The sequence below is a fragment of the Cryptomeria japonica genome, chromosome 2 (assembly GCF_030272615.1).
Source record: "Cryptomeria japonica chromosome 2, Sugi_1.0, whole genome shotgun sequence".
Lineage (NCBI taxonomy): Eukaryota > Viridiplantae > Streptophyta > Pinopsida > Cupressales > Cupressaceae > Cryptomeria > Cryptomeria japonica.
The window spans coordinates 669,651,442-669,795,620 of NC_081406.1; the positions used below are offsets into that span (position 1 = coordinate 669,651,442).

The 144,179-nt window shown below is 37.5% G+C and overlaps 1 protein-coding gene across 2 annotated transcripts; it reads right to left on the bottom strand.

Moving 5' to 3' along the window:
* Window positions 1–11,628: 11,628 nt before the first annotated feature.
* LOC131034008 (uncharacterized) lies at window positions 11,629–107,689 on the bottom strand. Of its 2 annotated transcripts, none has more exons than XM_057965336.2 (6): window positions 107,283–107,689; window positions 71,326–71,909; window positions 67,147–67,218; window positions 42,434–42,568; window positions 12,121–12,235; window positions 11,629–12,030 (listed from the first exon to the last, which is right to left on the bottom strand). In XM_057965336.2, the coding sequence occupies exons 2-6, from the start codon at window positions 71,881–71,883 to the stop codon at window positions 11,885–11,887; spliced, it is 1,026 nt and encodes a 341-aa protein (XP_057821319.2). In that variant the 5' UTR covers window positions 71,884–71,909; window positions 107,283–107,689; the 3' UTR covers window positions 11,629–11,884. The 2 variants fall into 2 exon arrangements, with proteins under 2 accessions (XP_057821319.2, XP_057821320.2); XM_057965337.2 differs by lacking the exon at window positions 107,283–107,689 and adding an exon at window positions 106,940–107,239.
* Window positions 107,690–144,179: the final 36,490 nt, after the last annotated feature.

Genomic DNA, 144,179 nt, shown 5'->3' on the forward strand with positions numbered 1-144,179 from the left:
GAAACCTCAAAATAGTCACAATATGCCTTTCAATAGTTGGAGGAGTATTAAAAAAGAAAATAGAAGACTTTTGCTCATTGACTTTCTGATTCAAAGCAACAAGGTAAGTATCCAAAGCTTGCCTAAATGATTCATCTTCTCGAATACGAGCCATCCCCATAATTTAATATCATATTAATTTAATAAATACTTTCCCTTAATTGTGATCATCAAATAATTAATTTTTGTAACTTAATGAATACAATTTAATTTTGTCAAAGAGAGGGTCGTGACAATCACTTACAAGATGTTCAATCTCCTCAAGTGATATGGACCCAATGAGGCAAAGATTGTGTTGCAGGAGGAGGTGGATGGAGACCATCATCTAAATCACCCTCAAGAAGAATAACATCCTTAAATGATGAAGAAAGTGGATTTGATAGTGACAAAGAGACACATGATGGAATATCCATGTATGTGAAGAATTCATCAAGTGAGACAATTTTCTAGGTGAAAGATCCTACAAAATGTAGTTGAATAAATTATTTTCAGACACAAGACATTTTTATTGATCATTTGTAGACTTACAAGTTTACTTAGAGAAATCTATCGACTAACTAAAATAAAACATCACATCAAAATGACATTTCCTTCTTGGCTATAGAAGAACCAATTTATTGAATAAACACTTCGGTCTTGTAAAGTACAAAAGATTCTTGTTTATAAATGAGAACTCAATATCATGCTTAAATACCTACTTCAATTTTGCAATAGTCAAGAGTATCTAAGCTATTGATGAACCCAATTTCATTCTTGAATCCATTTGAACCTTTTGGTGGCAAGAATTTATCACTTATAGATGAACACTATTTTTTTCTTGATAGAGTCTTACTAACTAATTAAAAATATTATGATGGAACTCTTGATGCTGGTTTCTTGGATTATAATAAATCCTTATCTTTGGCCATATTTAGATAATGGTTTATGTGTTGTATAATTTTAAAATGTTATGATAATATACATTCTATTATATCTGTAACATTTGGTCATATGTGTTGTATAATTTAAAATGTTATCATGATATACATGCTATTATATCAGTAACATTTGGCCTCTTACTATTGTTGTGGCCTTCGTTGCCCCCTTGGATCCTATTGGTGTGGCCTCCTTAGGCCTTGAGGTTTTTACTCTCGTTTCTCTTGTTCTGCAACAACAATTTGCTCTTGGCGAGTTTTCTCTAGGTGCTATTATGCAACAATAGTTTGCTCCAGGTGCTGACAGACACTCTTAGGGGATCTTTTGTGTCAAGTTGTTGGTGATTCTCCCCACTCTTGAAGTGGATTCATATCTTTCTTCTATTATGTTGTTAGTTTGGTAGGCTTTTTAACAGTGGTCTTCTAACCTACTGTTAATGGCCTGTTTGTGTATGCTCGAAAATATGGTGATCAAAACGAATAAATCAAGATCAAATGACCTACATACCAATGAGACTCTTGGTGCAAGTATATAAACTAATTGAACTAGTTTAACTTCCCAAGGGGTGTCCCATTGTTTTCTATCTCACAGGATCCCTAAAGCCAATGTTTTTGCCCTTAGATCATTGAGCAAATGACTTAAGAATGACAACTCCAAGAACGAGTGATATTGTGATCTATATGCATAAATGCACTCTAAGATCTATATGATGTGTTACAACTATTAGGATTAAGTTAAGATGCAGATAGTGATATGATAAAAGATTAACAAATTATCCTAACATGATATACTATTAACAAATTATCCTAACATGATATACTATCCTAGCATGAATATTCGATGATATGAAAAATGCTTCTAAATGCTATGATGATGTTTTAACAAAGAGAGGCTAAAATGCTTAGTAAATTAGGCTATAATGTAGATGCATGAAACTTGGATCCCTCAAAAATGAAGAATGAGAGCTCTATTTATAGGGAAAATAGGGCAATGGATGGTTAAGATTGAATAATTTTAATAAGGGCTAGTATTGAAAGTTAATTTCCATGTTTACAATTTTCACCAATGAAATGGTAACAATTGTCAACAAGAGGTTGCTTGAGAGGAGATGTAAGAGTTATTAAATGCCTGAGAATACATGAAGGTTACCTTAGGAGGTAAGGGTTAAGGTTAGGTTAGGGTTATCCATTGGATAAAGCTTTTACCCAAGGGGTAAAGTCTTGTTCAAGGGTTAATAGGATAACTAGGGTCAAAACCATGAGTACTTGATGAGACTCTTGAGTTAGATGAAGGTTAAGTTACAGAGAAAGTCTCTAACCATGTGGGAAGGTTGAGTTAACTATTAATGGTTAGGAAGACATTGGAGAGAAATTTGTAAGAGTCCTTCCAAATTTGGGGGAACTCAACAAGTTAGCTTTATTGCTTTTAGAAGACTTTCCTCCAATTTTGAGAAGTGACCTCCTCAAACTTAGGGAAATGATATGATTAAGGTTAATTAAGGCTAATTAAGATGGTTTAGAAGAATCTAGAAGGCTCTAGAAGAGGTTAAGAAGGCAAGTGGGAGATGTAGGAAAATGCAAGTGGGTGAGGGAAAAGTATTTTAATTAAAATAAAATTACTTTATTTCATGCAAAATAGATGCAACTTGTATAAATACAAGTGGGAGGATTTTATAAATAAATTAGATTTATTTATTTGCAAGGATCAATTTAATTAAATGTAAATTTAATTAAAAAGGGAGAATGAGGATTTAATTAAATAAAGTGATTTATTTAATTAAAGGCTAGAAAAGGTTTATGTGAATTTAATTAAATAAATTGAGTAATTTATTTAATCAAACAGATGAATGCAAATAAATTCATTAAATAAAATTTAATTAATAAGGGGATATGGTTTAAATAAATATTAAATATTTATTTAGGAAGGTGGTCAGATTTATACGTCTACATTTTGCCCCTCTTTGAAGTGACGTGTGCGCACATGCTGATTCAAAGAAAATCGCTGGATATGCTACCAAAATTTTTCAATATGTTGTTGCCAAAGTTGTCGATATGATGCCTCAGATGTAGAATTGATTTGATATTTAAAGTCGATATGAAGCTGGTGTCGATATGAAACTGATATGAAATTGATATGGAGATTCAATATGATGGCCCATAAATGAAGAATTGATTTGATATGAAATTGGTGTCGATATGAAACTGATATGAAATTGATGTCAAGATTTGATATGATAATGCCTCCTCGAGAGATCGTGTGTGCACTAAAGGCATGAATGATCTCTCGAAAGAAGAAGAAAGCTATTTGAAAGATAGAAGAGTGGATAGTTGATGACATGCATGGGTTTGATAAGATTGATTAGATTGATTTTATTGATAAGATTGATTGGATTGAGATTAAGTCTAGTTTCAAGAATGACACTTGTATAAGATGAAGATGATCAAAACATCTATTTTCAGGAATGATATATCCTATATAAGACTTGATCAAAACGTCTAGTTTCAGGAAAGATACATCCTGTATAAGACATTATTGAATGGATCAAATGAAATGGATTGATAGAATTGATAAGATTGGGATCCAGTCTGGTTTCAGGAATGACACCTCCTGTATAAGACGAAGATGATCAAAATGTCTGGTTTTAGGAACGATATATCCTGTATAAGACCTGATCAAAACGTCTGGTTTCAAGAACGATATATCCTGTATAAGACAATATAGATGAGATAACGTCTAGTTTTAGGAAATATACATCCTGTATAAGACTTGATAGATGAGAGTTGGATGAATGATGAAGATATGAAAGTGAAGAAAGAGTCCATGATGATGCGATAGATATGCATGCGAGGGACACAATGATGAATGTGACTAGATGATGATGATGAGATATATTTTGAAAATGAGATGTATCTTGAAAATGAGATGTATGATATGAGATGTAAGAATGGCATGATGATGATAATGATAATGAAATGATACTAATGCAAGATTAAAATGATATGCAACCTAATGCAAGATTAAGATGATATGCAACCTACTGCAATTGTATGCAACTAATTTGATATAAATGCAATAAAATGATCATTTTAATTCTGTCATTGTCATTCCTGTTAGTCACTTGTTTGTGCTCCTTTAGTCACCATTGAGCTTTTGATATGTTGAAAGTTAATACAAGCATCAGGGTATAATTAAACCATGATGACTTGAGTATAACTTACATGATTTTTGATATTGCAAGATGACACAAGCGTCGAGGCATAATTGAACCAAGACGGCCTGAGTGCGTAAAACAGACAAGAGTTAACCATTTGTATGTGCAAAATGGAAAATGTCTTCAATCATATGTTTGCAATCATGTCTCGAGACAAATTTGCACCATATGAATGATTGCCTCACAGAGAAAAAACCAAAGAAAAAAATTAGATTCCTTCGTTGCTTCTCTAACTCAGTGCATCCTTGAGTAGCTCGAGAGATCTAATGATTTAGAAATCAAGGTACAAATAGTCAAAAACTCATGCCAATTGTAAATAAATCATAATTCAGAATATATCATCCATCGTGTGTGTGTTGAAGTTGTAGTTGGATAATGATCTTGTTTTCTAGTCTGATAAGCAACTTTGACAATGGTTTCCCTAGTATGTTGCGATCCTTGTTTGTTGTCTAAATGTTGCAAGCTTTGGATACTTACCTTGTTGCTTTGAATCAGAAAGTCAATGAGCAAAAGTCTTCTATTTTCTTTTTTAATACTCCTCCAACTATTGAAAGGCATATTGTGACTATTTTGAGGTTTCGGATTGGGTCTCTTCCCTCTGTCTACCTGGGTATTCCTCTTGTTGTTGATAGACAACCTAGGTCTTCCTAGAAGATTTTACTTGATAAGTTGCGTAAGAAGGCCACTCATTGGACTCATCATTGGTTATCTACTGGTGCTAGAGTGACTCTTCTTAAGTCTATTATCCAAGCTCTTCCTACTTACAGATGTTTTGTTCAAGTAGCCCCTATGTATTTCCTTAAGGAATTTGATGCTCTCTCACGACAATTTTTTTGGAGTGGTAACTTGTCGTCTGCTAAGTGGAGCCTTGTTAAGTGGGAAACAATGTGCAAACCAAAGAGAGAGGGCGATCTTGGATTACGTTTTGCTATTTTTAATGGGCAAGTTCTTGCAGCTAATCTATAATGGTGTTGGTGTACCAGTCAATGTCAACTTTGGGCCCGTAGTCTCACCCATAAGTAACTTCCAAGTGTTATTTCTTTTGATGTTCCTCGCTTTCCTTTGGAGGGGAGGGGTTCTATTATCTGGCATACTCTGAAAGTGGGGGCTTGGTTGGTTAAGAGTAGACAATTGGCAATAAAAATGAAGGAAGACCATAATAAGATGATACTTTGCAGTTGTATGTGAAAATATTACAATGGGAAATGCACATGCATTCAGGCACACTGCCTAGAGCTCACTACTCAAATACAATGACCCGGAAGGCTACAACCCTCAGGGAAGTCTCACTGACTAACAACAAGAGTCGGACTACAATTTGGAAGGAATGAATTGAAAGAATAGCATCTCCAAATGCCAGATTACAGTTCTGGTTAAGCACATATGTTTGCTCTGCCACACCAATCTCTGCTCAATCATAATACCAAAGGATGAATCATTGATTGCACATACACCGCTCTCTTTGATAATGCAGACACAACCTCTATCACTAAATTACATGAATATATCACCTATATATACAATTCATCAACCTTCATGAAAACCACCAATAACTCGCACAACGATCAATGCGGATCATCAAAAAAAATAGGACATGATTAGGAAACACCAGTTAGCATGCTAGAACATTAGAAACAGGTGCACCAACATCACTTATCAAATCTTTATCGATCAACATTTGAAACTCAAGAACACAACCAATCAGCAACTGTCACAAAGAAAGATAACTTGCGGAGCACCAAAACACGATCCATCTGAAATGAAGATACACAAGACCATCCCAAGCAATATCTCAAAATCTCAGCTCATTATCAGATCACACTGGAATATACTGAAGGAAATATTGAACTCTTCAAAGCACTGATTAGCAATACAAAACTGCAAAACCGGATCATAAGATCTTCTCAATCTGCAAACATCGGAGCAAATCACAAGAATATGTTGACATCAATGACAACAACATATCCTAGCAGCAACAATGTCCAACAAACTCCAACATGGACTTTTTTGGATATGTCATTCCAGGTCACTAGCTCTTTTTTGGTTTGATTCTTGGGACGGACACCCTTTTATTCTTTCTTCATATCCTCACCTCTAGTCCCTTTGTGATATTTTTATTGTTGTAGGTTGGGATACAGATGAGCATTATGAGGTTGCTCAGAATTGTGGGCCGATTGTTAGTTTTAGATGGAAGCACTCTTCTGAATAGCCACCAGGAGGGTCAAAGGTGGATAGGTGTGAGCTGGCTCGGATTCTTGCTTCTTCTAATTGCAATGCCTTGGTGGGACATGATGTTTTGACTTGGGCTGATAGTGATTTGTTTAGAAAGTACTATGTTTCTCCAAGATATGGGCAACTTGGTAGGCAAATATTTGGCGACACCGAGGTCTCTTGGTGGAAACATATTTGGCACAATTTTTCGTGGCCCAAGTGCAATTTCTTCATGTGGTTGGTGGTTCAAAATTGGTGTCTTACTTAGGACAATTTGTGCAAGCGTGGGTTTCAGGGCCCCTCGATGTCTATTTTGTGTCGTAATAGTGAGGTGAATGTTTCTCATCTCTTTTTCCAATGTTCTTTCTCTAGGGATATTTGGCACTTTTGGTGGGGTGTGTGGAACAAGGCCTGTTGCCATATCTCTTCTTTGGCTAAGTTTTTTTATTGTTGGGGCAAGGCCCTTGTTACGACTTCATTTCTTCAAGTTGCTTGGGCTCTTGACCCCTCCTTTATTATTTGAAATATATGGGTTGGAGAGGAATCGTAGGATTTTTCAAGATGTGATGTTGGTGGCTCCTCACTTGTAACAGAAAATTCTTCATTCTTTGGGTGAAACTATTCCAACAAAATGTGATTCGATGGAAACTGTGAACCCTCGTGATGTTGGTTGTTGCAATCGTCTTCATCTTCCTCCTCAGTGAGGATGGATCATGAGAAATAGTTATCGACATCCTCTTCAAAAGATAAATAGGGAGGGGCATTGGTCTCCTCCCCAGAGAATTTTGAAACTCAACACGAATGGTTCTTCTCGAGGAAATCTTGGTCATGCTGGTATTGGTGGAGTTGGTTGGGATAGTTCTGGGACTGTTCAGTTTATCTTTTTTGTTTATAAGGGTCTTCATACTAACAATTTGGTGGAAGCTCTTGCCATTTTATATGTTATGAAAAGCGACTGTCAGCTTAGGTGGAGAAGGATCATTTGTGACTCTGACTCCCAAGTGGTGGTGAATTTGCTAAATAGGCGGACTTTAGAAGATGTTAGTTGGCATTTAGCTTTGGTTGTTAAACAGATTCTTAATTTGTGTGCTTCTTTGGATTCTACTACTTTTAATCATATTCCTAGAGAATGAAACGTAGTAGCAGATTGTTTCGCCAAATGGGCCTCTAATCATATGCAAAATTGGAACATTGTGGATAGGGGTCAATTACCTCTGAATTTGTCTCAAAAGTTGGACCACTTAGTGGAGCTTAACAGGGTTTTGTAAAGCCCTTGCTTTGTAATTCTTCTAGTTTGAATAAAAAATTTACCCCCCTTTTAGTAGTAAAATTTATTGTTAAATTATAATAGTAGTGGTCGATATATACAGTGTGATAGTTAAATTGTGGTGTTTAATATTATATTTTGATGAGATGTCTAATTTGATGGATTCTTTACATAGATGGGCATTCCACCCTGTGTCTTCATCACTATCAAATCTACTTTCTTTGTCAATTAGGATGTTTTGCTTCTTGAGGATGATTTAGATTATGCCACATCCTCTTACTACACAATCTTCAATTATATAAAATATAATTAAAATATTCCTATATTTTAATAGTTAAATGATAGTTAAACTAAGATCATTCTTAAGTTCAGATGGAAATTTAGCATAAAAATAATACTTAAAATTAGTTATTCTTTTTCATTTACTTATTAATTGAAATCAATGCAGGTGATTTCATGTGAAAATAATTCCTTTTATTTAAATGTATTTATTTTCAATAAGTTAGTGAGTCACATGAAGAAGATGACAAATGAGGGACCTCATCCCCAATACAAACATTCAACAACAACACCCTAGTGGGGTTTGAACTTGATAGCAAGAACAACACCACAAACTTAACCATCACACTATGTCAATATGGACTATTACTATTACTCTTTAACGATTAAATTGATATCATATTAATTTAATAAATACTTCTCTTAGTTAATTATTAGTATTATCAAATAATCATTTTTTCTAGCTTACTAAGCAAGGTTTCATTTTGTCAAGAGGGTCATGACTACCACTAACAAGAGGTCTAACCTCCTCTAGAGTGGTGTGGGCCCAATGAGGTAAAGATTGTGTAGTAAGAGGAGGTCAATGGAGAGCATCATCTAAATCACCCTCGAGAAGAAAAACGTCCTTAAGTGATGAAAAAAATGGATTTAATAGTGATGAAGTCACAGAGGGTGGAATATCCATCTATGTAAAGAATTCATCAAGTTAGACATCTCATCAAAATATCATATTAACCATCACACTACTCCAGTACCAGCTATTACTATTACTATTTAACAATTAAATTAATATCATACAATTTAATACATTTTCCTTTAGTTAACTATTATCACCAAATTACTAATTTTCCTAGCTTAATGAGTAAGGTTTAATTTTGTCAGGGAGTCTTGATAATCACTAACAAGAGGTCCAACCTCTGTTCAATTATGATAAAATCAATTTTAACTTTGCAAGAAAATATTGAATGGTAGGAAGATCATCTAAAGAGACTGATGTCAGATCTACTTCAAGTTACAAAATTCAAAAATTCATTAATTGCGCCATACGATTCATCAAGTTTGTCCCAAACTTGCTTAGGTGGTATGCAATCCAAAATATGAAACAACAAAACATTAGACAAAAAGTTATGCCCTGTAAAAAAAAACTCCTTAGGCATCATAAATGGACATTGTCATTATTAAGGTAGCACAATGATGGTGTCAACTGTTATGCTAGGTGGTTGTTTGCACCAATCGACAAAGCAATTATAAAAGAAGGTGGGTGGTTCTATGGAGGAGCCCACAAGTGGAGGTGGCCTAAGTGGGTAGCACAACCCCTGAAATTGGTTGAGAGCATTGTCTTAAGCATCTAGGCATAAGTGATGTGTGAAAAAATCCACACACTGACTAATAGTCATACTCTGCATATATTTATCGCAATGAGAGTTTGTAAACCTCATTGGACATACAAAATGGAATTTCATTGAAAAACAAACTTTAATAATATTTAAATAAATTTACCAACACTAATCAAAGGGAGAAATGTAGTATATTTTGATGGTGTGAATAGTATGGACCCTTGGACAAATTGTATAGAAGTCGAACAATCGAGTAGGGGACAAATGAGACTAGATTTGACTGCAAACTAAGTATATAATGTTTATAGTCAATCCTAATAAATGTGTTCCTTCTAAACTCAAAAATGAGGTTAGGTTTGGACTAAGATGCACTTGAAAAATTGATGGTAAAAATTCTCTAAAATCAAAAAAGGTCTTGCAAGAATCAAAAGTCTAATACCATGTTAAAATCAACACAAAGACTTGTAGGAGTATCAATATTTTGCAACAAATAACCTTCCGCACACAAGAGAGAAGCAGTAAAGAATTCTATGTACCAATAATGATACAAGATGTACAAAAAAGGCCCTATTTATAAAGGCACGATGAGAGCTAAGACAATGTAAGATTATGACAAGTGTCATAATTATATGGCATGAGACACAAAGAGATAAGTATCCTAAGTGTACTCTAAAAGTATCCTAAGTAAACTTAACAAGCTACGTGTGAATAAGTCCTCCACACCAATCAGTTGAGCTACAATATTTTTTCATTTACATTTTATTTTCACTCCTAAATATTTGTTTTGCTCATGGTCGTGTGTAGAATTCAATCGGCTAACATAGTTTTATATTTTTCATCTAAGTTGCTTTGTCCACATGATTGCGTTGATTTATCTTGTGAATCATAGTCCACATTGATATTTGGGCACACATACTAACACCCCATTTATCACCCCATTTATCATTTGCTCGCCATTTTGTTTCATCCATGTGCTCTTCATTCTTTTTTTTTGTCTCCTACTATTATGCTCCAATAGTGCAACTCCATGTTATTTATTCTCTTTCAATAACTTAACATCTAGATCAAAGTTGACACCTCCAATGGAAAAGTACCAACCTTAGCTAAACAACCTCGTATGGAATTGAAGTTTTCATTTTGAAATTGATTGTGATTAAATATTTTGTACCATTTCTATTTGTCTTCATTTCAATATTGATGTGGTGCTACCCCGAACTTCACACCCATATAACACCAGAATAACAACCAACTCAAATAGAGTCTTCTTAGCTTTCCAATCCCATAATTCAACCTTTTTCATATGTTTTGCAATAGGTATAAAAAATCCATTCCCCTTTATCATTTTTGTCTTGCGAGTCTCTTAACAATGTTTGATGTGAAAATCAAGGTTACGATATCTCATTTAGTACTGGCATAGAATTCCTCCAAATACAAAGTTTATATGTTTTTTTTCATTGACCTTGGTTAAGATATTCACTTGTCAATGAAAAGGGAGGGTTAAATTATGTTTGCTTAATTATCTGGAGAAACAAATGGTCTTTTGAAAAAAATAATGCACAATGTATGATTTATGAATAGCAACACTTCAAGAATTAAGATAATATTGTGGAGGAAAAGAGACTAAAAATTCGTCACATGACTACATTTTTCTTTCCCTCATTTTTCAACATATTTCCTTCCAAATTTCACCTCTGAAATGTCACATATATGAGAACAAAAATATTCACCATGTCTTCATTTTAAAAAAATTATAACTACGCAAAAAATATAAAAATATGAGGCCCCTAAACCCAGATAAAACTATTAAAAAATCGGGGAAAAAAAAATTTAGCTGAGCAGTGGCAGGGGAGCCTGCTGTAAAATGCATTGGCATTTACAGAAGTAAACAGATAATTGAAAGCGGGACGTCTTATACGTATTCCCTCATTTACACTAAAATTGTTTTTGTTTTGTTATTAAGTTGTGTTCTGCTTGTCGCCATTGGCCGCTTGTGATCATAGTAATATTTTCACTATAATTTATCTTCGATGAAAATGATAATGGGTGAAGTTCATTTTCACTTCTTCTAATATAGGGTACAATATCTTGTCATTGAAATCCTGCAGCCCATGGTGCTCAAATGAATCTTTCAGCCTGTCAGTGAAAGAACCGGCCAGTAACAAATGTAACTTTCCAGTCCTGGCTAAGAAAATAATTATTTGGAATTCTGAATGTTTATAAATTTTGATGACATGATATAAGTCATCAAAAATAACCTCTTGCTAACAAACTCAGTAATGATCTCATAGGGTGAAAAGTAAATCGATTGATTCTGGTGGACAAACCCATAGGGTGAAAAGTAAATCGATTGATTCTGGTGGACAAACCCCTTGTGGCAGTGAATTGCATTCATTATTTACATTTTTGAAAAAGAAAAAAATTTGATTCATTAACTTTTACAGTACGGAAAGCCCATTGGATATCAAATGTACAAGGGGCATTCAAATATAGATTTGTAATTATTAAAAGAATGCGATATAAAACTATTTACAAGACATCATCATATAATACAGTTTTGGCGTTGAAACCAGCTTAAGAATATTTCCATAGGATTTACCAGCTTTCTGGAAGAATTAGGATTAAAAATTATTCTGATTTATCCTCAATCTCCTTAGGAGCATCAGCTTCTCCCGTCACGACTTTCGCATAAGCTAGTTGTGTAAAAAGGAGAGACATGATGACCCCATATGAAATGAGTTTTGGAGCACGCACGTATGATCCTGACAAAAGAGCTACAGGGGAAAAATGACAATTAGAAAAATCCGTAATCAGATTCCCAAAGAATTTAACAGATTCTCAAAAAGTTTATTTTGGATTTTTACCTGAACCTGAACTCCAACAAAACGAAAGAAACACCAAGGAAATTCCCCCGTACAGTATCTGCTTGTAACTTCTAGTAAAGTCGTCTGAGGTGATTGAGGATGACAATGATGCACCCTGCATACATTCAAATTAATTTAGAACGCTCGATATAGTTTCCAGTCAAAATCAGTATAGACGACTAATAGCATTACCAAAAAGTATCTTAAATATCAAATTCCACGTCGGACATAATCCACATCTTTCCCAAATACTGCATAATGTGTACCAATGTCTATGTACCGTACCAAAAATCGATTGATACTTTTTTTAGCATACAATAATAAACTACCGTGTCTTTAGGAAAATATTAAAGATACAATAATAAACTACCGTGTCTTTAGAAAAATATTTTTAAGCACTTTTGAGATATGTACCACTGTTGATAAAAGATAAGACCTAGAATTTGATTTGCTGCCCAAATACAAACCCAGAAGCAACACTTATTGTTGAAACAATGTAGCTTTGGTAAGATAAATGATTGAATGAGAGATAAATGAAATCTCTCATTCAATCATCTATCCTATCGATAAATCTACATGCTAATGGTAGACATCATAATCATCTTTATAAGCATTTCTATCATCGATCGAGATATGATCGTATTTGCTATGCTGTGATTGTAATCGGTTCTGCATATCTATTCTAGTTGTCATATCATAACTACAATAGTTACCGTATTAACATATTTTTGCTCTTATACCGATCCATAATCGAGTTGCATTTACCATCGATTACCATGAAATAGCATTACGAATAAACCGATTAGTGATTGGTTAATGATAACTAAAATTGCATTAGAAACTAACCGATTCATTATCGGTTACAATGATAATCAAACCGCATTAAATCACAAACCGATTGGCATCGATTATAATTTGTTATGTATCGGCATTTATATTAACCGATAGTTATCGGTTTGCATTATGAAGAGGCACCACCCTTGATCAAGACATGTCTTGATCGGACATGTCATGAGACATGTCCGGTCAAGGCATGCCTTGGTCTTACAAGGCAATGCCTATATATATGTGCCGTGAAGAATGCTGGAGAAATATAGAAATCAATAAATATTATCTACAGCCACCTGCAAACAAAGAAGATTCAGTTCATAATCAGAGATAACTAGAGAGCATACATTAATAGCATTGAATATTGTCTAAGGAATTAAAAGAGAGACAAAATCCTTAATATTCCACTTTTGAACATAAATTTGAATACTTTCACATGGTATCAGAGCAAGGTTGATCGAACCTAAGGCATTCAAATTTGAGAAGTTCAGATCGAGGATATAGACATCACATTTCCATGGCTAATGCTATCAGATTTGAGGATAGATTTGAAGGAGGCAACAATTTCTCAACATGGAAATTCAGAATTAAGATGATTCTAAAAGAGAATAAAGTTGAATCATTTGTAAGAGTTGAATCTAAAGAACCTAAGAATGAACCTGACAAATCGGCATGGATCAAGGGAAATCAAAAAGCCATGAAAATCATGGTCGATGGAGTGAGAAATCACATTATGCCAATAATAGCAAAGCCTGAGATTGCCTACCATATGTTCAGAGCACTCGAAAGTGCATTCGAGATAAACAACGCAAGTAGAACCCTAGCTCTAAAAAGGGAAATAAATCATATAAGTATGAACAAAGGAGAGTCAATCAATGCATACTTTATGCGGATATCAGCCCTAAGGGATGAACTGGCAACGCTTGGATATGAGATCCAGAGCAAAGAGCTAACGCTCATTGCTCTAGATGGGTTGCCTAGTACATGGGAAACATGCGTCCGAGGCATTAGTGCAAGGGCTAAATATCCGAAATTTGATAGGCTAAGAGCAGATTGTCTTCAAGAGGAGTCAAAGTTAAATAAAAAGGGGATCAAGCAAAAGAACATAGATGAAGATCTCCATGTTCTAAATACCAACTCCAACAAGAAAAGCAAGAAGAAACATTTCAAGAAGAGAAAGAACCGACATGAGAAAAGGTCATCTAAGAAAAGACTACTCTCACATTCAGTGCTTTAGGTGTGATCAATATGGACACTATGCAGCAAGATGTCCGGATAGAATCAAACAAGAAGCTACATTTGCAAAAGTGAAAAGGGAAGAATATGACTCCGAGAAGCATGTATTCTACTCTGCCCTCTCTAGCCAAGTATCCAATAAATCTAACACCTGGATTATTGACAGTGGGTCTTCAAGACACATCACTGGGTATAGAGAATTATTGGATTCCATGTTAGAAGAAACTGATGAAGAAGTAACCATTGGTGATGACTCTGTACATCCAGTGAAAGGTGTCGGTACCTACACCATTAAGCTAAAGACAGGCATGTCTCTCCAACTCACTGGAGTCCTATTCATTCCTGGCATCAAGAGGAACTTAATCTCCATATCTGCACTTGAAGATGACGGGTACAGAATAACCTTCATGAATGGTAAAGTTCTAGTATGGCCACAAAACTCTTCCATCAAGAAGGCTATAACCCTAGGACATAGAAAAGGCTATTTGTACGAGGTATGTACTGAATCTAACATAGCCCTACTTCATGAGATTGCAGATTCTAATGAAATTTGGCATAGAAGATTAGGTCATTTAAACTTTCGTGCTTTATGTTCAATGGAAAAAATAGTAATTGGTTTGCCTAAGTGAAAACAATACCATTCTAGTACATGTAAGGGGTGTGCACTAGACAAAAATACTAAGAGTTCCTTTCAGAATAGTTCTAGGAAAACGAGCAATGTTTTGGAACTAGTTCATTCTGACATATGTGGGCCAATGTCTATACCATCATTAGGAGGGTTCCTTTATTATGTAATATTCATTGATGACTTCTCCAGGAAGACCTGGATCTACTTCCTTAAACGTAAAGAATCTGAAGAGATTCTCAAGAGATTTAAGGAATTCAAATCCCTCTCTGAAAACTCTTCCGGAAAGAAAATAAGTCCTAAAAACTGATAATGGGAGGGAATATACCTCAGACATCTTTAGGGAATTTTGTAAAGAAGTTGGGATTAAGAGGGAGTTCATTGTTCCTTACAACCCCCAACAAAATGGGGTTGCTGAAAGGAAAATTAGAACCATTGTAGAAGCAGCCAAAGCCATGCTCCTTGACCAGAACTTAGAAATTCACCTTTGGGCACAAGCCTCCAACACTGATATTTACATACAAAATAGACGTCCTCATTCCCACATTGAAGACAAGACCCCTGAAGAAGTCTTCACCAGGATAAACCCAGATATCACCCACTTTAAAATATTTGGCTGCCTTGTTTACTTTCACATACCTAAAGAGAAAAGGACAAAACTAGAACCCTCTAGAAGAAAAGGAATCTTTGTTGGATATAGTGAAACCTCTAAAGCTTACAGAATTTTTGTACCTAGACATAGCAATATTGAACTTAGTAGAGATGTTATATTTGAAGAAGACATAGCCTTCAAAAGGGCTAAAAACTTTATTGAGTCTAAAATCTATGCTCCATCTTCAGACCAAGAAGAGGATCCCACTCCTGAGATTCAGAGGGAGTGTTTAGAAGAAAATGAAGTACAGATTCCTCCCCAAGAAATCCCTAAGAAAAAACCTCTATGGGTTCACAAAACAATGGAGGATGCAAGGGACTTTGCAGCTCCTTCAGGGACTTTTAGAGAAAGTAAGAGGCCCCGAAGATTTTCTCGCTATGTAGCCCTTATGAATAGTCTCTCCAAATCAGAACCCTCTAGTGTACCAGAAGCTCTTAAACATCAAGTTTGGAAAGATGCAATGTCTGAAGAATATACATCCATACTTAAAAATGACGTGTGCGAAATTGTTCCTAGGCCAAAAAGGAAATCCATTGTTTCATCAAAGTGGCTGTTCAAAATCAAACATGCCACGATGGTTGCATAGACAAACACGAAGCCAGATTTGTTGCCCGAAGATTCTCACAGAAAGAAGGGACAGACTATGATGAGACATTTGCTCCAGTTGCTAGGTACACCTCAGTCAAAGCAGCATTGGCCATTGCAGCAGCCAAAGGTTGGAAAGTCCATCAGATGGATGTGAAAACTGCTTTCTTGAATGGTAAAATTGAAGAGGAAGTCTACTTAGAACAGCCAGAAGGGTTTGAGATCCATAATGCAGAGACACGTGTGCAGATTAAAGAAAGCCCTTATATGGTTTAAAACAGGCTCCCAGGGCTTGTTATGAAAGAATTGACAACTATCTTATGGGATTGGGATTCTCAAAGAATGATGCAGATCCGAATCTATACTTCAAGAAAGTCAAAGGTGATATGCTGATATTGATCTTATATGTTGATGATCTTCTAATTACAGGAGAAGATCACCTTATTGGACAATGTAAGAAAGACCTTGAAAAGGAGTTTGATATGAAGGATTTAGGCCTTCTACATTACTTTCTTGGATTGGAAGTTTGGCAAAACTCTGATAGGATTGTACTTAATCAAGGAAAATACACCTTAGACATATTGAAGAGATTTGGTATGATGAACTGCAGACCCATGTCTTCTCCTATGGAAACTAATCTTCACAAACTGAAGAAAGAAGCAGTAGATTCCCCATTGGTAGATCCCACTCTCTATAGACAAATGATTGGATCGTTAATGTACTTGGTCAATTGTAATGTCCCCATTTTGCGAGCATCAAAGTTTGTAAGAATTAGCCTATCATTTGACCCTCGTAGGCTAACAATTATTGATAGAGGGCCTCGTGTGGCAGTTACTTGGTGATTAGAGACATTACTCTTCAGCTGGATTCAGGTTTTGGCCTTTGCGCAGGTTTTTTGACTCAGATTGGCACACTTACTATTTATAGTAAGTTACTATTTTGGGAGAGTCAGGGTTCCTATTAATAGAAAGACACTTGAGCAGAGCTTATTGGCAGTATCGACCTTGATTGGGCCTTTGCAGCTATTTCTAGACTCAGTTCCACATACTTACTATTTATAGTAAGTCACTATTCAAGGTTTCTATTTTTAGACAGGCATCCAATCACATGGAGAACAGGGAGAGTCGACTCCTGGCTCAGACGGTTTAGCAATCAGACAAGTACATCAAGAGATATTAAAGTTTAAGTGACTTAAGTGATTTATTTAATATTTTAATATTATTATAAAGTTCTAAAGTAACTTTATAATAATAAAGTCACTTTAATATAATAAAGTGCGTTAAGTGAATAATTTAATGTGGGAATAAATCTTTTATCCCACATTGGCCAGGAAGGTGTTTGAGCTCTCTTAAGGAAAGAATAAAAGGAAAGGCAGGAGTTCATTCTCAGCATCCAGTTGATGAATAGTATTTTGATTGATTTTTATTGTGGAGCCTAGGGCTTTCGCAATTTTCTTCTTTGATCATAGGAAACGGAAACTTCCTATTGATAGCAATTTTGAAGGTGTGAAATAACATCTGAATTATTGCAGTTGTGGGAAAGAATACTTCAGTTCTTTCATTTGTGTAAATTGGTGAAGTTTTCTACAAGGGTTTGAAGTTTATTGTTGAAGAACATTTATAATTGGTTGTGAATCATCCTTCTTTGGCACATGGAGTTATATCATTCTTGTTGGGAGAGATTATCAACAAATTATTCAAGGTTTTAAGAGCAGATTGCAAGTTTGTTCTTGCTGCTACAGTGCACATGGTTCTTCAACAATCTCTCCCAGAACAAACTTGCAATCTGCTCTTAAAACCTTGAATAATTTGTTGATAATCTCTCCCAACAAGAATGATATAACTCCATGTGCCAAAGAAGGATGATTCACAACCAATTATAAATGTTCTTCAACAATAAACTTCAAACCCTTGTAGAAAACTTCACCAATTTACACAAATGAAAGAACTGAAGTATTCTTTCCCACAACTGCAATAATTCAGATGTTATTTCACACCTTCAAAATTGCTATCAATAGGAAGTTTCCGTTTCCTATGATCAAAGAAGAAAATTGCGAAAGCCCTAGGCTCCACAATAAAAATCAATCAAAATACTATTCATCAACTGGATGCTGAGAATGAACTCCTGCCTTTCCTTTTATTCTTTCCTTAAGAGAGCTCAAACACCTTCCTGGCCAATGTGGGATAAAAGATTTATTCCCACATTAAATTATTCACTTAACGCACTTTATTATATTAAAGTGACTTTATTATTATAAAGTTACTTTAGAACTTTATAATAATATTAAAATATTAAATAAATCACTTAAGTCACTTAAACTTTAATATCTCTTGATGTACTTGTCTGATTGCTAAACCGTCTGAGCCAAAAGTCGACTCTCCCTGTTCTCCATGTGATTGGATGCCTGTCTAAAAATAGAAACCTTGAATAGTGACTTACTATAAATAGTAAGTATGTGGAACTGAGTCTAGAAATAGCTGCAAAGGCCCAATCAAGGTCGATACTGCCAATAAGCTCTGCTCAAGTGTCTTTCTATTAATAGGAACCCTGACTCTCCCAAAATAGTAACTTACTATAAATAGTAAGTGTGCCAATCTGAGTCAAAAAACCTGCGCAAAGGCCAAAACCTGAATCCAGCTGAAGAGTAATGTCTCTAATCACCAAGTAACTGCCACACGAGGCCCTCTATCAATAATTGTTAGCCTACGAGGGTCAAATGATAGGCTAATTCTTACAAACTTTGATGCTCGCAAAATGGGGACATTACATCAATACTAGACCTAATATTTGTTATCCAATAAATGTCTTGAGCCAGATCATGTGTGAACCTAAGGAGATACATCTTATGGTTGTGAAACATATTATGAGATACCTTCAAAGTACTCTTAACTATGGATTCAAGTATGAGAAAAGTGATTTGGATCTTCATGGGTTCACTGATTCAAATTGCGTTGGAAGTGTGACTGACAGAAAAAGCACCTCAGGATGCTGCTTCAGTTTGGGTTCAGCCATGATATCTTGGATTAGCAGGAAACAGTTTTCCATAGCTCAAAGTTCTACAGAGGCTGAATATATCGCAGCTTCCATGGCTGCACGAGAAGCTGGATGGCTTAGAAAACTACTTGTGAGATTATTTGGTGAGCCACTGAAGCCTTCTATAATTCATTGTGATAGCCAGAGTTGTATAAAACTCTCTGTGAACCCTGTATTTCATGATAAATCCAAACACATAGAGATTCCTTACCACTATGTGAGAGATATGGTGGATAGGAATGTGATTCAGTTGCAGTATATCAGTACAGGAGACCAAACAACAGACATACTGACCAAGCCTCTATCCAAAGTAAAAGTTGAACATTTCAAGAAAGGACTTGGTATGATTTAATTGTAATTTGCTTTATAATTTGTACTAATATATAAGATGTTTTATGTGTAAACTTCTTTTGTCGTGTTATGACTTTATGGGCTCCTCCCCCTGTGTCCATTTCTAAGAGGTGACGATTTTTTAGATAATGAACGCTTGTACCGAACATTACAAGGTGACGATCTTGTAATGTTGATATCATGTTGACTTGATATCACCTTGACTCATGGATGTGCCATGATATGTTATGGTAGACATTATGTGACATAATGTCAGTGCACATACCATAACTTGGATATAAGAGAATTCAATATTCTCAAATTATTTTATATCCAAGGTATCGCATGTTATGCGATACTGATATCACATGCTATGTGATATCTCTATATCACGAGATGATGTGATATATTTTTGTATCACGTGTTATGTGGTACATCATGTCACGAGCATATGTGACCTGATCTTTTGTATTACGAGGTCATGTAATACACTCTATTATGAGAAATGTGATGCTATATAATTAGATGATTATTTCAATGTTTACATAGATCTCCACTTATCTTCCCTACCTAAGAGGGAGTTGAAACAATGTAGCTTTGGTAAGATAAATGATTGAATGAGAGATAAATGAAGTCTCTCATTCAATCATCTATCCTATCGATAAATCTACATGCTAATGGTAGACATCATAATCATCTTTATAAGCATTTCTATCATCGATCGAGATATGATCGTATTTGCTATGCAATGATTTCATTTATATGTTGTGATTGTAATCGGTTCTGCATATCTATTCTAGTTGTCATATGACAACACTAATTAGTGTTGTCATATGATAACTACAATAGTTATCGTATTAACATATTTTTGCTCTTATATCGATCCATGATCGAGTTGCATTTACCATCGATTACCATGAAATAGCATTAAGAATAAATCGATTAGTGATCAGTTAATGATAACTAAAATAGCATTAGAAACTAACCGATTCATTATCGGTTACAATGATAATCAAACCGCATTAAATCACAAACCGATTGGCATCGATTATCATTTGTTATGTATCGGCATTTATATTAACCAATAGTTATCGGTTTGCATTATGAAGAGGCACCACCCTTGATCAAGACATGTCTTGATCGAACATGTCACGAGACATGTCTGGTCAAGCCATGCCTTAATCTTACAAGGCAATGCCTATATATATGTGCCGTGAAGAATGCTGGAGAAATATAGAAATCAATAAATATTATCTACAGTCACCTGCAAACAAAGAAGTTTCAGTTCATAATCAGAGATAACTAGAGAGCATACATTAATAGCATTGAATATTGTCTAAGGAATTAAAAGAAAGACAAAATCCTTAATATTCCACTTTTGAACATAAATTTGAATACTTTTACACTTATAAATGAGGGAACTTTGTGAAAAATAGGATTGTTGTCCTCATTTTTGTTTAAGGACCATTACATGAAATTTTATTTTTTAAAAATCTCTATGGCACGCTTCCCGATGCATTATTTCGCCTAGTCCTTGGACTGGCTTAATCCTCAATCTATCCTCGAACCACATTTCAAATTTTGTCGCATTCTATGTTTGTTTGCTATGCCTTTCCTTCAATTTCGGATTTTTTCTCCCAGGTGGGTAATTTTCCTTAAATTGCAAGCTTTCATGATTTCTTTTGTTTTGGTCTTTGTAGGGAAATTTTCGGCTAATTACAGGTGCACTTTATTGAAAAAAAAGAACTTGTAACTTACCTTTTATTTCCCCGTTGATGCCTTTTGGCTTTTTAAATTATGATACGGATTTTTTGGATAAGTTACAAGTTAATTTTAAATTGCATATTTATAAATAACTTGTAATTCTTTTCTAAAACCCCTATTTTAATGTCTTTTGCTTGTAATACGGATTTTAAACCCCTATTACATATGTGCAACTTATTAAAACTTCTTGTAGGGATTTTATTTTCCCTTTACAAGTAACTTTGTAACTTGCACATCTCTCTCCAAAACCCGATTTTGCCTCGTTGAGAGAAAAGTGACATTTAAAACTTGCTATATGGGAAATAAAACCCGATTTTTTTGTATTGCATGTAAATTAAAACTTGCATTTCTCTTCCAAAAACCCGATTTTCCTCTCCTAAGCCAATTTTGCCACAAATTCTTCCCAATTTTTTGTGGAGAAATTCAAGGAGCAAGGAGGCGATATTGTTGCAAGGCGATTTATGTGAGTTGAAGAACACGTTGCATTTGTTTTGGTGAATGATTCAACCCTTGTTTTCTGCAAAAACCATTTCCACGTGATTCCTAAAACCCACGTTTTGGGGGATTCAAACTATACAAAATGGAAATCTCCTAGGTCATTTTGCCTTCCTTCACCTAGGCGTTGAGGTTTGATGGAGGATTGACCACTTCTTGTGCCATTTGATTTGCATTTGGTGCCAGGTTTTGCTGCCCAAGGCATTTTTGTAAAACGTGGCAAGGGTTTAGAATACGATTTATTCTCTATTTAAGAGTTCTTCTTCCTTCTTTCAAAGATTGATCATCTTTGGAAGAGACATTTTCAGTTTGAAGCAAGGTATGATTTCTCTTTTTTTCATGTTTCATTTTCTTGTTTTCTTATTTTCTTGTTTTTCCTTTCTAGTTGTAAATTTGTGTACATATTTATTTTGCCCTAAAAATCGGTTTTGTAAGAGAGACCTTTGTAAAGCAATTTATGAATTGCATTGTTCTTCCCCATTTTCCCTCTTTACTTGTATTCGGGATTTTAAATCCCGATTACAAGTTGGATGAAAATCATTGTTCTTCCCTTATGGTTAAAAAATTCCAAGTTGCAAAGATGAAAAATACCCATCCTTCCAAAATCGGGTTTTTAGAACCGGATTGCATGTCCAAAGTTCTTCCCATTTTCATGAAAATGTCATTCCCAAAATCTTTCCATTTTTATTCATTCATAACGCCTATATCTGTACTTTTCGTTCACATCATTTCCCGCAAGTCTAATTCTCATTTTTCACTCATTTATCCATTTTCTATTTTACAAGTATACTTGCATTCGGGTTTTAAAAATCCGATTGCATGTGCATTCTTCCCAAACTTGTATACTTGGTAAAATTTTCTCCAAGATCTGAAATTGGTCAAAGTCAAGATTCCTAGCATTCCCATTTATTTCCCATCAATCTCTCACAAAATTGTGAAGTGCAAGGGTTGGAGTTCTTCCCGTTTGAAGAAGGAAAAATGTTAGTTGCAGCTGATTATGATGTTGCCTTAACACTTTTAAGTCTTCCTTGCAGTAAACCAAGTTGTCCTTCAATGTCAAATTTACCATCCTCTCCTATTCCAAAGAAGATGAAGTATAAATATGACAAGTAGCAGAATGAAGTTTCACCTTCGCAAGTTTCCTCTCCTTTGGACTGCATAAAAGACACAGAGATAGGGCATGTGGACATGTCAGAATTTATCAAGAGAGTGGAGGATCTGCAGGATAGTAATATGCAGCGGTTGTTGGATAGCCACATCCATCACGCATCCTCTCTTCCAGTGGCTGCCCTAGAACCTGACTTTGTTGTCACTTGCACCCATCGCTTTGACAAACAGACGAAAACCATTAAAAATGATGATGGTGAAGCAATAATCCGCCTTGATGCAGATGCAATTCAGAAAGTCTTCAGAATACTACCACCACCTGTTTATATGGAAATTTCAAAGGATAGTGCAGCCGAGTACTATGTCAAGAGGGAAAAGGATTGCGAACGTCATATTAACAGGTGGATTCATGAGCCACGAGCCGCCTTTTCAAGGTGGGCTAGGTTGTACCACTGTGACTTTAAGTGGGAAATTGGAGACATCATAACTCTCCTCAACAGGTTGATGGGTCTTGAACACTCTAGTGTTTTTGAGCCCTGGATGTATCAGTTTACCATATTCATAAGGCAATCCCATCATATATCATGGGGAGAGATTATCAGCGATGCTTTGTGCAAGCAAATTGCAGCAGTCCCTACCACCATGACTTTTTACATGAATTCATACTTAATGTATTTGGCAGCGTCCCTCAGACATTTCCCTGGTCTTTCTACCAAGGGTGACCGCTCACTTATACCTGTATGGGAATATTATGATCAATTGCATTTGAGACCCAGCAGACTGCATTTCAGAAGAGTTCAAGATGCATTCTTTGGTTACTTCATGTGCCAGTTTGACAGAACTCTAAAGAACAGAAGGGTGTCAAATGAGGCATGGGAAAGAGTGAATGAGTATGGGTGCTTGTTTCTTCAATCCCCGGCCTTTACCTATATGAGGGTCGGATGCTATAGTGGGCAGCCATACATGCTCCCTAGATACACGACTGATAAGATCATACTTATGGAGTTGGGAAGACAGATCATGGTTGTGCAAGCTCATCAGTCTGTCAGACATAAGGTCGAAATGGGGATTTCTACAACAAACCCATTGAGAATTCGTCGGTATTCTCTTGTCACTTCCGTCAAAGTCAAAGCTATGGAGACTGAGATGCAGGAAATTAAACTCAAAAGGTTTAAGTCCAGAGCTGATTTTGATTACCGGGGTATGAAGAAAAAGATCAAAAAGTCCTTCGTGCATGTGCATCGTATTGAGGATATCTGGGTAGATCTCCGTACAGAAGTGGAGGTTCTCAAGATGGATTACTACAGGCTTACTATTGAGTAGGTTATTGATTTGAACTTGGTGGATATTCCACAAGGGATGATTGATGGTGGGCATGTACTTGATCCTGAATATATTTCACGAAGGGTTGAGGAAGCTCCACTTCCTTTAATCCAATGGTCGCATGTCCATTCTTGAAAGATTTCAGCCTATGTTGGCTAACACCAATACTTGGCTCAAAGGTAATGGTGTTAGACTCATCAAGATCAAGGCCGGGAAAAAAGATGACTCTATGGGGCCTCTTGGACGTAAGTCTGAGATTAAGATTGACAATAAGGAAGGTGCATCATCTTCTGGCACCAGGATCAAATTGCGAGTTAGTTGGGCAGTAGTGTTTCCTCCTGAGGAGGCGACAGTTCGTGGATAGGAAAAGTCACGGTTTCATGTTCAGGTGATCAATCTTGATAATCCAAAAGAAGGACAGCAATCTGATGATGCTCCTAAGTCTCTAGCTTCGGACTCACCTCATGAGATTCCTTCCTCAATTTCCATTGAGACGCCTCTTTCTCCTCCTGACATAATGGTGGATGAGTCTCCTCAGAATGTCGTTCATATTTCAGCATACGAGCTGCCTCCTGATCGTCAACAAGAGGGTGTGCTAGAAATTCCTGAGGATACTCCTGCATGTATCCAGTTGTCAAAGATTGATACCTCCACTTCTGGTTTTGAAGAATTTATGAGGTAATCTTCATGCCCATTGGTTACTGAGCAAACCATGGTTGCCATCCAAACAGATATTCCTCCCAGGGTGACCACAGTTGTTCAAACAAAAACTGCTTCTCCTTTACTCGCAGCTGCTACTGAAGGAGAGTTGATGGCTTTACCTCCATGGCTTAGTTCTTTTACCCCAAAGAGGAAGAAGCAAGAAATATCGCCTGATGCCTTTGATTATCAGCAACTTAAACAGTCTAGACTCAAGGTTGTTAAAAAAGCCAAGACTAGCTCAAGAGTAACTGTTGATAGCAACAAGATGAAATTGGCTGAAATTGTTGAACCTCTAGCAGATAAGCCACTTGAAGAGATGTTAGTTGCTGATTACAAAGTCACAAGGGTAGAATTGGGCAAGCAAACGCATGAAGTGGTTAAACATGATGCCCAATATTTTGTAGCCTCACTAGTGCAACGATATGATGAACTTCTAGCTAAGAAAGATAAGCTAGAAGACGACAACCGGCAACTTGTTGCAGTTGTTCGTAAAATCACAAAATGGACTAATGAAGTGAGTAATCCTACAAGTTCTTCCGAGGCACGAGAATCAATCCAAGGAGTTGAGAGAGCTGCTCAAAAGGTACAAGCATTGGAATCTTGAGTTGATCAGCTTCATAATCTATCTGCACAAGTCTTGAAGGAGGTTTTTCAAATGATGGCCAAGTTGAAACCCATTGAAATACAATTGAACCAAGTTTCTGATACTTTCAAACGAAACTTGGAAACGGTAGAAGACAACTTGACTATTTGGCTTAAAATCCCTCAGCAAAAGTTAAGCATTCGTCAGGTAATTCCTTCAAGAGTTGTGTACTTGGAATATCAAGAGCTCTTGGAGAACAAAGCCCTTGTTCTTAAGTCACTTATTGAAGACATTGATGATGCTATGAGGCTACGAATGGAAGTTTTTCAGGATATGGTCTCAAATTGTCAGAAAGTTTCTTGCACCATCATGGGTCATGATGGAGAATTGTTGATAGAAGAAAAGGTTCTTTCTGATCTACAATTGAAGATCCGTCAAGAGTGGAAAAGTGAACCATTTTCAGCATCATCCATTCAAGCCTTAGTGACTTATCAAGGTTACTTGCGGGAAATTCAGTCTTCCTTTGAGAGAAATAATGCCACAATCCTTCGTTGCAGCAATGTTGTCGTGAAAACCATGATTGTGGCCAAGAACACCCATGAACCGGATCCTGATGAACTACGAAGGATCATCCAGAAGTTCGAAGGATTCATGTCTTAAATGTTTTTCAATACTTAGTTGTATTTTTCCAGATTTGTAACTTTTTAGTTGTAGTTTTTCTTTTGACAAGTTACATGTAAAAGCCTTTTTGTAAATTGCAAGATAAGTCATTACTTGCACTTTTGTAATTACATGTAAGGCAACTATAGTTTGAGTTCAGTTAGGATTGTAGTTGGAATAAGTTTTAGTTAGTTATTGAATAAGTCTTGGTGGTTGAGAGAATCTCTCAAGTTAGTTAGGCTCCTCTTCTATAAATACGTGAGGGGTCTATTGTAATCTTTATCTTTTTGAAAGCAAGCAAAAACTCTGCCAAATTTGTAGCAAAGAAGTCTTTGAGTTTTTATGTGTAAATTGAAGAATTGAAAGGAATAGAAGAAAATTGTTCAATCTTTGAGTCTTTGTGCTACATTCTTGAATTTGTGTTCCATATTTCCTTTCTTGCAAGTGTTTCTTTGAGAACTTAATCAAATCTGATTTGCAGTCTTTGAGCTGCAAGTATTGGAGATTAATTTAGTTAAAGTAGAGGTTCTATTGGGAAAAAGTTGTAAGACTTTGTTCTTACACTTGTTCTTAACAGAATTTAGAAGTAGATTTTGTGAGAAATAGTTGTGAGTCTTTGAGCTTATACTACTTCCCATTGTTTTATGTAGAAAGAATAAGATATTTCAGTCTTTGTGCTGTTATAATTTGTTCTTAATCAAATTAGTATAGAAAAGGGTAGATAGGACTTCAAATAATCAAGTCTTTGAGCTTGATATTGTTGTCTCGTCCCGAAGGAAGTGACGGAAGTCTTTGAACTTCCAAGAAACTTCATTTCCTTTCTCTCATTTCATTTCGAAAGTTGTTACTGTTGTTTTATATCAATCGCTATCACTTTTCTGTGAAGAAAAAAGGATATTGTCTTTCTTGAAAGAAGAAGAAAGATTGTTGTCCCATCCTATTTTATTTTTAAAGTTGTAGTTAGATAGAGGGAGCCTTCCCTTAATTAGGAGAGTTTTACTCACACATTGTGATTGAAACCACAATTTTGTATATTTCCCCAAGTGTACAAAACAGAGTTCCATGACTCGCGGTGAGTCACGCAAGTCACACGAGTCGACGGGCCGAGTGACCTCCGTCGGGTCACGGCAACCCTGACCCGGGCCCGGACGAGTCACAGGGTGTGACTCGCCTGACTCGCTTGAAACCACAATTTTGTATATTTCCCCAAGTGTACAAAACAGAGTTCCGTGACTCGCGGTGAGTCACGCGAGTCGGCGGGTCGAGTGACCTCTGCCGGGTCACGGCGACCCTGACCCGGGCCCGGATGAGTCACAGGGTGTGACTCGCCGAGTCAGCGAGTCACCCCCTGACTCGCCGAGTCCGAGGGTCGTGACCCGGCCGGCACAGCTTGCAAAAAGTGGACGCTAAAACAAAAAAAACATAACACATTTTTATTATGTTTTGTGCCATTTGCCTTTGTCATAACCCTAAAAGGGATTGCCATTCAGTTTTATGAGTGGAAGAGAGGAAAAAAGAGAGGAAGAGAGGAAAAAAGAGAGCCATAGTTGTGCAACCAGCTGAGAGGAAGAGGTGAAAAACTTGCACAAATCACATTGGGCCAGCACTACAGTTGCATTGAGAGCATCAAGGAGCTCATTTCAAACACTTGTCAACAAATTTGAAAGAGGTAAGTTTTAATTTTTATTGATTATGTTGGTTTTTTTTCTATATTATGGATTTTATTTTATTTTTTTGATTTTTTTTTAACTTCAGCTTTCCAAATCTATATTGCTGCTTGCATACTTCCATGATTCAATCACAATGGCATAAATAGAACAATAGCATAGCAAACCCTAGACTTTTTTTTTGAAAAAATTGTATACATGTATTTATAATTTTTTCTAAAAAAAATCTAGGGTTTGCTGATTTTTCTGAATTGTTAATTTCTTTCTTTGAAATTTGAAAATTTTCAAGAAAAAACACAATGCACAAATTGGTCTTTGCTGATTTTTTTTAATTAGTTTAAAATTTAAAATTTAAAACTTTGTCAAACACAATGCTCAAATGGTGATTTGTAAAATTGTCTTATTGCAGCAGCCCTCACGTTTTGAAAACAATTTTTTTTCCTAATGGCTCATCCTAATCCTCCACCTAGGAAACATGGTCAAAAAGCTGAGGCATGGAAATACACTGAAGAATTCCCTGGTAGACAGAGAAATCAAACCAAGTGTATGTTTTGTAAGGAAATTAACCATGGGGGGATAAATAGATTAAAATATCATATTGCTGGCAAACGTGGCCATGATACTGAGCCTTGTGACAAGGCAACTCCCGAAGCAATCCGTTTTTGTTACGTCCTATTAGAAAACTTTGAAATACATAAGCAAACCAAAAAAAGACAAAGAGAGGAGTTATGTCATATTGGTTCCCCTCCACCCACATCCGCATCCGGCTCCACATCCACAGCTGCATCCATAAGTTGTGTTGGAGAGGGTTCTTCTCTGCCTCCCTTTCGTCCTAGTGCTTCTGCTAGTGCCAGTACTTCTATTCCTACTCCTAGTCACACTTTTGGTCCTAGAGTGCGAAAATCCAAAATAGACAATTTTTTTGTACCACGCACTACTCCTGGCGCACAACCCTCGCTTGAGAGCATGTCTTGGAACAAGGAGGTCCATGATGCAGGAAGAAAAGCAATTTGCAAGTTTTGGTACTTCTGCAACATTCCATTTATTGCAGCCAGGTACTTTTTTATTTGATTGTTTTAAATTAAAATTTAAAATTTTATGGTTTGAATTTGAAAGTTGAAATTGAAATTGAACTTTTCTTATTTAATCTATTTCAATTTGTGACAGGTCTCCTTATTGGCAAGGCATGATTGATGCAGTAACCATTTGTGGGCCGGGGTTTAAAGCCCCTAGTGATACTGGGTTGAGTGGCCCTCTCTTGTTGGAAATGGTGGAAGATATGAAAGTTGACCTAGAGGACCACCGCCAATCTTGGAGCCAGAAGGGTTGCACCATCATGACAGATGGTTGGACTGATAGGAGGAATAGAACACTCCTAAATTTTCTTGTTTCCAGCGGAGGTGATTGATCATTTTACTTCTCTATATGCATTGTGATTGAAATTGAATAATTTACATTCTAATTTATTGATAATTAATTTGTTTTATTTTTAGGATCCACCATGTTTTTGAAGTCCATCGATGCTTCCTCACATGTCAAAAATGCGGCATACTTATGTGAGGCTATTGAGGAAGTTATAGATGAGGTGGGGGAAGAAAATGTGGTGCAAGTGGTGACGGATAATGCAGCAAGTTATGTTGCTGCAGGTAAACTTTAAAAGTTTTCTTTTAAGTTTTAACTTTTGACTTTTAAACTTTTAAGTTTTTAACGTTTAAATATTAATGGTAAAATTTCACATATAATTCTTTAACTAATTTAAAATTGTTGCAGGAAAACTTTTGATGGAGAGGCACCCAAAAATCTTTTGGTCTCCATGTGCGGCCCATTGCCTTGACCTTATGCTGGAGGATATAGGTAAGCTTGGATGGGTGAAAGAATGCGTTGAAAGGGCCAAGAATATATGCAAATTTATTTACAATCATGCATTGGTCCTTAGCATTATCAGGCAATACACGGGGTAAAGGGAGTTGGCTCGTCCTGGTATAACGAGATTTGCCTCAAATTTCCTCACATTGAAATCCTTGTTAAAATCAAAGGCATCTTTGAGGCGCATGTTTGTTGGTGAGGAGTGGACTTCCTCATCCTATACTACGACCACTGCAGGGATGGATGTAGTAGATTGCATTTTTGATGAGCCAGGTTTTTGGATCCCTTGTGCAGAGATCGTGCAGGTAATCTTATAAATTTATAATATTATATGAATATTTTTGTTTTGTTTGCATTGTGCAACTTTGCAATTTTTTTATTTTCATGCACACTTGTGAGTTAACTATTTTTGTTTAACATTATTTGCAGGTCACTGAGCCCCTAGTAGTTCTCCTACGAGTTGTTGATGGGGAGAAGCCCGCTGTGGGCTACATATATGAGGGCATGGATAGGGCCAAGGAGGCCATTAGATCCATATATGCTGGAGTTGAGGATAAGTATAGGCCCATTTGGGACATAATTGATAGAAGATGGCATAACCAACTTCATAGGCCCATCCATGCAGCAGCTTATTACCTCAATCCATCATTTCGTTTCCGTGCTGATTTCAAAGCAGATGAGGAGGTTCTTAGCGGGCTATATCCAGTAGTACAACGGATGGTCACTAATACCACAGCTACACTTCTTGAGATGGATGCATTTAATAATGCATCAGGGGCAATCTTTGCCAACCAATTGTGCAAAGAAGGTCGGACAAAATTGCAGCCAAGTAGAAAATTCTAAAGTTTATGACATGCATTTTAATTTTTCATTTTATAATCTACCTTTAAAGTTGGAAATGAGACTAATGTTTTTTTCTTTTCCTTATCTCAGATAGATGGTGGCAAATGTTTGGGCCTTCAACCCCAAACCTTCAAAAAATTGCCATCCGCATATTGAGCCAGCCGTGCAGCGCTTCTAGATGTGAGCGCAACTGGAGCATGTTCGAGCACATCCACTCGAAGAGGCTAAATAGATTGTCTGTGGAGAGGTTGAATGATCTAGTCTTTGTTCATTACAACCTCCGTCTCAGGACCAAACAGATTTTGGACGATGACTCCTCTCCGATCACTCTAGAGGAAGTCGACCCCGAGTCCGATTGGCTCACTGAGTCCACCGATCCAGTCTTCACTGATGAGGACCTTGAGTGGGTTGACCAGGTAGACAGAGAGGCTAAGGCTGTGGCTATGGCAGAGGAGGAGGATAGAGCACAATCAGGCACAGCACCTATGGCTACTCAGACTGGCACATCACAGGCAGAGACTATAGCTACTCAGTCATCTAGGACGTACCTTAGACACCTTTGTAGGAGGCAGATAGACGAGGCTGAGCCTGAGCCTGAGCCATAGACTTGTTTTTTTTTACACTTTACAGTTAGATATATGTTTGGGAACATTTGAAGTCATGGATTTTATATTATACATTGGACAACATTTATAACTCTATATATCTATGTTTTCTAATTCCCTCAGCTACAATTTACATTTCTACGCATGTGATGGATGTATGTTTATGTATGTGATCAAATTAGCTTCTATTTGATGATGTTATAGTGTCTTTAAGCTTAATTCAATAAAGGGTGTATGAAACAAGTTTTAAATCGTTAAAAATCTCTAAATTTCAAGGGTTTTCTTATTTTGCCGAGTCATTGCCAAGTCATTGCCGAGTCCGAGCCGAGTCGCGAGTCGAGTCAGCCTTGCCGAGTCAGAGCCGAGTCCGAGTCTGGGAACTTTGGTACAAAATTTTCAACCAACAAGGATAATATAACTCTGAAACAGAATACGTGTTCAACAAACTCGCAAACTTAGACCATATTTCTAAGTACTGCAAACATCTCATTCGTCCACCTTACCAATACTTCTCGATTGCCTCATATTTGCATGCACATTCCTTTAAGGATTTTATTTTCTTTCCAACTTTACCAATATATTTTCACAAGGTTGAATTCACTTTGGCAGCAGACTATTATTTTGAAATACAATGGTGAAACACATAACTAGAAAAAAATCACTAAATATAAGTGGTAATTGTTGCTTAGCAATGTCTTCTAGCATTTATAAATTGATTCTCAAGTCTTCTACCAGATGATAATGTTATCTAGTAAATATTCTGGCATGCAGATGGCAGAAAATAATCTAGTTTGTACTGGAGTTAATTGCAGGTTTTTCCCGTTGAAGAATTCGTGTTCCTGTGAATGGTTAATATTTGATTTTAGAGATTCAAAACTTGTCGAATACTTGCAAGTCAAAACTCTAAGCCAAAAACTTGCCAACGTATTCACAGATTTTTTTAGCCAGCCTACACGCAGACTCACCAAACACACCTGCGACATCTCCGCAGAAGAAACATGCTTAAAATTTTCAAAAATACATGTTTCTTGGCCTTTTAAAAGTAATCTAACATTCCACCATTCCTCGCACTGTATTTGCAACATTGTTTAGTCAACATTGAGGAATCAACCAAGTTTGAAAGCGATGCAAGGAGTCTAATTCTATTCAATTTTTAGTACCAAATTAAGTTTTTATTATCCATACATTTCCAAAATGTTATATTGATCCTCAATGTCGATTTATGAGTTTAAGCATATTTACAAACCATTCAGTTCACTTTTCATATCTTTTAATGCTAATTTTCTTTTATTTTAAAATAAAACTGCTGTTTTTTTTAACAAATATCAATTTATCATATGAAAAAATGTTGTTTTACTACAATTTGTAAGACTATTCATTTATAGCTCAAAATCCAAACCATTCAATTCAATTTTCATGTCATTTAATGCTGATTTTATTTTATTTTTTACGTAAATATTTTTTCTTCTTTATTAATATAGGGTTTATGCATTTAAGGTATGAAAAAACATTTTGTTTCAGTTCATGTTCGAAATGCATTTGCAATGTTGTTTAGTCAACTTCGAGCAATCAATCAAGTTTCAATGAGATGCAAGGAGTAAAATTCTATCAACTTTTTGAATCCCAGGTCAATTTTTTTTCCTCCATGCATTTCCAGGATATTATTCCATTCCTAAATGTTACATTACGTGTTTAAGCATGTTTACAAACCATTCAGTTCAGTTTTCATATCATTTAATGCTTATTTTGATTTATTTTTAAAACCAAAATGTTGTTTTTTTTAAACTAGGATTTTTATTTTTTTACACTAGGATTTAACAATTTGTGGTATGAAAAATGTTGTTTTGCTACAATTTGTTGCACTATTCATTAAATGTTCAAAATACAAATCATTCAATTCAGTTTTCATGTCGTTTAAATCTGATTTTGTTTTACTTTTTATATAAATATTTTGTTTTCTTACTAATATAGCACCAAGCGTACGTTGAGTTGTCATATCAGTTTGCAACATAAGTTAAATATTTTAAAACATATATTCAATTGAGTATAAAGCTTTGAGGACTCTCCCATCATAACCACCGAAGGATGAAGATACCTTAACTGGAATCCAGTTATGTTTCATCTTGTAATGTCCCCACTCGCAGATTGACCAAGTATATGTGCGTTAGCCTAGCTCTACATGGTCCCGAGGGCTAACGAAGGGTTTAAAGGGATCCTGGAGTGTTTTGGCCTAGTCATTTCCAGTTTGGGCCAAAACGAAGTTGATTTACTTAGTTTCAGGCATACTTACTATTTTTAGTAAGTCACCAGGACACAACGGGGGCTAGTTTTGGTGATTGGATTTGATACTCCTTGGCGAGAGCTTTCCGACGAGCTATCACTCACGCTATTCGGAGTCCGATTGCTAATATATTTTAATGCCTGAAGTTTTATTAAAGTAACATTTAATTTAATTGTAAAATATTGAAGTGTTACTTTAATATTTGTTCTATGGAGATATGTGTAAATCAAAGGGGCAACCAAGGGAGACATAAGTGAATATTTTAATATGTTTTATATTGAACATGTTTTATCCCACATTGCTTGAGTGAGTTGGGTCGCCCCTTGGAGAAAGAATAAAAGGGAGCTTTTGTGGCTTCATTGGGCAAGTGGAATATGAGAAGAATTTGGTGTGTGAGTTGCAGATCCGTTCTTGGCATTAGAGGACGTCTATCCTCTCTTGTGACATTCTAGACGTCATTCTCTTGGGGTTTGGCCTTTGGAATCCTTCGCTATCAGCTTCATTTACAGGCAGATTGGGTGCTTTTCCAGCTACAAGCAGCAGCATTATTTAGTTGCATTTCCAGCTACAGGCCGCGACACTATTCACGCGGGTACTATTCACGTGACACTATTCACGTGACACTATTCACGTGGGTACTATTCACGCGACACTATTCACGCGGGTACTATTCACGCGGCACTATTCACCTGGCACTATTCATGCAGCACTATTCATGTTACTGTAGTAGCAGAATTAGAAACTTTGATTGGAACATTATGTCAAAATGCTGGAGTATTTAGTGAGTTGAAAATAACCTGCTATGTATTTGATTTTTGTTAATTCTGGAAATAATATTATAACAGCAGTAGTTCAATTTCCAGCTTGCCTATTATTGTAAATTCTTTTTAGTTCATGTTATGTGGTTCCATACCTGTGCAAAGACTTAAAAACAAAAAAAAACATTGAAACATTAAACGGAGGAATAAGGAGTTGGCTGCAAACTGTTTGACTAAATTCCTATCAGCAGTGGGGTTAGTTTTTGGGCATTCTTGGGTGTCCATTACACATCTCTAGTAATTATGTAGTTGGTCACCCAAGAGAAATAAAAAGTTTACTGAATTCATTATGGCACTCCCCTTCAACAAACTACTGAAAACATCAGGCCTCTTGTAAAAATAGGGGAGAAAGGGCACTATTTAACCTCCATGCAATATCTGCCACTTCACACATTATATGCACCATAGGTTTCAACCCTTTAATGTAGCGTAAGTGAATTAGCAAGATCTGACATCGAGATCTAAATCAAAATCTCATCATCCTCACTAGGTGCTAAGCTATGTAGCTCAAATTGTACAACGGACGAATATCCATATGATCATGTTGTCGTATAGGACTTGTTTCTAACTGAAAAATGTTAGGAATTGTTTGAGTAGGCTCCTACAAATTGTGCATATGGCTCACAGAAGGATACTCCACAACATCAATAGAAGCCCACACAAAATTTAGTCACTCGTCAATATGCTAGGATGCTTCCTTAAATAACTCAACTGGGTAGGGGAAGAAAGTATAATTGTTTACCCAATATCAGCTTCCTAGTCACCTTCACTATCCCCGTCATCTATGGGCTCTTCTTCTTCAATGGAAGATTATTCAACTTGTGTTTTTTTCTTTTTTTTCAAGGTATAGCCAATCTTTACTTCCTCTCCCTTTCCATCCACTATCGAAATACCCAAAGACTTCCACCTAAATATAAATGGCCAAGTGGAGTCATTATCTAAATTTGGCTGAAACCTACCAGCTGCCAAAGATAGTACATATGTGTAAACTATATCCGAAAAAAGTTCTATAGCATGTTGTGCCATAGAATCCCTTATCCTTCAAGGGGAGTAATCCTTGGATTCTCATAAAAAATAGCTCTCCCCACTTGTAGATTTCCCCCTTGCTAACCCCAATCATATAATCAGTCATCCATACTGCACTCTAAAATCTACTTTTAATAAGATCTAAGATACATCACCATTCGTTCGTCGCTAAGTAATCCTTTTGCAAACCCTTATCCCCCTAATTCCATATATTTACCAATTCTTTACTCGTTAAATTATCTCCACATAACATTTGAACATCCATTTCTTTTTGTAACTTGCTAACATTATTGATGCGCTTTACTATTAAAAGCCCCATGCATAGAGCCCCAAACACTCAAGAGAAATTTGTGGGAGTGTATGTAATAGTGACTTCTATATCCATGTATTGTACTATTGACATTTTTTACTTATCATAATTGGACACCATATTCAACAGATATGGCTCTATATCATAGTGTGTCACATTCCCTTTTAAGAAATAGAGACACGGAGAAGACCTCCAACCTATTCCCATTTCCTGTAGGCCAAAAGATAAAGCAAGGGAAATAATTAATAATATAATTTAACATTGGGCCCATTTATTTCTAATTTAAGGGGCAACATTGATCCAGGCGGATATGCTCAAAATAGTTTCAAATTCCATGTGGCACCTCATAGAAGTAAATCAAGATTTGGTTGGTTAAAATGTGTGTTATGAGGTTCGAACTATGAACCTCCCATCTCCTATTCTTATGCACTGCCACCAGGCCATCCGCTTTCCTTGGGTTCTATTCTCGGCGGTTTCTATTTAACTTCTAGGCTAAGGATAGTTCATTTGCTAAAAAGGGAGTTGACCAATTTTAAACCACCGACCTCCACTCTTCACATTTTTCTCTCCACCAATGCAGTTGCGGGTATTTCCGATTTTTGGTTTTTGTTATATGATAAACCGTGAGTTTAGGGCTCCGGCCAAACCCGAGCCCTCCCCCATTTGCAAGGATAAACTAATTCAAACAAACCCAACTATTAATAATTTTAAAAACCAACCCGAGATTATATTGTTAGGGCTTGAGCCAATAATTTTAAGGGTTCAGTATAATTTTAAAAGATTAAGTGTTAAAATTGGGAGATATGAGTGATTGAACAATCATATGGTTTTAAACCATATTTGGCAAAATGTGTGTATAAAAAGGGGGGTATGTTGTGAGTTTGGGAGGAGGAAATTTGGTAGTGAATTGAGACTGGAGAAGTGTGAGAGAAATTATTTTGGAGAGTTTGATAGTGAATGGTTCGTCTCTGTGCATTGGGAGCTTGAATTTGAGCTTGTTGTACGTGGGAGGAGGACTTTTGTAATTCGTTATTGACCAAGGAGACATAAGGAGTCTTTGTAACCATTGAGGTGCTTTGCAACCATTTTCTGGAACTGAAACAAGGATCGACCACTCCATTGGAGGGACCCGGAGACGTAGCCAATTGGTGAACTCCATTATCAACTTGTGTTTTGTCTTCAATCTTCTTTCTCTCTTCTGTTCAATCTATCATTATTTGATTATTATGTTTATTTAAGCAATTTGATTGTAATTTTAAGACCTTCATTTAATCATTGCAAAAGTTAACATCTCACATGCAACAGTCATAGATCCTAACATCAGATCAAACATAATAATTAATTATTAAAATAATATAAAAAGTTTTCTAAACACTAATATTAAATTAAAAAGTATTGTTAAATACTTAAAATAAAAAAAATTTTAAAAAACTTGAGGAAATTAGACTGATGGACCAATTTTGGAAAACTACATAAAGGATGAGCTTGTTTTAACTTGTACATCATATATTCTCTCCATTTTGTAATCCAGCTTTTCAGGAATTTGATCATTGTGTTTAATTTCACAACTAAAGACGAAAACTTTTGGTTGAATGGAGATCTTGGAGGATGGATCTCTTGGATTTCTACTCTCAGATTTGAGAACAAAAGCCCTAATCTCCATCATTGGCAATTCCATCAGGGATAGCATGTGTGCTGATTTTGGTGATTTTTAGATTTGGAGCGATTGGATTTGCAAGCAAATTTGTTGTTTGTGATTTTGGAGGGTCTCATGCATAGATGAACTACTCGCCACTCGGCAAAACTCGGCAAAACTCACCAAGGCCTGAAAAAAAAAATTCAAGAAAAACTCAGAAAAAAAAACTCGACAACTTAAAAACATGCTTAAATTCAATTAAAAATGCATTTTTTTTCCAAAACTTAATAAGAAGATGCATCCAATGAGTCAATAAATGAGAACACAAAAGAAACAAGTTGATTCTAGATATATTTAAATGCAAAGTGTCTAACAAAATTGCATCCTCATGAGGAATGTTGATGGCTGGAAGCCTAGAAGCAAAATAGTAAATAGTTTTTGTAAAACCAAAAGTAAATACATCATTACAATTACAACTTCCTCTTCCCAACTCTAGCGAAAACGAGGGGAGAGGTAGAACTAGAGGGTCTAGTCCTAGAAGTCTACAGTGGGCGTGACTGTGCCTCCTCGCTCAGTATGGCTGGCTCGTCCTCCATCCTAGATGAAGCTATGTCTCCACCTGCTTTTGGCACTGGCAATGACTCCTCATCCTCATCCTCTTCATCCTCAATGTCATCCAGTGTGAAACCAAATCCACCCCCCTCCTCCTCCATAGCCTGCCTCTCCAAATCAGTGATGTCATCCTCGAAAAACAATGGAGGTTGCTCCTGTGATGTCCAATCACTGTAAGGAACTATATCATCCAAGTCAATTGGACCACCTTCTACTTCCTCTACCTTCCTTACGCACAATCGAAGATTATATTGCACAAAGACAAGGTCATTGAGGCGTTTTTGCACTAACTTGCTCCTTTTGTTCGTGTGGATTGCTTCAAACAAGCTCCAATTGTGCTCACAATTGGATGAACTACAAGGCTGACATAAGATTTTGAGGGCAAATTTTTTGAGATGTGGGGTATTTCCAACCCAACTTTGCACCAAGCATCTGCAAATTAAAATTAGGTTGAGAGTAGCACCCCTCACCGGGGTTTGAGGGTGAGAAAGAGAGGGGTAGAGAGATAGGTCTAGATCTTGGGGGAGAGAGGAGAGAGTGAGGAGGAGTGTGGTAGAGAGGGGGATAGAGGAAGAGTGATAGGGACATAGATAGGTCTAAAATTCGGGGCAGATAAAGTGAGTGAGATAGAGAGAGTGAGAGAATGTTGATAGGAGCATACTGATTACTGAAATTTGACTGTCTGAAAAATTAAAAGATCTTCTAAAACCTAGAATTTGCATTATAACTCCTATAGATCTGAAACCACTCTCAAACATTCTGCCAATATATAAATGAAATATAACTTAAAGTATAAGCCACTTATACTTGACATTTAATGTATATATTCTGATGAAGAGAATGAAACTGACCTGAAAAAACAAAAATAGATAATTTTTTGACGTGTTTGGGCCTCTTTTTTTAGTGTACCTGAGTTTTTGCAAAAAACTCGGCGAGTACTCGACGAGCTTTTTGCAAAAACTCGGGCAAGTTTTTCAGCAAGTAAAAGTCAGAAAAACTCGTCGAGTACTCTGCAAGTTTGCCAACTATGGTCTCATGTGCTGATTTTCAGAGTTTTCAGTGTTTGTTTGCTAATCAACACCACTTCATGCTCGATCTAGTGTGCCACATTGAGGGGAAGTTGCTAGCATTATCAACTTCTAATTTCAGTGGCTTTTGAACATAATTTGCATGGTAGTCATCACAATTAGGAAAATTAGTTTTCCACAATCCATAATCATTATTGTAGTTGTTTCTGGATTAGACTCTGTATGTTTTTTAAATTTTTTGAACATAATTTGCATGGTAATCATCACAATTGTTGCTGAAATTAGGGACCAGTATTCCAAGGAGGATTTGCACCATCTTCTTACGGCAGCTAGCAATCATTTATTGCTGCATTCGGCAGATCCAACCATTTTTGTGGGTGTAGCATTCGAAAGGGCAGCTACATCAACACTAATTGCATGTTATTCAATAAGCCACCATTTTAGACAAGTTCTGCACTATTTTTGGAGGGCAATTGTGCAACTTATCACTGCAACCTGCATTTTCTGTAATTTATTTTGGAGCACCATCATTGTGGAGGTTAGATCTTGCAACATTAATTGTTGTTTCAATCATTCCTAACCACCCACCTTGCTGCTACAACTTGGGGGCATTTGAACCACAGCTAATGCTGTGATCTGAAAGACTTAGGTCATTGTTTTAAGTCTGCAAATTGTTTCCAGCTGCTACAATTGAATAAAATTCATTTTTTAGGGTTTCCAATGGCTGTTATAATTATACCTGAGTATATTTGGCAACCTAGGGTTTTATACTTGTCATATCAGAAATAATTCTAGATGTATTCTGACACAAACTAATCAGATTCTTAGTTCATGTAGCATTAAAGTTGTTTATCAGCATTGAGAGGGTTCAAAACTAATCTTTGAAGTTTCATATTTGATTTACAAGGGATTTGGAATATTGTGTTAGTGTTGATCAGCTAGGGTTTGGCATCCACACTTCGCATTTGATAATTTGTTTCAGTTTGCACATGTTTGAGAAATCACCTATTTTTCAAGGTTGTCCAATTGGCACATTACATAGTGTGTGGGAATGACAAAGTGGAAAAATTATCATATGGCACAGCCATGTCAAATCCCTGCCCTCTAGCAAAGGTGGCTAACCCAACACAAATTTCTGCCTATCAGCGAAGTTGGCTTCAGTGAACAAGATCTCTGCCAAGTAAAATATATGGCTAAATCACTCATGGCATGTGCCTAAGGTGGTTGAACCATCTAACAATTCCACCTCACATCTAAAGCATGGTTCATGTCATATAAATCTCCAACCATCAACTGAAATCTTAGCATAAATGGTACAAAACTCTGCCTATACCTTAAGCACGTTTTGTTCTTCAGAAGGTGTCATATGTGTGAGCAGATTGTCGATGGTGGCCTACAATTGTTTTCCATGTGCAGGCTAGGATTTGGATCATATTGAGCTCAATCCTGTCCAATGGATCATCTAATCACTTCCCCTATCACTTCTTCAACTCAACACATCTCTTCATCCAATTTGTTGTAATGCTACAGAGTGGGACATCCCCCAGGCTTTGTTTCTGGATCAGAGTTAACTTTTTCAAGTAACAATCTACCCTGCTGGTGTGGATCAAATTATCCCTAGAGTGCTGTTAAACAAGGAGAAGTCTTGGCACTGCTTCTTTTTAAATTAACAACCTACCCTGCTGTTCTGGATTAAATTATCCCTGGAGTGGTGTTAACCAAGGAGAAATCTTGGCACTGACTTAATCCTCTGCAAAAGGTCTCACGGTGTATATAATGTTGTTTCAGTCAATACTATGCTTGATGTAGCCACCTACAGTTAACTAGTTTCCTTCTAGAAGTTACGCCTGCTCTTCCTTCTCCTCCTCTTCCTCCTCTTCCTCCTCCTCCTTTCTCCTATCCTCCTAGGCCTTCTTTCTTTTCTCCTCTTCTTTCTTCCATTTTTTTTTTCCTTCTTCCTTTTTTCTTCTTCCTCTGTTTCCTTTTCCCTTTCTCTCAATCCTCTTTGCTTCCCATCTTGTGGCTTCTTTCCTTTTTATCTAAAACTTTCTTTTGCTCAACTTCTTTGTCTAATTGTTCCTTTTTGTAGCATCTTTATCTGTGGTTTCATTTTGTAATGTCTGACGGGCCAAGAGGTTTACCACTTCCATCTCTTTTTATGAATTTTCTTTTTGCTCCTGTAGTTGGTTTTCTAATGCTACTGATATTTTTATTTGGGTCTTCTTCCTGTTTCATTCTTGCCAAAAGATTTTCATGGTCTACAGCCTATATGAGAGCTTTAGATCTTTTGTTTGGTCTAATTTTCTCTTCTGTTGTTGCTGCAAGGCTTTAATTTCTTCTTTGGACGATTTTTTCTCTCCAATCATCTGATAGATTGCTTCCTCCTTGATTCCAGCAATACATTCTTGTGCCTTCCTCCTTCCTTCATAATCTTCTATAAAATGACCCTAAAGGGATTGGGGTAGGGCGTCCAATATGTCTGATCAGGATAATCCACTAGTGGCATTAAGCTGGATCACCGTTTCTAAAATCCTTCTTTGCCTGTCCTATTAGTTGTATAATATTCATTTGCTCTTTTATTAACCCTTCCACACCTTTTCATCTCTTGAACTAGTATCTAAATAGGTTCACTCTCCACTCATGTGTCCTCTCATGATGAGAGATCCCCCCAATTCTTTTGCCACGCCTTCATATTCTGATTCTGAATATCCCGCCAGTACCCAGTGACTTCCTACTTCTGCACCTAGTTTTCTGTCTCTTTTTCATCGTGGGTGCAGTGGATCTCTTCTTTTTACTGCTACTCCTTTGGAACAGTACAACCCCAACTACCTCCATGGATGAGTTAGTTCATTTATCTATTGTTAAGAAATGAGTCTTGCAGGCCTATTTATTTAAAGTGAAAAAATGGTATCATAAGTAACATATATTTCCAAAGATTCCTCGGTATAGTAGACCCAATTAAATTGCTATTCTCCTAGCACATTTTTAAATGCTTTAAAAGAACCTTAAAAAATATAGACGTGCAATAGCATTTGATCAAAGTTCAAACTATGAAAGATTCATTGGAATGTTTTTAGATCTATAATAAAGGTACAAGGTTGTACAGATGCAACAGAATAAACTAATTGAGCATAATCTAGACATACGACATCTTTGTATACTCCAAGAACTGAAGAATCTCAAAGCTTGGGAAACTCAAGTGCTTAAGCGTAATTAGTGATGAACAATTGTGTCGGCTAATTTTAAATAATATGAGAGCTGTAACCTAGAACCCAAAATCAACTACTTGTGGAACAGAGTCCTTAACCAAAATTCCAACAAGGAGCATGGCAAAAAAACCCCACTTTTGAAGACTTGGAGACCCCATTCAAGGAGCAATTTTAAGACATGCATAGGGTAAGCACCCCACTTGCAAAAATAGAACCTAGAATCAATTACTTATGGACCAAATTCCTTAAAAGAAACACCAAACCAAGCACTTGCCAAGGAACCCCACTTTTGAAAAATTGAAGACCCCATTCAATAAAAAAATTGTCTGATCAGCAAACACTAGAACCAGGATTCAACATAGTGGAGCTACAGCTAAAATACTGAATACTTCTAGATTAACAGATACTAAGTGCTCTAGTGTAAAAAAGAATCACCTCATTAATATATGTCTACATATGCAAAGATTTCTGAGAAATTAAAAATCTTGCCTCTCTTGTCAAAGTTGACATTTTTGATTGATTTGCAAGTACTCGTGGTGCTTGATACAGAGTTTTGAAGAATAAGCCATCATTTCTTGAATATGAAGCAAGAATTCGAAATTCCTCAAAAATACGAGATTGTGCCTGAAAAACATTGGACAGACATGACAAAAATTTGATGAGAACGCGAACCTTGAAAAAATATCATATGCCCAAACATAATTGAGTTAAAAAACCTATAACTACGAATAACTTCATAGCATTAATAGGTCTCAGCCACAGCATTGTCTTCCTAACATTGAATTTAAGTGCAAACAAAATCTATGGCATATACTAAATGGGAATGATACACTCAAGAAAAAAGGAAAAGAAACAACATTGATAGAGTTCAGTCATGAAGCATACAAGCATGAAATTGGTAATGTTTTAAACCTAAGTCTAAAATATAAAGTCCGTTCCAAACATCAAAGTTGAGATAATCATAATTTCAATGGAGCGAGAAATTCATGCTCACTAATTATTCAGTTACCCCGTGATGTTATCTAACTGAATATGCATATATCCTACAGTATAATTCAATGGGCCTTGTAATGTACATCCATATAATTATCCCCAAACACTACAAATAATTCAGGACAATAAATAGGCATTCACAATATGTTCCCTCATGTTTGATAAACCCCATTTTTAGAACTGACTTGGGTAAGCTTATTCTGAGCAAGCTTTTCAATGGAAATTCCCACAGTAAAGCATATCTCTCTGCACAAATTTCCAATCCCATATAAGACTCGAGAATTGGCTAAAAGCATCAGTCCTATTTATAGAGCATTAAAAAAAAGAAAAAAAAAGTCAATACATTGGAACTTCAGCATCAAATGAAGTCACTCAGTCTGTTACTATAGCTAAAGAGAGATTGCATTGAGAAGATGGAAACTCAGAGAATTAACAGGAAATTTAAAGTCTCCATGTTTTCTCAATTACCTGTATGAGTTAAAATGTGACTTTTTGGCACATGTAAATTTTCTTTGTAGGGAATCTACAATCATTTGTTTATCAGATTAGAATATTTGCACTTAAGCCCTTTCTAATATTTGTTAACTTCCCAATTGTGACTACTAATCAGCATGCGGTGTTTGACAATTAGCTTTAGAACTTAAAAATCCAATCAAATAAATGCCTTTGAACTCATGGAATAAGTAAATGACAATCTTTATACCCTGTAATATATTTTCAAAATATTGAGAGAAGTGTCTTATGGCAATTTTCAGCCTCAAATTTCAAAATGATTCAACTCCTGGGAATGCCACTTTCATTGTTAACCCAATAAATCTTGTTTTACAACTCTCAACTTCAATTGTCAGTATTCTATTAGTTTTCCCTTTTTATGCATGAGCAAATACTAAAGACAACAAAAGGGATAGAAGATGCATTCTATTTTGGTAAGATAGCATGAAGTAGATTAAATTCTAATTTCTTCGATTTGGTATATTTAGTTATATGAGTTCATTTTGAAAAGGTTGTCGTAAAAGGGCAATGTAGAAATACTGAAATCATCATATTCTGGCAATTTATAGTTGTTTCCTGCTTCTTTTTGCTAAATTCCTTTCTGTTATATATCTATTTTAAGTGAGTAAATGCTGAATATATCTCCATATACCTCATAGTTGTAAAGAACATGTTTGATGCTTATGCATGTTATTACAGGACAATCTGATGTTGATCATGAAACCTGTCTGAAATACTTCTCAATGGTGGTGTTGGAAATAAGCCACACCCGGACCGACGATGGACTGGTCCAAGAGGGGCCAGTGGCTCAGTGGTAGAGCACTCCAGCAACGTATGGAAGGTCCTAGGTTCGAGTCCTAGCTGGTCCGTGTCTCAACATGGTATCAGAGCCAGGTCCAGGCTAGGAGCCCCAAGCACACGAGAGGTGTGGCTTAGGGGGGGGTGTTGGTGTTGGAAATAAGCCACACCTGGACCGACGATGGACAGGTCCAAGAGGGGCCAGTAGCTCAGTGGTACAGCACTCCAGCAGCGTATGGAAGGTCCTAGGTTCGAGTCCTAGCTGGTCCATGTCTCAACATGGTATCAGAGCCAAGTCTAGGCTAGGAGCCCCAAGCACACGAGAGGTGTGGCTTAAGGGGGGGTGTTGGTGTTGGAAATAAGTTACACCCGGACCGACGATGGACTGGTCCAAGAGAGGCCAGTAGCTCAGTGGTAGAGCACTCCAGCAGCGTATGGAAGGTCCTAGGTTCGAGTCCTAGCTGGTCCATGTCTCAACACTCGAGAACAATGCAAGAGTAGATAAATAAATGATACAATCAACTGAATACTGATGAGAAAGATACCAGGTAGCAGTGAAAACAGCATTCATTACGGAAACTAAAAAATGACTCACAAATTCCCAAATAATGAACGAGTTAACGAGTCTAAAACAAGGATGAATCAATAAAAGACTATAATATAAGGATTCTAAATCTGATACAAATGTTGGAAAAAGCCTCAGTAAAAGATACAAAGCAACAATACTGTATAAATGGAAAGCAAAAAGTGTTTTGAGGAAGTTTGAAGATTGTACCTACATCAAAGTATCATGCTATGTACCAAAGACAGTTAGACAAGGAATAGCAGCAGTACTTGACAAAAATAATGTTGAAGAAGAATAAGAGTCTAGGTTCAAAAGAGATAAACCTTCAACCGATAAGGATGGCAAAAAGGTAAAAACAAAAAAGACTGACATGTGTAAAGAGTTTTTAGCGGTCACTAAGATAGTGCTTTGGTGGTGCAGAAATTAGGAGAAATCAGACCCTAATTTTAGTGATTAATTCTGCCTGCTGGGTGCTAGAAAAGTCAGACCCAATTTTGTTTTTGTAACTTCTGTTTTAGGAACAGATTTTGTCCAAGTTTAGGCACTCTTCGTATTTTATTTGAGGTGCTGATTTAAGACATTTTTTACATGCTGCTGCTTCTTTCTGGGCAGACAGCAGTCATATACTTTTAGATTTCTGTTGGCCAACAGCAGCCATATATTATTAGTTTTCTGCTGGGCCAACAGCAGACATTTGTTTAAGAGTTTTATCTTCCTGCTTTACTGCTGGGCAGTTATTCTGTAAGATAGGCAACCAAAAATTAAGGTTTTTCTTTTGTACGTCGCCCAAGTTTGAGTCTATTTAATACCTGAGTACTATCTTTTGTACTATCTTTTAAAAAAATAACTGCAGACAGGAAATTCAGTATAACAAAAAATATACAGACAGCAAGTTATCTATTTCAGTATTTTTTTGGGTACTTTCAGCAGATTTTAGTTTACAAGTTAACATACTCAGGATTGTAGTTCTAATTAATGTTTCAATTAGACAATTTAGGTGAATTCCTTAAGTGCAGAATCTTCATAACATGGTCTTAAATTTTCAGATGGTATCAAAGCAAACAATCTGAAATCTTTTTAGGTTTCATGGATGGAAACAGCTGCTACCTATTAGAGGGAATTGTCAGATGTAGCCAAAATACAATGTCTATTGTTATGTTCAATAATATTGTTATCTGACTATGTATTAATTTGTTTGTCATTCTCAGGTAGATATAAGCATCGGTTGGTTGGCAGTTGTGTTCCTCTTGGCAACCATTGGGTCCTTTAAATATAGTGTGTATCATCAAGGGAAGTAGTATAATTTTAGTCGGATCAACTCCAATCCTTGTCTGATCATCCTGGGTCTTCTTCTGTAATAATTTCATGTGAATAAAGATACATTTTACTCCTATATCTGGTATGCATTGTCATCTTTACAATTAATTCATGTATTTAATTTATCAGATATAGCAGTAAACATTTGGCATTGATGCCTTAAAATAAGTCAGGTCAGATTTGAGAGATTCATGACCTTAGATCCCAATAAAGGTGAGAAGAGGCCACAAGGTGATTAAGACCAAGTGATCATGCGATCTTTAAGGATTGTAGAACAAAGAGGATGACGAAGAAGATTACAAGAAACATTCGAAGAAAATCTAGTTGCACAATTCCCAAATTGGAGCCAGTCCCGAAGCTGAAGTGTTAGCCGAAGCTGTAGTTGAGACGAGAGAAAAATTTCACTGAAGAACTATCAAAGGGAGATTGGGAAGAAATTGCCAGACACTTACCACTCCCTAACGAAACATACAAAGACCCTATCAACCAAGTAGAATAGTCGTTCATATAGACGACAACGGACAACAAAGAAGAAGAAAGAGACCCTCAACGTGAATTAACCAAAGCATTTGAGAATAACATACACACATCCAAGAACTATCTATCTCGGGAGAGGAATTGAGAATTGGAGGAACTAAACCACAAACCCCTGGACAAAGGGAGTGTAAGAATGGGTTTGAAGATATCCAAAGTGCAAGGGACATTGGAGGAGATCATGTAGAGGACTCATACGTGATCATGAGTGTAACGCAAACACCAGAATGTCGAGGTCAAGACAGTCCACCCAGGTCCAATGCACAAGGACACAATCAGGCAAGAAATACGGTGATACCCCTGACGAGTCCGAATGTGGAAAGACAAAAACTCCCAATATTCACAGGGAATGGGTCTACTTGGCTGATCATAACAAGAGGAAGGTCAAGACGGTGTATCATCTTGGCTTCCATGAAGGATCATTTGATTCCTCACATTGCTGAAAAGAAACAGAAGATGTTTGATGTCTTCACCACTCTATATCAAAATGTGAACATATCTCCTAAACAAGAAATTCAATGCCACATGCTTAAGTGACACAAACACAGTAGCCACCTACTTATGAAGATCACATAACTTCGTGATCAGCTTATAACAATAGGTTTAAGGTGGAGGAAGAAAAAAAGATGGTATCTATAGCCTTGGTGAATTCTCTCCATCCTAAAAACTATTTGTTCAAGGTGTTTGTGCTCCTTATATTGAGAAGCTTTGGGACAATTTCATCCAGAAGGAAAATCGATAGGAGATTGTTTCAAATAGAGTAGAAAAGAGACAAAACCTAGCCCTTAGTGGGGAGATGTGTTAAGAAGATAACAAAGGTGAAACCAAGAAAGGTCAAAAGGTCAAGGAGGCAGAATCAACTTCTTGGGACCGGGGAAAGAAAGACTCAAGTCACATGAGGTGTTTCAAGTGTCACATGATGGGCCACTATGCATCTTAGTGTCATGAGAAAAAGAAATCAAAGCAGCAGTAACAAGAGTTAGATCTTATGAGAATAATACTGTAGAAGTGATGTTATTGTCATTGTTAAGTTGAAATAAAAACGATTGTATCATTAATTATACTGATTCACCCCCCGTGCCACCTCTCAATATAATCATGGCTTTGTTGATGTTGTAACTATGGTCGGAATTCTTCTATAGCCGACATAGCCAATGTGATTGTCTAATTGGCCTAATGGTAATTATATAGTCGATTTTATATGCAATCTTCATGTCCACTTGTATAACTAATTTGCTTGTTATTGAATAAATATAATTATCAAAGGGGCCGACTTTTGGCAAAAGTCCGCCACCCCTCATTGAAGGGATAAGTTGCTTTATGTGAAGTCATGTCTCCTTGAAGGGAGCCGACTCTTGGAGAATAACATCTATCGGTGGATATATATGAAGACCTTGTCTTCCCTCATTGGTATTGATATCACATTCAACCAGCAGATCAGCATCCATACGCAGCAGATCAAATTCATTTGTGACAAGACCGAATTCTGTGACAGTCCGAACTCATACAGTGGCAGATCATATTCATTCTGTGCAGATCGAACATCCTACTGCTTAGCGAAGTCTTCCTACAGCAATTCGGATCATTACATCAGAAGATTGCACAGTTAGGATATTCTGGTGAAGTTTGAATTTCACATTCAGATTGATGTGTTCATATAGCTTCAAGGAGTGAAGCTATCTAGTAATATCATATCCAGATTTGATAAATATAATCAGAATTTTGTTGCTGGGTTTTTCACCTTCAAGAGGAAGGTTTTCCCAGGGTATTTTGGTGTTCTCCTTGTTCATTGTGTTGATTTAGATTTTGCTATCATTCTGATCATAAAACTATCATGGTATCAGAGCGGGTTTGAATCGATCGTGACCAGATTGTCTGATAGCAGCGAAGCTCTCCCTCCTTCACCTTCAAGAAGCAATTTCCAGCATCAAAATGGTGTACGCGTTGAAGGTTGAAGATAGACTCGAAGGTGCTTCGAATTTCACTTCATGGAAGTTCAGAATTCTTGTTACTCTTGAGGAAAATGATCTTCTTCAGTTCGTGTAAGAAAAAGATCAGCCTGAACCTGAAGATCAAGAAGAGAAACTTCAGTTCAAGAAGAATGTTGTCAAAGCAAAGAAGATCCTGATTGACTTCGTGAAGGATCACCTAGTGCCCATCATTTCCAAGATGTCAAATGCAAGAGACATGTTCAGAACCTTGGAAGGGACGTATGAGATCAACAACACAAGCAAGGCACTTGCATTGAGGCAACAACTTCATCAAGTCAAGATGGTGGAGAGAGAATCATTCATATACTTCTTCATGAAGATTTTAGAATTGAAAGATCAGCTAAGCGCCATTGGAGATGAAGTTGTGGACAAGGATCTTGTCATGCTAGCATCGAATGGCCTTCGTCATTCTTGGGATCCATTTATTCAAGGTATAAGTGGGAGATCCAAAATCCCTAAGTTCGATCGTCTTCGTGTTGACTGCATCCAACAAGAATCAAGGTTGGCTGCAAGGGGAATTGTCAAAAGTTCTCAAAATGAAGACACTCGTGTTCTTGCCACCCAATCTACTAGAAGAAAGGAAGAAATTGGAAGAAAAGCAACTTCAAGAGGAATAAAGATCAAAGGTCGGGCTTTGCACCTGATTCAAAGAAGAAGAAGAAAGATCTCTCCCACACCCAATGCTTTAGATGTGACAAGTTTGGTCACTTCACAAGAGATTGTTTGACAAGGCCTAAGCAACAAGAGGCAAACATTAATGAAGTCTCTACTCAAAAGGAAGTTGAAGAGAACTCTAATGGATTCCTCTTCATATCTGCCTTATCAAGTAATGTTCCCACGGATAGTGACACTTGGCTAATTGATAGTGGGGCCTCTTGACACATCACAGGCTATCGAGAAAATCTTTCCGATTTGGTGGAAAGGGAGTCTAACCTTCAAGTAATCATTGAAAATGATGCATGCTATTCGGTGAAAGGATTTGGTGCTACATCACTCAATCTAGAATCTGGAATTTCTCTTCATCTAAGTGATGTTCTATTCGTACCAGGAATCAAGAGGAATCTAATATCTATTTCAGCCTTGGAGGATAAAGGTTATCAAGTAGTATTTTCAGAAGGGAGAGTTCTTGCATTGTGAAAGAACTCCAGCATCAAGACTGCTCGTGTGATTGGGAATCGATATGAGAGTTTGTACAAGCTTTCCACTCGTTCAGTTCAAGCTCTTCTACATGACTCTTTCAATTCCAGCGAACTATGGCATAGAAGACTTGGACATCTACATTTCAGGGCTCTTCCATCATTGGAGAAGATGGTGAAAGGTATTCCTAAACTTAGTCATGTTCATTATAATACATGTAAAGGTTGTGCTATGGGTAAAAACACTAAAAGTCCATTTCATAGTAGTGAAAGTAGGTCTAAAGAAATTCTAGATCTTGTACATTCTGATTTATGTGGGCCAATGTCAATGGCATCCCCAAATGGAATTTTGTATTATGTAACTTTCATAGATGACTACTGTAGGAAGACTTGGATTTATTTCTTAAGGTCTAAAGAGTCTGCTGAAGTCCTAGGTAGATTTAAAGAGTTTAAGGCTCAAGTAGAAAACTTATCTGGAAAAAGAATTAAAATTTTAAGATCTGATAATGGAGGTGAATACACCTTGGGTAGCTTTCGTGATTTCTGTATTGAGGCAAGGATCAAGAGGGAGTTTTGTGTCCCTTACAACCCTCAACAAAATGGGGTTGTAGAAAGAAGGAACGGATCTATTGTTGAAGCTGCAAAAGCCATGATCCATGATCAAGACCTTCCATCCTTTCTTTGGGAAAGAAGCTTCTAGAACAGCAGTGTATGTTCAAAATAGATGTCCTCATCGGATATTGCAGAATATGACTCCAGAAGAAGCCTTTTCAAGGATTAAGCCTGATGTTAGTCACTTGAGGATCTTTGCGTGTCCAGTATATGTCCATATACCCAAAGACAAAAGGACCAAGTTGGAACCTTCTGGCAAGAGAGGAATATTTGTGGGCTACAGTGAAACCTCTAAAGCCTACCGAATTTAGATTCCAGGTCAGAAACAGATAGAAGTGAGCAGAGATGTTACATTTAAGGAAGATGTTAAATTCAGAAAATCCAAAGGTTCATGCATGAAGATAGATGATGAAGATCATGAGACTACTCAAGACATGAATGTTGATCATGCTCCTGAGATTTAGAGGGAGTCTATAGAACCTAAAGTGAATAATGATCCAGTTGAGCCTTTGAATGCTACTGATGGGCCTACAAATATTGTTGTGAACCAAAAGAGACCTCTTTGAGCAAGGAACACTATGCAGGAGGCAGAAAAGTTCGCAGCTACTAGAGGCATATTCAAAGAAAGTAAAAACCACAGAGATTCTGTAGCTATGTTGCATTGATGTGTAATCTTATTGAGACTGAACCTTCCAGTGTTGAGAAAGCCTCAAAATAGCAAGTATGGAAAGATGCAATGGATGAAGAATATCAATCCATTATTAAGAATAACGTTTGGGATATTGTTCCTAGACCTGAGGGGAAGTCGGTTGTATCTTCTAAATGGCTATACAAGATTAAGTATGCAGCTGATAGGAGCATTGAAAAGTACAAGGCTAGATTTGTGGCTCGTGGTTTCCCTCAGAAAGAAGGAATAGACTATGAGGAAACATTTGATCCTGTTGCTCGATATACTTGCATCAAGACCATCATTGCCATTGCAGCAGCTAAGGGATGGAAGCTACATCAGATAGACGTCAAGACAGCTTTTCTCAATGGTGTAATTGAAGAAGAGGTCTACATTGAGCAACCTGAAGGCTTCGTGATTCATGGGAAAGAGTCTCATGTATGCAAATTGAAGAAAGCATTATATGGCCTTAAGTAGGCTCCTCTTGTATGGTATGAAAGAATTGACAGATACTTGGTGAGTTTAGGATTCTGCAAGAATGATGTTGATCTGAATCTTTACTTCAAGGTATTCAATGGTGAAGTTTTGATCTTGGTTCTATATGTAGATGACTTGTTTCTTACTGGGGGAAGATCATCTCATCATTAGATGCAAGGAGTTGACTTCAGAATTTGAGATGGACCTAGGACTCGTGCATTTATTTCTAGGTTTGGAAGTGTGGCAAAGGTCTAATGAGATTATCCTAAGTCAAGGAAAATACACCGTTGACATCTTGAAGAGACTTGGAATGTTAGATTGCAAGTCCATGTCCACACCAATGGAAACTAACTTGAAGAAATTGAGGGAATCTGCAGCTAGTTCAGATCTTGTGGATCCTACTATGTATAGGCAGTTGATTGGATTCTTGATGTATCTAGTTAACACTAGACCGGATATTTGCTATGCAGTGAGTGCACTTAGTCAGTTCATGTGTGAACCAAGGCAAATACATCTAGTTGCAGCCAAGCATATCTTGAGATACTTGTGTGGCACAGTTGGATATGGCTTGAAATACTCTTCCAGTGTGGATCTGAATCTGCATGGCTACTCTGATTCTAATTGGGCAGGGAGTGTGATTGATCGGAAGAGCACCTCTGGTTGTTGCTTCAGTTTGGGATCCGTTATGATCTCTTGGTGTAGCAGGAAGCAATCTTCAGTGGCACTGAGCACCGCAGAGGCAGAATACATTGCAACATGTGTGGCAACTCGCGAAGCAATGTGGCTTCAAAAGCTCCTTGCATGATTGTTTGGACAATCGTTGGAGCCTAAAATTATTCATTGTGATAACCAAAGCCGTGTGAAGCTATCTGTCAGTCGAGTATTCCATGACAGAACAAAACATGTTGAGATCCAATACCACTACATCAAAGATATGGTACAAAGGAATGTTGTTCAGTTGAAATACATTTGTACTGAGGAATAGACGATTGACATTCTCACCAAGCCCCTTGCCAAAGTGAATTTGTGCATTTTCGAGACAAGCTAAGAGTTGTGGGGAATGAAGCACTTGCTGAGAGGGAATCTCAGCAGCAGTGATTTCTTGAGATGTACTATAATGCATTCTTCTCTATGAGAGATGTTTGAGGTGCAGGCCCTTGTTAATGCATTCTTCTCTGTGAGAGAAGTTTGAGGTGCAAGCCCTTGTTAATGCATTCTTCTTCGTGAGAGAGAAGTTTGAGGTGAAAGCCCTTGTTCCACCCTCTGGGAGTAGCCACGGTGGATCCACCCTCTCGGAGTAGCCATGGTGGATGTCATGTGAGAGACTCCATGACTTAGCACTTGTGTTCATTCACCCTCTGGGAGTAGCCATGATGAACGTCATGATGAGATGACAACATCAGGTTGAGTGATTCCGTGATGGGCACTTGTGTTCATTTTTTTTTTCCATTCATGGGTGTAGCCATGATGGACCCACCCTCTGGGAGTAGCCATGGTGGATGTCACTATATGACTCGGATATCAAGAAGGATCGCTCCCTAGCTAAGAGGGAGTGTTGATGTTGTAGCTATGGTTGGAATTCTTCTATAGCCGACATAGCCAACGTGATTGTCTAATTGGCCTAATCGGCCTTAGACAATTATATAGTCAATTTTATATGCAATCTTCATGTCGACTTGTGTAACTAATTTGCTTGTTATTAAATAAATATAATTATCAAAGGGGCCGACTTTTGGCAAAAGTCCGCCATCCCTTATTGAAGGGATAAGTTGCTTTATGTGAAGTCGTGTCTCCTTGAAGGGAGCCGACTCTTGAAGAATAACATCTATTGGCGGATATATATGAAGACCTTATCTTCCCTCGTTGGTATTGATATCACATTCAATCAGCAGATCAGCATCCATATGTAGCAGATCGGTTTCGTTTGTGACAAGACCGAATTTTCTGCGACAGTCCGAACTCATTTAGTGGCAGATCATATTCATTCTGTGCAGATCGAACATCCTACTGCTTAGCGAAGTCTTCCTACAGCAATTCGGATCATTACATCAGAAGATTGCACAGTTAGGATATTCTAGTGAAGTTTGAATTTCACATTCAGATTGATGTGTTCATATAGCTTCAAGGAGTGAAGCAATCTTGTAATATCATATCCAGATTTGATAAATATAATCAGAATTTTGTTGCTGGGTTTTTCACCTTCAAAAGGAAGGTTTTCCGAGGATATTTTGGTGTTCTCCTTATTCATTGTATTGAATTATTTAATTGCTATCATTCCGATTATAAAACTAACAGGCTCATCACAAGCAAATTTTTCCTAATATCTTCTATGGCACTTGAAGGAATGTTCTATAAATATTAATGATATTGTTCATCATTCTTCAACATGGCACTAAAATCACCAACCCCATCCCAAGAGCCCAATATACAGCATTGGGGGCATCACAAAACTCTTCCGTAAGGCCATAGAAAAAGGAAATAGCAATAGAAAATCTTCCCTTTATATCCATGGTAATATTTTTTATAATTGTATGACTGGTAAATAGGCATACCTTCAGGAAAAAAAAATGAGTTCTATCTTGCCCTAGCCATTTGTTGAAATAGTTTCTTAAATTACTAGTTATTTTAGTCTCTTAGAGAAAAAGAATTTGATTATAGTTTCTACTCCTCAATCAGCAGCTTTGAAAGCCATCCATTTATGTCTCTAACATCCCTAACTTAAGGCTTCCACCTAAAATTAAGTCAGTATTTTTTTCTTCTTTGTCTATGCGCTAAGATTTTCTTTTGAACTTTTCCTTGTCATGGCTTTCTTTCCATAGTAGCCATTGTACCTGTATCTGGCAACAAATTCAGATTTTGTTTGATAACTGACTTTTCTGTTGTTGGCTATTCTCCACTTCCATCTGTTTATCTTTTGGATCTCTCCTTGTCTTGGAATTCTGCCCATGTTAACCATTGTACATATATAACTAGCAACAAATTTAGAGTTGGAATTGTAAACATCTTCACCATGTTGATGGCTTCTTCAAGAGCCATCTTTTCGTATTGTTGCCAGCTTCTCATGAGATAAAGTCTCACTAATAATAGATTATTATAGAACTTCAACATGTTCTTCCTGGTTCTCTTGTTTATGAAATTTATTCTAATCATCTTTGTTCTTCACCAATAACAGAGGATCTTCCTTGTAATTTTCTGATCTTCCTCTTCATAAATCTGTTCCTATGGGACATCCTATTCTTCTTGATGCTCCCACGATTCCTTTTCTTTAATATATTATTTTGATCTTGTTTGAATTTTACTTCTTTGAGGGTTTCTTTTCATGGGCTTTATCCTCAACATTTGTCACCAAATGATTCACCTAGATGCCTTGTTTTCCAGCAATTAAAGCACCAGAAGTGCAGGTATTTATAATCTATTTCCTTTCTCCAGGTTCCTTTTGAGGATCTGATCCTAAATGCTTCCAAAATTGGTTTTATGAGGTCCACAAATACACAATGTGTCATGCCCCTGCCCTGAAAGAAGAATGGAAAGGGAATCTGTTGTCTTAATTTTTGAATTTTCAAAAATTGACAAACCCTACAAAATTTTGCTTAGAATTCGTAATTTTCATCTCTAATGCATGTTTTATGAGGTTCAAAACTCGTATTCGTTTGTGTCTTAATGTTAGTGGGTATTCTAATCGTCATTGCCTAATCTTTGGTTACTTTTGGATGGCTTTTTCCTTCCTTTTTGTGCAATTTCGGGCCTTAAAAACCAAATTGCAAGTAAAGGGGAACTTTTAATTCTATTGCAAGTAATATCACTTTACTTGCAATCAGGTCTCTAAGACCCAATTACAAGTAAGTTCATCTAATAGTTGTAATTGGGCCTTAAGTACCCGATTGCAAGTTATTTTTATTATTTTCTTTCCTTAGTTTGTAAATCACTTACTGTTGCTTGTAATCGGGTGTTTGAACCCCGATTACAAGTATGTCTTGCGAACCCCAAAGTGGGTGTATTTCACGCATGCATTAAGCCTTCTAAAACCCGATCCGACTCTCCTTGCATTCCTTTCATGTTGCGATTAAGAAGGGTTCCAGTTTTTGTTGCATTTGTGTTGTGTTTGGATTGTAATAGGAGTGCTCTTCTTCGGTAGCATATATAAATCTTTGAGAGAAGTTTTGAGCTTCATTTAACTCCGTTTGAAGTTGCATTTCCATTTTGGATGAGTTTTTCAAGCTTTTTCTTCTCCGTTTTCAGGTATGGCTCTTTCAAGTGTTCGCTTCTTCTCCTTTGGGCATTCATTTTGTTTGTTTTTGCTTTGTGTTATTGCATCTTCCTCTGCACGTTTTGTGCTTTGTGCGTTGGGCTTTTAATAACCCGACCTTGCGTGTATCCTTCCCCTTCGGCAAGTGTTTCCGTTTATGCTTGAGTCTTTGTTATTTATCCCCAAGTGTGTTCGGAGAATTATTTCCATTGCTTTTCATTGTGGGCCATCGTTTTCGCTTGCATTTCATAGTTTCCACGCTTGCAATCGGGCCTCCAAAACCCAATTGTAAGCTCACTATTTACATAATCTCGTTCACTTCCATTCAGGTCTCCAAGACCCGATTGCAAGTAAAAGACTTGGCATCTTTCCCATTTTGCACATTTCAATTATGCAAGCCATTCATTTGCAATCGGCCTCTTCAGACCCGACTGCAAGTCTTCATTAATCATGCTATACCTTCCATACTTGCATTCGCGTCTCCAAGACCCGACTGCAACTTCATTTGCCCTTTTCCTTTCCATTTGCAATCACACTTACTTGCAATCGGATCCTAGAGATCCGATTGCAAGCTATCTTTTATCCATCTCACAAGTTTGCATACTTGCATTCAGGTCTCCAAGACCCAATTGCAAGTAAAGGTTTCATCATCTCTTTCATTTGTGCTCTTCCACTTGCACTTTCCAAGCTCGCTATCCACTTGCTCCACTTGCAGTCCACCACTTGAGATCCGAAATTCTGCTCATCGCTATCACATTACCCATTTCAAGTTTCTCCATTCTTTTCCACTTTCTTCATAAATACCATGATAGGTCTAAAGCGGGCATTGTTTTTTCAAGCTCTTTCATTTATGGAAGATATCATGGCTTCTCCAATAGCATGTGAAGACGTCTTAACTCTTTGAAGTTTTCATCGCAGTGTTGCAGATTCTTGTTCAATGACAGAGGAGCCAGCATCTCCATCCAACAAGAAGATGAAATACAAGTATGACAACTATCAGAATTAAATTTCTCCTTCTCAAGTTTGCTCTCCTGTCGATGAAATCTGAGTTTCCTGAAAGAGCAAAAGGATCACCAAGTCATAGCATGTAGTTGCTCTTAAATAGTCATATCCACCCGGTTTCCACTTTCCTAGTGGCTACCTTGGAACCAGAATTTGTTTTGCCTGTGTTGCTCATTTTGACAAAGGGTCTGGGACAATCAAGGATGATGATGGTAATATTATCATCAGATTGGACGCAAAAACCATCAATAAGATCTTCAAGGTTCCTGCAGCTCCAATATATGCAGATATTTCCATGAAGAATGCCCTTGATCGTTGCAAACAGAAAAGATCAGATTGCATAAGGCATATCAACTCTAAATGGCTTAAGACTCCTAGAACCTGTTTTTCTAGATGGCCTAAGTTGTATCGGTCTGATTTCATTGAGGAAATCAGTAATATGATCACAATTCTGAGCAGGATAATGGGGTTAAAACGGTCCAATGTATTTGAGATCTGGATGTACAAATACATTGTAGTCATGAGGAAAGGTCAGTCTCATATCTTCTGGGGTGAAGTCATCAATGATAACCTGTGTGAGCAGCTGTCACAAGTTTCAACCACCCTCACCTTCTACATGAATTCCTACTTAGTGTACATAGCAGCATCACTTAGACAATTTCGTGGTGTGTGAGCAGCTGTCACAAGTTTCAACCACCCTCACCTTCTACATGAATTCCTACTTAGTGTACATAGCAGCGTCACTTAGACAATTTCGTGGTCTTTCTACCAAAGGTGGCAGGTCGTTGGTACCGATATGGAAATATTATGAGCAACTCACTTTGAGACCTAGTAGGATTCATTACAGGAGGGTGCAGGATGCTTTCTTAGGTCACTTCATGTGCTTGTTTGATAAAACACTTAAGAAAAAGAGAGTGTCTGAGGAGCTTCGAAGAAGGTGAATGAGTATGGATGCTTGTTCCTTCAGTTCCCAACTTTCACTTACATGAGAGTTGGATGTTTTGTTGATAAGCCATATATGCTTCCAAGATATCCTACCGACAAGATCATCCTAATGGAGTTGGCTAGACAGCTAATGAAAGTTCATGCAGTCCAGTTAGCTCACCATAAGTTAGTCATCAACATATCTTCACATAATCCATTGCAGATTGGTTGGTATTACTTGATAACTTCAGCAAGAGCCAAGGCAATGGATACAAAACTTCAAGAAATCAAGTTGAAGAAGTTCAAGACAAGGAAGGATTTTGATTTTCGCGGAATGAAGGATAAAATCAAGAGAGCCTTCACCCATGTTCATCACCTCGAAGATATCTGGGTTGATCTTCGTATAGAAGAGGATATCAGGAAAATGGACTACAGCAAGCTTACGTTGGAGCAGATTGTAGATCTGGATCTGACCAAGATTCCAGAAGGCATGGTAGATGACAAGAAAACCCTTGATCCAGAGTATATAGAGCAAAGGGTTGTTGAAGGTCCTCTACCAGTTGTCCAATGGTCACATAAGGAATGTACCTCAATCTTTGATAGATTTCAGCCCATCCTTGCTAATACCAATGCTTGACTGAAAAGCAATAATGTCAAAACTATAAATATCAAGGTTGGGGCTAAAAGTGATTCAGCGGGACCAGTTGGGCGTAAGTCTGAGGTGAGGGTCAAGTCCAAAGAGGGTGCTTCTTGCTCAGGCACCAGAATCAAGTTGAGGGTTGGTAGAGCTTTGGTTATTCCTCCAAAATAGGTGTCGCTGAAAGGAAAAGAGAAACCTCAAGTGCAAATTCAGGTCATTGACCCTGAGGATGAACCACAAGAGGATAATGTTCCAGAATCTCCTACTGCTTTGAATGAATATTCTCCTCATATGGCCATTCCCTAATTGTCTTTGGATGTTCCTATGTCTCCAATAGACACGGATGTGGATTCTTTCTCTACGGTTCATGTTGACCCTGTTGAGCTAGATGCATCTGTTTGCACAAATGTATCATCATCAGTTGCAGAAATACCCATGGATACTTCACATGACAACCTGGAGAACGTTTTTGATGTAAATCCTTCGTATGTTGTTCTATCTAGCATGTCACTTCCTAAGATTGATACCTCTGTTGTAAGTTTTGATAAGTTCATGACTGAAGCTAGCCATGATTTGTTATCCGAGCAAACACTTATCTGTCCAGACTGAGCTTCACCTAGAATGACAATTATGGTACAGGAAAAACCTATTTCTACACAAACCACAGTTGTTGTTACAAATGCAAGCTCATTAGATTTACCCCCATGGTTGAGCTCAATCACTCCTAAGAGGAAAAAGCAAGAGATCTCTCCTGATGTGTTTGACTTTCGGCAGCTTAGGAAATCTAAGCCCAAGGCTGCCAAGAAAGCCAAGACGGTGTCGCAAGTGGTTGTAGATAGAAATAAGATAAAATATGCAGAAGTGGCAGAACCTCTTGCTAATAAGCCACAAGGAGAAATGCAACTACCTAATTACAAGTTCACAAGGGTAGAATTAGGAAAGCAGACACATGTTGGAATAATGCCTGATGCTTAGGATTTTGTGGCTTCATTGGTTCAGGGTTACAATGAGCTCCCAGCAAAGAAATATAAGCTCAAGGAGGAAAATGCACAACTCATCTCAGTCATCCAAAAGATCACAAATTCTTCGAAAAAGGTTGCTCCCTTGACTTCCTCTACTTCCAAAGAGTCCATCAAACGAGTTGAAAAAGTTGCTCAAAAGGCCAAAGCTATTGATTCTTGGGTAGATCAACCAGTTGATCGAAGTGCTCAAGTGGTGAAGGGCTTATTGGTACCAAGCAATGTTAGGGCAGCGAAGACAAAATTGAACCAAACTTTAGAAGCTTTTAAACAAAGTCTGGAATCCATAGAAAAAGATTTGAAAATCTGGCATGAGATGAATCAAGTCAAATTGAAAATCCTATGTGACAACATTGTGATACCAAACAAAGAGAGTTATATTAAATTTGAGGAACTTATGGTCAATAAGTCATTAGTTCTCAAGGACTTAATCAAAGATATTGAGGCTGCTCTAGAAATATATACTGAGGTGGAGCAGGATATCATCTCTAATTTTGAAAAGATGTCTTGTAAGATCTTAAGTCAAGATGAAGAGTTGCTTCTTGAAGATCTGATACTTTCTGAGTTGGTGTCGAGGCTTCATCAAGAACTTGAGTCAGAACAGTTTACAATGACTTCCATTCATAGACTTGTCAATTGCCAAGTTTTCCTTGAAAAGATGCAAACTCGTTCTTGAGGAACATATAGCAGCAACAATAAGATATTATGATGTCATCATCAAAACTGTTGTTGTTGCAAGGAATATAGCAAGACCAAATCCTGATGAATTGAAAAAACCAACTGACAGGTTTCAAGCTTTCGTGGCCAAGAATAGAGAAGGACAAGAAGTGTCTCCTGACACTTGAATTCTGTTTTTGTTTTACGTATTTCCTTTTTAACAAATTACATGTAGTGGCAAAACTTGTAATTACAAGTAGTCTTATCACTTGTAATCTTGTAAATTGTAATTACATGTACACAAATTGCAAGTTGGTTAGCAATAGGACTGTAATTTGAATAAGTCATAGTTAGTTATAGTTGGTTATGGAAAAAGTCTTAATTAGTTAGACTTCTGCCACTTTTTGCTCTTAGCCCCTCCACCTATATATAAAAGAGGGTGCTCTATGTAATTTTTATCTTTTGACCAAGCAAGAAAACTTTGCAGAAATTACAGTCATAAAGACTTTGTGCTTCATACTTGTAAATTAGTTTTCAAGCAATATCAAGAAGGCATTTGAGTTTCGGCCTTTGTGTTAGAAACCTTGTTCTTATATCCATTGTGTCTTATGTCATAGTGGTATATTTTTCTGCATTTGCTTGAGGTTATGATGAGATTGTTGAAAGGAGCTTTAATCTAACTTCTTGTAGACTTTGTGCTACAAGTATTAAAGATTAAATTATTACAGCTAAATGTTCATAGTAGAGAGGAATTGTAAGACTTTGTGCTTGTAGTTGCTCTCATTTGTAGTAGTTTAGAAGTGCACCATATCAGCAGACTTTATGTTATTGTTGTTGGTGTATGTTGTTCTTATTCTAATCAGTTTAAAAGGTAGATAAGATAGTGGAAAATAAAGACTTTGAGCTTTATTTGTATTTTCTCGTCCCGGGGAAGTGACGGAAGTCTTTGAGCTTTCACGAAAACTTTACTTCCTTTTCATATAAGCATCTTTGTAGTTGTTAAAGTTTCTTAAGTTGTTGTATTTGTTTTCCTAATTACAGTTTCTTTTCTGAAAAGAGAAAAGAATATCATCTTTTCTGAAAAAAAAGAAAAGAATATCATCTTTTCTGAAAAAAGAGAAAAGGATGTTGTCCCACCCAAGATAGATTAGTGTTTATATGTTATAGTTAGTTTATAATAGTAGGAAAGGTGGACCCTTCCCTTAAAATAAGGAGAGTTTTTAACTCACACACTATGGCTGAAACCACAATTTTGCATGCCTTCCCAGGTGTACAAAATTTTCAACCAACAGAATCAATACTCAGAAAATCGTCTTATTAATAAGACTTCGTGATTTTCTATAAGAACTAATGTTTCAAGAAATAGATGTCGTCATAGAGAAGCAATGGGAAGACAATGATCCGGAAGGCTAGCATTATAAGTTGCATCGATGCATACACTTAAGAGATACAGCAATCCATATACAAAAATAAAGATGCAGCAAATAGTTCAATACCCACATTAATACGGGCTATTAATCCATGATTAAAGGCAATAACAACAGCAATTAATTACCATGGTTAGAGGCGATAACAAAGCAGTTAATTAGTCAAAGGGCAAAGATATTGTACTAAAGGTCACCACCTTGCAACAATGACGACCGTTTGGGAGAGACATAACCTTCCATCCACATTAAGGAGATATATATGCAGAGCACATCATCCATTCAAAGGGGCATCGAATAGAGGAATTCCAATAGATATATAAATCTGAGCAAGCAGTTATCCAAGTTTTGGTTAGTTTTGGCCTTCATTTTCTTAGCTTTCTGTGCAATTTCAGGTTTCAGAGCAGTCACTGCAAGTAGGAACTTTTTGTTGTCATTGCAAGTTAAGTCACTGCAAGTAGGAACTTTTGACTTCACTACAAGTAGTAGGAACTTTTGGGTGTCATTGCAAGTAATTTTTTTGCAACTTGCAATGGGGGTTTAAAGACCCAAATTGCAAGTAAGTCTCTTGTAACTTGCATTGGGGGTTTCAAGACCCGAATTGCAAGTAAGTCTCTTGCAACTTGTAATGGGGGTTTCACGACCCGAATTGCAAGTATGAAGGTGCTTATTTTTCTATTGCAAGTCTTTTTATTGTCTTAGCAAGCATGTCAACCTTTATCTTCAAATCGCAAGTGTGTACACTTGCAATCGGCTTTCCAAGACCCGATTGCAAGCTAATAACTATCATACAAGCATGCTTACTTGCAATGGGGGTTTCAAGACCCGAATTGCAAGTAAGTTTTAGCATTATTTCCCAACTTGCATTCTTCCATTTTGCACATCCCAAACATGCAAGCTTATACACTTGCAATCGGGTCTTCAAGACCTGATTACAAGTGGAAGTGTCAAGGTTTTTCCCTACATTTGCATTGGTCATTTCACCTTTTCAAGCTTGCTGGTCTTCACTCGCATTCCACCTCCCAAAACCCGAAATTGGTCCAAAATGCACTCAAAAAACACTTAAAAATGAATCTCTAGGATCCAATTACGAGTGCAAACTTGTATTTTCCCATTACACATATGAAGGTGCATGTTCGTTCTCCACAATTGCAAGTCAATGCTCTTGTTTTTCCACACATGTAATGCAATCCTCAAAACCCGAAATTCACTTGTCAGCCCATTTTTGCATCAACTTATCCCTTCCCTTGTCAATCTTGTTTGCACACATGACCTACCAAATCAATAAATTAAGGCATGGGCCTTATTTTGCAAGCAGGTTCCAAAATTGGAGGATGATACAAAGAAAGAACAACAACATTACGGAGTCATACAAGGAGATGGATAAGTGATATGAATGATTGAGAGCATAGAATGCTTTCAAGACAGAGATAGGCTTCTTACGTCAACCTTGCAAAGAACTTCCCTCCTGAAAAGCCAGTACTACCCCAAGCAAGAAGATAAGATTGAAGTTTGTTGGCCAAGGACACAAAGATCATTAAGGATGCAAATTCTCGTTCTGGTTCGAGATGTCTTCACCAATCCTAAATACTTCAAGTTCTAGCAAGTTCTAGCATCCTAAAGCAGCATGAAGATCATCACAGACAAAGGATAATGTAGTCAGAGTCATGTCTTCAGACACAAAATAGTTTCAATTGTGTATTTGTAATTTTGTGTTGACAAGTTGCATGTAAAAACAAGTTTTGTAATTGCAAGTGTCACTTTCTCTTGCATTTTTGTAAAATGTAATTACATGTAAAGCAACTACAAGTTGAGTTAAATTAGGACTGTAGTTGGAATAAGTCATGGTGGTTGAGAGAATTTCTCGAGTTAGTTCGGATCCTCCCACCTATTTCTCAAGGCTCCACTCCTATAAATACACGAGGGTGCCCTTTGTAATGGATATCTTTTTTGGCAAGCTAGAAAATTCTGCAGAATTGTGTACTCATAAAGATTTTGAGCTTTATAGTTATAAATTGTTCTCTTTTGAGTAATAATAAAGGAGTGTGGGATTTCAGACTTTGTGTTGAAATCTTACTTTGTTCCCATTGTGTTCTTGTGTCATTTTGGAGCATTGCTATGTGCTTACTTGAAGATTGTAGAAGGCTGCTAAGAAGAGCTTCACCCCAAATACTTTCAGACTTTCTGTTGCAGATATTGAAGGTGGAATTAGTTTAGTTTATGATTTGAAGCTAAGAAGTATTGCAAGACTTTGTGCTTGTAGTAATTCCCATCTGAAGTGGTTTCTTTAAGTGCATCATATTTGCAGACTTTGCGCTGCTCTACGCTGTACTTTGTTCTTAAATTATCCTTATAAAAAAGTAGATAAGATTTCAAATATTCAAGACTTTGTGCTAGTTATTGTTTTCCCATCCTAGAGGAGTTGATGAAAGTCTTTGTACTTATTTCAAATATTCAAGACTTTGTGCTAGTTATTGTTTTCCCATCCTAGAGGAGTTGATGAAAGTCTTTGTGCTTTTAGGAAACTTCATTTCCTCTCTCGGTTTTGCTTTAAAAGTTGCTGTTATTATTTATTTAAACTGTCATTATTTTTCTATGAAGAGAAAAGAATATACTCTTTCTTGAAAGAAGAGGAAAAATTGCTGTCCTACCTTAGATTAGGAGAGTATTATACTCACACACTTTTGCTGAAACCACAATTTTGCACATCCCCCAGGTGTACTAAATTTTCAACCAACAGTCAACATCCAAGAGGAAAATCATATCAGATTAGATCTGCCTAATTTACAACAGCAGACTGAAATCATATACCCTGCAATAATCTTATATTCTACAAGTATGGTGGTATGAAATGAAATAGTAGAATCGACACTCAACTCATATAATTGTTTGTGTGATAATATGAAATACGTACTCTATATTATTAATCTATTTATAACCCATCAAGCAATCATGTAGAGAAGAGAAGGAAATGTAAGAGAGGGGGAACTGATACGAGATCACCATCTGATTAGGCCACCCCATGATGGATGATTGACACATCTGTCATATGTAGGCCAATGGGGTATAAAGTCCGCTCTTGGGCTTAGATAGGAAGATTTATGGGCACCCTATCGATTTCCTCTCCAACCTCTAAGATTATTGATCGATGGACAAGTCATAATCATAAGTGGGTGAATAAGGTGACATGAATAGGAAGGGCAAGGACGGGCATTCCCACTAGGTAGGCCATCCCATGATGGATGGATGACGTGTCTGCCATATGTGGGCCAAGGGGGTATAAAGTCCCCCCTTGCTCTTATTGTGAGAATTGCTTGGGGCCAACCTATCATGCTTCCTCATTCTGTTGAATTTCATTACAATACTAGGATCACAAGAAGATGATCATGCACAGTAATCATAGGGTGTGCCCAATTAACCACGGGCAATGATTCAGATCATTGTTGCCCTCCCAACCATAGACGATATAAGCCTATCGTCTCCCCCAAGCACGAAATTATCTCTCTCTATACATACATACATATATATATATATATATATGAACAGCAAGGTGCTTTTACAATGATCAAGTACAAAGGCCAATGTGAATCGCTTCACTCCTTGAAGCTATATGCTCAGATCAATTTACAACGCACAGTTGTGTATGCAGTCCGCATTGCATTAATGTATCCAACCTATGAAGAATGTGTTCGATCTGCCAAGTAGTGTGTTCGATCTGCCAAGTAGTGATTTCGCTGATGATAGTTTAATTCGATCTGAGATATATGAAAGTCGATCTGAGATATATGAAAGTCGATCTGCTTATGATAAACACGGACTGCATATAGGAAATCTTCCACGCGATTGGAGTATCTTCCAAATTCACCAAATGAAAGAGGTAGCATCCCTCTTATACACGCCACGGTGACTCTTCATGAAGAGTCTGGCTTCTTCAAGGGCAATGCGATCCTTCATCAAGGGGTGGCAGACAATATCAATGAGGAGATGTGTCAAACCATGGGTGACGGGTGTGTGTCTTAACCGATGCTTAGTTAAGGACTTAAAACAAAACCGCTTCATAATGTATATTACCCACTTTCTCTAGAGTATACACGGGTTCATGATTGTCTAAGGCCAATAGGCCAATTAGACAATCATGTTTGCTATGTCGGCCAAGGAAGGATCTGACCATAGCTATAACTTCAACACATCCAAACCCTATTATGGTCGAATACTAATAATGAGTATAGATGTGACATGACTTATCTAATAGATTATGATGATTATTAATATATACATATTTATACTTATACGTTTGATCCCTAACCCTTGTAGAAATAATTGGTTTATCTGATTGCAGGACCTACACTAAGATTTATCTTGCTTAAGAATTTTAATTGGTAAAGTTATAACCATAACTACTTTACACTTCTTATTTCAGTGCGATTTGTGATTCTAGGGCAAGATTCACGGCAATCCCAAAAGGGGACATTATGAGATGCATAGGAGGCAACTTCTGAAATGCGTGTAACTTCATCCTGCCATTTTCCACACATCACACAATAATTCCTCCTCGCAAAATTTGAAACAAGAATTCATTAAACCTTATCCATATGGTGACCTGGGAAGACATTTTCTTTTAAGTTTAAAATGGGGAATTGAAGGATGAAGATAAATTTCTTTGGCACTGATAGAACCATGAGTCTCTGTGAAAAAAAAAAAGCCCTGTTCTCTACCTTTGAAAGATGACCAAAAGAAACCCTTAGCCATAAAAAAGATTTCTAACCTTCCACAGCTTCATTTCCTCCCCATCTACTTTTATAAATGCTCCATTCTTGATGAGATCCCAATAAATGTACAGATTATGGCTAGACCTAATAGGAGAATCACTATAATACTAAGGCTGCATTTTCTGCCTGTATAACTGATTCTTCTGGTAAATTATTGAGAAATTCCAAATTTCTATTCAGTTCTGATCTCTAATATATTACTGTAACTCCATTTTTTCTTTGGATATGGACTGAGATCCACCAATGTCCTCCTCGAGAGGCATTGTTTACCAATCTTCTCCTAGAGATTTCAACCTGAACAAATAAAAAACTCAAGCTAAAGATATACTGTACTTCCTGGATGATAAATTTTCTATTGCATGAATTCTTTGAATTTATCCAAGTCAAATATAAACAAGAATTCAAACCTTGCAAGTTTGATGCCTTTGCATTGTGTCTTTATTGATTAAAAGTATTATCCTCTCTTAATAAAGGAAATTAAATAGCTCAATTAAAAAAATTCTATTTACATAGAGGTGTTATTTCTTTTTGGGTGATTTCTTTTAAAATTTTATCCCAGCCAAACACAAACAAGAACTCAAACTTGTAACCTGCATATGCATTGAGCATTTATTGATTCTAATGATATGCTTTTCCTATAACTGAAATTCAATAGCTTGATAAACCAATGTTTTATTCCATTTGCATAGAAATGTCTTACCATTCATTCTATCTTTTCAGATTTCAAATCAACAGCTAGTTTCATGCCTACCAATTGTGACTTGATGAAAATTCCTATAAACAGTTCTATGCTTTCAAGTTCATTATTTTGAGCTCAATACTAAATATGCCTCACAAAAAAGAAATCCAATGCTTCAATTTACCTATTGAAAAAACTAGAAAGCAAATGCGCTATAGATTACAACAATGTGGTTGTAACTTGTGGCAAACAGATCAAACCTCAATATTTGCATTTGTGCTATTTAGTTCCTGCCGGAATGCATCAGCATTTGCATCCAGTTGATTGAGTACCTATTCCAGTAGAACACAAATTTGATGTTACTTGAGATAGACCTAAAACCACAATTTAAAAGATTTACGGTAATGAAATTTTAACTTCATGAGACAATGAAGCTATTTGTTAACAAGTGAAATAGTTAACTAAAATGCAATGTGGGGTATAACTGTAGTTAAGAATTTCATGTAATCTAAAAAATTAAAAATGTCATTGGCAGTCCATCATTGTTTAAGGTAAAGATGTAGATAGTTTTTTAGGGTACCACCAAATGAGACGACAATTTTAGTATTTGTGAAGCTCCTTATGCTCTATGACACCAACAAAGAGATTTGTAATAGTCAACTAACAATATAATAGAGGGGGCCTAACTGTGGTTAAAAAATTTCATGTAATATTAAAAATAAATAATTTAATTGGTAGGCACCCTGTAATATCCCCACTTTGAAATAGAATTTAATAATAAATGATATTAATATCCCCTTTGAAATAGAATTTAATTATAAATGATAATAATATCGCCACTTTGAAATAGAATTTAATAATAAATTATAATAATATCCCCACTTTGAAATAGAATTTAATAATAAATGATAATAATAAAATTAAAATATAAAATGATATTATTAAATATGATTAATTAAAAATTAATTAAGTTAATGAAAAGTCAAAACACATGAAAGGAAAAGTTGTGACTCCCTCAACAATGATATATAAAAGGGAGAAGAAAACCTCATTTGAGGGGGGGATAATTGGGTAATGAGAAGTGCAGATCTGAAATGTAAATAATAAGTGCAGATTTGATTATGAAAGGTTGTGTCCCTTTCAAATGGTAGAAATAATGAAGAGTTGCACTCTTTCAAAGGGTGATAATGGTGAAAGGGTGTGTCTCTTGCCAAAGGGCATACATGATGAAGAGGTGTGTCCCTTTCAAATTGAGAGATATAAAGGGAAGGAATCAAAAGCATCTAGTGAGATCAACATTGATAAGATCAGATCAGAATTGTTATCAAGTTACAAGAAGTAACATTTGTGTTCTTTGTGGTATGCCTCCCAATCTGCAGGCGACATCTACATTGCGAACTCCAACCACGGACTACAATCTGCGTACAGGTAAGAGGGGTTAAGAAGTCTTAAGGTATATATGTGTGTGGACATGTGCGCCACACACACACATATATATTAAAGCATTTTTATGAATACATATATCTCTAATGATTACTTATATGAATGTAGCAATAAAGATAGGAATCTATGTAGAATATGTATGTATATTTAGGATCATTAGAAAGATTAAAGAATATGTAAATGAAGACGTAAATTATGGAATGGAAAACAGTAATGAATTATAAAATGTAATATTAATGTGATTATATGATGGAGGCTATATGGAAGAAATTCCTTTAGCCTAATGGAGGGATTATGATAATCCTTGGTAGGCAGTATATATTGAATATCTATATGCATATATATGGCTTGGTTGACTAAGTTCATCCAAGAAGAGACGGATCTGGTCGGTCCCCTCTGATGGACTTGGATGATGAGATGCATCATCCAAGGCAAGGAATTCACATATGGTTTTCCTTGGATGGCTTGGGTGTAAGAAATTACACCCAAGACAGGAATCGAATTAACCTTCGATTTCCTGGATGGCTTGGGTGTAAGAAATTACATCCAAGACAGGAATCGAATTATCCTTCGATTACATCCAAGACAGGAATCGAATTATCCTTCGATTACATCCAAGACAGGAATCGAATTAACCTTCGATTTCCTGGATGGCTTGGGTGTAAGAAGTTACATCCAAGACAGGAATCAAATTAACCTTCGATTTCTTGGATGGCTTGGGTGTAAGAAGTTACATCCAAGACAGGAATCGAATTAACCTTCGATTTCCTGGATGGCTTGGGTGTAAGAAATTACATCCAAGACAGGAATCGAATTCACCTTCGATTTCCTGGATGGCTTGGGATGTAATTAAGATGGGTTCCAAGAAGGCGAGCTTCACAGCTGCCTAAGGACATATCTTCGTATGGCATTCGTATCCTTTTCATTTTAAAGAATTGAAAGTAGTGTTAATTAAGTAATTGAACTTTAATTGCAAATTAGATTAGTTGTGTATATATATTTTTATTGTGTTCTAACAATCTGTTTTGCGGGACAATGATCTCTAATTAGTAGGGACATTACACACCCATATTTCTACCCTGTCTATAGTAGGGGAATGGATAGGAGTGTATGAGTCCCCTCTCTTGGTAATCTAGCTGTAGTCAACTCCCCTTTCTGTGGTGGCAGGAGGGAGGAAGAAACCCACCTCTATCCATAGTAGGCCAAACAAACCCCCTATCCACCCCTGCTTTCTATAGTAGGTATATGTCATCCAATTATTTGTAAAGATAAAGATAGTTTTTAAATCACTGCCAGGAGAGACAATAGTTTCGGCATTTAAGATCCCCCTTATGCAAGCATTCAACAAGGGGATTCTCGATTCCCATTTACCTTATATTGTTTTTGAGGTGTACAACCTTACTCCCCTTAGATTCGACCATGTGACTCCATTGCCTTCACCATCAAGCCAACTCAGGTGATACAACAAATGTACATGGCATAATGTCCACTCAAGGGAGTGGGAAGAAACTATTAGAATAAAAAAACAGATAGTGATAAATGTCAAATATGCATTCAGTAGTTAATCATTTATACATCCCTCCAATGCAATTGGAGAATTGGTTAATCATTTATACAGTAACATAAGATGTGTCCACATTACTTAAAACGCCTTCCCCGACTCCTTGCCATATTATATTACAAGAACCTTGTGTCAAATGTGACCATAAAGCACATAGACAATGATATAACTAAGATCCACAAGTACTAACAAAATATAACAAATTCTAATTGTGCTACTGCTAACTTTATCCATCATACAACAACTTAAATAAATAGTGATGGCAATAGCTTTCAAATGTGTAAATATTTTTCTTAAACCTATAACAAGATAAATGCTACCTTCTTATGAACCTGGCTATCATGAAGAATAATTGGTAATGTCCTACCATCTCTACTACTACCAATAACTGCACAATACCCTTGGTAGATTCGTTACTGCATTCGTCAACACAGCAGGATATTCTATTCATAAACTATTTATTGAAAGCTCAAATCCCCAAGGAAAATCATGATTGAGTCATGAATGGTATAAGAAAAGCAAAGGGTTACAAGATGACCTATTATTCTATCAGGGAAATGCAAGCCACAATTTGAGGACATGGTTGTAGCTGAGTTGATGATTCACTATATAATGCTTTACAGGTTCATTCTATAACCTAGTCTGGATGTAACAAGAAAACATCCAGGCATCATTTCATTGGACCTCAGTAGTATTTGATTCAATCAAGGTTTAGAATTAACCGAGGCTCATAATTTGATCTTGAATCACACATCATGAATTTCTTTTAGGTGACCAGTGTTTACTACAATAGTTTTCTGTAATCCATTAGATATCCTTTCATATAGAGATGACCAATAATGATAGACTATTCAAGCTTCCCAAGTCGAGGTCTGTTGAGACATGGACCAGCTAGGACTCGAACCTAGGACCTTCCATACGCTGCTGGAGTGCTCTATCACTGAGCTAGTGGCCCCTCTTGGACTAGTCCATCTTCAATCCGGGTGTGGCTTATTTCCAACACCAACACCCCCCCTTAAGCCACACCTCTCGTGTGCTTGGGGCTCCTAGCCTGGACCTGGCTCTGATACCATGTTGAGACAAGGACCAGCTAGGACTCGAACCTAGGACCTTCCATACGCTGCTGGAGTGCTCTACCACTGAGCTACTGGCCCCTCTTGGACCAGTCCATCGTCGGTCCGGGTGTGGCTTATTTCCAACACCAACAAGGTCCGCCTGAATCTAATCTGAAGGAAGAGTTTCAATAGACTGTCAGGAGGTCAGCAAGTCCCATAAACATATGAAAATCTCTCTTTTCAGTAGTATTGTAACAATGTAAATAACGTAAGTGTTTACTTTACCAGTTATTTTATAGTAAATAAATACAATTATATTCATTACTATTAATGTATAATAGCCATACAGTATACACAACTCTTATCTACCGATTCCTTACCTGGCTTCCAGATGTGTCCAACATTTTCACTGTAAGATCAGCAAGTTGAGCAAAGTCCAGCTGGGTCTGCAACCCAATATTTTCTATTTTTTTGGAGCTTTCATCCAGTAACTCTGACATCCGTACTTTGGACACCTCTAGTTTTACTATCTCAACAAGAATGTCCTGAGTCTGATGATTTCTTCCGGTCCCATCATCATCTGAAGACCTTATGCCACTACAAATTACATTCAATCGATCTTTTCCATGTTTGGCCATGCTAAACTTCTTAGAAGAGTTTCTGAATTTTGGAACACAACACCACAAATCAGAGCCCAAAAAATTTGTCAAAGGCTGCAGTGTACTATGTGATACTCTGACCCATGTAACACTGCATTTTAAATTGGGTTTCCTGGCCACAGAACTTCTGTTCAATTTGCATGAGCATACAAGGGTCTCTGCATATGAAAATATTCGCACTTGAGAAGCAGGTTTTACATCCAGGTGCCCGCCATAGATCAGACCTCCATTGTTTCTAGCCACATCTATTGATAAACAAGCGTGAAAAGTACTTCCCATTTATATAACACCTCTGGAAAAGATACCTGTACAACAACACCATACACACTTAAAGATACACTCTTGAGAGTACAAACAAAAGCATAGGCACAAAACATCATAGTTGCACAATCTAGTTATACATTTCCTTAGTTTTGCAATACTCCCAATAGAAATTGCAAAATGAAATAGCAAGACAATTACATAAACCCGAGGCATTACACAAAACAAAGAACACACCTCTTCACACTAATTCCAAACACTACATTTGGCAGAATATCTAAAATCCAAAATCCAAATGAACACAGAGACAAAAATGTTTACCGAGTGAAGAGTATAAGTTACATTTTATTTGGTAAGAGCCAAGTAAAACGTAATTTCCCCTTTAAATCAATTCAGCATGTGCAGGCCTAATTCTTATTTTACCCATAAGGATAGGAAAATAATTTCACTAATGGGGCCATTGGTTGGGAAAATAGGACCAACAATCAATAAAATAATATTTAATTTCACCATATGGAGGTGTGGCTTTCCATAAAGGAGACACTCTAACTGCTGCAACAATTGACATTTTGATCATGACAGATCTTGTAAGTTGTAACAAATTCTATGACAAGACATTAAAGTTACAGGTTGGTCTTCATGACCAAGTGAGGCTGTTTTGAGAGAGGAATCTTGTCTAATTTATTATTTAAGAATTGCTATTTCATATGGATGAGGCATTGGGATTTGTGCACCCAAGTTGCCCTTCAAGTTCTATAAATTGAGGTGCTTGGGTACCCTTTGAATCTATTCTTGTTTTCATATATTTTTCTATCATGACTTGAGCTTTGTGTTCAACTATCAATTCAAGGACAGAAATTGGAGTTTGGAGAACAAAACCACTTTGGTTTGGGATGGAAATCTCATTCAAACGTTGTATCTGTGCTGAAAGCATTTTTGTTAATTTGTCAACAATGTTTTGTAGAGTGGAGCAACAACATATCGTGATAACAAGTTTGATTCATTTTTATCGCAATTTGTTTCCAATTTGAGTGATAACAAGTTTGATTCATTTTTATCACAATTTGTTTCCAATTTGAATATTCTGGCAGTTGAATAATAATATTCAACTTCTACATATTTGTTAAGATTTCTATTGTTTATGCAATACATGTTAAATCTTTTAAGGATTGTTTTTTTCTTTTTTCTTTTTTTTTCTTTTTTTTTTTCGTTACGACAGGGGTATCCCCACGACCCAGCCCAGCGCCCAACCTGCCTTACCTTGGACTTATTTTATTGCCAAGTTGGGGTGGGGGAAGGGGCGAGCTAAGGCAAGACTAGTCTCCTGCAAGGAGGATCCACAGCCCGCAAGCAGTCCCCCCTCTAAAACCCAGGAGGGAGTTGAACCCGAGACCAATGGGGAGCAAACCCACGGCCCAAGCAACTCACCTACCCATGGGCTCTTTTAAGGATTGTTATTTGAATAAAATAAAATATATAAAAGTTATTATTCATCCACCATATGCTCTCACCTCACCCTCATAAGATCTTGGTTGTCAAAAAAAGGTATATGTTTTGTATAAAAAATTGTTGAGGTCATCACAATGGTAGCAGAGTTGACTTCTTAACACTATACGAATCATGGCAAGTAATGAAAGGCCTTTGATGGATGAGGAAAGAGAAGATCTATTTCAAGATACTATGATAAGGATTCATATGGTGCAAGAAAGAATGTCATAGTTGCTAACATTGGGGCGAGAAAGAATGACCAAGTTATTGAAACCGTTTCTGCAGATTGCAGTTAGTAACTTAGTATATTATGCCTATTATTATGTTTTGATTGTATGGTTTATCCGACTATGTATTTATTGTTTATCGGCTTTGGGTAGTTGAAGAGAGAGAGTCATGTTGTGACGTTTTCACACATCGCCCCATTGCAAATGGGGACCGCTGCTTTTTTGCTTTTTAGGGTTTGTTTTCTAGGTCTTTTAGGGTTTTGTCTGTTAGCCTTTGCATTTTGAGTGTCACCAAGGGGATCACATGGATAGCAAGTCCTGCTTAAGAAAGTCCTGATCCTGAAATTTGGCTAAGTCTGAATGTCCTGATCCTGAAATTTGACTAAGTCTGAAAACTGAAAATCCTCCAAAAACTAGATTTTGCAATATAACTCCTGGAGGTCTGAAACCACTCTCAAACATCCTGAAAGTATATATGGAATATAACTTAAAGCTTTCTTATAGTTAAATGTTATATTCCATAAAAATTATCCTGATAGAGAGTTCAAAAAGTCAAATTTCGCTCCTGTCCTTCACTGAGGATCCAGAGCGCATTTCGCTCCTGTCCCTCTCCAAGGGACCAAGGCAAAGCACTCCCATCCCTCACCAAGGGTCCAAGGCGAAAAGGCTTATTGGAGTCATTCCTGACTTTGTTTGGTCAAATTGAAACATCAAAGGCATGGTGGAGAACAAAATGAACGTGATAGAACATCCAGACTTGATCGAAGACGATGAAATGACGGAGTTTTTGTCTAGAAAGGTAAAAGCGCTCCTGTCCCTCACTGAAGGACCAGAGCGATTTTCTTTATATACACATTTTTAGACCTTTCTTGGACTTGAACTTTTATTCATGGTGTGTAACGAGATGATATCTTCCCTAGCAAAGGAATTTCGAGGTGAAAAGTGAGACAATTTGGCTTAGTAGGCAAAAAGTGCTCCTGTCCCTCACTGAAGGACCAGAGCTTGAATTTCAAATTTGCACTATTTTTGCAAGATTAAAGTGATATTACGATTTGAAGAGGTCAAGGGAAGCATGTTTTGTCCATTGAATATAATTTAAGTGGTCCACAAAGGAGAAAATCAACCCAAATGACAAAAAGTGGTCCTGTCCCTCACTGAAGGACCATGGCACTTTTTCAAGTTTCTCCTCTTTGTTTGATATTTTATGGCAAAACTTGACTTGGATGGAAAGGACGAATGATGTTTTATGCCTTAGACGCGATTGAGGGTTTAAAAGACAAAGAAATACACCAAGATGTAAAAAAGTGCTCCTGTCCCTCTCCAAGGGTCCAGAGCGATTTTCTAAAAGGTGTAAATTTCTTGCAAAGCCAAGGCAAGTTTGTGATTGAAATGAATGGAAGAAGACATGATTAGCCCATTGAAGATAATTTGGAAAGCTAGCAAAGGACGGATAAGCTTGAAATTGAAAAAGTGCTCCTGTCCCTCACCAAGGGACCAGGGCAAAAAACATGTTATCTAGCTCTCCTCTCCAAGTTTGAACAAATTGGGACCAAGGCGCAAGTTTGAAATGATGTTTAAAATGCTTCAAGGTGGAATTGAGATGCAAGAGTTGCAAATTTTGACAACAATTTGCAAAAGTGCTCCTGTCCCTCTCCAAGGGACCAGGGCGAAATTTCCAAATATGCCCATTTACCTTACATTTTGAAATGCTATTTTTATTACCAAGACTCGAGAAGGAGTGGGGAATGATGTTCTACGCCTTGAGGGTAATTTGAAGATTAATGTGATCAAGAATTTGCACAAGGACACAAAAGTGCTCCTGTCCCTCACTGAAGGACCAGGGCGATTTTTATAAAATCAACAAATTCCCTCCGAGATTATGCTAAGGCAAGGTCATGCGAGATGGGAAGGATCTTCTAAAGCGTGGTGAACAAAGATTTGACTTCAAAATTTGAGAATCCTAGCCTAAAAGTGAAAAAGTGCTCCTGTCCCTCATTGGAGGACCAGGGCGAAAATCTTGGGAGAGCTTATTTTGCCTTGCAAAAACAAGTTAAGCATGCATGGAACAAGTGAAAGAGATCATTGCTTACTCCACAACGAAAATCGACAAATGAAAGATGAAGGATTGAGGACAAAAGTGAAAAAGTGCTCCTGTCCCTCACCCAGGATCCAGGGCGAAAATGTCCTAAAGGTCACGTTCCTTCTAAAGATCAAGTGAATTAAACTCAAGACTCCAATCAAAATGCCATTTTCAAAAATGCCTAGATGAAGTTTTGAACGTGAAAATGAGGAATGCAAGGCCTAGATTGAAAAAAGCGCTCTTGTCCCTCTCCAAGGGACCAGAGCAAAGTTAATGGCATTCATTATTTTTACCATATTTGGGCGTTAATATCCTCCAAATCGCATTAGATGCCAAATTGCTAACTTTGGAATATTTGAAAAAATTAATTAAATTGGCATTTAATAAATTAATTTTGGGCCTCAAAAAAAAAAAAAATCGAATTTCTATTATAAAGGCATTTAAAATTAATTTTTGTGAAATTAAAAATTAAAAGTTGAGCGCACAAGGCATTATTTTGCCTTTATTTGACAAGTCGGCCTACTCCTTTTGAGGTTTTATTTATTATTTTACCATTTATTTGCAAGGTCGGCCTCATGGGTAAGTGGAAGGTGAGCGCTCTATATATTGGAGGGGTTTGATTCACAATCCAAATCATTCACTCATTGCTTCAAGTGCGAATTTGGAGAGCTAATTGAAGGTGCGAAATCTAGCTGGAGTGGAGCGAATTTCTACTAAGTGTGGAGACTAAGGAGGGCGAAATTCATCTTAAAGGCCGTTGGAGAGGCAAATTTCTTGCTAGTTTGGAGGATAATTTCCAGATTTTTGAAGACATTTGAAGGCGAATTTCCAGATCTTGAAGAAGCTAGTGGAAGGTGAAGCTTTTTTGAAGGCTGAAGGAGGCGTATTTCATCTAAGGGATGGCTATAAATCTTGCCCAACAAAATCCGGTCTTCTTCCTTCATTTTTCAAGGTTTTGTACTTAAATACTCAAGGGAAGGTATGAAGAATTACTTTTTTGAAGTTCTTATTCAAGACTTATTGTGATCCCATTGCGATTTTGTAAAGTCTAAGTCTTGAAGATCCAAATTCCATTCATGATTAATTTGAAAATGTGTAATTCTTGATTTAGCGTGACTTTTTTCAAATTAATATCTTAAGTTTTACCTTTGAAAGGTCTTAAATTTCATGCTTTGAGGTTTGATGCTCAAAAGACTAACTTTAATATTTTGTGTAGGTATCAAATGGAGATCCCGGAGTTGTAAAATCAAGCCAGATCAAGGACGGTCTCCTCCAAGAAGATCAAGCAAGGATAAGGGCGACTACCTCTAGTCTAGCATCGACCAGGACAACCTTCTTCGATCCAACATCATCAGGATAAGGGCGACCTCTTCCAATCCAGCATTCCAAGGCGAGGTACATCAATCATCCTGCACATCAAAGACAAAAGGAGTTAGAACAAGGGTTCGTTGAAGAAGCAAATAGTTCCAGATGAATTAATTAAAGCTAGCTTCTCAACAACATCAAGTTGAATATCTACCAAGTTACAAGTGTCAGATGAGGTGGCATCCTAGTCATCACTTCTCCAGTCAGTGTGCTCCACCTCAGCGTGTCCAGATTCAATGTACCTAACTCATGGGAGGTGGCACAAACTTCGATGTACCTACCCCAACTATCCATTGGTCGATTTTTCCAGAGAGGACATGTGTCCAAGCAATACAATTATTTCATTGGTTGAGCATTAAATGTTATGTGATGGTTGTAACAAACCCTAATTAGGGTTTTCATTATTGAATCTTGGCCATTGATCTCGAATTGATCTAAGCCATCGAATTGTATTGAGGGCACTATATAAGCCCTGGCATTTCATTTGTAAAGGCAATAGATAGAAAGCAGTTAGAAGTAGTTAATAGAAGACAGATAGAGAGTAGTTAGAAGTTGATAGAATAGCAATTAGAGTAGAGTAGAGAGAGAAGGCAAAGATTGTTGCCAAGATGTTGTTGTAAAAGACTTGTAACTTCATTGAAGAAATGGTGAAATTTATGGGTCGATTCGACAATTTGCATGGTCTCTATACTTCTCATATTTGATTTCGTGTTATTAGATGAGTGGAAGAAATGTGCTTGATTGATGGTGGAATTCGTATATCCATACTACTAGCAGTTTGTTGATTGCAGACTTGCCTTGCGTAGTCAACTGGAATCATTCAGCTTAAGCTTAACTTCAATTGTCGCTTCTTCATTGATATGCATCAACCTGATGGTGTCTATGCCTGCAGTGATGATTTGAACGTCATAAAGCTTTCCTTCGAAGATCGCACTAACCTTGTGGAGATGGTCCTGGGATGTCAAAACAAGACTGAGTTAGAATTTCATCAAAGATCATTCATTGCTCTTACATTCTTAGTGTTAGGGTTAGATCCTTTCCTCGCCCTTGTCTTTTTTCCTTTTTTTTTCAATTTTAAGGCAGTGAAATCCTGTGTTCCAGCAATATTCAAAGCAGATCAGAAGTTCAGTCATCAAGTGTAAGTCCCCTTGTGATTCCAGCAAATCACATCATACCACAAAGAGCTTATCCACACGTAGAGATCCTACAGCAAAGAACCTTGAAGTCACCCCGATTGATCCTTTTCGCGATATCTTCAGCATTCAGAGGCTTTACTCAAGAGAGGATAAGGTACCTTTAGGTATTTTATTCTGTGTTTGATAGTGTACAAAATACACGTCAACAAGTCAATGGTTGTATTCCTCTTCCGAACTGTTGGGTTCTTTAAATAGAATTTCGTATCATCAAGAAAACCAATATGATCTAGTTGCATTGATTCTAATCCTTATCTGAACATCTCTGGTCTGCTTCTGTAATAATTTCATGTGCAAATAAAAATATACTTTTACTCCTCTATTTGGTATGCATTATTAATTCTATTTTACTATTTCAAATTTGACCTAATTTAGTACAGAAGAAGACTATGAGAAAGAAGTTGAAGTTGGAGCCGTACTAGCAAAAACAAAAACATTTCCACTACAAGACAAAATACAAAAGGAAAGTGGGAGGAAATAGCCAGGTGCTTACCACTACCTAACAAAGTGTGGATTGATCTTTCTAACAAAGTGGAAAAATCAAGACAACCTTCTCTAAACAAGGTAAGTTCGGAGAGGAGTCAAATTCCTTCATAGCAGTATACAAGAGTAACCTTTGAGGCATTGAAAGGTTATCTATTGAAGGAGAAGACATTGAACCAAGGGTGTACAAAAGAAAAATCTGAAGAAAAAAACAAGTGCACAGAATACTTGAGCTAAGGGAAGAGTAGACGATTCCCACATGGCCGAGAGTGTGGGTCTAAATCAAAACTTCCTAGCAAGTAGGTTCCAGGAATTAGGTTTGCATCAAAACAAAACCATCATAAGCTCTAGTGTAGAAAAGCCAAAGTTAACCAACTTTAGAAAGTGGATCAAACATTTATATGGGGCACTATACGAGTTGTGAAATAATTTAGACAACAAATGAGAAAGATAATAAGACAATTTGTCTACGTCTTCGGACATGTAGTGCTGCGGTTAAAACACTTCGTTGGTGAAGCGGCCACCAAGGTTCAAATCCTTGCTGGGCCTTTGTGCTCACAAGGCCTTGTGCCTTCACTTGGGCCGTTGTGCTCGCGGATTTGAACAAGTGAAGTGTGGGGATGAGGTCCCCCGTTTGTGGCCTCATTGGTTCATAGCTCCAAGTCAAAAGCGTTTACCCCTTAACTTAAAAAATAAAAAATAAGACAATTTGTCTACGGTAATTTTCCAGCCACCTTGCGAGGTGTAGCAATTAGCTAGTATACAATAATCAACCAAGCCTCTCAAAACACATGGGAGAGATTAAAAAAGGCCTTCGAAGAAGAAATTAAGTTGCCTCATGATGATAATGAAATGGTAGTAGAAATTTACAACACAAAAAATAACACGAGTATGAAAATGCACGAGCTTATAATTGTAAACTTAAAGAATTGCTTGTAAAAATAAAGAAAGAATCAGCCAACAAAGGTCTACTTCTGTCATTAAGAAAAAAGATGAAGGCAATACCATACTCTTCCTATGCAAAGCCTACAATTGGGCATAGAAAGTGACGACAAAATGTCATTTCATGGTAAGAGAAAAACAAGAAGATGAAAGCTCAAATGACAACAATGACAAAGAATCAAGAACAAGACAAGCGCTCCGAAGTCACATGCTCCAAATAATGAAAGAATTGAAGGTGGATAAAGAAACTAGCAAAGGAACTAGTGAACTATGGTGTACAAAGTGAAAAAGTGAAAGTCGCACCAAAGATGATTGCTCTAGAAAAACAATTTCTGAGGTTTGCCAAGTTATGGATTACTCAATAAGAGTGGCCATATAATTTGAAGATCAAGAGTACACAAGTACTCTTTACACGAGGAGATCTCAAAGCCATTATCAAAATCAAAGAGGAACTCAAAATCAACTATAAACATCCCAAAGGACATCCAATCATATAACGCAAACAATGTAATGAATGGGGACACTTTGCGAGAGATTGCGAACACAAGTAGGATAAATTGCAACTATTGTGCAAATGGTGTGGACTTGGAGACCATGAAGACATTGGATATCTGAAGCAAAAAGCCAATGTCAACATGACTAGAGTAAGGTATAATTAAATGGCCATTACTCAAGCCCAAGAAAAGAAGGTTGTGTATCCAAACACACATACAAAAAGAAAGGCTTTGTCAGGTAAGGGCCCAAGTGGAGAAGGCTATGGCTAACAACGACACCATTTAGACACAAATGCAAGTACAATAGCAAATCAATCACAATTCAATACAAATATTATAAGGCAAGTACTTCAAACTACCCTACCAGTTAAAGTAGTGGCTTTATAATAAAGTATTCTAGAACTTCGAAAGGTTATCATATCGAGTAACAATGAATCAGTGCATGCTACAACCCATTTGGAATTTGGTGAGAATAAAGATCTAATAATTGAACCTTTGTTGTTAGGCTATGTTACCAACTCCTTCAACCTAACCCTTCGAGTCCCAATCTAGTTCGAACCAGGTTCAAGTATAGGTTTGGGGCAGGTACACAAAGGGTATGGGCAAGGTCCCATCCAAGAACTGTGGGTTCAATCCTACTGAACTTGGGTAGACCCGACATGAATTTACAAGCACAAGCTCAAGCATTTTTGTGGCTCAGACACAAGCTCCCGGTGTTGATCAAGCCCTACGGTGCCAATAGGTTGTGGCTTCTCTCTTCAGTAACACAACAGTTTGCCTAGGCAAAGCAAACTATGTCAAAGTAAAAAACAATGGCTTCATCAACGGATTTTCCTACTCGCCAACTTTGTATCGGGTTGAGGAAGTTGTAGGAATTCAAATACTATGTTGCACTTGGCTTCTCGTGGAGGTTTCTTTGATGTTATGGGAAAAAGGGCATTTGACACATGCATTTCTTTTTATGATTTGTTTTATTTATTTATTTTTGTTTGAGTAATCAAATCCTGGAAGTACATAGAGAGGACCATATAGAACCATTACAATTCCAACAAGTAAAGGAGATGCCATCACCACTCACTAAGACCCAAGGTCCTCGTCATGTTGATGATCTAGAGTGTGACCACCCAAAGGGAGGGGAGTCACAAATGATGGCTGTTAGGGGTCAATAACACATGTTAGTTTGTAGTCGGGATGGGTGTTAATGTTTATGTTTATGTTTGAGGCATCGAGAGGTTCCCGTGGGGTAGTTGGTAGTTAGTGATGGTTGGCAACTTGGCCAACCGTCGAGTCTATATATGATTCGGATGGAACCTCAACAAGGATGGTATTGTACTGGCATATTCTCGAGAATTCAATAAAGATAGGTATAACTGTTTATTGTTGTTACTTATGCTTTGATATATGAATGTTTTGTTAAATGAATAGTTGGTGTTACTACTTATGAAGTTGTCATTAGTTTTATGTTCAAAGTTATTCTATATACTCTAGTCGTTTATCTCTACCGAAATATTCAGTAGGTATGCACAGTCCAGTCGGTTATAGAAGAAAGTAGTCTCAGAGCGTAGTATACACCGAGCTGTCTACCGAGTATCATTCCATGTCTACCGAGCAACAAAGATGACACACCGAGTTGATATACACCGAGTGAAACGTGTTACCAGATTCATTGAACCTGGACATACATATGGAAACGTGTTACAAGATCGAGGAACATCTAACCGTTATCACATTGGAAATTGCACTTAAAGATTGTGTATGATTTTGAGGTCATCTAACCAATGAAATATTTTGCATGGTTATTCATTCGATAAAACATGTTTGTAAGATCGAAGCAATGAATGGATCACCGACATAAGAGATCTATTTATACAACATGGATTAAGATCAGAAATATACATGTAGCATGACAGAAAGGAAGATATCAAGATATATGAAGCAAGACATGTGAAAGCACTAAGTGTTATGACTGTTACAGAGACACAGAGGTCACAGAGAAGGAATTCAGTGAACAGTCAAAGAACAAAGTAAACAGAAGGGTTTACCGAGTTACTATATGGGTTACCGAGGTATGTTATAAGCAAGGTAATCTTATTCTGAGCACATAGAATCTGCTATAACATTTCAGATGTAAAGTTGCAGATATTTGTAATTATTTTATTGTAATATTTTGAAGTTGTAAGAGAAACCTTTAACAAGGTAAAAGACTCTAATCAAGTCAATAAATTGTAAAGCCTCTAACCAGGTGCAGCATTTAGATTAAGTGTTGTAAAATCCTTTAGCAAGGTAGATCTAACAGATCTTGATACTCCTAACAGGGTAAGCTATCAGAAATAGCTAAACATGTAGCTCTAACCGAGCAACCTTTATTATTGCAGTAGTGAAGTTGTGGGTGCCATCCCCACCGCAGTTTTTCTCTCTAACCAAGAGTTTCTGCGTAACCAAAATATGTGTTATGGAGTGAATCATGTATGATTGTTATCTATTTGTTTTAGCTTTATATCATGTTACTGCACTAATCAGTTTATGCATAACAGTAAAGTTATTATTGAAGAAAAGTTTTGTAGTACTGATTCACCCCTCCCCTCTCAGTACATTAGCTTTCCATATTGGGCCTAATAGTTGGTACGTGTGGGAAATCCTTGTTTTATCCATCAGTTTACCAACCTCACATTAAGGACTAAACATTTTGGCATCGTTGCCTAAACGAACCTGGAGATAACTATGGCAGCAAGCAGAAGGAATTAATGGGCCGACCATTCAACCAGCAATTAATTGTCGTGGACAACGACACACACGAAGAAAGTATCGTGGAAGAGGCACGAGAGGATCAGTTGACGGCAGACTTCGTAGAGTTGTGGGATGTGTCGGTCACGCAGTACGTACAGAGGGAGGCTCAGGAGAGAGTCGTCTCTGAAGGCACGATACGTGGTGAACTCACCGTCAGCACTCTCGTCTTTGACCTGCTCGGAAGTATTCCAAAGTTACTCGCCAGAAATCTCTAATTGCACTTCAAGACCGAAGGGAGGAAACTGCACGGGAACTCTATCAGCAACAAGTACTCCAAAGGTACGAGGAGCGCAACCGTAGGGAGGAAGAGGAGAGTGAAACAAGCCGACGTCGTACCTCTAGCACTTAATGCCCCTATGGCCAAACAAAGACAAACGTACCACTGGCACCGAAGGAGTAGACGAGGGAACTATACGAAGATCTCTCCGTATAAAAGAACAAGCCAAGCGGAGACGACGGCTAAGGGAGGTTGCTGACTCGAAGAACCCTGAGAAACGTAGCAGAATTCGGAGTGTGAGTTGGAGTTGTAGTCGAGAGAGACAAAGGCCGTGTACGTGGAAGAAGTTTGCGAAGGTCACCAGGAACCTGCCACTTCCAGATGTAGCGAAGGAAGATCTTGCCGACTAGGCCCCACACTCGATGTCGAGTGACGAAGACTCTGGAGCCGAGTCACAGAGCAACCCGTCAGAGTATTCTGAACAAGGAGAGGAGGCAGTACGGGACCTGCATGCAGAGGTCGCCAATATTTTTGAAGCAACATTATCCAGCATCAGGAATTTGTCCTTTTCAGAGGAAACCAAAATACGAGGGTCAGATCCAGAAACCCCGAGAAGGAGGGACTATAGGAGCGAGGGTGACCAAAGCCCTGCAGACAGGGGTCCAACCAGGTCAAGAGCGTACGATACCTCTCTGACATGTAATACCTTCCAGGCATATAGTAACTTCCAAGTGCTACATAAAACCCTCCAGACAAAAACAATGGCACACACCCCAGAGAAACAAAAGCTTTAAAAATTCATGCGCGAGAGGTCAGAGGATCCCGTACAACATTGTAAGACATGCGTGACCATTTGGGAGGCAAATGGCCAGGACAACCAGGATTACTGATTGAGGGCATTTCCAGCCACTCTGCTAGGAATAGCAATTGATTGGTATACAAACCTGGATGCCCAATATAAAACGTCCTAGAACAATCTGAAGAAGGCTTTCCAAGAGGAGTTCAAACTCCTATGGGATGACAATGAAATTGTGGCCGAGATTTACAATACCAAGCAAGGAAAAAGTGAAAGTGTGTGGGCATATAATACAAGGCTAAGGGAACTGCTCAACAAGATGAAGAACCAGCCGGCTGATGGCCTCAAGAAGAGATGGTTTGTTGAAGGACCGGTACCGTCTCTCAGACGGAAGATGAAGATGGTCCCTCCGCCCTCGTATGACGAAGCATACAACCGTGCGATGGCTATTGAAAGTGAAAATAAGACATCCCGAGGGAAGCGTCAGGTGAGCGATGGTGACCGTACGGATGAAGACAGCGATGGGGAGTCCAAAACTGTGCAAGCACTCCAAAGGGATATGATGAGGATGATGAAAGAACTAAAGGCTGACAAAGAAAGTGGCAAGGAAGGAAAGGAACTATGGTGCACCGAGTGCAAGACATAAGGGCACACTAAGGGGAGTTGCCCTCGAAAAGCCTTATGTGACATCTGCCAAGTAATGAGACATTCCATTAAGGAATGCCCGTACAACTTGAAAGCACGGAGAACACAAGTGCTCTACACCCAACCCGACCAAGTCACACCGCCAGCAACACCTCCGAAGCTGGCAGCAAACTTTGACGTCTCTCCTGGAGGGTACCGAAACAATCGGCGGAGTAACAACAGGCCCAATAATAACACTCTGAGGAGTAGAATTCAATACAACGCAAAAGGACGACCCATGATCCAATGCTGGAAATGCAATGAATGGGGTCACTTTGCACAGGAATGTCAAAATAGAGATGACGCAGGAAGTTTGTTGTGCAAATGGTGTGGTCCGAGGAATCATGAGGACACAGAGTGTCCAAAGCAAAAAGGGGTGAATATGCTGGAGGTAGAAGAACTGGAGGAAGGCATACTGGCAATCACAAGATTGCAAAACAAGAAAGCCATGTATCCTGACCCTCGCACGGAGAAGGAAAGATTCCAGGAAGCCAGGGCAAATATTGAGCGGGCAATGGCAGAAGAACGGAGGGCCTTGCACCCGACTACCAGTACCCCACTTCAGTCAAGACCAGAGAAAACTATCATTAAGCAGATGTTACAGACCACCATACCCGTATGGGTATCCGACCTTCTACAGACCATGCGGCAGTTGAGGATGGCCCTGACAAATGCAGTCGGTGACATCACCGTCGGCCAGAAACACCGAACGGTGATAGAACCACCTAGCGCAGCTCCAGTGAAGGAACCTGGTACGGACGCCATGGACCCTATGCTGCTCACGGTAAGCATTGGACGAAAACTTGACGTGGTGGAGATGGACATAATGGGACAGAAGCTCACAAACACCATTGTGGATGGCAGATCTGGAGTCAACGTGCTACCGAAAGAAACTTGGAGAGCTCTTGGCAAGCCTACCCTCTGGCCACAAACATTCCATCTGGTCAGTACGAATCAGCACGGCATCAAACCCCTCGGGACTCTCATGGCACAAAAGGTGGTGATCGGGACACAACAATTCCTTTTGGACTTCGTAGTCATCCCACTAGAAAGAAAAGAGTACGACGCCCTCCTGGGAAGGGGATGGTTGATCATGGCTAGAGCCAATCATAATTGGAAGAAGAATACACTCTCAATTCATAAGTATGTGGTTGACCTGAGGAATCAGTCAGCCAGTGAAGAGCTTGCGTCGTCTGACTCCGACTCGAATGACTCAAATAGATGGGAGTGGGGTTCCGAAGGAGACAGAGGAGGGAAGGAACCCAACAAAGGAGTGTTAGAACTGGATGGATGCTCTGAAGATGGAACTAGTTCATTGGCTGGACTCTTCCATTGCCAAATGGAGGACTACAAGGTCTTCCACCCGGAGTGCCACATGTTGCAAATATGCGAGATTGGGGAATCAAGTGGCGGTATGGAAGAGCAATCATTTTCCCCGGAGTACGGTAGGTACTAGGAGGGAATGGCACAGGGGGATGACACACCAGCCCACCAGTTTGAACGAGACAAACCCATCAAGTACGAGGAAAGAGATGTGAAAAAAATCAATCTAGGCAAGGAGGAGGACCCGCAAGTGATACTCGTAGGGGATGACTGGAACCCCAACTGAAGGCGGCAGCTTTCAAGATATTTCTGGAATACAAGGACGTCTTTGCCTGGACCTACAAGGACTTGAAGGGGGTACCACCGAAATTGTGCGTACATCGCATATCCCTCATACCAGAAGCCCAACCCGTACGGAGGAGACCGTACAGGATGAACAAGAACTACGCAGCCAAAGTGAATGAGAAAATCAACAAAATGTTGGAGGCTGGGATCATATTCAAAGTGGAAACATTTAAAAAGTGTTGTCAAATTAAAAAATTAAAACAATGGATAAGAGACAGGATATTAAAAATAAGAAGAAAAGGGCATATGGAGGAGATAAAAAGGCGAGGGTTGGCAAGTATTAAAAAATTGAAGTGCAAGGCAAAAGTAAGGGAAATAAGTAAGGAAAAATACAATTAATAAAGAGGCAATTGTTTTATAAAAAATTAATGAAATATTTAAGCCTAACCCTAACCCTGAAAAGACCAAATGTTTATTTAAAACCCCACAGAGCTTATTTGTACACAGCAGCACATAGGCAGAATCGGGACAGAGAAAGAGCTTATCGAAGAAAAAATTGTAGAGAAAAACCAATTGCCAAGCAGGGTCGTACAGGTCCGTACACATCACGCCAGTACAAGCACAAACCGCACGGACAAAGAAGGCAGAAGGAATTCGCAAGCTAAAGCCAAAAAATTCGTACGGCCTTGACAGACCGTATGACATACGGCCTAAGGAAGGAAGAGTGAGGAGCCCGTACGGCGGTGATAGCCCGTACGATGTATGGCCAAGCCAGACAGGGAAAAGGCACTATGGCGTACAGCCTGCAAACAGGGGGTATGTTGATCACCCGTATGACGTACGACAGTCGAGGGAGTGTCAGAGTTATCCATATGGCGTACGGTCAACAAAGAAGGGAGTCTGGCATAGCTTGTACGATGTACGGCCTGTGAGGGGAGGAATCCATATGCCGAAGAGAGGAATACTGTACGGCAGAACATTACACCCATAGGAAACTAAGTCGTACGATCTTGTACGGTTGCCAGCGGATAAGAAGAAAGACTGTATGGTCAGAAAACAAACATATCATACGTGCAGGATCCATACAATCCCCTCCTTCGCGGTGTTCGTACATGCAGGGAGCAATTGTATAAAAAGTTTGAGGGTATCTGTGCAGAGATTCGTGCCATCCATGTGGAGCTGAGTGAAGAGTTGCCGCAAGTTGAAGAGGTCGTACGACTACGGAACGGAAGTGCACGAGTTAATCCGTATGGTGTAGAGGCAGTAGTTGGTCCAATGGTCCGTACCAATTGGTGGGTCACACTTGCAGACCGTTATAATAACGGTCAAGGACGAGACAAAGACAAGACAATTAAGGCAAAGCAATTGCAGTGCAACCATGACAACTACACATCCAGCCAGTAGCAGCAAGAAGGCCAAAAGTGCAAAAGGATCTAGAGGGAATCACGGCGGAGAATGTAGCCTTTGAGAGGGTGACTGGCAGCAAATGTCATACTTGGTGGGAGGAAACTTCCCCCGACCATGTGATAAAGGACTCCCTCAAAAAAGCTCAGGTAGACCATGCCATCCATATGCCGACATTCAACATTAAGGATTTTGAGTCGATGCTACGGACTATGGTATCCGGATACAACCGCCAGGAAAGGGCTTCCATCATTCAGTTCCAGGGTTGCACGGTATGAGTTTCGTTCAAACCGGAAGATTTCAGGAGGGCATTGGGTATACCCGAGAAGGGAGCATCTACAGCGAAACCAGCCAAGAAGCTCACCAAGGAAAAGAAGAAGTGGCTGCTAGACTTGGTATGCAGAGATGACCTCACAGAAGAGCAATGGAAAAGCGTCTGGTCTGACAGTAAGGGGTTGAAGCGTGCGTTTATCGCACCAGGAGAATGGAGAATGTTGATGGACTTGGTAAAAAGTCACCTCATAGGAGCCAGCCGAGCATCCGACCTAGCCATCTGGATGATAGGGTTAATGAATGGGATTAAGTGTGGCAAAGTGTACAACTGGGGGCAACTTTTGCGAAAAGAATTCATGATTTTCTCAAGCTGGAACACAAGACATTTTACATGTGCTACCATGCCATCAGCCTATTCCTGGATGTCGTACGTCTACAAGTACTGCCAAAAATGTGGGGGACTTTCAAACCGCATGGAAGGGTGGAACCTAATAAGCCGACCATGTACTATTATCCCCATCTGGACACACTTGGTGACACCGCGCAACCGGCAAAGAGGAGGAAGTTGGACATATCTGTAGAGGTTGAAGATGATAGCAGTACTTAAGATTCTGAGGAAGAGGCCGAAGAGACTTAGCAGGAGAGTGGCGATGAGGGGTTCCGTATGGGACCACACATAGCGGGAGATGATGAAGGGGAAGCGGAATCGCAACAATAGGAAGAGGAAGAGGAAGAGCAGCATGGAGGGCTACAGGCACAGTGGAAGAGCACACGGGTGAAATTTACAACCTCAAAATTATCCTCTTCAGCACACTTGGTACCACAGGAAGCACTTACAATAGCCAGTTCGATCGAAGACGTACGACCAATAGGGGTGTTGTTCCGAAAAATCAATGAAGGAGAACCACCGACACAACAACGGGTGTCAATGTCGCAGATAAGTTTAGCTGTACTTGAGTCGCAAGTTGTACCAACCGTAGATCGTACCAATATGGGAGACTGAACGGTGGCAGAGGCCACCGTACAGCATAGTCCGAATAAAATAAATCAAGAGAGAGTCGTACCAGGGAAGAAGAGGTAGTCGTAAAAGGAATTGGTACTAGTACGGCAGGTTCGGGTACTGGCACAACAGGTATCAATACGGTACCAACATGTACTAGTACGGTACGAATAGGTACTAGTACTGTACCATGTACTAGTACAATGCTGGCAGGTACTAGTATGGTACCAACAGAGAAAGATGAGTCAGGGGATGTACCGATGATGGGAGATGGTCTGGAGGAGTTGGCAGTACTAGAGACACTAACGAATGAGGATATAGATGCATCGTTGGACAGGTGGCTAGGGCAATTTGCACTCACACCTCACCCTCCCCCCTCGCCTTCACCACACACCATGGTCGTTGGACCGAACCAGACACAGAACAGGACCACCCCTATCACAGATCAGGATGAGAGGATGTCTGCTAAGGAGTAGAATAGAGCAACAGGAAGTGGTGGACAGAGCCCAAGGATCCTCAATGTTGGGGAAAGCAGGCCGGACGGACTACTGGCAAGACTTCACCTCACTCCACCAAATCCTAGCGATCAAGCAGGCTCGCTCTAGCAGTTCTTTGGGGAGCTACAGGGGATTTCAGATGTAGCACGTGGAATGGCACAGTTGACTGGGCAGATGGATGCCGACAACTCCGTCGATGCTGAGTAACTGTGCCACTTCATGACTTTGGAAGTGCAAATGAGTTTGCGCACCACTTCGAGCAGCAAGGGTGGCCAGCCAGTAGTACGCTAGAGATGGTACAGGAATGGAAGCGCATGCAACTAGTGGAAGGAGTGGGCACCTTGGGCGCCACCTTGCGCAGTATGGAAGGATCCTTCCGGGATGTGTACCTGCAGATGCGACAAAGTTAGATAGAGCAGCAGGCTCAGCAGTTGTATGTGGCAAAACTAGAGAAGGAAGGGGAGAAGTGTCTGCAGCTAGCCATAGTAGAGAAAAACCTGAGGGCTGAGCTAGAAACGAAGGTGACTACTTATGAGGCCCGTTGCAGCATGCAGAAGGAGGTGCAAGTACTGGCAGCAAAAGTGGCCGAGCTTACCTTACAAATGGAGTAAAAAGACAAAAAACTATTGGAGGACGCACACATGGTGAAGAAGGCACAGAACAGCAACTGATGGCAGAGAAGACCCTCAGACTCCACACAGGGCAACAACCTTCTTCTTCGACCACTACAGGGACGCCTCCTCCCCCTTCTCAGTCCTAGTCTTTTGTTTTGTATTCCAGCTCCTATTGTCTTAGTCGTCTAGAAGACGACTACTTTTTTGGGGGGGTTGATGTTAGGGGTCAATAACACATGTTAGTTTGTAGTTGGGATGGGTATTCATGTCTATGTTTATGTTTGAGTCGCAAAGAGGTTCCTGTGGGGTAGCTGGTAGTTAGTGACGGTTGGCAACTTGGCCAACCGTCGAGTCTATATATGATTCGGATGGAACCTCGGCAAGGATGGCATTGTACTGGCATATTCTTGAGAATTCAATAAAGATATCATTCTTCTGGTATAGTTGTTTGTTGTTGTTACTTGTGCTTTGATATATGAATGTTCTGTTACATGAATAGTTGGTACGTGTGGGAAATCCTTGTTTCATCCGTGAGTTTACCAACCTCAAATTAAGGACTAAACAATGGCTACAACTTGGGCATGAGATTTCCAAAGTTCCTCTTCGTGGAGAACCATAGGATCAACATCTAAATATACATTTTGAAGGAGAGAGAATAACCTCCCTTTGCTCTAATAGCTTTTAGATGGCCCTCAGCCATTTGAAACTAGATGACTAGAGTGTTGTCCAAAGTGCCCAAGCCTTGTGGAGAAAGATATCCTTCAAATCTAAAAATTCATGCAAAAATGCATGACTGACATGTAAGAAATCGATGGGCATGGTGGACTACAGACACAAAGAATGCATGACCGACTTGCAACAAATTGAATAGAAAACTAGTGTTGTTATTCCTATCTACAAAAGTGGGGATATCAATAATCCTTCCAATTATCGTACTATTATGATCAACCCTCACCTTGGAAAACTTTTTGGGAGCATTATTAAACGTAGAATCAGCAAGCGGTCCAAAAAAGAAAGAAAAAGAGCAAAAGAAAAAGCTAGCTTGAGGCCAAAACACTCTATCATTGACCATTGCATCACTCTTAGACACTTCATTGAAAAGATTTGGGATACCCAAGGAGGAGAAGCCTTTTGTTGCTTTGTTGATTTCAAAAAATCCTCTAATACAGTTCCTAATGACAAGCTTTGGAATAGAACGGAGGAGCTTGGGATTTCGAATGAATTTAGAGCAGTAGTCCACAAACTTTTATGAGCAAGTTAGAGCCAAAATCAGAACTAAAGAGGGTATGTCAAAATGTTTTGGCAGCAATATTGGAGTCAAACAGGTTTCAAAGAATCGATGTTGTTCAATTAATAAAGGAGACAAAGCTCCTTTAAATAGAGTTACAAAGACGATGTTTCTAAAAGAAACAATCGTTAACTAGAAGCGAAATTAGAAACAACTTAAATGACCATTAATAACACAAAGAGAAAGATATTATTCTCATACCCTCCCTTAATGGTCATTGTTCTAACTACCAAGAGAAATAATAGAGAATGTTGCCCCCTTCTTCTTAGACCACGCTGCAACAGAAGACAAAAGCCTGCCACTAACTCTGCCACTTGAGATGAGTCTGCCACCGACCCTCCCAGAAACTATAGAACTTCTGGAGATACCCAAAACAACACCAACTGTCCAACCTGATGTTGGAGAACTGTCCCTCCCTGTAACCAGAGACACACCAAGAACAGTTGTCACGATTTTGAGGAAAAAATCGGCAAACCCTCCAAACTATTGCAGATGAGCAAGATACCCGAAAATAGACTACAAATAAGAGACTAGTGAAGATGTTTGCACAACAACTCTAGGTGCGATTAAGAACAGACTGCAGCAAAGTACAATTCTTAAGGAAAAAGTCATAAACCCTCCCATGAATTTTTTTTTACAGGGACAAAATATTTAGAAACCCACAAATAATTTTTTAGGACAAAATTATTAGAACCCACAGATTTTTTCAAGGGAAAAAAATATTAAAACCCATCAAAAAAAATTTTAGGTAACAAAATATTAAAAACCGAAACAAACATCGATGCCCATAAACCATCTTCACGCTTTTCGAGGCACGAAAAACAAGGTACTGAGAAGATGCTAAGTGCACAAAACCTAACTTCCTTCCAACATCAAGTTGGTCAATGATGCCATCTTGCACGTTTCCCAATGCAAGGAAAACGAAAAAACTGAGAAGAGGCGCTGGCACGGAATTCAAAAAATTTGAATACCAATGCAGAAACAAAGGCAGAAGCAGGGACAGACTTCAAAAAATGAAGTACGATGAGCACGAATTTCAAGAAAAAAATTTCCAGCTGACACAATGTTGGTTGAAAATTTTGTACACTTGGGGAAATATACAAAATTGTGGTTTCAACCACAGCACACGAGTAAAAACTCTCCTAATTAAGGGAAGGCTCCCCCTATCTAACTACAACTTGGAAAATAAAATGGGATGGGACAGCAATCTTTCTTCTTTTTTTCAAGAAAGACAATATCCTTTTCTCTTCACAGAAAAGGATAGCGATTGAATAACAGCAGTAACCACTTTTAAGTGAAATAAGAGAAAGGAAATGAAGTTTCCTGAAAGCGCAAAGACTTTCGTCACTTCCTTCAGGACGGGACAACAATACCAAGCTCAAAGACTTGACTATTGGAAGTCCTATCTACCCTTTGTTATACTAAATTTTACAACGAATAAAAGATAACAACTCAAAGACTAGAATAATCTATTCTTTCAACACAAAGACAAGAAATAATGCAAGCTCAAAAACTTGCTGCTATTTCTTATCAAACAATAATTTTTCTTCAAGAATAGACACAAGCTCAAAGACTTGCTGCTCCTTCAAGAGAGTTTCCTATTTTAATTAATCTTCTCTACTCGCAGCTCAAAAACTTCAAATCAGATTGGACTAAGCTCCTTTAGAAACACTTTGCATAGAAGAAATAAAAAGATTCAAACTCAAACATGTAGCTCAAAGACTCAAAACTTGAGTAATCCTTCTTTATTATTCTTCAAAAACTTTCAATCCACATACATAAGCTCAAAGACTTCTTGCTGTAAATTTGGCAGAGTTTTTGCTTGCTTTCCCAAAAGATATCAATTACAATAGACTCCTCAAGTATTTATAGAAGAGGAGCCTTAAGAAAAAGGTGGAAGGATCCTAACTAACTTGAGAGATTCTCTCAACCACCAAGACTCATTCAATAACTAACTGAGACTTCATTAACTAACTAAGAGTTACTCCAACTAACTAAGACTTATTCCAACTACAGTCCTAATCGAACACAACTTGTAGTTGATTTACATGTAATTACAAAAGCGCAAGTAATGTGTAACTTGCATTTTACAAAAAAATACTTTTACATGCAACTTGTCAAAACTAAATTACAACTAAAAATTACAAAAGGGAAAATTCAACTAAGTGTTAAAAAACACTTAAGTTGCATTTTGTGAAGACATAAATCCTTGAAATTTCCGGATGCTCGCTTGTAGTTCCTCAAGATTCGGTCATGGGTGTTCTTGGCAACAACCATAGTCTTCACAATAGTGTCGTGACAACGGAGGAGCGCAGAATTGTTTTTATCCAGGATAGACTAGATTTCATGCAGAAAGGCTTGGTGTTTCATCAATGCTTGAATCGAAGCTGTCGAGAATTGTTCGCTCCTCCATTCATTATGAATCCTCATCTGTAAATCAGCAAGAACAACTTCTTTTGGAATCAGCTCTCCATCCTGACTTACTATGTTGCAAGAGGCCTTTTCACAATGAGAGACAATACCTTGGTAAACTTCACCCCGGAATCTCCTTGCATCATCGATCTCCTCAATGAGGGATTTAAGAACAAGGGTCTTGTTTTCTAGGAGTTCTTCAAATTCCAAGTACATGACCCTGGAAGAGATGATGGCGTGCTCCTGCAAAATACTCAGCTGTTGTTGGGGCATGGTACACAAGATTGTCAAACTTTCTTCAACACTTTCCAGATTCTTTTTGAAAGTATTAGAAGTCTGATCCAGTTTCTCCTCAATGGTTTCCAACTTAGACATTATTTGAAAAATGTCTTTCATTACTTGTACACATTGATCATGAAGTTGATCAACCCAGGAATCGAGTGCTTGTTCTTTCTGAGCAGCCCTTTCCACTTGAGATTGACTTGAGGGAAATGATGGAAATGGAAAGTACAAATATTGGTAACATGAATGGATAGAAATAGGAAAATCCGGGAAAGTCATTTTCATGAAAATGAGAAGAACTCTTCAACATGTAATCCGGTTTTCAAAACCCGAATTTGCAAGGGAAGGGTATTTCACACTTTTCAACTTGGAATTTCAACCAAAAATGGTTAAATTCCTTAACCGCAGGGGAAGAACAAGAATTTCCAGCGAACTTGTAATCGAGATTAAAAATCCCGAATACAAGTAAAGAGGGAATTTTGGGAAGAACAATGCAATTCAAAAATTGCATACCAAGGGGAAAATTTCTCTCACAAAAACCGATTTGTGGGGGAAAGAACAACACATATCCAAAAATGCAACTAAGAAAGCAAGAAAATAACCAAATGAAGGAAAGAAAGGAAAGAGAACATACCTTTCTTGAAACTGAAAATACTTCTCCCAAAAATGCAACAATCTTTGGAATGGAGAAGACACACCAATAAAATAAGACAAACCGCAATGCAAAAACCCTTGCCACGTTTTTGGGAAAAACGCCTTTTGCATAAAAACGTGGTAGCAAACCCCAAAGAAGTGGCATGAAAAGCTAATGAATCCTCATCTATTCTCAACGCCTTAGTATAAGATGCAAAAATGATTCATATTGTTGAAGATTCATGGCATCAAACCCTTCCAATATGCAGCCAAAGGAATCACGTGGAAAAAACGTGGCAACTATTGCATCTTTGATGGCCCATTAAATAGCTTGAAACTTATCCTAAACTCCACGCCTAGGTAGGATAGTTCAAAACGATTTAGAAGAATGCAGCTTCATTAAGTTCAAATCCCCCAAAATGTGGCATTTCGGAAACACATTTTTGCTGATTTGGGGCAAAAAACCAGTCAATACAACCTCCATGTGGCATGAAAAGTGTCCAAGAATGCATGAAAATAGGGTAGAAACAAAAACGCCTTCCTCCTCCAACAAATCTTCCACAAAATTTGCTTTGAAAAGTTCAACAAACGATTTTCTTGCAAATCGGGTTTTTCGAAGAAAAAGACAAGTTTGAAAGGCATAAGGGAAAGAAAATCGGGTTTTTTAGAACAAATGACAAGTTCTAATATTCACTTTTTCACTCACTAGGCCAAAATCGGGTTTTTTGAACCAAATAGCAAGTTTTATTTTTGACTTTTTCACTTACAAAGCAAATTCGGGTTTTTTGAACCAAATAGCAAGTTTTAAAAATGTCAAAAATGCACTTTATGCATAAAATCGGGTTTTTTGGAGAGAAATGCAAGTTTTAATTACTTGTAAAAGGGAAATAAAATCCCTACAAGTTAGAAATGCTTGCACATATGTAATGGGGATTTAAAATCCCTATTACATGCAAAAACCATTAAAGTAGGGGTTTTTTGACCAAACTGCAAGTTTACTTGTAATTGAATCAAAAAATCCCTATTTTAACTAAAAAAGACCAAAAAACAATAAAAAAAGACAAAAACAAGAAAGGGAAATTTAAAACAAATTACAAGTAACATCTTTTAATAAAGATGCACATGTAATAAGCTAAAAATTCCCCTACAATAACCAAAACAATGAATATCATTAAAACTTGCAGTTTGAAGAAAATTCTCCACCTACAGTCGGGGTTTTAAAACCCGATTTTGAAGGAAAGGCATAGCAAACGAACCCAGAATTTGACGAAATTCGAAATGTAGTTCGAGGATAGACTGATGATTAAGCCAGTCCAAGGATTCGTCAAAATTCTACCTCGGGAAGCATGCCATAGAGTAAAAAATTTCATTTTTTCACAAAAATTTTATTATAGTTCCAAAAATGAGGACAACACGCAAAAAAATCCGAAGACAACCCAAAAATCCTTGCGAAAAACCCAGAAAGAATCTGCTGTCGGAATCTGGATCCACTGGCTCAAAAATCGAGGCACCCAGAAAATTCTGACGACGACCTAGTTGAGATCTCGAAAAACCCACCAAGAATCTGCAATTGGAAAAAAAATTTGACTTGATCTGAAGGGTAAAAACCCTAATCGAAAATGCAGATTTCCGTCCAAAAATGGCAGAAAAAATTTGCAAGCGGGAAAAAAATCGCGTCGCATGGTCGCACGAAATGCAAGAGAGACGGGTCACGAGAGAGGGCAGAAAATAGCCAAAAAATAGCTGAAAACCCTAGTAGTGCAGCCAAAACAAACTGCCAAAGTAGCAATTTCGAATAAACAAAGAAATTTTTTTTAAAAAAAACTGTTACGAATTTTTAATTGAAAAATTATTTCGAAAATAACCAGTGCTCTGATACCATAATACAGATGCAAAAGCATATGGATTTCAAAGAATCGATGCTCCTTTAAAAAGAGTTACAAAGACGATGTTTCTAAAAGAAACAATCCTTAACTAGAAGCGAAATTAGAAACAACTTAAATGGCCATTAATAACACAAAGAGAAAGATATTATTCTAATAATCCCCACGTTGTTTGGCTTATATATTGATAAATTGGAAGAATGATTGGACAAAACAATGGAAGGCATCCCACTACTGTTTTGGTGCTGAACTTACTTTTGTATGTTGATGACCTTATTCTAATTGCAAAGTCTGCTCATGGTCTAAGAGAACATTTGAAGGCTTTAGAGCTCTTTTGTCAAGAGGTCGGAATGCAAGTAAACACCAACACCAAAATCATGATCTTCCCTTTGAAAAGAAAGAAGTAGCAAGTTAACTTTATTTTTTAGGGTAGCCCATTGGAGATGATGGATGAATACAAGTACCTAGGAGTTGATTTTCATAACAGACTCAGTTGGGAGACTCGCAAGACAAAAAGGATCCAAGGAGGATGGAGGGCTTCTTACCTTCTTTAGAACAGGTGCAAGCTAGAGGAACTATGGGATTGGAAAACCAAGAAAACTCCTTTTGGTTAGTTGGTTGTACCAATGGTCCCCTATGGATGTGAGATTTTGGGGAGTAGCATGTGAAACCTCGAGACGAGTTGAAAGAATCCAAAAACATTTAATCATTAGCAATCTTAAAGTCAAATTTACATTTCCCTATGAGATCCTTTTGGCTGAAGCAAGTATGTTTCCAATGGAAGCATCAGCAATAATATGTTTGCTAAGCTAATTAAAAAAAAGTTGAAAATATGGATCAACATCGCTGGCCCAAAATGGTTGTTGAGGAGGAATTAGATCGTGGGAAGAAGACTTGGATGAAGCAGAACAAGAAGGGGATGAACAAGTGGGATATTAATTTACACAAATGTCCTAATACCAACGAAGAGATAAAGAAGTATGCGTTAAAAAAATTAGGACTGCCAAGTGAACAAAATAAATTGGTTGAAAAAAATAACACTATATCAAAGAGTTCAACACCTTGTGGGAACATGATGAGAAAGCTTATTTGATTCTAGTTGCTCAAAATAAAACTAGGTCCCATCATCTCAGATGTAAGACAGCCAGATGGACAATCCCCAAGGAAGATTGGGAAGAACGAATCTGCATTTTTTGCAACAAAGAGATGGTTGAAACCGAGCGACATTTCATTCTTGATTGTGCAACGTATGAGGACATTCGCAATAAGTTTGGAAACATTTTACAAGTGGGCAGTCTAAAAGAGTTCTTTGAGGAGACAAGGCTTCAAAACTTTCCAAATTTCCTAATCATGATACATAATAGAAGAGTCAACATAGAAAGAAACGTGAAAATGGACTAACACTAGATTTCTTGGTTGCTTAGACCGCCTGGTCTAATTGATGTAATTAAAATTATTCAATTCAAAGCCATATCTTTTTGCACCCTTTCTTAACCAAATTTGTGTGCCTTATTTTCTTTAACTAGTTGCATCAATGCATTATATTTTGCAACTTGTTTTTAATTCCATTGATATTTTGCAACTTGTTTTTAATTAGGAGATTATTGAGCCTTTGTTTCCTTTTTAAGATGTTCATATTGGGTTATGATCTCTGACTATTTCTTCTAAATTTCAGCAAGAGTACTTTAGAGAGCTTACCAAAATCAAACAACAAATCTCTATAGATGCATATGTAGCAATATATCAATGAGTTACATTTATGGTACCTCAAATATAAAAAAATCAATCACTTTTCTCTTTATCAAGGATCTATATAAGCCCCTCAAAGGTCTACTTAAGGCCTTTGCACCCTCATCATTCCAAGAAGCCATAAGGAGGGCTTTGACACTTGAGCCTTCTATATTAAGGAACTAATTTTCATCTTAGCCTAGACCACTAACTACCAAACTACAAAAAGGCAATTTTCAGAATGGAGGATTCAATTCAAACCGTCAAAAAGCTACACCTCAATGCTTTGTTGCAAAGAAGTTTAATGAGAAAACCAGAAATAAACTTAAAACGAAAAAGTTGTGCTTCTTGTGCATTTGGCCTTATTGTGACCATTGTATATATAACCAATCTAAGAAATCTTCAAAAGGGTCTCCCTTAGTCAAAATTGCCGAAGCGTCATTCCTTTTCATCCTCCGTGTTCATATCATATGCTGGAAGTTGCAAAAATCCAAGAAATTTCTAAGTTTGGGAGTGTTTTGGTCATTTTTTGAAGTTTTTGTGAAACCGCAACCTTTTCGATGGATTAGTAGACTTCTTCCTCTTGTCCAACCTCCTATCCTAATTGTCAATCCCACATGAAAGTTTCACAATGCTTATTGGAGCATTTATTTATCCCATTTAATTTCATTCCATCAAGTTGGGATTTCGAGGACATCCAAACTTATGTATCCCCTCCCAACCTTTCATCTTCTTCCACATCATATCCCCACAAGTTCTCATTCCCTAGTTTCAGTTCCCATTTCCCTACTTTACAAAATTGTTAAGTTTCAATCATCATCTAGACTTCGACTTCCCTTCCCCATCCCTATGTCCTGTAATGTCCCCTTTTTGGGATCACCTTATACTTTGCTCTAGATTCATAAATCTAGAATGAAATAAGGGCAAAACATAGTTAGAGATATAATCTTCATTCTAATTTTTTGAAATAACAATGAGTTTAGACAACAATGTAAATATAACTCATGAAATACAAGTGATCCTAGGTTTGGGATATATGTATATATATACACAACCAATATCAACAGCTACATGGAGACTCAACCATAACGAGGGTTGGAAGACATGATGAGGTGTCCCAAGTATCCTCTACCCTAGGCCCAACAGCAAGACCTTATCCTCTATGGCCTCATGTGGTCCTTAACTGATGGTCCTTAACCATCATCATGAGGTGGCGTACCTAGTGAGGGCCTTACACCATTCCCCTCCATCATATCATCCTCTCATCTCTTATGATTGATTCACTTCAACGATAAGGTGCCTTTGACCCTCATTTAATCATCACCCTAATACCTTGACGATTTTACTTCTTGTATTTGTGAGCCATGGTGGAGAAGAGGGGAGAGATTGTGGAGAGTGCCACAAAAACCATCTCTTCCTAGACCCAAAGACCGTACTCTTTGTACTCCTTTGGCCTCTATGGGCTCATCTTGTCCCACTTCGAGGTGGCGTATCTAGAAGAGTGTCCATACACCATACCCCTCTCACAATACTTTCACACTTCCCTCACCATGCTTAGAATTGTAAAATATTTATGTTCACTATAATATTAATCATTGATTAACTTTCTTAACAGCGTTATGTTGTATTAGAATTTATCCAGTGAATGTTATCAATATTGATAGTAATTTAATGTTATCAGCTTGTCTTCAATACCATAATAGCTTGTATTAACAGTGTTGGCTTTAGATTACCATATTATGTTGATACCATTAAGTTAATAGTATCATTATGTATCATCAGAGTTGAGTGGTCCTTATATTATTAAATTGTATTAAATATTAATTGCATTAACATTGTTTACTGTATTAACAATGTTAGATTATGTTAGCAGTGTTAATATTAACAAGGTCAGATTTATTATTAGTGTTAATTATATTGTTAATACCAAGCTGAATTAACAGTCCCATATATTCATACTTTACCAGTCCATATAGCTGCTGTATTCCCCTCCCATACTATCTCCTCCTCCTATTTCGTGGTGAGTCTGTGTGCTGTCCCTTGAATTTCTCTTATCCCCCTCCCAAGTGAGAGTATGTTGTGCTACATAGGAAAGGGAGGTTCAATGGTATTTAAAAACATTGAACAGCTATGAGCTCTCCCAAAGACCCGTTTCTTAATACGTGCCTCACCAAATTCATGGATCAGGTCTATTCCTAAAATGCAGATCGACGATTTCAAAGCATTGATTATGCTAACTAGTAAATTATTAATAATAATAAACATTGATCGATGTGGGGAAGGGATGAATAATCTAATAATAAACTTTCATAAATTGAGGATATTTACTCACATACCTTAATAATAAATATGAATAATAATAATGATCATTAATAAACATGAAAATAATAAGCATATAGAAAAATTAATCAATTATATTAGTAATAAACAAGGGTGTTAATAAAACAAGGATATTAATTAATGAATTATGGATAAATTTATTGTAAGTAATACAATAATCTGTGAGATTTTGCCAAGATCTAGACACAATGGAAAGCACAAATAAGAGAGAACAAAATAGATGATAGAAATAAACTGTATTCTATCAAGAAAATAATGATCAACTGGATCATTACATGTTGTTCAATGATTGCCCATACAAACAATGTAGATGAGCTTGCTTATATAGGCAAGGCTATATGGATATGTGAGCACACAAACATGACATGTGGCTTAATAAGAAACAAGGGTAGGTAGGAAATAGATGTGGGTAGGTAGGAGAAACAATATAATATTCCACATGAGGTGGAATGTAACAACAAGATAAGATCAACACCATAAAAGGTGGAGTTTCTCCTACACACACTATCCCAATGTGGCACAAACACCCAAGTGTCTAATACCCAAACTACTATGAAATGCATTATCCTAAGTAAACTTAGTAAGGTGTAATAATATCCATGATGAATAATTGTTTACACCAACACCCCCCCTTAAGTGCAACTTAAGGGAATGCACTTAAGTCTACAATGCAACTAAGCAATGCAAGATGGGTCTCGGCTACAAGGCCATGTTAGGTACCCACGTACAAATGCAAATGCATGCAAACCAATGCAATGAAATCTCTCACAAAGAGGGGAAAGAAAGAAAACCCCTATGGGAAGAAACCCTCCCCCAAAAGAGATGAAAACAATACAAGAGAACTCTCGTAGAAGCATGTGAGGAACAAAACCCCATGTGAGGAAAAAGTCCCCCCCATATGAGAGAAGAAAAGACCATGAAGCCCTCCCTCAATGTCGAATCTCCTGCAAAGATGGTCCAATGATGTTGACCAAAATACCTCCCCATAAGGAAGAAAGAGAGTCGATGCTGCACCAATAATGTCAGAGTGTGACAAAACTAGGTACCAAGTTGATGACGATGAATCACTCGCTGCAACAAAATGAAGATCAAGCATGGAGACAACCTGCTTTGAGCATCATCTGGATACTCGTAAATGGCAGAAATATTGGTACAATCCAAGTCTCACGGGAGCCATGCACAAATGTGTACAATCTTAAGTCTCAACTGGAGCCATGGACCAAGTCTCACAAAATATTCCTAATCTACGTGTACAAGAGGATTACATCAAATATGTCAACAATGACAAGATACAAAGAGGTGTGGCACTTTATGATAGTGCATTACAACATAGCTCATGCAAGAGCATACAACATGATAGTGCAAATCTGGAAACATGAAAATGATGCCACCAAGAAGCCCTGTAGAATACTGCAGAAAAAGACTCCTCCGATTGGGATGTGGCCAAGAGATATAAAGGAGCAAATCAACCCCCCCACTTGACTGTCGATTGGAAGCACTGCAAGACAGGTGTTAAGTGACAAGAAATAAATTGTGTTTCCAATTTTGCTTATTAAATGATATTTGTGTTTTTAAAAGATTTTAAAAATCTAAATAAAACAACAATTTACTATGCGCCCATATAAAAAAAACTTTATTAAAAAATAAAGAAAAAAAAAACAAGGCAATTTTTAAAGACAAAAAAAAACTTTATTAAAAAGTTTATTTTTTTTGCTATTAAAAAAACTTATTTTAAAAAATAAGAAAAACTGAAAAAAAAAATTATTTATTAAAAAAATGTAAAAACAAATTAAAGGCAAAGTACCCCCCATACAGGGAGGGGCCTGCAAGTACACTGCGGGACACCCGCAGGTACACTGCGGGGCCGCAGTGCCTGTGGACACCCGCAAGTACACTGCGGGGCCGCAATGCTTGCTGACACCTGCAGGGCACCTCGAAAAAATTATTTTATTTTTTTTAATTTTTTGAAGACAAAAACCAAAAAATGCTCCAAAATTGCAAATCGGTGTGGGACAAGTCACCACCCTCCACCTTCAAACGGCTCTAGATTTGGCCTCGGATGTCGGATTTGGACGAAATAAAAGGCGATTCTTAATTGCTCGAACCTCCTCAATCCAATCGTGACCTCAGATCTGACCCAACAAGCTCCAATAAAAACCTGCAATAGAAAGCTCCAAAATGCAATCCCAAAATTTCTCTCAATTGGCAAACCAATGACACTCTAATGGCTCTGATACCACGTGAGATTTTGCCAAGATCTAGAGACAATGGAAAGCACAAAAAAGAGAGAACAAAATAGATAATAGAAATAAACTGTATTCTATCAAGAAAATACTGATCAACTGGATCATTACATGTTGTTCAATGATTGCCCGTACAAACAATGTAGATGAGCCTGCTTATATAGGCAAGGCTATATGGATATGTGAGCACACAAATATGATATGTTGCTCAATAAGAAAAAAGGGTAGGTAGGAAATAGGTGTGGGTAGGTAGGAGAAACAATATAATATTCCACATGAGGTGGAATGTAACAACAAGATAAGATCAACACCATAAAAGTTGGAAATTCTCCTAAACACACAATCCCAATGTGGCACAAACACCCAAGTGTCTCATACCCAAACTACTATGAAATGCATTATCCTAAGTAAACTTAAGTAAGGTGTAATAATATCCATGACGAATAATTATTTACACCAACATAATCCTTTGATCAAATGGGAATAATTGAAACAATGAATACTAAAAATGAATATATTATGAGGGGCATTACATGTCCCGAGATCCCTTCCATTCCCTCAAACCCACAATCTTCCATTTCCTCCACTTCCATCCTCCAATTTCACATGTTTTTATCATATCATCTCCAATCCCTCTTACAAAACTTTTCCACCCCTAGCTATCCAAACCTCTTGTTCCCTGCTCCTTTCCACATTTTCTTCCACTCCTCTTGCAGAATCATGTTGCACTTCCCGACTTCCTCCATTCCGCCTCCACTTCCCTTCATCGGTTCTACATGTTTCCCACATCCTTTACATCCAATTACAGAGTTTCAATGGACTTCTGGACTTTCATCCCCATGTCTAGTTCTCACCTTGAATCCCACAATGAAACTCTACACCTGGTCCTCCTATCTTTTCCCACAATCCCTCTAATCTTTTCTTGCAAACCTTCAAAAGATTTTTGACCTTTCATTCTAATGTCTTATACTAATTTCCACTTCGGCATCTAATTCCCACAAAGGTTCTCAATGCTTCTACCATTCGTTTCTTCCTATGCAATGTTCAAATAGACCTATCAACTTCCAATTTTCCATCCCATCTTGATCTTTGGTTATGCATCTGTCCTCTACATTTCTCCATATTATTTTCTTTGCCTATTTCACTCTTCAACATAGTTTCAATGGACTTCCATACTTCCTTTGTTATGTCCAATCCTAGCCTCTCGTCCTACAATGAAACCTAGCATCTCCAATTCTCAGCTCCCGTCTCACGTCATTCCCCACATATTTCCTCCTATTTGCATAACCACTTCCTAGATTATCCCAAGATGCTTGACCCCTACAACTAATCCATGAGAATTTTCTTGCCCAAATACCATTGTCCATTCCAAGGGTGTCGACTTTCTTGCAATTTCAAAGGTAGATGATGAAGAATTCCAATTTGCCATTAGTGCAATGGCAGTTGAGTTCCAATTCACAATCCTCGCACCTATTCCAGATCCTCCATCTCACAAATTTGTGGCTTTTACCTTATCTTGCACACCAAAGTCACAATCTCCAATTCTTTATCAAATTCTTGCAAGCAACTAAAGAAAAAACTATCTACTTCCTTGCGTGACCTAGGAGTCGAGAGGGAGTTCAGTCCATAGAGAGAATGGTCATGAATGCAATCATACAGAGCAAGATTCTCAAACACCTCCTAGTACTTGTGGACCCCTCAAAGACAAGACTTAAATGTATGGTTGCTAATATAAAGGGCATGGTTCCAAGTGCATGGCCATATGGATATGATGCAAGCAAGCTTGGGCAGCCTGTGCAATTGCAAACAACCCTAGTTCTTCTTTTGCGATACAAAAGAGAAGAGAACCATTAAGGTCTCTTTTTGGGTAATTTTAGAGACTTCTTTGCGATTTTTAATCATGATCTCAATTGGAAAGACGCTATGTTTGGTTTTGGCATGTAGAATGACGTGATTGCTGATTCTATTCATCAAATGATTTTAAAGAATATATGCAAAAATAGATGTGCTGCTATGTTTTATAACAACTATCATTAGGTAACTGCTACTCTAAGGCTTTACTTTGACATATGCCACAAGAGTTTGCTTGCTCTTTTCTATAGCTAATATGACTACGTGAACATTCCTTGCGACCTTTCCTAATTAGAAAATTGAAAGTTTTATAGAATCATCAGAAAAGTACAACAAATTGGACAAGACATAAACGCAGATACTCAATAACAACCACATATTTTATACCACATATAAAAGTTCAAAAAAAATTGTGGTAGCCTCACTCCACAGGAACACTAGGTAAGTACTAAAAAGAAGTCCACCATCCAAAAATAAAGTATGTAAAATTTAAATGAAAAAAACACCGTCAAGTTGTCATTGGTTACATTACTTGTCTCACAAAGAGCCTACCAGGAATGAATTTTTGTCTAATGCAAAGGACTGACCCAATTCCTGGCTAAATTTTACGAAAAGAAAAACAAAATGTCAAAAATAAATCAATTGTTTGTGCGCTTGATACCCATTAGGGAAAAAATTGAAATATGGCCCTAGCCTAGTGGTCACATACAGCTGCATCACTGAAGTTTTCCAGTGCGTGATACTGAGATTATTCTGGACTAGATTTGCAATGAAATGATCCTATAGATTTCAAAATTTGGCAGAATGTGATGCACTTTTTAACCGGATTCTACGGAGTAGATTCTAAACCATATATGCAATGGAATGATCCTGTAGATTTTAGTATTTGGACCTTGGTAGAATTACAATTGCCATGAAAATTTAGGTAATTTTTAAATTAGTCTATCGGTTAATTTAATTATCCATAGAGAGTCCATTAGAGAATAATTCTTACTGAATGCAAACACTCAAAACCTAGAGGCATAAGGCAAAATTTCAGCATGAATTTTGAAGATGGAATACAACAAGTCGAAGCAACTCGATTACTGGGTTTGATTGTGTAAAAAAAAAATTCATCAAACGTTTCAAATCACCCTCTGTGATTCTTACTATGATTGCACTCTTTCATTCTGATGATGAATCACGAGGGTGATTTGAAACGTTGATGAAAAAAAACTTTACACAATCAAATCCAGAGAACATGGAATTGTAATTTCATCAAACGTTTCAAATCTTTCAAATCACCCTCTGTGATTCTTACTATGATTGCACTCTTTCATTCTGATGATGAATCACGAGGGTGATTCGAAACGTTGATGAAAAAAAACTTTACACAATCAAATCCAGAAAACATAAAATTCAATTTCATGGATTGTGGAAAACTCATGCATTCAACTCGGTTACTTTTTCATTAGATACCAATTAGGAAAACAAATTTAAATATGTGATTGATCAAAATGAGTCCCATGGGGTTGCATCACTTTAATTATTGGACAGGTGGCACTTAGATAACTTTGTAGCAAATCTGCAATGAAATGGTCCCGTAGATTTTAAAAAATGGAAAATCATAACAGAAGAAAAGATAGGGATTGTAGATCATCAAGAAAATAGAAAGATCTTTATACAATAATTTTATAGACACTAAATTGATATTTTAGTGGCAAAATACTCTTTGGAATAAAAACCCTAAACCACATTCTCTACCAATCTGAAATCCCTGATAGGAATCAGAAAATAAGAAAAATCAAAATTTGAAAAGGAGAAAATGAAAATCTCAAATAATTACAAATATAAAAGAGTCGGGATGATCCATAGATCACAGCAGATGGGCCAGACGACGGAAAAGAGCATATAAGGTGCAGTAGGCATACACAATAAATAACTTATCAAGAGAGAGACCTACGGGTACATCCATCTAAAGAATCTAGATCAAACTATAATTCAAGATATAAAATGTATGTAAACAAGGACAGTCTAAATAAAAATGGAAAAACTAAAATAAAAAATAACACCCTGAAACAAAAATGAATAGAAGAATTTCCCTGGGAAGAGCACGATAATAGTCACAGAAAGATACAGAAAACAAATCCAGCGTGTACAGCATAGTATAACCTATATAATTTAAATAAAAAACAAAGAAAGTTACTACAACTATAAACATTATTGATGGACAAAGAAAGTTACTAGAATTATAAACATAATTGATGGACTAGATTCCCTCACCTCTCCATCCATAAGCCCAAGAAGATCCATTATGGTACACACCCATGAAAACAGAATTTCAGTCTTCGATTCAACAATTACATAATACACACACACACACAAACACATATATGCGTATACACATAAATAAGCATGTACATAAATACTTTTGAACTTCCTGCTATTTCTGTCTGATTACTGGCGGCTAAAAAATGCACCAAACATACATTGAAATGCAAAATTTATTCAAAGCTTCTAAACCATGTATAACCCTAATTGTATTCCGCCATCACATGAATTTTAGAGAACCAGCTGAAAATAGGCCACTCCCTTATCAATGATATAACCAGTTCGCAGGTCATACCTTGTGAAGAAGATTCGATTCTGAATCCCGCGAGTAGCTTTTTGTTCTCCACAATTCCAGGAGTGAGTGAAATATTAAATTCGTGGAAGGCTGAGCAAAGCTTAAATAACCAAATAAAAAAATTAGTTGGACGTTGAGACAACGAGGAGAACCCTAACCCTGCAAGAAAAGTATCAAAGTGGCAGGTAGGAAAGTCTTTTCCGTGTGCAGTTGTTTAAGCCTGTACGTGTGTGATTATAACAGAGCAAAAACCGGTGACAACTATACCACGCCATGTGATTTGATTTTTTTATTTTAGCGGAGATTCACTGAATCTATTGAAATTGGTATCTTTGGTCCCACAGATATTTCGCCGTGACTTGCGTAATTCTTTTTAATTTGTTAGGTCCTGCCATGGCAGGAAATCTATTGTAATGGATGCAAATAAGAAAGAAAATTAGGTCATGAGGCCAATGTATTTTTCTTTCTAGTATGAATAGTTTGAACAATATGCAGTGTTCGATGGTGGTCGTATTTGTAGAGTTGTAATAAAACTTGTATATCTTGTATATCTATATTTTTTAAATATAGGTAAATTATGTCGGGAGATATCTTATAATAGAAGGAAATATGACGATTGCAACAATATTAGTAGTATACAAAAGTTTCAAAAATATAGATAATAATAGAGTTGCTTAAGTATGGATAATAATTGGTTGTTCTCTTTTAAATACTATAGAACTCTTCCACTATCATTTGAATGTAACGGTTTCATATAGTTGGAAACAAGTGGTGAGGGTTATATTTTATTTGGAGTAAGAAAATAACACCTCCACAAAAACCTAAAGATGACATAGTTCATGCATTTGCTCGTCATTTGCATGTCAAATTGTTTCAAAATTGAATTTTTGTTTATAGACATTTTGATGTCATTGTAGATGCCTCTCGGCATAATTATTTGTGGTTGATTTAAGGTCAAGAGTTTATATGAGTTGGTATGAAATCAAAATTTAGACTAGGTTACAAATAGTTTGAGTTAAATAGATTTTTCTAAGTTTATTATATTTCAAAATTAATATAGTGTAGAGGGGGAAAAGCGAACCATATTGACAAGCGAATATCAATCTCTCAGGGACTCACTTGTCTACCTCTCCACTCAAAATGAGTACAAAGTCTAAGACTGCTAGATACCTCGTAGATAACATTGAACGTGTCACAAAGGCTTCTTGACGCCCTCCACTAACTTTTTGTTAGATGACACACGCGTGGGTTTTAGACGATAGTGCGACGCGCTAGCATCTCGTACACATAGAGTATAGAGTTTCATATAGAAAGCATAGAATGATGGATATGTGTTTCAAATATTATAAAGCTAAATAAATGCACAGCGGGAAACAAAAAATGACTATGGAAATGTAAAAGGATAAAAGAAATAGAGATGAGAAAAGAAAGCCTCACAATCGATCCACGATTGAAGCTTCTAGCAACGTGCTCTTCGCCAACCAATCTTGCACACAAGCAAGAAGGAAAAATGTTGGGTTTGTGTTTAGAGGTCTACCACAATCAAACCCCCATTTTGGTCTTTCCACCTCCATGGACAGTCAAGATAGATTGATAGATAAATCAATAATAGAAATAGAAAGCCAAGAGTAATGTAAATATGCTAATAGAGACAATAAAAGAGAAGAAAGAAGAACTCCCCTTCCACACCCAAAGCTAAGAGCTCACGGAGTGAAGACGATGAAGCATCAAACCTTCTTTAAGCACAAAGAAGGAACAAGAATGCTAGAAAATATCATTAGAAAGCTTCAATGGCGTGAGAGAGAGCAATGAGAATGATCTTGCAACTAGAGAATGTGAAAAAAGAGTTGCTAGAGAGTTCAAATGAAGCCCAAGAGGGAAGATATACATGCAAGAAGCAAAAAGACATCGGTGATCACTAAGAGGGGTGTTACAAACTCTACCAAATGTGGACACAACATTCAAACGACCACCTATGAACTACGAATTCGCGGGATGCTAGCACAACGCATGGACGTCTTTGTGGCATGCTAAAGTCCACAAGTCAAATAGTCAATGAGGTCGAAGGAAATACCAAAATAGTGGGTGACAGGGCAAGCCATGTGCACAAAAAAATAAAGAGATGAAAAAGGTTTCGATTTGATATTAAGCGAAGGCACCTATGTAGCGTGAAATCTCATGGGGTGCAATTTACGACACTACAATTTGCCCCCACATTAGCAAGCATATTATTATCACAAGATGTGAGCTAAAGTAGAGAAATTTTCTTGATATATGAAGGGGAAGCAAAATCCTCCAACCATGTAGAGTTGCCCCCAGGGAAGAGACCTGAACCTTTCTAAGATGTTCCTAGGTTGTTTCATCAAAAACATGTTAGATGAAAAAGCAAAAATTATGATAAAATGATACAATCAAACACTAAGATAACAAGATTTTGTTGGTATGGGTACCAAGTTGTGTTACGCTAGATAGCCATACGATAGGGCTACTATCACTTGGATAATAAAAAGAAAAAGATTTCGCCAATATGGGCAGCAAGTTGTGTTATACTAGATAGCCATATGATAGGGCGACCATAGATAGATAGTGGTTTGGCCCCCACAAAAGTCAAAAGATCAAGTGGATCGACCCCTACAAGGCGATGAAGATAAAGTGGATTGGCCCCCACAAAGGCGATAAAAATAAAGATCAAGTGGATTGGCCCCCATAAAGGCTATAAAAATAAAGATCAAGTGGATTGGCCCCCATAATAGCGACAAAGATAAAAAGAGACCACGAGATAGACAATCATGATGCAAATGCAGAAATGCAGAGATGTGAAAGCCCCCCTTAGAATGGTATGCATGGAATGCATGCCATACTAAGAAGAAGAGATGTTGTGTCACGTCAGCATAATGAGATGTTTCTATGGAATGTCATCTTTGTCGGATGATGCATGAGACCCACAACATCAACAAAAACATAAAGGCACGGGGAGATCTATTGATTCGACATCATAATTCATAGCTCAGTGAGGTGAGACAATTTATATAGTTGCATATCAGTATTTCATCATGGTGTCAAGCTCTATGAATCATATGAAGAAGGCATATGAAAACAAAGATAAAAGAAAAATTGGGTCAACATGGAAGAGAGCCTAAATGACCCAACACTTTGCATCATCCCTGAGATCTAAAATCAAAATACGACAAATAGAAGAAAGGCGATTAAGAAATAGAAGGGCATGACAAATAATCCCATGTTTCCAAGTGCACCAACAGAGTAACTCAGGTCCTCTAGGAGAGCACAAACACATAAAGACAATCAACGTCCCATTCCAAGCACCGACAGAGTAACTTGGGTCCTTCAAGAGGGAACAAACACATAAAGCAAGCATGAGGGAGTCACAAACAATCACACCCTAATCTAAAAGATAAAGAAAAGGATGTACTATCCTACAAGTTTTTAGCCAACAAGTCATCATCCTCCCAATCTTGAGCATATGGGGAGGGGGGACAAGCTCAAAGAGGGATAACAACAAAGGCAACACCAAGTGCAACACCAGCAGCAAGAGCTAAGGAAGATGCAGCTTCCGAATTCTCATGCAAAGCTCTTGAGAGGCAAGGGTCAACAATAATGTGAAAATCATAGATGACATTGGGATATCCTATAAGGAGTCAAACAATGCTCCTCAATAGAAGAGGCGGGTGACTCACCTTGAAGTGAAAAAATGAGAGTCACACCACCGACCTCCGGAAGAGGGGCGAAGACAAACTTCAGAGAAGGTGGAACCTCCTCAACAAAATAGATAGAGGCATACAAAGAAACAAACAATAAAACAAGCAAACTGAAACTAAAGACACCAGAGCTAACTTCTGACAGTGAAACTCGAGCACAAGGCCCTAATCAAACTTTTAATTTTGTTTCTATGAGGGTGAAGGCCTCTAATTAACCATAGAAAGCTTGAGTACACTGGGAACACTCTGATGTAGAAGCTGTTGCAAAATAGGCAAAGAGGACAAAGTTGTACCAGACACAACTTGTGTATGCAACATTTCAATTTGCTAGGAAAATAGAGGAACAACAAGCAATAAAGTGAGGAGGGGAGGGACCAATGAAAACCTATACCATATTAGGATGAGGATCATCAACAGTCCCCAGAGCGGATGGTAACAACATAGAAGATGGAACAGGTATGGGGATAGCAGGAGCAATAAGGATGGGAGTAGGCACGAAAACATCAAAGGCAGGAACAGACATCAATGATTTACTCATGACCTTCAAAGTGGCCGCACGCTCTAGGGTCATCGCATGTCGATGATACTTATGCTAGTTTTAGTGTAGATGGGGACTAAGAGAGGAAGCCTAAGACGGTTCAGTGACATCGTGCCCCATGGGAGAGGCCTATTGAGCCACAATCAACAAAGGATAAGGTTGAACCGATGAAATAAGAGACACAGCTAAAGCGGATCCCACAAACACAATCACATACACCATTCCTTGTTTTTCTCTAGGAGAAGTCAAAGGAACAAGATGTACCCTTGGGGGTTGTGATGTAGGAGTCAAAGTTGATAATCGAGCTCAAGGTAACCACTTACCCTTCCCGTACTGGGTGGGATAGGGATATTTGTAAGGATCGAAAGATCAAAGGGCAAACAGGTTGCGGACCATAGTGGCACAAGTGTATTTCCCTTGTTTGTACTGGGTGCAGACGTATGAACAAAAGACATCACTCAAGGCTGAATGGTCATAAGTGAGTGAGGAGGTCTACCCTTAGGAATAGGTCTATCCTTAACCCCTGACGAAGGAGGAGCAGAATATACACCCTGCTATTAAATAGGAGCAAACAGGGAAGGAGGAGGTAGAGAAACAACAGGATGAGCTGATGTAGAGGCCAACTCCCCCATCTTATATTTATAACAGGCTTTATATAATAAATTTCCACAGGGAACCATACGCCCAATCAAAACAAGTCAAAAGTGATATAATGAAAATCCCCCACAAGAAATTAATGGTTGGAATCTAGTGTCCTGGATAGTATGCATTGTCCCCTTGCCAATAAATTTTAAACATTTATGAATAACTGAAGTGACTACCTTCATGGCGATCATCTAGGGGATACCTGGCTTAACTTGGAACATGTATGATTCAAGGATAAGCACAAAATTAGTCGATACCGCTTTGGGTTCCATGAGGATCATCAAAGTGGTGTCACTTAGAGGAGGAACAGAGAACCCATCATGTGTGTGAACAAAGGCATGACATTTGTCATACCTCACCCTATGCCAACTGTTGATAGAGAAAGCCTCCTTCGTAATGACATCAACTTGACATGCAAGATCAACAATGACACTTGTAACAATATGATTGATTATCTTAGTTGAGATGCATAATGGGCAGGCTTCCCACTATAAAGAGCATCCAGAGATGTGAAGGATATATCAATGCTTTTCATCCTTTGGTTGGGTGGCAAGATTGGAGTGATAGTGACCATGTCAACAAACAACTCACCACTCAGTTTAGAGTCGAATAATATAAAGATAAAATTTGATGAATAAGGTAGAAAAGGATTAGTGTAAATATGCAATTCACTACTCGTTTTATAAATAGACTTGTTGGTTTTCTGATTGCATTCACCCACCCGAATAGCACCATTGTTTATATGGTCTTGGACCAGATGTCTGAGAAGGATACAACATTTGGTGTCATGTCTAGGCATGTAGTGATATTGACAAAATTTAGAACCATCATACCATCAAGTAAGTTCTTTGATCTTAGGAATTGCTCTAATCTTAGGAAGAGTTATAAGATTATCCTTTAAGACACGATACTCAAATAGGAATCAGATAAATTTGTAAAGACCTAATTTCGTTGTAGCTCATGTGTAAGTCTCTTAGTAGCATGATGTCTTAAGGAAGCTAGAAACAGGGATACCAATCTTCAACACCAAGGAGATATCCTTTCACCAACAATGAACATAATTCAAAGCCAAAGAGGTTTAACTCCTATAAACGAGGAAAATATAGTTGTAAAGAGATATCTTACAATAAGTGTAAAGGGAATCCTTGGAGGGAAAGAGATCTTTGCTCAAATAAATCTACCTCTATGAGGATATTTTGAACAAAAATAACGTCATTGACCTAAAGAAAGGAAGAAGAAGAAGAATTCATACCTTCCTTCTATTGCTAGGAAAAGGGATTCTTAATGAAGGATAGCACACTTTTGACCCAAAGTGAAGGGTTTGTTTATAATAGATATACATTGCCAAGTATAAAGAGGTTGTAGACAAGGACACTCATGTCTTGCATAAGAGAGGATCCTTGGGCAAAAAAAAAACTTTACACAAGGAATAACATCATGCCATAAGAAAACACCACTCAACAAAGGAAAAGTGGACCCTTAGAAAGGATAGAAGAAAATCAATGCCCCCCAAGCATAGGGACGAAGAGAAGCGTTACAGAACTTCCAAAGAGAGATAGTACGTAAGAAGATGTATCACTTTAAGCAAAGAAAAAGTCCTCAACAAGGAACACAAATGTACTCACATGAAGAAAAAATTCAATACGAGAAAAAGGCATCCAATTATGTAAGATACAACTCAAAATAGGGGGCAATCTTTAAAAAGGAGAGAGGAGAATGCATTATCCTTTCCCCCCAAGCAAGGAGACAAGGAAACCTTATGTTGCTGGCCAAGTATGAATATTATTGAAAGTGCATCATCATGCATGACAAAGATCCCAAAATTAAGTTAACTACTAGTGTCACGAGGTGAGGAGCGACATTATAAGGTGAACGAAGTGCTACGACACTACCTCTTCACCAAGAAAAAGTACAAGACCAATTGTAAGAGATATACGAGCACGATCAAATTGTTCTCAAACAAATGCTTTAAAAGTTTTACAATTTCTAAGAGAATGAGAATAAAATATATGAAAAAGATAAAACTCATCACCCTCTTTAATTTTATAATTATATTTTATGAAAGGAAACACAATGTACTTATCATATTTCAATCTCAAAAAGATTCTTGTAGCTAACTTTTCTTGGTTGTCAGTAAAGGTTGGTTTTGTCTCTTGAGATGTAGGACAAGGTGTGGTAGCAGAAGGAGATGGATTGCTCTTTGTGAATTTGATGGTTCCATTATCAACCTTCTCTTTAATTACATTTTGAAATCAGGACAATCATTTTCATGATGATCATGAGTTTGATGATATGAGCAAAAAGGAATATTTGAGGAAGAAGCACCTTTAGATGGGCGATAGAGTTTATGTTTTGCAAAATATTCTTTAAGCTTTTGAACTCCAAGGAGATCATCCATAGGTGGCTGGTGAGGATATCCTAGACCTTTTATATGAGCTTGTGAAGGAGGTTTTATAGGGACTTTTATTCCTTGTTCACATTTTCCAAGTCCTTTTCCACTATAACCGTGTTTCATGATCATGTTATAACCACTCTTGTAAGAACTTTTCAATTGTGAAGAAGAAGGACCGTTATCATGAGTTTATTTAAAATTTATAGTACAAGGACATCTAGGAGGTTCAAAGGGAGATGTAAATTATGAAGGAATATCATTTGTGGGGGGATTCTTCTTTATGTCATCATTCATGTTCTATTTGATAGGTGGTGAAGAAAGATCCTTACCATCTAAGTCTTCATCTTTACTTAGTGTTATGTGATGAGATGAATCATGAATAAAATTCATAACATCATCTTGTCTATAAATGTGTTATTTTTTAAGACAATCTCTGGGAGAATAAGGAGGCTCTAGAGAGATTGATACATCAAAATTTTGATCTTGACCCCCTTGCACTAGGGTATGTGTATGAGAAGAAGGTGGTGTCATATTGTTCTTCAATGCTTTCTCTCTATTAGAGAGATCATTGATAGGAGCATGCAATGAAAATGTGTGTGCTAATAAAAAGGACTAAAAAGCAATCTAAATAATCAAGCAAACACAAGACAACATACACCTCGAGATAAGAACGGTAAAATAAAAATAGAATTTAAATGAAATAGCAAATGCAAACCAAAATATCACTTCAATTTGATAGTTCCTCAATATCACATGTGCTCGATGACATCTTCAAATACTCTATTGTGCTCCATGATTATTGATGCAATGATGGTTGATGAAAAATGAAGTGTGAGATGGGTAGTGATTTCATCAGCGTAACAGTGCAATTGTATGGAAAAATGGATCATTTTGGCATGGATGCAAATTTGAAAAAGTGGATGTTTTACTTGAAATATAAGGGGGATTGAATAGGATTTGGAAGGAGAGGACTAGATTGGGAAAATGCAAAACTTGTCCTCAGGGACGACAAGTGGCAATCCCAGGAATGACAAGTGGAATAAGATTCCACACTTGTCCTCGGCTCAACAAGGGAGGACAAGTGTCCCTCGAAGGGAAAAATGTCAAAAGGGGTTTGGCATGTGTCCTTGAGGACACATGTTTGTTTTGGGAGGGAGCCACCCAGAATAAGCTTTAATTTCCTAATATTAAGGAAATTAGGGAATATGTGTGTGCACACACATATGAGGGAAGGTTAGGATAGGACAGGATAAGGTTGGTTTGGCAGGATAGGGTTGGTTAGAACCCATGGGTTAGATTGGAGATTAGGTTAGAGGAGGGTTAGTTGGGTAGTTCAAAGTTAGGAGACATGTGATCTAAAGGGAATATTTGAATTTAATTAATTCAAATAAGTGGGAGTAAAAAGGGGGATTAATTAATTTGATTAATTAATTAGAGGAATTAGAAAGGGGGAATTAATTAATTAGATTAATTAATTCAAGGGATTGGAAGAAAAGGGGGGTTAATTAATTAAGATATTTAATTAATTGATCGGCTAATGGGGCATGGCTTCATTTAATAAATTTGGCCAAAAGGGATACTTGATTTTAATTAAATAATGGGAATTATTTAACTAACGCAAGCAACTTGGGAGATTTGATCTAATTAAATTAATCAATCAAATTTAAGTGTCTACAAGGAGTATTGAGTAAGTGTCTACAAGAAAGGTTTACAAAACATGTATTTTAGTCATAGTACGATGAGATTGAATCTCTCCTCGCAAAGGGGAGGTTGACTTCTTATTTCAACAAGACAATTAGTATCTAATTAAATTCTATCTCCTAAACTATTTTCAGTGTGTTACAATCACTATATTCTCTTTGTTCAGAATAAGTGTTAGCCCAACTCTCTTACTTTAGAGTAGGCTTTCTCCTTTACAACAGACTAACAATTACAAGATACTAAACTAAGCAATAATAATTGATTAAACTTACAGTTTAAACAAAAGGGAAACTTGAAGATGTACCAACAAATCTACACTAATTACAGAAATCGTTGTAAGCCCAAAGTCTTATATGGTATTTCTCTTACTGATTCTTGAAACTTAAATTGCAATACATGAGTAGCTCAAAGTCACACATATACCACAATCTTACTACCCTAAATAGATAACATGGCACGACATAAAGTTTCCACCTTATTACCAATCAATGATTCATAATAAAATACTATAGCACAAAGTCTACAATATTTCACCTTAATATCTTCCAATCTGATAACTTCTCACAAAATTCAATCTTTAAAGATAAAATGATAAGAGTGAAATAAGAACGCTCTCACATACCACAAAGTGCTTCCGAGACAAATATTGGAGAACAACTTCTACTTCTTTATTGAAATAACTTTCAAATTTTCACTACAAGCACAATGTCTATGATAGTTCTCTAGTCTAGCGGAGTTTCGATGCATTAACCAAAAGATCAATATTTACAATGAGGTCTCTCCTTTATATAGAGAAGAGCCACGAGCAAAAATAGGAAATCTACAACCATCTTGACTTATTTAGAGTACAATCCTATTTGACTTAGGACTTGCACTTTCTTCACATGAAAACTACATATGTACAAGTAGACATGTAAATTGTCAAAAACAAAATGCAAATTGCAATACTAAAACTAATATAAGAAAATACTAAGTGTCAGGTGACACTTCTTCATCTTCATTGAAATTATTCTTTGGAAACTGTTTGAACTTATTGATGGCTTATTTCATTGGTGACTCGTCAAGTCCATTGATGCAACTATAGATAGCATGAGCTCTGATGACTTAATCAACAATGTCGACACACCCTTTTTTGTGTTTCTTTGGAAGAGATTCCAAATTATCCAAGATCAGCTGAAAGTCTATTAGTTTATCAATAGAAGGAACTAAAAAGTCTTCCTTATCCATTTTTGTGCTTACTAATAGACTGGACTCTTGGATAATAGTGTCAATTGGTAGAATATTTTGTTCTTCGTCAACTAGTTTACATGGAAACTCAGAGATTTTATTAATGATATCAAGCCTTTTCCCATTGTATTCCTTCTAAGATTTCTGAAGGTCTTTGACTAGTTGTTTAACTGCATCCATTTTATATTCTAGAGCCTCACATTGTTCAATATACATTTGTCGGGTGGGAATGACCTCACTATCAACAAGTATATCCATATCAAAATCCTCAAGCTTGAGCCAAGTGTTGAGGTCCTTTACTTTCTCTTGTATTCCTTGTGATAAATGATCTAGTGTTTGATCCAATTGAGATCTTACACTATCCAGGCTATTCAATAATTTAGTTGTCGAACTCAAAAGATGAGTTCCATGGGACAACATCATGTCCGCACATTTTTTTATTGCTTTCCCATGTGTCACAGTTCGCTCTATATTTTTTACAACTTCTTCATCAATGGAGGATCCAACAGGCTCAACCATTTGAGAAGACTAAATGATCTTGCATAACACAAAAGTGAGTTGTTCAATGTGACGTTTGAGCTTGTCTTTAGTTTCTTTATCCCTGTCATATCTCTTGATTAAAGCTTCAAGTGTTGATTGAGCATCTTCCTTGGCACTCTCATGAGTTTGTTTCCTAAGACCAATTCTCCTTATTTCATAATCAGTGTCTTGAATTTCATCCCTTAACTTGCCTTGAGGTGGAATGACAATTTTAGCATATTTGTTCTTTGATTCATCTACCCTAATCCTTGAAAGGGTTTTTGCTTTATTGACACCTTTGCGCTTAGGAGGTGCTAATTGCTCAAAATAAAAGTCATTTGGGGAGATGAATTACTTCTTTCTTTTTGGGGTTATCGACTATAACGAAGGAGAGAAAGTAGAAATCGCTCCTTTGCAAGCTACTGCAGTTTGAACTAACATAGTCTCTTGAGAAGTTGAAGTAGATACAATAAACTCTGTATGAGTCATTCAGTCATTAATTTATCAAAATCAAGGTATGCATTGTCAAGCATAGTAGTAGTTACTTTTGAAAGACTTGGAAAAGAGGAAAGAGAGCCAAAAACATTTATCACATTGTCTTGAGGTGTATCCAAAGTTGTCTCAGTTGAAATAAAAGGAGTAACATTGAAAACGATAGTGACCAAGGGTGTAGATGCACCTGTAGAACTTTAAGATAAAGAAGAAAGAATAGGAGTAGTAGTAAACTACACACCTGTAATGACTTGAGGAGTTGAAGCCTCTGGAGTCATCTCATGAGTAGATGTTTGACCTACCTCCAAAGGAGGTTCTGAAATATTTTCTTCACATGTCTCTTCTTCGATTTCATGTTCCTCGTCAAGTTCCACAAGATCTACTTGTTTCTATGCTTGAGGAAGTGCTTCATCTTTATCCTTCTTTTTCTCTTTTCCCATAGTAAATTTGATCTTAGGAACTTTCTTAGGGGTAGAATGATCTTCTTTGTTTTTGGTCCTCAACTGTAAACTTTTCTTAGGAGGCCCTACAGTATCCTCCTTAGATCCCGTTTTGAAAGATATCAATCTAATGACATTCTTTTGCAACTAGACATTTGTATTTGCAAGAACACATTAAAACCTTTCTCTGATGGAAATAGATTCCTTTTGTGACCACTGGATCATGGGGAGTGGAGTTTCAACAATTTTATTTTGAAAACACTTTTGATCCACTATATTGTTGGAATCTTCCATGGTATTAGGGATGTCTGCCATATCCAAGTTTTCGATATGCTCAAGTGTAAGCCAACTATAATCCAACATTCTCACATATTTGTCAGATTTGTATTATGTCCTAATATCTTTGATTTAGTGTACATGAGTGTAGGTCTTTTTGAGTTTGTCTTTCATACCACAATAATCGAAGTCTTCCCTTCTTTTGAACCTTTTAATTGTCGCCCACTGTATTTCATTTTCCATTTGTTCAGCCTTCTAGGATGTGACCATTGAATAATGACCTATTTCAAGAGAAAACTTGAAACCCACTTTATGAGATTTTGATTGATGCCCATGGACAACAATAATTTATCTGCTCAGTTCCATTAGGATGATCTTATCACTTGGATATCTAGGCAACACGAAGGGTTCACCTTCATAACATCTAATTCTGATATAAGTAAAAGTAGGAAACTAAAGAAAAAGACAATCATACTTTTTTAATACATTCCAGGCCTCTTTAGAGACTCTTCTCATTTCCAAAGTTAGATCTTGTGAACACATTTGTGCTCCAAAGAAAGCATCGTTAACCCTTCAAAAATGATTCAAGCTTTGCTTGTAGGTCAACTATGGGTAACACTTTTATGCTGGAAAAATATTATTGTCCCCATCTATTGTGAGCCCTAGGAATTGTTTCAATTATACAATTGCATATACCAAGCATGAGGTCATATAGAATTTTAGAGTAGTGTTAACCTGTGATAGTTGTTCGCAGATTGAATCACTAATCAATTCTCCCCAAAAGATCATATATATGCCTTTCTTGATTATTTGAATGAAATGATACATCCATTATTGTAACACATTAGACTTTGGCAAGCCCCCGACTCTACTAAGGAGAGTTATCATATCTACTATCTCTTCTCTGAAATCACTTATGTTGAGAAAATCAAGCCATCTAGTTGTTGTAGGCCTAGATGCCTCTAATAACATAGAATTGATGCACTTCTTACCTTTATCAATATTCTTGTTATAGTAGTCCTGAGCCATGTGAAAAGTTACATCTGCATATTCCTATACATTAGGACATCTGAAGATTCTATGAAAGAACTATACATATATCCTAATTACAACCTCTCCATTAGGACTCTTGATGACTCTTGTTTCTTCATCAAAACGTGTTGCAATTACTAAAACAAACTTTGGGTCATGAGTCGCCACAAGGAAAGATGTCAACAAGTATAATCTTCTCTTGACAAGTGCATGAATTTTGTAGCTCCGTGGTAGTTTCTCTGGCCTTTGCAGGAAATCAGCCATGTCTAAGTGTCTGATCTCGATATCTTTAATATATTTTACATTGGAGGAGACAGACCTCTCTAGAAACATATTGAGGTACTTCTAGTACTTGTACTTCATGCCTTTACTAGGTGAGGGCTTTGACATCTCGTAGTGAGAAATTGCCTGATGAAATTGCGTAAGTCATTAGAAAAACTTTATTTATAAAAGAACCTATAAATCTAGTTTTAAAACCCGATTTACAACTCAATAGGATTGAACTCTTGTAAATCGGGTTTTAAAACCCAATTTACAAGTTACTAAGGTTGAAACAACAAAAATTGCAAACCGGATTTCAAAAACCCGATTTGCGAGTTTGGAGGGCTTTTACTTGCAAATCTGGTTTTAAAACACGATTTGCATGTTTGGAAAAACTTGTAAAACTTGAATATTGTTCATCAAGTTTTAAAACTCAATGAACATCTATTGAAAATTTAAGTTGTTCACCGGATTTTAAAACCCAATTAACAACCAAACTTGGGTTTGGGAAGTTTAAGGTACTTTTTGATCGGGGTTTGAAACCTGACCAGCATGTTACACATGTTGGTCGGGTTTCAAACCCTGACGAGCATGTAACATGCATGAGAAGAACTAAAATGAAAAGGGAAAGACTTATCTACTAGTTAGGATTTGAAACCAGGTCAACACTATTCAAAATTGCGGATGACTGCGTGCGAGACAAGGTTCAAATCCCATCCAACACACGTCATGTGTTGGCCATGGTATTCAAATCATGACATACACACATGGTGAAGGTCTACATGAAAATCATGTTGGACGAGATTCCAAATCTGTCCAAAATGATTAATCATGTTGGACGAATCTTGAATCCTATCCAACACGAAAGGTAAGACTCAAATAACAAATTCACTTGTTACATAGGCGTTATGAAGGGAAAACAAAGCAAATAGTGAACAAGAAAACTTCAAAAGAGTGAAACATGCAATTAAAAAGGGGAAACCAACCTTGCGGGAAGGAAAAAGAAACCCGTCAGTTGATGGAAATTCTCAAAGGAATGTGTCCCCACTATCCCAGTTGTAGAAGAGAGCAAGAGGATGAAGACACGAAATAATAACAAATGAAAAGAAACAAAAATATAAATCATAAAAAGAAAAGTTCAAAACGAACTCTAAAAAATCAAACATTAAATGCAGTACGCGTGTCATTAAAAATTACAATTCGGGTTATAAAACTTGATGTGCATCACGTTGCACGTCAGGTTTTAAAACCCAAAGTGCAACTTTATGCAAAGGAAAGGAAAACTTGTAATTCAGGTTTTAAAACCCGAATTACAAGTAAAAGCAAAAAGACAAATTTGTGACTTGAAAATAATAGAGACCTCTAGAATTTGTAATCATGATTCCGGAGGCAAGTTACAAGAGGCCACTCTTGCCTCAAAGACCACCTTAAAGGTCTAAAGCCATGAGTAACAATTTTTTTTTTTAAAAGGGTTGTTATCCCTAAGATTATCATTGTCTACAAAATATTTTATGTGATATACACATGTAATCCATTTTCTTAAAAATATCATCATAAAACAACATGCCACGTGGATAAAAGTTTTTAGATATGATTTGTAGTTATGAAAGATTTTTTAAATTCTAAAAGTGCAATATGCAAAAGTATTATGAATCATAAGAAGCAATGTGAAATAAAATAAACCATTATCCAACACATGGTTTTGATAAATGTAAGTAAAAATCAATGTAATCATATGTGAAATATCAAACAAATTACAGTAAATGTCATTATGAATGCCTAAAATTAAATCCGAAAACATAAGTGAAAAATTATGCAACCCACAAATCAAATTTAGAATAAATTAGGGTTTATAAACCTCTAAATTTATGTTTTTGATTGGAAATATGATCTATGAATGCAAATTTGCAAATTAAAGTTCATACAAATCAAATCTAAGACCACACATTAGAAACAAGCATGAAAGACTTGTCGGGCTCACCAAAATGCAATGGTGTAATTTGGAATTAGGGTGAATTAAGATAATTAAACCACTAATAATCCAAATTAACCATACATTGTAAGAGTGGTAATCCTAATAGATATAGCCTCAATCCACCTAAGGAGAGGGTTGAATGTTTGATTAGGTTCATCGAGTGTGCCAGGGTTGCCTCTGTCCAAAGTTGAAATGTGTGTAGTTTTGATGATTTGTAAATTAGGGGGAAATGGGGTAATTGAAGTAAATTGTCAGAAACACATAGCTACAAATGTCCCATGGAGCAAACAACTAAGATACGGGCAAAAGAAGATATTTAGAACTTGTTCCCAGAAGTTTGACCTGATTTTTTGAGACTAGGTAGCACAAATTTGCCCCGATCCTTTGAATTTTCCTACATCAAAAGCTAAACCTGTTCATCATTATTAGTCATTTATAGCCAGGGGGACCAAAAGCCATTAGGGAGACAAAGGTCCTACCCCATTTCAAATTGGCCCCTGATTGAGGGGGACTAGGGTGTCCTAGTCCTAGACCAAGGCACTCCACATCCTAGTCCTCCAGCAAACAAGACCAAAATAAAGGGAAATGGGGGAGGGGATCCCATGTTGGAGCCCACCAAATGTTGTTTATGATATAAAAGTTGGATAATTGGGTCAAATCAGACCTAGAGAGGGAATGTGGATAGGACACGCTAAAGTAGGAGCTCAAACATGAAGTGTAAATTATACCGGTTATAATTTACGATGCTGTAAAAATGACCAATCAGGGTCTGCTTACAACGTTGTAGCATCCTAAAATTGCACCCTTGTACAATTTTGATCGCATTGGGTCCCTACCTTAGTGTTTACGCCCCTTAGCCTGATAGGGACCTGATTATGTTTATACCCCATTTCATATTGCATCCTTTTTTTTCATTTTGCACCCATTTTGCACTTGATCTTGACCTAAAAATAGGGTAGTATTAGGGCGTGGTGTCCTAGTTCTCACTAGAACCATGGCGTCTAGTGCAAGAGCATCCAGTGGTGTAAGGACAATTCTGCATCACCCAAAGATATTTCCCTTTAGTTGGTTTTTTTAATAATTTTGCATTTTTGGATACCAATTTGGACGAATAGGAGATTCCAACTTTCAGAATTGGCAAGCTGCTTTTTCTAGCAAACTACCAGATTTTGAAAGTTTTTATTTAAAGGCGGATGGAGCCCAAATTTTGTGAGAAGATTGAGAATAGAAAAATAAGTACTTTGGCAAAGTAATCAAGTTAAAATCATTTACGGTTTAAAAGTTATTCAAGTTTCAATTTCCTAAAAAAAAAAAAAAATTCTTTCAAGTTAGATTTGAGGCATTAAATGGCCTCAAATGGCCCTAAAAATGGAGGGAATATATGGAGCGAATTCTTAGCATATTCTTCACTCAAAGAGCTTTTTGACGCTTCAAATGGCACGTCAATCCGATCAACAATTCAAAAGTTATGGCTGCAGAAAGTTGGACCATTTTTCGAAAAGTTTCCAGTTTTCAAATTTGACTCAATTTTAAAATTCAATTTGTATGTTTTGGCACTAGACTGCCAAATTTTAATTTCTAAATTGTAATTGTGGCTCGAAGCCAAAAAAGGCTATTTAGGAAACTTGTGGGTCATTTCTGGAGTTTAGTTTTTAGAGAGTGAATTTTGGGGTTGGAAAATTTTAGATTGTGGGAAAGGGTTTTCCAGAAAACTAAGATATTGTGTTGCAGTTTGTGAGGATTTATTCCTCTTGAATATATTTGCATGTATTGAAGCATATTTCTGATAATAATAAAGTAATCTTTGTTGTCTAAAATTGTTGTGTTTTTTTGTGTCTAAGGTTTTGCCCTCATCAACGCCACACCATGGTCCCCCTCATTTTTGGGCCCCCTCAAACCCATTTTGGCACTTAAGATTTGAGTAGGATCCCCATTATGTGTTGGCTCATGTCAAAAAATTAATCAGTTTTCCTGATGAGCATGTATAAAAGGAGGATTTTTCTCTCTCATTTGACATTCATCAATTAGAAAGAGCGCATATACGACATCAAGCATTCAAGAATTCAAGAGCAATTGAGCATTAATCAGTCTTCCTTCAAGCCTCGGAGCAACAATAAAGTTAGGATTCAAGCATTTAAGTAGACATCATTCATCCTATTTTTGTTGAAGACTTCATAAACCCTAATTTTGTGTGGAGCCAAGCAAAGCTTCACAAAGAGGTAACATCATTTGATTTTTAGTCATAATTCAACATATCCCTCAAAAGGAGAATCTTTCATTAGTCATTTCAATTATATTTATTTTAATTTCATGGTTAATTCCAAAACTGGGGTTTGACCTAAAACAAGCCCCTATTCCCAACATATTTTCCTTCTTTTCATGTGTAGGAAACATGTACAGAGCTACAATCTTCAAAATAAGCGTTATTTGGAGAGACAAATCAACCCTCTTTGGTGAGCAAAAAGTGTGGAGGACTAGGGCAATCACCACCATGACCCTAACATTTTGAGAGATCTTTCGAAGATCAAATTCGACTTGGCTTACATTGCTCAGTTCTAGGTGCCCAACTCGATCCTGCATCTTTAGCTTACTATTTACATGTTTTTACCTCTATTTTTTAGCACTTTACCTAATTTCAACAATTAAACTTATAAACGAGGAATAAAATTATCCCACAATTAACCCAAATCCATTCAGTATTCAGTCCTCGTTGTATTTGTGACTGAATCTAGTGGATTCCCTTTCCTCTTTTGAATGTAATGTTTCCCAAGTGAAAAATTAGTGGTTTTCATGTACATCTAATGGTGCAAACCCTAAATTTTTCCAACATTACATTTTGGTGAACTCGACGCCCTACACCTTAATTTTGATTTATTTTCTCATATCTGAGTGTTTATGCAATTTAAAATTCAATTTTTCATTTACAAGTTTGATTTCTTTGCAGATTTAGAGGTTAATTTCACTAAAACCTTAATTTTTAAATTCAAAATAAACTTGTGAATTGCTTAATTTGGATTAATTATTTCAGATCTAAGTGTCTTTCAATTTCAAAAATTCAAATTTTCACTTGCAAGTTTAATTTCAAATTTAAATTTTAAAATTAATTGGTTAATTTGAAAAACCCTAATTTTTTAAAATTTTAGAAATTGAGCTTGTAGGTTGTTTAAATTTTGAATTCATCATCTTAGAGCTGCCTCAAATTCAAAATTGCAATCTTGGATCAAATTTTAAAATTAAGTGGTTAGTTAAAAGAGCCCTAATTTTTAAATTTAAATTAATTATTTCAATTTCCAAAAACCTTAGATCTAATTTTAAATTTAAATTTTAAAATTAAGAGGTTCTTTTTAGAAGGCTCTAATTTTAAATTTAAATTTCTTGTGGATCATTTTAAGTTTAAATCTCCTAATGGGTAATTCTAAATTTAAATCAAGAGGTTATTTTAGCAAAACCCTAATTTTAAATTTAAATTTCCTATGTGGGTGCATAAATTTTTACAATTATTCTTTATCTTTTCAATCAAATTGCTTATATAATTGAATAATCACTTTTCTAAAAAAGAATTGCATTATTCAATTATCTTCAAATTCAAGTTTCAAATTTCAAATTTCAAAATTCAAAATTTCAATTTCCCTCCCTTTGTGCATGAATTTTATTACTATTAGTCCAACTTATAATATCCGCGTGAGAAGTTGTAGAATTAATACATCCTAAGGTTTAATTACTGAGGAAATGGAGCCTAATTTGGATAACTTGTTCCATGAGGATGTTGGTGGTTCTTCTAATCCTACAAATATCCCCATTTATTCTCATTGTTTTTATAATTCTCATGAGGTGGATGAATCACTAACTAGGGTTTTCGTTGACCAATTGGAGAAGATTGACAATCAATTTGAAAATCTTCAACAATGGATGAGTCAACAATACCCGAAAAAGTGAAGCTCTCCCATTGATTGAAGCATTGAAAATAATGGTTCAAAGTGATAAACTTGGTGTTGATATCTTGTGTGGTATTTTTCATATTGTTGATACTAATATTATGCCTATGAAGAGTTATGTTGAAGTCCTTGGTTACACACAACCTCATAGTCAAGTTAATTATTCCATCCCTTTGACTACCCCCATGGCTAGTGTTCCCACTTTTACCTCCAACATCATGGCCACCTCTACACAAAATGTCATACCTAGTAAAGAGACGGGACTCGGGGCTCAAACCTGACTCGACGAGGCCTACTCGACTCAGGACTCAGGACTCAGATTCGAAACTCAGCGTAGACTCGGCTGGACTCGACAAAGTGAAAAACTCAAGATATTTAGATATTTTTAAAGATTTTGGATCCCAGTCTATGTCTGGCCAAGTCTAGCTGAGTCTGGCCGAGTCTAGCCAAGTCTGGCCAAGTCTAGGCGAGTTTGGACCCCAGACTCGACCGAGTCTAAGTTTGAGCCCACTGGACTCGACCAACATGACTCGACTCAAAAATAGCCCAAACTCGGCGATTTTGGGCGATTCTCATTTCTCTGTCACTGATACCTACAAATGTTAGTCAAGGTGGCAACTCTTCTAATCATAATTCCTTAATTCCTCTTACTACATGAGTCTTCCATTTGTTACCCAATCATCTCCCATACCTACCTATCATAGTGTTCCACCTCCTTATTCTCAACCCCCGTCTTCCTATAACAATATCCCTCATTCTCAACCCCTTTCTTCATTCAACAATGTTACCCCTCCTTCTTAGTCCAACATACCCAAATTCAATCCTTTTTTTCCGAAGCTACCATCAATAGTCTAACTCAAATAATGTCTTCCTTACAACAACAAATAGCTTCTATGAATAAATCTAAGTATAATATGCCCACATTTGATGTAGCGAGCCCATTATCCAATGACATTGTCTGAGTTGTCCCTCCTAAACATGTGGACGTCCCTCAATTGTAACTTTATAATGAGAAAGGGGATCCCTTGACACATGTTAAAATGTTCCAAACTTTGTGTAATGACTTTTCTCATGACCAAAGATTGTTGGCTAAATTGTTTACTAAAATACCAAGGGATAAAGATTTGCAATGGTATTCTTCTTTGCCTCCTTATTCTATTACTTCATTTCAACAATTGGCTAATGCTTTTATTCAACAATTTCATAATAATATTGGTCTTAAGATTACTTTGACTGAATTGATGCATTGTAAGCAAGGTGTTAAAAGAAAAAATGATTGATTTTATTGGTAGATATAAGCATTTGTATTCCCAAATTTCTTTTCTTGTGCCCGATCAATATATTCAAATAATTTTTATTTCTAATTTGCAAAAAGATATTAGGGATAAACTTCTCTTTTTCGAGTTTACTTCTTTTACGTAGTTGTGCGCAATGCTTCACAATTATCAACTTATCGTGATTCAATTGGAACAATTGTCTTCAATGGCTCTGAATGATAAAAGTGAAAGTGCTCAACTACCATTTACAAAATTTAAACCAACTAAGGGATTCATCAAATTCAATGACAACAACAACAACACTCGAGTAGCAGCCGCAACAGGTGTGCCTCCTTTGTCCAAATACTTTAGAAAAGAATTCACTCCTCTTAATGAATCTTTGCATAGTATTGTGTTGCAATTGTTACAGAGCAATGTGTTGAAGCTTCCCCCTATTAAACCAATTGACACAACTAAGCCTTTTCCACCTTCTTATGATGCCGAAGCTTTCTGCCAATACCATCGTCAACCTGATCATGACACTAAAAAGTGCTATTCCTTGAGAGGTAAGATTCAAGACTTGATTGATAACATTACCATATATGTGGCTGGTGCAAATGATAAAGGAAACAAATCCGTAGCTCCTCCTAATCAACATCTTCAAATTTTTATAGATCATTTACCTTCCCATTCCACTAATGTAATTGAGACCAATCGTCTTTCTTTCTCTCCCAATGATCTTGGCCATGAGTCTAATAATACGGTGAGCCTTATTAATAAAAATGAACCTCCTATGGACTTATGCATCACATTTGATCCTGGTGAGACTATTGTAGCACCCGATGACCCATTATATATCACTGCGAGAATAAAAAACATACCCTCTTGAGGGGTGCTCATTGATCCATCTTGTATGGTTGATGTGATAACTGAAGAATTTATTTATACTTTACAATTACATCAAGTGACATATGATAAATCTGATGTGGTGATGAAAATATTTGATGGTTTCTCTTGTCTCACCATTGGTTCTATTTCTCTTCCCGTTGAGGTTGGTACTAAAGCTTTTGACATTGACTTTGCTATAATTCCTACATCGGAACAATTTCATGTGAAGTTGGGACGTCCTTGGCTCTCTTCCATGAAAGTGATCCCCTCTACTGTTCATAAATGTTTAAAACTCGCTCTCGATAACGAGATCATAATTACTAATCATAGCATGTACAAACCCATTGTTAGGCAAAGAGATGTTTGTCTTGATTATTTTTGGTCCAAACAATTCCAACCTCTTAAATCAAGAAGTGATCCTCTTTTTCAATCTTATAAAAAATTAAAGAATGAGATAATCTTATCTTTGAGTAAACCTATAAATCCAACACTTACTCTTCCTCCAACTAATGATCATATGCCTCTTCTTATGGATAAGACTATCCTTCCTCTTAAGGGTAGAGATATTATTTCTCCCAAGAAAGAGCCTGTTCCTTCTCTTAAGGATGAGTCCATTAATCCTCCCAAGGATAGAAAAGGTCTTCCTCCTAAGCGTAAACCAATTCCTCCTTCTAAGGATAAACCTATTATTCCTCCTAAGGATAGACCTATTCGTCCTCCTCATGATGGACCTAGTCTCCTTCCTACACCTTCTATTCCTCCTTTATATGGTGTGGTTTTTCCTCGTACGCATTAAAAAGGGAAGAGACTAACCTCTCCTATTGTTCAACGTAAAAGACCTTCCCCTAAGCATCCTTCCTTCAAAGGAGAAAGTAAGTCTACACGCAATGAACCTAAACCTTCACAACCTTCAACTAAAACTAAAAGAAACTGTTGTGCAAGAGAACGTCGTCGGAGACGTTGTGCGAGGGCTCGCGAAATTTCTTCTCAAACCACTTCCTCCCCAAAGACACCAACTCTTGATATAATACCATTTGTTCAACTTTCTCCCAATCAAGAGGTACGACCTAATTCTCCAAGACGTAAAATGATTAAGACGAATGATGGTTCAAGTTATATTCCTATTAGAGCTCCTATTTTTGTTAATCTTGATGAATAAATAGGTGAGAATGTTGTAATGGTGAAAATGTTGACCCTAATGTTTCAGATGATGAATATGAATATGTTGATGTTGACAATGATTTATCTACTCAATTTTCGAAAGCATTAATCCTAACTCCAAGTAACAAACAAAGTGACTCGTCGTTAGAGCATGGTCCTTGTTTGGAACTTGTGATATCTCCATCTACTATTTTCAATGTCGCTCCTCTTGCATTTTGTCCACCTTCCCAAAACAATGATGAGCAAGATTGGGGGCGGCTGACGTGCTTGATTATATTCATTAGCATCGTATATTGTCTCTCTCTCTCTCCTCTCTTGCTTGTTTGTGATCTTCTTCTGTGTGTCTCTCAATTCTTCTATTTATTGTCCCTAGTGTTGTCTACTTCACGATGACACAAAGCGTTTCAAGATCTTTTTTGGTCTCTCCCATGTTGACTCAAAAGACACATGTGCCCTTCTTCCACAGTGGTTTTCCTTTATTTGGAGGATGAGGATAGTTATATGCATATATATACACATGATATACATTGGTTATCATAAAAAGCATATTGACTCCAGGGTTAAATGAAACCACCTCGTTCTTTCTGTTGTGTGTTCATTATGCTTTGATTTTTCCTCTCTTGGGGGTTTATTATTGTGATAACATGATTGTCTTTTGGGTGTATCCTACCTTAAATCAATTGCTCTCGATAATCCATATGCACTAACTTTAATGTGGGGGTAATCGCTTTCTAATTTTTGGTATTTTCCTTTCACGAATCATGGTAAGAGAACCTTACTGGTCTATAGTCACGAAGCTCTCTCCCTTTCTCTCATGATGTCTCATTTATCTTGTTATCAAAGTTGTGAGATCCTAAAGTCCATTGTGGGCTTGGTGTATCTTGCCTCCTCGATGACTTGGTGAAATCTTATCAATGTGAGCCCTTTGTACTTTACCGAGAGTATGGTTGACTTCATACTCTCGCTAAAGCAGGGGCTAAATACAACGTCCTAAAATTGCATCCTTGTATAATTTTGATCGCATTGGGTCCCTACCTTAGTGTTTGTGCCCATTGGCCTAATAGGGACCTAATTATGCTCATTCCCCTTCCATATTGCACCCCTTTTTGCATTTTGCACCCATTTTGTGCTTGATCCTGACCTAAAAATAAGGCAAGACCAAGGTGTGGCACCCTGGTGCTCACTAGGACCATGGCACCATGCCATGGTCCCCCTCATTTTTGGGCCCCCTCAAACCCATTTTGGCATTTCAAATTTCAGTGGGATCCCCATTTCCATGTCGGCTCATGTTGGAAAATTAATCAGTTTTCCCGACGGGTAAGTATAAAAGGAGGATTTCCCCTCTCATTTGAAATCCATCCATTATAAAGAGCACATATATGACATAAATCATTCAAGCATTCAAGAGCAACTGAGCATTAACCAGTCTTTCTTCAAGCCTTGGAGCGGCAATAAAGTCAAGATTAAAGCATTGAAGTAGACATCATTCATCCTATTTTTGTTGAAGATTTCATAAACCCTAATTCTGTTTGGAGGCAAGCAAAGCTTCACAAGAAGGTATCATCATTCAATTTTCAGTCATAATTCAACATCTCCCTCAAAAGGAGGAATCTTTCATTACAATCATTTCAATTATCTTTACTTCAATTTCATGGTTAATTCCAAAGCAAGGGTTTGAACTAAGGCAAGCCCCTATTCCCAACATATTTCCCTTCTTTACGTGTGTAGGAAATAGGTACAGATCTACAATCTTCAGAATAAGCATTATTTGTATACAAAAATCAACCCTCTTTGGTGAGCGAAAAGTGCGGAGGACTAGGGCGACCACTACCACAGTCCTAACATTTAGGGAGCTCTTTCGAAGATCAGATCCAACCTGTCTTACATTGCTCAGTTCCAAGTGCCCAGCTAGATCTTGCATCTCAAGCTTACTATTTACATGTTTTTACCTTTATTTTTCAGCACTTTACCTAATTTCAGCAATTCAACTTACAGAAGAGGAATAAAATTATGCCACAAATAACCCAAATCCATTCAATATTCAGTCCTTGTTTGATTTGTGACTGAATCTAGTGGATTCTCTTTCCTCTTTTGAATGTAATGTCCCAAGTGAAAAATTAGTGGTTTTCATACATCTAATGGTGCAAACCCTAATTTTTTCCAACATTACAAACGCTTGCAGAGCAGTGTCACATGAAGATGAGTTTTTTTCATTTATTGTGTTGGGTGAAAATTTTGTAAGTCCAAAAGATTACAAAATGTATTTTTGAACCACACTGTAATGAAAATTATTCACTCCTCGCAAAGGGGAGGTTGCCTTCTTATTGCCTATTGTATGCAGTGAATAATGATGACGATAAACTATTGTAAAACCACAAAGATTCTACCACAATAAACATTAGTTCTACAACCAAACATTCACCATACACCAATGAAGATACCTGTGAACATGCAAATCAACAAATGAAACAATATTACCATTCACATGCAAATGAGGGTTTCAATCTTCATTGTCTCCTATCTCCATTGATCTTGTTTGATATATTTGCTCTCAAATTTTGTATGTGCACAAGAGCTCAACAAAGAACGAATTGTGGTTGTGAAGTCACTTGATTGCATGAAGGCTTGTTTGCATAAAGTACTGAATATTAGGTTTTGATAATGATGAAAGAATCCTCTTATATAGAAGATACTTTAGAAAATGAAGGGATAGGATTAAGAGGTGAAAGAAATAAATGATCGGCTATGGTTAAAGGGTAGGTAGAAGAAATAATAAAATAATGAAGGGGGTAGGTAGAGGAAAATTAAGAGATAAATGACATGTGTCATAGAGGAAAAAGCTAATGAATTAATTAAATAAATAAAGTTTTATTTAATTAATAGAGGAAGTGGGAGCAACTAAATAAATAAAAATATTTATTTAAACGAGGAAAAAGGCTAGAAGAGGCTAAATGAATTAATTAAATAAATAAGAATTTATTTAATTAATAGAAGACTTAGGATAAAATAATTAAATAAATAAAAATATTTATTTAATTAAACATGACAATTTTAGGTGTCTGTACACCTATTACCTATCTACTCTTGACTAAGAACTAAAACAAATTTACAACTTGGGTGTTACGATAATTAATTCCTCTTATTTTAGGAGTAATGCTCTCCCTATGCTCTTGTTTCAAAATAGGTCTTATCTCACAAGACTTACAATTAGGGAAGCTAAAAGAACAGTAATAACAGATACCACAAAGTTGAATGAAAGAATAGCCTCGTGTAGCACCAATGCAAAATATAATTAAAGAACTGCAATAGCTCGAAGGCTTTTGCAACTCGTGATACAACTTGAGTGATTTTAATGACTAAGAAGCAAAGTTTCCATGAAAGAGAAAATTCTTTTGTTACTTCTTCTTTAGAACAATAACTAGAGGGACGATAATATTGTGTATGAGAAACACAAAGTTTTCAACATACATGGTAATCTTATCAACCAAATATAAACAATTTTTAATACAATATGTAACAACTCAAAGACTTGAAGATATATTGCAGTTTGAAAATTAAATAAATGGGGACTTCATAGTTGAAACACTATCAAAACCTCTTCTAACTTTGTCACCACTTTCTTTAAAAACTTAATAATATAGCTCGAAGACTATCAAATATCAGATTTAAAGGCACTTCAACACAAATATCAACTTAAAAATACCTCAAGTAAACTCCAAATTGTGTAATCTCGATGACATAAGAACACAAAAATTGCATGTATCTATGATTCAACTCAAAGTTTGAGTGCACAATTGCTCCTTTATTAACTTGAAATTTATTTACAAAATTAGCTCAAAGTCGCTGATGCTCTCCTGTGAGGTCATCGTGGTGTCCTATCATCTTATGTGTGTCCTCTTCCCCGTGCGGTGTTTATTTTTGAAGGGATTGACAGTGTTTTTCGCCTCGTGTTTTTCCTTTGTAGTGATCTGTTCTCCTCTTTATTTTTATTTTTCCTTCAGCCTACTTGTTATTTTTATTGCCAATTTTCCTATGGGCTTAGGTTTCGTTCGTGTCCTTGCATTAAGGATGCTCGTGCAAGTTTGATGGGTAGTCTGAGTAATGAAGACCCCTCTCGAAGGAATAATGACAATGGCATCATTAATAAGGAGGGGGGCTTGGGAAGTATGGCGGCCACTCCGTAGAAGGAAGAGCTTGAAAAACCCTCTTACAAGGCAGTGGTTTCTGAGCATTCGACCACCATTTGTCCACTCTCTGCATGTTTTAATGGAAACTTTTGTAGGCCCAAGCGCATGGACATGGAGACTACCTCGGAAGGAGCCGCAACCGATAGAGATAGACATGAGCCTGGGGACTATAGTGCAGCAGATGACCCAGGAGGAGGCGGAAATGGTAAGCCTCGTCCTCTCAGGCTGAAAACCCTCTCCATGTCTCCTAACGAGGATATGGTAAAGGCTATTAGGGCTGAGCAATCTCGTTTAAGAAATATTGTAGTGTTCTTTGTATGCATGGACAGAGAATCATTGCCTTCGAGGAAGTTTTTGGATGATTGGATTGCTAATGTGTGGGGAAAGAAATTAGGAATTCATGTTAATTTTTGCAGAATGATACATAAGGGATTGTTTGTAATTTTCCTTAAATCTCATAATATGTAAGATAGAGTTTTGAAAAATAATTTTTGGAATGTCGAGCGCTTGTTGTTTAGGGCCTTGCCGTGGTCCACCAAAGGGAATATAGAGCAAGTTATTGCTCGCTCATCCCCCAACTAGGTTGAAATTGTGAATCTGCAGCTTGAATTTTGGTCTTTTATCCCCCATATTTTGAAGCCTCTGGGCTCTGTTCTACAAGTCGAGGGCTCAAGAACTACCGTCCCCCATTTTAATGCTTGGGAACTCGTTGCTCTTGACCCTGAGATTGTGTTTCCCAACATCATCTCTCTGGATTTTGAAGGGGAAAATTATGCTTGGGAAGTGTCCTTGTTGGGTAATTTGGGGGCATGTTTCTTTTGTAAAAACAATGGACACCTGAGAAAAGATTGTCCCTCTCTTAAGAAATCTCATAATGCCAATTTCAATACTGATGATACTATTAAGGTGGGAAGTGATAATAACAGAATGCCAAAAGATGTTCCCTCTTCGAAAGTGGGAGTCTCTGTTCATGTGGAGTCTCTTTCTGACATGGGCAAAGAGGCTATTATATCCGGCCCAGAATGCCCTGCTAGTGATAACAATGGAAATAAATTTGTTAGTCTATCAAATCCTCTATTTGAGAATGAATATGTGGTTGTCCAAGCCCCCCTCATTACTGACCCCTCCAAGAACCTTGGCAAGTGTTAATCAGTACATTTTGATCCCTCTTTCCCTATTCAAGGAAGGGTTGGGAATCCCTCTATCCAACCGAGGTTAAATGCCCAATAGATTGCTCTTGCAAATATTAAGGAGAAGGATATCTTTTAAGAAGTGCCACCATTGTCCCACCTGACTTGAGGGTGAGTAATCCCTTACCTAGTATCATGAATTTAGTGGTCGATTCTTCCATTGAAAAACAGATTATACCCTTCGGTTCAGATGGGCTAGTTAATAACAGTAATGATGAGCAATTTATTGAAGTGGTTAGTAAAAAAGTGAGGAAGAAAAGAAAAACATCTGACAGACAATCCTTATCCAACGAGATTAGTAAAAAAGCTAATGAGGTTCTTAAATGCTTCAATAGGTTGTACAAGAACCAAAAACCCTCCTCCAAATAAGTTCCTATGATGATGCACATACATAGTTGGAATGTCAGGGGCCTGGAAATGTCTGATAGGAAATATGTTGTCAAAAAATGGTGTAATAGCATCAAGGAAAAATACATTATTTGCCTTCAAGATATCAAAGTGGTGGGGTTTCAGGCTTATACCATGTTGATATTTCTATGGGATTAGGCCATAGGCTTCCACTCTAATCATGAGAGGGGTAAAGGTGGCACTGCCATTATGGTTGGCCCCAAGTGGGCTGATAAAATCATTGCCAATGGTGTCTCTCCCTATCAAAGAGCACCATGGGTCACCTTCAAGGAGACAGATTGTGTCTTTGGTATTTGCAACATCTATGCTGCTAATGATTACAGAGACCGAGCTAGACTTTGGGACTAGTTAACAACCGGATTACTGAATGCACACTGGAACTTTATGGGTGATTTTAATATGATTGAACATGGTGATGATAAAAGTGGTGGTATTAAACACTATTGGAAGGGTAATAAACAATTTTTTTGGTCCAAGTTCAAGAGATGATTTAATCTGATGGATCCCATGGAGAAGAGGAAAGGCTCCTTTTGTGGTATCTGGTTCACATGGTGCAACAACCAAAGTGGCAAATAGGGAGTGTATTGCAGATTGGATAGATGTTATGCAGATGCTTCTTTTTTTTTATTCATCCCTCAGAAGGGGAAAGCTCCAATATGTGTATCCCTTGCTAGCATTTAGGACCACTCTCCTATCTCTTTCACTGTGGATCTGGACTTTGATTCATCCTCTTTGGTTAGACCTAAAAGGGGAAGTGGCTTCAAATTGAATGTCTCCTTGCTAAAAGATGAAGATAATGCAGATGTTATTCCGATGGTTTCTCATTTGACTAAAGTTTGTGCTCCTCGTCTCAGACCAAGGGAGCAGTGGGAGAATTCTTCTGCATCTTGGAAAAAAATGTTTCAGATTATTGGAAAGAAGAATGTTATGGACAGGTCTAAGGAGGAATCCTTTCTGCAAATCAGGCTGAATGAGATTGAACAAGAACTTCAAAATAAGGGGAATGACCTTAGGTTGGAAGGAGAGTTGTCCTCGGTGAAGAACCTTTTAAGAAAACTGCAGAACTTTAAGATTAAAGGGCAAAAGGTTAGATCTAGGATGAATTAGATCAAAGGGGGAGATAAGGGGTCTAGTTACTTCTTCAACCTTATCAGAGCCAAAAATAAGAGAGAACTTATTAAAGACATTCAAGTCAACAATGTAATCACTAATGATCTGGTAGCCATCAAAGAGGCATTTTTCAGTTTCTACAATACTCTCTTCTCATCTGAACATGGGGATAGTAACCAGAAGGCCCTAGAAAAATGTTTAAAGCTAGTCCCTAAGAAATTTTCTTGCGAAGATGCTAAGATTCTGAGTCACAAGATCTCTTTGGAAGAAATCAAAAGCTCTATCAATTCACTAGCCAATGGGAAGTCTCCAGGAATTGATGGCCTGCCCATTGAGTTCTACAAGAAGCACATAGAATGGATAAGTCTGGAACTATTGACACTATACAAAGGTGTTTTTGCATAGGGATCTCTTGGAGAAAGTATAAATAAAGGTGTTATTAAATTGTTACCAAAAGGTGGGGATAATACTATGGTTAAAAATTGGAGACGTATCACCTTACCAAACACCTCATACAAAATCATTGCAAAAATACTGGCAAGGAGAATTGTTGGACTATTAGATAAGTTCATTTCAGCCACACAGACTGTATTCATAAAGGGTAGATATATTTTGGAAAACCTGGTCACTAGTTGGGAGGCAATGCACTGGGCCAAAGTTGATAATCAGAATGTAGCAATGGTCCTTTTGGACTTTGAGAAAACATGTGATAGAATAAAATGACCGTTTGTTAGGGGAATGTTACAAGCATTTGGTTTTCCTGCATACTTTTGTAAATGGATATATATTCTTTTTAAAGACTCTTCCACAGCTATTGAGATTAATGGTGATATGTTTGAAGCCATTCCACTAAGAATGTCTATAAGGCAGAGGTGTCCCATTGCCCCGAATCTATTTGTCATTGTTACTCATGCTCTCTATTATATTCTAAGGGCCCCGGTACTCGGACCCTCTATCAAAGGTCTTACCCTTCCTAATACTGATAATTTGATTAATGCTCAATTTGTTGATGATAGTGCCTTATTTCTAGCTCCGTCTGAGGATAACTTTGATAATGCCATGGAAAGACTCTAGTTTTTTTGTTTGGGCTCTGGTGCTAAGATAGCTCCTCACAAATCTACTTTACTTGGATGGTTTGAGATTCCTCCAAAATGGATCGCTAGCAAAGGGTGGCAATAGGCAGGTCTGAAGTCTATTGTAAGATACCTTGGTATCCCTTTTGCCATCAACTCGACTACTCAAGACATGTGGAAATGGTTATACTCTAAAATTGAAAAGAAACACCTTAAAAAGCAAACTCACATGCTATCCCTAGATGGCAGAGTGCATATTGTTCAAAAGGTACTCTCCTCGCATCATATTTACTGTGCCTCTGCATGGGTATTTTCTAATTACCAAACCAATAAGCTTGAAAAGATTATGAGAGATTTTCTATGGTCTGATGTGATGGGGCACAAGAAGAGGCACTATGTGAACTGGAATTGGTGTTGTAGACCTAGATGCATAGGCAGACTGGGTATAAAGGATATTAGGGTCCATGACATTGCCCTAGCCTCCAAATGGTTTGTAAAAGCCCTATATGGCAATGAACCTTGGAAGGTGTTGATCAAAAATAGTATTGAAAGGTCGGTTGTTAAGAAAGGTAAAACATGGAGGAATATCCCCTTATGTGATATTGTACTTGGGGAGTATAGCATGAAAGTATTTGTCTCCAGTGTATTTGCATCTCTTTGGAAGGCACGGTCACAATTAAGGAGGTTACTACCCTCTAAGGATGCAATAGGAAGTTCTCTGGCTTACTCTGTTGTGGATAGATCTATTTGGTGGGGGTGAACCTTAGCAATAAACCCCTTGCTTTGACCCAAAGTTGCTCTGCTAAGATTTGGAATGATAAAGGGATATCCCTGATCAGTAATGTGCTGATTGACAATTGATTGGGCTCTTGGATGAAGATCAAGTCTAAATATGAGATATCGACCATACAAAAGAAAACATTGTTAGACACAATGTACCACTGAGAGGGAAAGGGGGTGAATCATTGATTCTCATAATTTTTCCCTTGTCTCTCCTTTATGAGCACAATGGTTGAAGGGTCTAACTTAATACAGACTTACTGATTATACAAGAGACTAACTTAAATGCAAAACATACTCACAAGAGAATCTCACACAACACCAGTATATACGAGGAAAACCCAATATGGGAAAAACCTCGGTGAGCAATGTTGCTGGAGTCTACTGCTCCAATCCAACCCCACAATAAAACATAGTTACAAAGTTTAGGGCACCAACCCAAGGAGCACCAACCCCTGACTTTAGGGAACCAACCTAAGGAGCTACAACCCCTATTAGATTTATTGGCTACAACCCAAAGGAGCACCAACCCCTGCACCAAGCTACAACTCAGTGTTCACAATATAAACTTCAAATACATAAATTGTTATCATGTTACAAGTGAATCTTGCAACCTTATCAAATGTATTACTCTATCAGTGAAGTACCTTCTCTCCTTTACCGACTCACTCTTCTTCCTACTCTGCACCTACTGCTTCTCTGCTAGATCTACACCTCGCTTTCTGCACATCACCGATATCACACTCTGTCGGTATAAGAACTACCAGTTCTTCTCTCTAACTGGTTGAAAGCTTCAACCAGGTTCACTCTCACTCCCACTCTCTTCTTAGATGCTCATTAAGTACTTGGCTGATCTTGTTCTTATTTTCAGAAGTCTTCCACTTCGCAACAACACAATATTCTCCTATTCAGCAATGACAAACAATCTCTTTGGCCTTTTTACTTATAGCCCAGATTTCCTGTCAAAAGCCAATTCAAAATCCAGGTGGTTAGGGTTTCCACACCATCCTTGAGGCAAATCAAATCCAATCAGATCTTGCATGATCAGATCTTTCTGACATCTGAATGCACATCTCTGCCATAGTCGCATCTCTTCGATCACCCCTTTCATTCCTAGCGACTTGTTTTTTACCCTCATAGCTAATCCTTCAGTCAATCACGAAAGATTTGTCGGGTTGTTTCCTTCATCACCTAGATCTTCTCAATTTCTCTCAACTGGCTTGTAGTTGTCTTCTAGACCTCACCTCAAACCCCTGCAATCGCTTTGCAGCAAGTCCCATGATTTGTGTGATCTTTCATTAATGTTGACCAACCCTGCAGCAACCCTGTCGATGTACATTCTATCTTTATCCAAACTCGGGTTTGCCATGTTGACTCCATGTCGACTATCTGCCAACTTGGCACTTCAAGTCAGTCCAAGTAGGATTTTCGACCAACCACCCTAACAGTTTCTTACTACTTCCGATTTGCTAACCCTTCCGGTGTCAACCATTCTACCGGTTACCTTATCATATCTGCTCTCATCTTGAACTATCGATGGAACTCTCAAATCGGTCTCCAGACTGGTAAGTCCTAAGTATGCTCATTCCCACAATGGGGAGGTCTTCTACAAATGCACCTTGCTTATATAACCAGTAGACTTACATATCAGTTACCACTCTTAATGACACCATGTCATCATTCTTCTCAAGGTTCCATCTTCTTTTAGTCAGGTCAGATTCCTCTGTTTGCATCTACTCAACCTTGCCTTTTCTCTGATTAGCTTTGACCATATCACAACTGGTTTGTCAAGATGACAAACACTTCATACTTCCTCTATACTGTCATCATGCCTTCTCTTCTGCTCTGGTGCATAACCCTGATCTCATGCACTTAGGCCATTCCTTCAATTCACCGGTAGATTTGGTGTAATCCTTTGATGGTTTGTCTTTACCTCTTCACTCTTATCTCTTCAAACTACGATGCACTCAATGTATAATAGGAGATAAGCTCCACTTACTTGATGAAGTAACACCTTGTCTTCTGCATCCTGCAATGCTCTTCATGTGGTCTGATGTGAGCACATTTACTGTCAGTCATTGCTTCTCATGATGACTGCTTCTTCATCTGGTGGGAGTCCTGTTGTTCTGCAACCATACAGCCTACCGGTTCGTTCTGCTCTTCCAATGTTGATGTGATTTAGGTAACATTCTGCCTCTTCATCACAAACAACCGCTCAAAACACCTCTTTATCTCAACACACAAGTCAGGTACTAACTTGTGTACTGATGACCTCTGAGATCATCTTCTTTACCTTTACCAGTGTTTTGCAACACAAGGTGATGTCTAAGATATCACATCGTGTACTCCTTCATAACAGTGTTGCACCTACATCTCATCTACTGGTGGTCATCCCATATCGGTTGACATCAATGACAACATAATGCCAACAATCTCCCCCTTTGGCATTGATGTCAACACATGTAGTATTTGACATACTACAAAATTCTTCTCCCCCTTTGACACAATGACAAAGGGAACTGTCAGGATATTATTTCTCTTGGTATGTACTGGTCACTGACATAATACTTTCTCCCCCTTTGTCCTTATTGAATGTAACACTTCCTTTGATGCCACTTGTTATCTTATCACCAGTTGTTACATCTTCTCAAGTCACAACACTTGAGGTGGGGAACATAACCATCGACTGACACCAATATGCAATTCTGATGCTATTTGAACTCAATTTACAGAAACAGTGATACCAATTGTTGATGTGTCAGTGAATACTACTCACCTGTCAGTCAACCTGCAACACTTATGCAATTTCCATCTCCTTGAGTCATACATCTCAGGTCCTCATCTTTGGTTAGGTACAATACCGGAACTCCATTCTTCACCATATACTGGTTGAGTTGTGTATGTGTGATCATCAGATGATCCTTCAACTACATTGTATCCACCACAGCTTATGACATGATCTTGGATTTACACAATGACAGACAATGTTATCATCATGCTAAGAATAAAAAACAGTTAGCCCAAAAGCATGCAAGCCTGCATGATCAACCACGGGGCAAACATATGTAATTCCGGGTGATTCCAATACCTCCTGAGACATAAACTCAACATTCCCTGTTACCGGGGTTATTGCAACGATTTCCAACTTCATTGTCTTACATAACCTGTTTTGTATTCAAGTCAGTAACATCCTGCACATACCTATTAACACCTGATATCAATTGTTAACCTTTACTCATTGATTCATGCAGTGTTGATCCAACATTGATCAGTAGGTGTGTAGACAGGGCAACTTCTACACACACTTCTCATCTTCTTCCTTCATACCGGCAACACCATGGTTTTCCATGTTGTCTTCATTTCAGAGGGGGTGAGAGATAAATTCGATGTGCTACTCCTCCTATGATCTACATCTCCTTTAGACCTTAGGAGATATCACCTATGCATTAACTGCACAAATCTGATCCATGGTCTTCTTCCTCCATACCTTCTTAATCTCATACTCCTCTCCATTTTTAGACAAGGGAGCAGGATTTGCCTTCTCCTATTGATGGGCCCTTTCTCTTTTGGTCTCTGCATTACAACCGGAAATAGTGTTATAGTAGCACACAACATCCATCCCAACTTCATGTTTGTTAAACCTCTTGACATAATGGTTTGACCATCTTCTCTTGGTCATGCTGCTTTGACTAACAACAGGAACCGGTGGACCTCTTACTCCTGCAGGGACATATCTCTTTTGGTTCCATGCATGACTTTGCCTTCAATATGCTCTGTTTTCACTTTTCTGCAGAGAATGACCATTTTGTCGGCCTCCATGTGATAGCAGGTTCCTCTTTCTACACTCAAACTTTCCATGACCAGATCCATTGTAGTTATGACAAACAATCTTTGCATAACTGGGAGAAGGAACATGCATGTATCTACTCTTGGATACATCCTTCCCATAAGCATAATTTCTATGAGATCCTACATTATCCTTTCTAGATCTCATTCTAAACTCCCTTTCCTTGTGGCCATAAATATTACATGTAAAACAGTAACCAGTAAAAGATGACATATGACTCACATATTTGTTTTGCCATGCATGAGAGGATCTTGTTGGTTTTGCATCCCCATCTTTTCTTTTTCGAGAATGGACTCTTGGTTATCCATTCTGAGCAACTCTTCCATCTGATCTCTTCTTCTTCTCCCATACTTGCTTCCCCCTATGGGTGGTAGCATTTCTCTGCCCTCTGCCAGTGGAGGGTCTCCTTTGTTGCTTCCTCATCTTTCTGCTTCCGGTGAGGTTTTCTTCTCCCATCTTCCCCTTACCTTTGGGATCTGTATGAAGATACCTTCTTGCAACATTGATCTTCACTTTTGTCTGCAAGTCCACACCGATTGTGGTAAGGTCAATCTCTTTTAGAGGATCACTCCTAACTGGAGAGGTCTAGCCTTTGTTCTCTTTAAGCAGCCATTGAATTTTTTTGTCCTTTATCTCTAGCTGAGAGGCTAGATCTTCACACCATCATTTCTTGGAGTCTTTTGCCTGAGTCTTCAATTCTAAGATTCATTTCTCTAATTCTTCAAGGCATTTGACTAACCAGTTTTGTTCCACAATAGCAACATTATTGAATAGCTTGTATTCTCTTTTAACTCTATTGAGTTCTTCAAGTGTATTTACAAGCTCTCCTTCAAGGTCAACCTCTCCTGCTTCTTCATCATCAGAGGGATCTCGATGGATAGAACTATCTGCCACATCTTCCTCTTCATCATCATCACTGCTCAACACATCTTGTTGAGGAGAGGTGATCGCCCATCCACTTTCAGATTCTTGGGCCACAAGAAGTTGAGCTCCTTCTTCTTCACTGCGGTGGCTACTAGAAGATCTATCTTCCTTGTCCAGATAAATATGAGATGTATTTCTCATATTTCCTTCAAATGTAGGATCTACTATTGAGAGTTAATTTCCATAGAGCTTCTTCAATCTTTCCCATAAGCTCTTTGTTGATTTACACCTGTCCACCTGTGAAGAGACATCACCGGTGAGTCCATTGAAAATAGCCTTCATGGATTCTTTATTGCACTAGTTTCTTCTTTCTTCTACAAATCCGGTAGGGAGACTGACCTTTCTAGGGAGACCATCTACTACTAACATCCATACATCAAATCCTAAGGAGGATAGGAAAACTTCCATTCTACGATTCCAAATAGAAAAATTTGAGCCATCAAAAACTGGAGCAGAGATAGATACTAAACAAACCATTGTGTCCTTAGGTTGGAATCTACCCAAGTTAGAGAACACTCTTCTAATTGGGAACCTAGGCTATGATACCAATTGTTAGACACAATGTACCACTTTGAGGGGGAGGGGGTGAATTAATGGTTCTCATAATTTTTCCCTTAGCTCTCCTTTATGAGCACAACGGTTGAAGGGTCTAACTTAATGCAGACTTACCGATTATACAAGAGACTAACTTAAATGCAAAACATACTCACAAGAGAATATCACATAACACCAGTATATACAAGGAAAACCCAATATGGGAAAAACCTCGGTGAGAAATGTTGTTGGAGTCTACTGCTCCAATCCAACCCCACAATAAAACACAGTTACAGAGTTTAGGGCACCAACCCAAGGAGCTACAAGCCCTATCAAATTTATGGGCTACAACCCAAAGGAGCACCAAACCTTGCACCGAGCTACAACTCA

Bases quoted from the DNA above. Each gene is read 5' to 3' on its own strand.
- LOC131034008 (XM_057965336.2), bottom strand. From the start codon at position 71,883: ATGGGAAGTACTTTTCACGCTTGTTTATCAATAGATGTGGCTAGAAAC. The intron at 42,569-67,146 runs GTTTGATCTGTT...AATGTTTTTCAG, and splicing joins GCACAAATGCAAATATTGAG to GCACAATCTCGTATTTTTGA. The intron at 12,236-42,433 runs GCAAGATTTTTA...GAATGTATGCAG, and splicing joins TGTCAACTTTGACAAGAGAG to GGTGCATCATTGTCATCCTC.